We start from the raw sequence: 144,179 nt of genomic DNA, 5'->3' as shown, positions 1-144,179 counted from the left end.
TGGGCAACCGTTGGTCCTCACAGTTGCACCTTGCCGGAGGAGCGGTTGATCTACTCAAATACTCCAATCGGATGAACTTTTTTTCCCCAGTTCAAACATTGTTTTTTGCTTATTTTCCATCAGGCCTAATACTTTTTTGGCCTTTTTTCTGTGCAGTGAGCAACAAATTGCACAGAAAAGAACATGCGAAAATTGGTTAGCCACCTAGGTGTCACTGCTTGCGCACTCACGGAAACAACGAAAGACAAAAGTGAGACATCGAAATCTTTCATTTTACTACATACGCATGAAGTTTCTCAATTCTTTTAAGTGGATTCATGGTGAAGTGCACAAGTCCAGTCTCGTTGCCAAATCTTGTTCACTCCTTGGGGAGCACCTCCGATGAAAACGATAGATGACAGGCATTGCAGACGCCAGCGCACGCAGCCTTCGGCCTTTTGTGTTCCCACGGCCGCAAGTACAATAATATAGTAAAAATAGTTAGACACACGTGACATAAGATGAAGACGCACGCATATGACAAGTACGTGCACGTTAATATAAAAACAAGCGTTAAAATATGACAAACAAATAACTTTACCTCCACAACTCGCACAGTCCTTCTGAAGCTGCTCTGAGGAAAGAGATGGATGACAGACATCGCAGACGCCAGCGCGCACAGTCCTCAGCACAGTGTGTTCCCACGGATGCACAATAAGTATGTAAAATAGTGAGTCACTTGTGACAGAGGATAAATACAGATGCATATGAGAAATACGTGCAAGGTGAAATGAAAATATACGTGAGATATGACATGTTAATAGTTTCTCCGTGATGTCACACATCGTCAAAGACTCATTTCGATCCCCGTATCGCAACAGCTTAGGAGCGGCGGCCACAGCCACGACTCCGCGAACCACCGTACCGCTAAAAAGTCGGCGAGTCCTAAGCGAGCAACGTCGTTCAGCTCGAGCAAGCGAACGCGAGACCAAACACGGCGCTGCACGTGGAGTGTCTGCCGCCAGCGAACTTTGAACAGGAGAGCGAGCGTACGCTTGGCCGCCACCACGAACAGCGCCGAGCTGGTTTGGAGCTAGCGCCGAAGAATCGACGGTAATGTGCCCTTTTCCACAAACTCGAGTGGGTGCAGCGCGCAAACGGGAGTCCGCCGCAGCGGCCATCGCACGGTGCCGAGCTGCTTGCGACTGACTGACGGGAAAGCCAGCGGTAATGGCGACCAATTTTCAGTGAGTTCTGACGCTAGCGAACGCCCCGCCAGCCCGTGCTTGTGCACTTACAGCGTGTGACATACTACAACTAAGCTCTTTACGAGAACCCGCAACGTGTTTTCAACTACTATCCACACAGCGACGAGGTCTCAGCCCGATATCGTCAGCCCGGAGCTCAATGCGGCGGCGAAGACAGGCGAGCACCCGATGAGCGATCGTGCGAGAGGCCGACGGGAATGGCGGCCAATTTCCAGGAAGTCGTAGCCTAAGGTGACCTTCGCGATGCATTTCGTGCGTGCGATATACAACACAACCGAGCCCATTGCCGGCAAGCGCGATCCGTATCGCTCACGTGACAAGTAGAGTAGAATAAAGAATAATAACTTACTTGCCTTAGAATCCAGCGCTGTTTTCTGCCCTGAGTCGGACTGAAGCATATATCCGAAGGGCCTGTTGTCTTCTCAGCCGCCATATTGGCATTCCCAACTGTTGCTGTCGTGTGTTGGTCATGACTATCTTGAAGCCAAAGTTATATAGCGCGGCGTGATGACGTGTCGAGACTTGCTCCAGACTTTATGGGTGCGGCGAAACGCAAAAGCAGCAGCCCACACTCATTCAAGCGTACACACAAGCACCACGTCGTAATTCTTAGATTATAGAATCCAGGCGGCTGTCGTCGTGCCCTCCGAGCGCGACGCAACGCGAGCCATCGCTGGCAAAATACGGGGAAAGACTGAGCCAGCAGAGGAGGAGAAGGAGGGCTGGTAACCTTGGCAACGCTTTTCGCGCTGCCTTCAATCCCCGGGCGTTTCATCCCTTTAGAGCGTGTTTGGAGACTAAGTGGTTTCGCGTGGCACACTTCCCTCTGTGGTTGCTCTTCAACGGTCTATCCGTTCATCGCACGCGCCTATTGGGCACCGCTACTCCTTTTCGGGTAATTTTGCCTTAGAGTGTATGTGCGTATGTGGAAGGTTGCTCTCCATTCTGATTACTTTTGTCTTTTAATAGCAGTTACACAAGCTTTTATTTTCATTATATGGTGTGTAAATGACGCATTTGCTTTTGACTGTAATGTATTATGTACTGTAACTGCAATCTATATTTTACTCTTGCGCGGAATTTTCTGTTATTTCGCGAACTTCCGTTGTTACGCATATCTAAGGAATTGTATTTCACTGTATGCTCCACTAAACTTATGCCTCTTCAGGGGCCTGTGAGGTAATAAATAAATAAACAAATAAACAAATAAATACAGATGTCCTCGGTTTTTTTACCGATCTCTCAAAGTCTAACACTTTTGTGTCGCATGCAGCTGTAGACCCATTCTTTTCCGATTCCGGCATTCTGCATTCTGCAAGAGAAACTTATGCGATACGGGCGTCGTTAAACACAATGAACTTGTAAACCTAAGAAAGCCATAATTTACACAGATTCTGGAAGTGTGTAAAAAGCTCCGCTCACTTTCAAAAGCACAAAAGTGCTGTCCTTGTTTCTTTTTAGTCCCTTTTTTCGCACAGTGTACACATCCAAACAGAATGTCGTTGTCTGCTGAGTGCCAGGGCACCATGAGATACAAGAAAACGTTTTGGTGGACCACGTCACTGCATCCACCGAAAAAACTGCTGCCAGGACAAAAATACCAATCCCTACACTTGACCTGAAACCCTATCTTGAAACAACACGCAGAGATTATTAGCAGTAAATATGCGGGCAGGCAAACACAGAACAAATTTGATCTTGCAAAGCCGGATCTAGGTAGTTGGCTGACAGTATCGAGGTCACACCACACAGAAGTCACAATTACCAGATGTAGAATAAGACACACACACTGCACACTCACACCTTTTGTCCGGTGGCAAACTACCATTGTGTAAAAGGTGTGGGGAACCACTTGGAGTTTTCCACATCCTCGTGCAAAGCAATGACCTATATGCTCTTAGAAAGAAGCACTTTTTTGTACCCTACTGACAGCAACTCACACTACATCTTGTCATGCTCATCGCTAGAGATCCGCTTTTGAATGCGAAGCATTTCTTAGGGAACTTCGGTGACTATGACCATATTTGTCTCTATCTATCTAACCACCAGACTTTTAGCTCTCCTAGCCGTTTCGTTAATGGTATCTATAGCAAAATTGGTATGGCAGGACATGGCCGCATGACGAGCATAAGTGACCACTAAAGTTATGAAAATCATGACATATGTGTCATGAATTTTGTGATTTACACTTCATGGCCTTGCTGCTCTTGAGGTGGTTTCGTTTACATAACATAATTCAAAACTGGTATGTTATGAAATGACTGCATCGCGAACATAAGTTAGAAACCCTAAAGTGGTAATCATGATATGCGTGTGGTGTAAAACTTGACTATATGATACGTTCATAGTGCACTCGAGGCTGCTTCGCTAGCTTCGCATATACCAAACTTCGCGTTACGTGACGTGAATAAATGATGAAGGTGTATGACTGGTGCAAACATGATGATTCTGACTGCGTGTCATGTAGGAACATGACAACGTACCATGAAGATAATGCACTCGCAGTCATTTCACTAGCTTCACATATACCAAATTCGGTATTACGAGACGAGAAGGGAAGACTAAGTAAATGACAAGTCTAAACATGATAATCAAGGCATGCGTGCCATTTAAAACAAGAACACTCACTAAACTCGTCGCACGCTCGTCGCCGTTTCGCCAGTTCCACCTATAACAAATTTGATAAGACGTGACATGAATAGACCAAGACGGTAAATGACTCGTCGAAGCATGATTATTATGATAGACGAGTCAGGTCAAACTACCACCTGCTATGCTCATAGCGTGCTCGCGGCCGTTTCTCTAGCTCCACATATAGCAGATTTTGTATCACGTAACGAGAATAGACAGGGAAGGTAAATGACACATCGAAACATGGTAAACATCACATGTGTATCATGTAAGTTATGAATACGTGCTACGTTCATAGTGTGCTAGCGGCCGTTTCGCTGGCTTCACACAAACCAAATTTGGTAATACGTAACGTGAATGGATCACGAAGGTATATGACTGGTGCAAACTTGATAATCAGGACATGTGACTCATGTAAGAACATGACAACATACTATGCTCATGGTGCGCACGTGGCCATTTTGCTAGCTTCACATACCGCAAATTTGGTATTACGTATTGTGAACGAAAGACGAAGTTAAATGACGCGTCTAAGCATCATAATTATTACATTGCTGTCATGTAAATTATGACGACTTGCTAGCTCATAGCGCGCTGGCGGTCGTATGATTCGCTATCACGGCATATACAAAACATGGTATCACGTGACGTGAGTAGATGACGAAGGTAAGTTATACGTCCAAATATGACAATCATGGCATGCGCTTCGTGTAAAACATGACTACTTGATACGCCTATAGCATGCTCGTGGCTAATTCGATGGCTTCAAATATACAAAATTTAGTATTACGTGACGCAAATTGATGACGAACACAAATGCTAGGCTGAAACATGATAACCATGAGATGAAAGACTTGCGCGGCATAATTTACGTCCGCGTGACAATGTTGTGTTGATTTTAAAGTGGCATATCAGCATTCCACATTCGTGCTTCTTATATCATCGATTCAAATTGTACCTTGGATCTGACAAGTTTTTTTTTTTCAAATTTGAATCAATGTTTACGTTGATAATTGATGTACCTAGCTTTTACTCCGTATACCGACCGAGCTGGTCCGTAGCACAACCTCTGTATTTATGTCATGGTTGTGGTGGTTACATTCCTACAATGTCTTTTTATCAAGACATTTCGTCATTCACTCTCACTGCTCATACTTCTCGTCACTGTCATGAATTTACTGCTTTTAAGATTTTACCCTCGTTCCCGCAAGGAAATTTAAGGCCCCCATACAAGCCACGTACCATAACATTGTTCACATCCCTTGTTTACTGAAATAACGCTCTGTGCCCATCACTTTACCCTCGCTCACTCACAGACAAACACATACAAACACTCATACACTCACACACGCACAAACACTCTAACACACACTCACACACACTCAGACACACGTGCTCACACACACATACTCACTAACACACTAACACACACACTCGCACCTATATTTACAAAGACACCCAACACACACACAGAGACAGAGTTCGGTACAGTTGTCATTATCTCTATCACGAACAATTAGGTGTGAATAAAAGGTAAGCGTGCTAAACAACTGTGAATATGCAGAGAAGAACTGGGAGCATATGTTTCTGCGTCTTTTCAAGCTTTCAGCTCCGCGAATAGTGCAAATTATTTGCGCCGCTGCAACTGAAGAATTGACTACAACAAGAATGCGAAGGCTCGACTCGAATATCAGAAAATGGTGATCTATTTGACCTCTCTGCGCGACAGCTCCAGTCGTAGGAACGGTGAAATCGTGGCGAGTTTCTTTCTATGCAAGATTGTCCCTCCTTTAACGAGCGTGGCTGAGTTGAAGTTTGAAGATAAATGGACAGTGCCCACGTTAACGATGTTCGGGAGGCTGGTGACAGTTGCCAGCTTCTCTCGGCATAATGGCTGCCCCAATGCGTGAAAGCGAACAGACTACAGGAAGCGGAGAGTTGTTTTAAGGCACCTAATGGGGTGCTATCACGCGTGTCGCGGCTACTGTGGTGTCTCTTCACTTAGCACTCGCACGTCGTTATCATTTCGCGAGTCAAATGAATCTACTTAGATGGACGGCTCGATATGTTGTCACCTAAGGTAGAAGTCAGCTTTTACGTTTTATGTTTGTTCTGACGGAATTCGTTATCAGTGGAGTACATTGAACGTTCTCACTGTAATGAGTAAACAGACCTTCTGGCCATTCGGATGGTGCTGTATGCAAACCACTGTCCAGTCAAACTAATGCGGCTTTTTTGTTATTTTTTTAATAAACCAAAGTTTACTTTCTTTGCTGAGGTATACACTCGCATTTGGTACCGCGAAAGTCCTCACCAACACCGCCTTTTGGTCGTCCTCAACTGCAGCCTTCTAGAATCGTAATAATAGATTTTAACGCTTGCCATTTGGTAAGAAAAAAGCCTGCTATCGCTATTAGCTGATCGACCGAAATCTAGTTTTTTTGTATGATGGCAGCAGAGGTATTCACTCACCGCCCCAGAAGAGAGCTGGCAACTCTCTTTGCTGGAGTAGAGGGTTGTCCCGTATTTCCGTCTCCTTTAAGGAATACTGGGCACTGTCTGCAGCACACACTAGGCAAAATCTCTCGAAACAGTGCCGCTACTGTGTTTGTTTTTTACTTTGGATTCAATCTGGAATAGGCATGCACAAGAACTAAGAAGAAAAGCAGCACCAAAATTGTGCTTCTCCGTTGAAATTTTCGAAAATTGACCATTACCTTGAAAGAACGGCTGTATTTCACTCACGTACGCTCGATACTTGAGTACGCATGTGTCAGCTGGGAACCTCATTCTCAACAGTTGTAAACAGTGTCAGCTGGGATCCACATACTCATACTCAAATCACTAGAAAAATAATCAGTATGAGGCTGTTCGACTTGTTTTGGGAAATTAGGACAAATGCCTGAGTGTTTCTGGAGGTAAGCGTGCACTTTAATGGCATGACTTAAAGGACAGGTCGAAAGCACTGGGAATCAAATTTTTTCACAGCCTTTTTATGGAAAAACTGGCATTGAGAGAAACCAATATATCACATTACAATCATATATTTCTCCTGGAGGGGACCATGCTTTGAAAGTTGTTGAATTTTCTTTTGATGGTGACACTTTGTGTTATTAATTTTTTTGTAGGACTACGGGCCAGTGAAATGCCCTTTTGTCAAATACTGTAGAAATTCAAGGAATTGGTGATTTTTACTAGGCTTTGTGTGTAGAAATGAATTACAATTATCTGAAGGTGTACATACTCTCCCCCTGCTGTAATGCCTGCAAAGACGATGCAAGTATTACATAAAATTATTTATTTAGTTCGTTATTTAGTTAAACAAACGAATACCCGACAGGGGCGCCTGCGCAAGCAGACGTTTGGTGTGTAGCGACACCATGGACTCAAGCTAACGGGGGGGGGGGGTTCGAGACCCTCCCACGCCTGGCCGTGCATGGCTTCGCTATGTCCGGGGAAAAGGGGATCCTGGGGGTTCAGCTGACGCTAGGTGATTGGACCTTTAGGCCCCCCGGCAGAGGCAACACACCTCTTTGGCCCCGGCTTCACGTAGACAGCACCCCTGGGCTGACCCACCCAGGGGAAACCGGCAGTCGCCTTTTCCTGTCTCTCCCTCTCTTCATCTTCGTCTTTCCCTCTAACTTTCAATCTTTCCTGTTCTCTCCTCTCTTCAATTTACTTCTGTTTTTCCTGGCGACAGGGGTTAACCTTGTGGGGCTATCCAAACTAGGGTAAACCATATTGGGTTATAATAACGGCGTACTGCTGGCGCTGCGCAGACATGTTCATATGCTCTGCCACGTCCCCTTGTTAGACTCCGTGGTGGGTGGTAAGCGCCGTTACCGAAAAATCCAAAATTTTCCATGAGATCCTCGACCTCCTCTCTAACTGATCGTGCCTCGAAAAGCGTACGCACCGACGCAACTTCACTACTTTGGCACCAAAACAGAGAAACTTTACCAAAATGCCATGTCCTCCACTGCGAACAATCATCGACAAAAGCTAGAGCAATCTCACCCTTCCTTGTGGCCAAGTGCTTGAGAGAGACTATTGGAACTGGTTATGAGGCAACGAAGATGGCAAGTGGAGAATTGCTTCTCGAATTAAAAGACAAGGAACAGCACAATAAATATCGCACCTTGTAGGCTTTGGTAACATCCCCGTCTCTGTGAGCGCTCACCATACCATGAATACAGTGAAGGGCGTGGTATCGGACGAAGATTTGATTACACTGAGTGAAGAAGAGCTCTTTGAAGGATGGAAGGACCAAGGTGTAATACATGCCCAGAGCATAAAAATGAGACGTAACAACGAAATAGCAACAAAGCACTTGATACTCACCTTCAGCTCAACCACTTTACCTTATACTCTTGAAACTGGCAATATAAAACTCCATGTCGGACCCTTCATTCCAAAACCGCGGCGTTGTTTCAAATGCCAGCGATTTGTTCATGCATCCCCGGGCTGCCGAGAAAGCTGATGTGTGATAAGTGTGGCACAATCGGCCACAGTGCTGATGAATGTAGTCATGACTAGGTCATCTGTGCTAACTGCGAAGGTAGTCATCCCGCATGCTCCAGAGCGTGCCCAGCCTGGAAAAAGGAAAAAGAAATAATAACTATAAAAGTTAAAGAAAATATCACATTCAGAGAAGCAAGACAACGGGCCTCGTTATCATTGGCACTAAAACACCTTTCGCCGAAGTGGTGTAACGAGGGGCGGCACCACAAAGGCCCTTGGCAGTTGCCCGGACTAGGCCTAGCGTGCCGAGGCCAACGCCTTGGCACGCTAGGCCGAGGCGTTGGCCTCGGCCTAGCGTTTATGGTTTTGGCCTAGCGTTTATGGCCTCGGCCTAGCGTTGGCCTCGGCCTAGCGTTGGCCTAGGCCTAGACAAGTTTATGTTTTGTAAATACAAAGGAGCCTACGTATTTTAGCCTTGCAAACAACATGCACTCCTTCATAGATCTTAGCGATTCATCATCGTCCTTTTACCTGTTTTTATGTGGAACGTTCTTAAAAACACTTATGGGAGTGACCACTTCCCAATCATCCTGAGTGCGCCGAACAAAGATCAACTACTCCTGCAGGTTTCTCGACGGAAGATTGACTCAGCTGATTGCGAAGGGTATAGAACTCTTACACACATGACATGGACTGAGCTGTCTGCCCTGACCATAGATGACGCTGTCACGTATTTTACAGCTTTTATACTTGATGCCGTATCTAAATGTATTGCCAAAATGAGCAGCATGTCTTCTGAACAGCGAGTGCCATGGTGGAACGACGCATGCAGGAAAGCACGGACCACTCAGAACAAAGCATGGGCGATGCTTCGCAATTCCTCTACAGCAGAAAATCTGGAAAATTTCAAGTGAGTAAATCGCAGGCAAGCAGAACGCGTCGACAAGCTAGACGAGAGAGCTGGACAGAGTTTATATCGAGTATCAACTCATACACAGATTAGGTGAAGTGTGGAATAAGGTAAAAAAATTTAAGGGCCGACAAACGTATTTCCTTCCACTAGTAAATAGCCTTAGGGAAGGCTTGGAAGATCAAGCCAACTTTTTTGGCACACATTTCGAACACATATCGAGCTCCTCACACTACTCCGAATTCTTCCAGAATTGCAAAGCACGAATAAAAAAAGAAAAGTTAGAAAAAAATCCACAAGAAAGGAGGCATATAATGAACCATTCTGCTTAGCAGAACTGCGAACAGCACTCAGCTGCTGTAATACAACTACCTCAGGTTGTGACAACGTAATGTACACGATGCTGAAGGAACTACCCTCCGAAACTAAAGAAACCCTCTTCTCTCTTTATAATCGCATATGGTTTTCAGGTATGATCCCCTCCTCCTGGAAGGAGGCTGTTATAATTCCAATTTTGAAGCAGGGAAAGGATCCCTCTATTGTATCAAGTTACAGACCTATAGCGTTAACAAGCTGCCTCTGCAAAATATTTGAAAAATGATTAATTGCCGCTTACTCCACTACTTAGAAGCGAAGTGCTCGACCCATACCAGTGCAGGTTTAGAGAGGGCCGATCTACCACTGACCATTTTATACGTATCGAGGCACACATACGTGAGGATTTTTTTTCATAATAAGTTTTTCTTATCTGTGTTCCTCGATACGGAGAAGGCCTACAATACTACGTGGAGGTTTGGAATATTGAGAGACCTCTCACACATAGGTATACACGGTAATATGTTCAGTGTCATTGAAAGCTATCTGTCTGATCGTACATTCCGCGTTAGAGTGAGCAATGTTCTGTCCTGAACAATTGTACAGGAAACCGGAGTGCCACAGAGTGGGGTGCTCAGCTGTACGCTCTTTATTATAAAAATGAATTCTCTTCGTGTGTACATCCCACGTAATATCTTTTATTCAACATATGTCGACGATGTGCAGATAGGTTTTCAATCGTGTTCTCTTAGGATCTGGAGCGACAGGTTTAGCTTGCCCTTAACAAGGTATGCAAATGGGCTGGTGAAAAAGGGTTAAAACTGAACCCACAGAAAAGCATCTGTGTCCTTTTTTCACGAAAAATAGGCTGGCACCCTGATCCTGAAGTGGTCGTTAAGGGTGAGCGTCTACCCATAAACACAGAACATAAGTTCCTAGGTATAATTTTAGATACGAAGTTAACCTTTGTACCACTCATAAAACATCTTAAATATAAATGATTGAAAACAATGAATATCCTAATGGTGCTGTCACGAACAAAGTGGGGCAGCGACAGAAAGTGCCAAAGTGCCTAATGAATCTGTAAAGAAGCCTTATACGCTCACGTCTTGAGTATGGGGCAATAGTCTATCACTCTGCCACGCCAAGCGCTCTGAAAATGTTGGACCCTGTTCATCATCAAGGCATCCGCCTGTCCGCAGGCGGCTTTAGAACAAGCCCAGTTGAAATGTTTTTTGTGGAATCAGACGAGTGGTCACTCCATCTGCAGAGAACATATTCTTCCTTCATTTATTTCCTTAAAGTTAATGCGAACAGTGAGCAACCCGCATATTCCACCTTCAATGACCTGTCCATATCTCAACTTTTTTGCAATCGGCCCGCAACGGCACGCCCTTTTTCGCTGCGTGTTAGAGACCTAGCTGAAGAAACAGATGTCCCACTGCTTGAATACCACCTGAGCCTCCCCGCTCTGCAGCTCCCGCCATAGCAGTGGCAAGTTATAGACTGTGACACATCTTCTGTACCTGTCACAAAGCATGCCTCCCCCATACACATTCGGATGTATTTCTTAGAGCTGAAACACAAATATGACTGTCAAGAATATTATACTGATGCATCCAAGTCCTATACCGGCGTGTCCTATGCGGCGGTCAGCCCATTCTTCTCGGATGCCGGTGTTCTGTCCACGAGCACAAGCATTTTTACAGCCGATGCTTACGCGTTATTCGTAGCTGTTAAACACATCAAAGAATAGAATACACGAAGGGTAAATATATACACAGACTTCCTGAGTGTCGTAAAAGCGTTAAAAAATCTAAAAAACACAGAAACCCTCTAACTATATCCTTTTATTCAATACTCTGCGCGGCCTATGCTTCCAAGCAACATATCGTCGTGTGCTGTGTGCCAAGACACCGCGAGATCGAAGAAAATGTGTTGGCTGACCAGCTCGCCACGTCAATCAACGGAAGCACTGCCAACTCTTCAGTTGCTTTCCCTACAGTGGAACTAAAAGGAAACATACGGAAAGAGCTCAGGGCTTACTGGCAGAAGTTATGGGATCTACAAACTCATAACAAGTTACGCTTCATCAAACCATATCTCGGTAACTGGCCACCCACGTCGAAAACGCGCCGTACAGAGGTCAGTCTCTGTAGGCTTAAAATGGGCCACACACGCAGCACGCACACACACCTTTTGTTCGGTGGTGACCCACCCAGCTGTCACAGATGTGGCCGGCCACTTACCGTACTCCACATACTCCTTGAATGCTCTGAGCTAGAGGCTTACAGGAAGAACCATTTTCCACTAGCGTACAAGGAACACAGACCCCTTCACCCAGCTATGTTTATTGGGCGCGAACCTCTTTTTAAATATAATGCATTGAATGCATTCTTAAAGGAAGTAAATACTTTCCATGTTATCTACTCAAGTGATCGCTGCACGGCCTCTGAAAGGAGGCTGCTGCTGCAGATGCTACATCCAAAGAGAGCACCTGTCTCCCGGCCCTTGGGACCAAGAGCGCTGGTGAGTAATCGGTGCTAATATAACACTCCTATTCTATGGCGTAATGATAACTTAACTCATTCTCACCAGGCATGCTTCACTTCACTTTCATGATTTTAATAAATATATGTCTTAGGCCCTTTTACAGCCTTTTAACATAACCATTGCTCTGATCCGATATCATTTCCGGGCGCTCTTTGACCATCAATGACGCTTGCGCCAATAAACAACAGATATCATCATCATCATCAATAAATAAATAAATAAATAAATAAATCAGCTCCACAGGCATACTTGTTGTCGCTGTATGGGTATTTTAAAACTTTTGTGTGTTTGTGACAAACCAGTTAATCTGACTTTCATTACGCCCTGCAATGTGGCCAATTGACAACTGAAGGCAAAGAACACACTTAACGATAAAGTGGCCTGAAGAGATGAAGAAAAGTGCAGAGATGGTTATGGCGTGGCAGTAAGATCTTAATGGGGACTGGTGCGCACAAAAAACAGCAAGAAAAGAAGTAACGCCGATTGACAGACGAAGCGCTTCGTCTCAATATCTGTTCCTTTTTGGGCTCCTTCACTTTGTGCGCATCAGTCTCCTAAAGATCATTGACAAACAAGCTCAAGTTGAACCCCTTTCAAGTTCATGTTAGTAAAACTGAGAAAGTGTCAAAAAGTGTCACACTGTTGCTAGCATTGTCTTCAGTCAATATTGATATATTGTGCACCTGTTTGACAGCATTTAAGGCCGATGCGTTAGTCTGCATGGTCGAATCATCGCCTCCGTGTTATAAGAAGCGCAGTCAAAACCACGGCACAAAGGACGAGACGAAAATGCAACAGTGCGCTGACGAGGACAGGAGAAAACAACCTCGATTACGCTTCAGCTTACCCTTGAACAGTAAAACACGTCAACGTAATCAAGTCCCGCGCCCATCGCCTTGAACCATGCAACAATAAAGGAACGCTTGAGAGTGTAACATTAGTCGCTGCAAACAGCCCCCCAATTCCTAAACCCAACGAAGCGTTTTGTATTGCGCACTACACAATGATTCTTGAATCTGCAAATTCGCGAAGTTCCCACTACGAATCCGTATCGTGCCACATGAATCTGAGCAGCTATATTATTGTAGGAGCTAGTAGGTGGGCAGCTTTGAACAAACCACTCGTTCAGCGATTCGCACGTTTTGTCGCCTTGTTCTAATGTACAATTTTTTCACGCTATCAGGCTTCCGTTAAGCAGACTTCTCTCACTACATGTCATTAATTTCGCGTTTTTTATTATCGGAGCTGTTTACGCCGATCATGACAACGTTAATGTTTGCCAAAAACTATGTATGCCCAACAGAAATTCGGCAAGCCCCACAACCTAGTACAGGAGCTGCGAGTGTAACAAGAAAGCACGGCTTGTTGAAATTGAGCAGGCAAACAGTTGACAGGAAGAAGAAAAGAGATAAATGTAAGTAGAAAAATATACAAGAAAGAGTGAGAAACAAATATATAAATAGAAAAATACGTGGCTGATACCTCTGTTTAGTTTGTATTGGTATAACAGGAAAGTCATACGTGTCTTACTGCAGGCGCGTATGGCTGATATCTGCATATTTGTCTACTTATCTGTTTAGTCGCTTAGGTCTGGATGCTTTCGTGATAGCCCCTTTACCTTTGATTGTACCAAAATTATCGTGGGAGTATAAAATTGTTTGAACAACATGATGCGCTGGTCAAGGTATGAATAATTTCAGAATCTTGTTGCGTACGTCATCAAACACTGCCGAACAGTGTCACATACACGAGGGTGGGTATGTGCCACTGGTATGAACGTATGTGCTACAGGTAATTGACACTTAGTATCTACCCAGGAACGAGGGCAACACCTAACGCGTCAGCGTCCAGACAAACTTTATATCAGCCGCGTTGGACGGACGAATGTAAAGAATAAATGCCACGATCCCAGCAGGAATTGAACCCAAGCATTCCGCATGGCAATCAAGTTTCCGCCACAGAGCCACGCCTATTCTCGCTACTATATTTCAAATAAATTGCAATGTTCGCGAAACGTCCATTGGGGTTGCAGTGCTCGCTATCCAATTTTACAAATATTGAATATGTATTTTTATAATAAAGCCATCACTTATGGTAACGTAAATCGAAGTTAGGTGCCATGCATAAAATTTGAATTGTAGCAGTGTCCAGGGCTACAATCCTCGCGAGCTCTAGGGCTTCATATAAGCCTATTGCTTCTATTGTTGCGACTTGTGTTACTGTTGTCATTGTTGCACAAGTGCAGACAACTGTATATAAACATTCACAACCATTCAACATTATTCTTTGCTTGCAACATTTGTCCATATATTTAGCGTTTTTTTTAATAATAAAGTGTCACCTCCTAAAAAAATTACACCACCAACACAATCTCCGCGCGCGCTTCACATCACGCCGATCCACAAGGTACGTTGCAACTGCGAATTTTTTATCGAGCCGCCTCTGTCGGGCTGTTCTAGGAATCACCCTCTTAACTTGAGGTGAATAAAATTAATATGGCGGAATACGACAGTTTGAAAAGCAGGACTCGCCCGTCATGACATGAATAATGTCACAACGCCGTCTCACACCTCGTAAGAAAAGAGAGTGGCAAGCTCCGGAAACAAAGCTGTCGAAGCCATCAGCAAAAAAAAGTGTCAAGTGAGGACAAGATGCCGATCCAAAGAGCCTTCGACAAGTGAAATAAGTGGCATGAACAAAAAAAATGCTCAGCGTATGCAGAAAATGTGGCCAAAGGTATTATTTTGCAGTAGCCTGCAGAACGAAGAGAGCGGTAGACGATGTCGAAGAGACGCGCAGCAACTCGTCAAAAGCGCAGTATGGAATGTTTAAGGTTTATTCAAACAACAGTTTGGAATGGATGACAAACACAACCGTGTAAAACGGTAAACTGAAGCTCAAAGTAGACACACGATCACAGGTAAACTTGATCACTCTGCATTCGCTCAAGAACTTTGGATGCTAGAAGTACGAGTTTCAGAAGAACAAGCTGACGCTACGTATAGTTACAGCGGTCAAGCCATCAAGTATCTTGAAACAGTAGTGCTCCCAATTACTTACCAAGGCAAGGCTGTGAGCCTGAAATTTTTTGTAGTGTTAAAAAGATGTGCCCTACTTGGACTTGCTGTGTGTGAGGACTTTGACCTCGTGCGTTGTACCACGGAGGTATCAGCTCTGGTGTCTGAAGCTGGACCGGGGGAAAGGCAACGCTTCGGGAAAGCGTCATGAATGACTACACGAACTTGTCTCGTGGCCTGGGATGCGTTCGAACGCCGTACAAGATAGTGCTTCGACAAGGAGCATGTCCAGTTATTTAAAAGCCGCGTCGAGTGCACCATCTTCAGAAGCAGCCGCTTAAGGATGCGTTGCAGCGTAAGTGCTACATTGGCATCATCACAAGGGTTGATGAACCAACTGAATGGGTGAGTCCTTTGTCATAGTTAAAAAAAAAGTGGCACTTTGAAAGTTTGAATGAATCCACGAAACATAAATAATGTTTCAAGCGTGAGCACTTTGAAATGCCCAAGCGTGTAGACATTGAATCCAATCAGACAGGCGCGCGTCTCTTTTCAAGATTAGATGCCAACTCTGGTTTCTTATAGATTCCGTTAAACAAAGAGAGCTCTCGTATTTGTGCATTCAGCACGCCATTCGAGCGTTTCAGATTTCTTCGCCGGCCGTTTGGTTTAGCTTCTGCACTAGAGGTGTATAAGAAAGCCATGTGGCAAGTATTTGATGACACCTCAGGTGTGAGAGTATACGTCGATGAGGTGCTCATATGGGGCTCGAATAAAAGACAGCATGAAGAGCGTTTGAGGGCTGAGTTGGACGCAGCTCAAAAACATGGATTCTCACTAAACGCTGAGAAGTGTGAAATGGGCATGAAAGAAATGATTTTTCTGGGTGATAAGATCAGTAAAAAAGGCATACAGCCATCGCCCGAACTTATGAGCAGCGTCTTGCGAATTCCAGAACCAAGCAGAAAGCAAAAGCTTCAGGGCGTCTCAGGCGTGGTTAAGTATTTCGCAAAATACGTGCCTCATCTTTCACACAGAACGACTTTTCTCCGCGAAATGTTAAAGCACAATAAAGACTTCACATGGGGACCCGAGCATACAAGAGAGTAAGAAGACATTCAAAAGGTCATAACAAGCTCACCTGTGCTTGTGGTCTACGATCCGAAAAGTGTATGCTGAGTGTTTGCTGACGCCGCGGGATTTGGGCTTGGTGCAGCATTTTTCCAAAAGCATGGTTCAGATTGGTGACCAGTAGTACGATATAGCTCAAGGCGCCTCACAGAATGCGAAAAACGATACTCGCGAATTGAAAAAAAAGAGGCTTTTGGCGTTGTCTATGGCTGTGCGAAGTTCCATGACTTTACATATGGGCGAAAGGAGCTCACAGAAACAGATCATCAGTCGTTGATTTCGATATTGAAAAAAGTGTATTGGTGACATGCCTCCCGACTACAACGCCTGTTCCTCAGACTGATGAGATACGATTACCAGTTTGCTTATGTTCCTGGTGAACTTCTAGTCCTGCCAGACATGCTATCTAAGGCTTCGAATTCCCACTGCAACTTGACAAAAGACAAATATAGTGATGTGGAGGTACATGCAGTATCGATACGGTTCAAACTGGTCAGTGAGAAAACCAGCGCGAGACTCGTCGAACAGACAGCAAAAGATCCAATTCTCCCAGAGGTGATCAGAGTAAGTCAATCTGAGCAGGAGCAACCGCTTACAAGTCCGTACAAAGCTTACGGCTCAGAATCCTCGGTCATCAGAAAGCTGTTTTTTAAAGGAGCCAAAGTGGTCATACCACAATCATTACGATCAGAAATGCTGATTCGGCTGCATTAAGGCCAACTAGGTATACAAAAATCACTCGTGAAGGCAAGTCTTTTCATTTTGTGGCCAGGAATGACTCAAAACATTATTAACATGATCATCTGGTGTGAAACTTTCAAGATCAATGCATATGCTCTACCTGGAGAATCGCTTTTGATGAGGGAAACCCCTAATTCTCAATAGATTCGTGTTGGAGCAGGTTTATGTCAATATGCAGGTAAAATTTACATGGTGGTCTACGACGCGTACTCCAATTATCCGGAGGTGGAAGAGCCACAGGGTACTTCAGCACAAGAAGTCATACGCAAAATGTCGTGCATATTTGCTATGCACGGAATGCCAATTGAAGTTCTCAGCGACAACAGGTCACAATTTGCATCAAGGGAGGTGGTCCGCTTCGCGGAGTCGTACGACTTCGAGCATGTCACGCCGAGCCCTCGCTTTGCACGTACAAAGGGATTCGCCGAAAAGTGCGTGCCAGTGTTGAAGCATATTCTGAAGAAGACCCAGCATTCAGGAGGTGAGATTTACTAAGGCCTTCTGATTTATTACAGAAGTTTTTTGGAGTGCCGTAGCTTCACTGGTGAACTGTTGTGAATCGCCGCCTCAGGGCTGGTCTTCCCGACTTTAATCTACCTGGCACCCGAAAAGTCATGAAGTGGCCTCAACGCGGCGCAACAAAGAGAACGCTTTCAAGAATTCAGCCACGTGACATCGTTGACCTGAAAGATTAGAGGGGAGGGTCGAGAAGAGCGATGGTGCTTGAGCAAGTTGCACCTCGTTTCTACAGAATATTGTCTGAGGATGGTGAGCAGTACAGACGAAATAGACAGCATCCATGACACACGCGGAAAGCCTTCAGTTCTGGAAAGCCATCCTATGATGGGATGACAAAAGATGTGCAGCCAACCCAGGATTCAGTAGTGCCTCGAAAGCCTGACCAGGATTACAGTGAGACTGCTGGATCGCTTACTGCAGTGATTGACGCAGTAGAACCAGACATCACCGCAGACAGCACTTCCGACACACAGCCTCTCTGAAAATCTATGAGAACTTGTCGTCTGCCACATTTCCTGTCCTACCACAAACAGTTCAAGAAGATCGTCGAGATGCAGTGTTGACCAACGCATCTTCGCCAAGAAAGGGAGGTACAGCGGACATGAAATAGTGATTCAGCAACCTTGGGCTGCGTCTCTTACTAGTGGTCACGATGGAAGAATACTTAGGTGAGCGAACGATGCCGCCAGCCCTGCCACAGCAACGCTATGCTTTCAAAACGCGCCGCCGGTGGTGCACCGAACTGTGGCCCTTAGCGCTGCAGCTGCTGCAGCTGCTCCGGTGTCGCGTCTGAGCGCAGAGGGCGGGCGAACGAGTCTCCGCACTTGTTCTAGTGCTGATATTTTCTAATATGTTTTGCTGCGTTGCTGTCAACTGCATATAGTTGCGTCGCTAGAGGTAGCCAGAGCACCGCAGACTCTTCACACCCTGATACATTTCAGGCGACTGCATAACTGATCGCTTGTGACCTTGAAGATTCTGAGCGCAATAGTTTGTAGCTACAGTAAGCGCTTCCCTTTAAATTACGGTAAAGATGGTGTGGCGATGAATTCCCGAATTTTCGTTTTAATTTTCGGGTCCGTCCTAATGAAATAATTGAAAGCATCACCGAGGCTCCACCCATTTTAACAAGGTGTTTGCACCGCCCTTACCTTCAATATGTCAACCTAATGTACTTCCTTGCGAGTATGGCGGCAAGCAGTTTAGTGACCACATGTCGAATGATAAAGGAATTGATGCGCCAGCTATTTAGCACAACCACCAAGATGATATGCACAGTCTTGGGCAAAACATCTTCGCTAGAACTTGTTTTCTGTGCCTGAAGATAAGTACAAGGCTGAAATTATTTATTCCACCATGCACTGTCCATCACAACGCTCAAAACATTCAATAGAAAGCAAATCATTTGACTCAATGAATTACAAAGCAGTCGTTCACACAAGTGTCAGATAAATACAATGTAAATACAAGAAAAATACAATGCTAAAATTGATCACTATTCGTTTCAGAGGTACAAAATCAAACAAGCGTTGACAGTTTTCGCAAATCCTGGCTTTTCTTCTCGTTCTTGGCCCTTGACTGCTTGCAGTAATAATACATGCGCAAACAAACGTAGTAATGAAGCAACTTGGCCAATAAATCTTCCTTGTGGGAATGGCAGGGGCAAGTAAACTCAAAATGTGCCAGTACACCATCTGTCGCCTTATCATACACATCCCTCTGGTCTGCATATTTTGCAAACTCTTCCTGAATGTTTCTAAATGTCTGGAAAAGCTGTGCATTGGGATGCGTCAGTCTTCCTCCGGTCTTGCAGTTCCTAAGTTAAACTTCAGCTGCTTTTGAGAAGCCTCGGTGTCCTTTGAGTGCTTCCTTACAAACGACACACGATGTCTTATTGGCCAGCTTCCTCAACACAACTCCGGTAAAAAATAAGATAATGCAGTTGACCACACCTGCATCAGAATAATCGTGATCTAACACATCTTCAAGTTCATAGTTTTTTGGCTGATCAGGCCATCCAGCTAATTTCTCAGCGCTTCCAACTTTTTCGGCCATTCTGCAGCTGAGCTCTTGTATATGCCTCTAATGTCGGCCACAGTCACAAAAGCAGACTGGCTCCTTTCAGCGGCTGTACAGTTACCGAATTGGGGAGGGGGGGGGGGGCTCAGCAAAGAATACAGAGACAGCATCCGATACAGCTGCAAAAAAGTTGGAAATGTAGGATGCTCGTTCTGGCCTCCTGCCTGCCTTATTATACCAAAAAAGCATTTAAGGGGTCTTGGTTCATTTTAGAGGTGAGGACACACTTGAAATTGCATTCCGTCAACAGGTAACGGGACAGCTCTAGAACGGATTTCAATGTAACTCGCAGTCCCTCTGAAGTTGACGGGGTCAAAAAAAAAGTCCTTTGGAATTTCCCCATTAACAAAGTCTTCTTCCCACTCTTCGAGCCACTCGGAGGCACTCTCAATGACTAAAAAGTCCTTACATCCAAGAGTGAGACCTTTTCGTGGGAAGCGGCGGTTCAGGACATCAAATAGGTTATTTAAAAAAAGGGTAAACACGACCGTTGCCTTTGCATTACAAAGCTGAGTTTCACCTCTGCGTGCATAAAACTGCATTCCTTTTGCTACAGAATTGCTGAAAAGTTGGGTGGCAAGCTGTACTCTCAATTTCAACCTAATTGACGGAGTAACATGGTTGTACCTAAACTTTTGGCATACTCTGAGGTCGGCAGCATGTTTCGTGTCTACCACATACAAGGCGTCGTAGCACAACCACTTAATAAATCGGCCCCGTCTTTTCAAAAATTTTTTCTCGTAAAGGGAATTCCGAATGCAGCTAAACAGATGAAGAATATCCGACAGGCATTTTTTAAACAGATTAGAACATCTGACAGGACATACATGTATCTAGACACGTCAAGTGGATGCTCAAATGCATTAACAGCATTCCGCAATGCACCACTGATCCCGAGCTGTTTCCACATAACCCAGTTGGTTGAAGCACCGTCGGACACTATTTCATCAGCAACAATGCCAGCATGCTCTAAGTGCACAATGCACTGGAGGAGTGGCTGTGCATTAAGAGTGCTTTTTGTTTGTCTTTTCGAAGCAAAAACAGCTACTGGCTGCCAGTAGCTCTCACCAAAAGTTGAAAAGGCAAATACGAGACCATGATCAGCAAGCTCATTGCTTTGAACCCCCTGATCTCCGTTATCAACAAGGCCTGCGTATGCCATCGTTTGAGAGCAGACAGTCGTCTCTTTTTTGACATGTATCTCGTCAAAAATGAGCATTCACCTCTTTTGGAAAGACGTTTTCTTGGAGACATTCAACTTAAAAGCTTTAAAAAAATCCTTATCAAATCCACAATGAAGGAAAACCATACTAATGCACTTCGTAATTGTGGATACACAAGGAAGAGGTAATATGTTATTACCTCGCCAGAAGGAATATGTAGCAGGGCTTCGTATATTTAGAACAAGGCACCGTAAAGCCAATTGTCTGTGTATCTTCTGTTTGTTTTGGCCGTGCATTTTGCAGCAGAAATACATTCCTTTAGAAGAAGTAACTGAGCTGGTGGCATACCAGGAGCTTGCAACTTCTCTGCGACATCTTCATCTTGTGTTTTCATCATTTCTACCTTGCTCTCCTCAAGTTGCTTCATCAAAAGCTTGTTGCGCTTCAAAAGCCTCGCTTGAGCGTTTCAGCGCAGCTCTTTAAAGCTGCAAGGCATCGAGTCTATCATGCTGCGCAGGCAATGTAATTCTGCGGACTGGTGGCAATCCTATGCGTTTAAAACGGCGCTTCTGTTTAATCCTCATAGCTTGTCGCTCAGCATGTATGCAAAACGTGTTTCAGAGAGACCACTGCATGGCCTGCATATACCACCTCCAGTTGTAACTAATAGGCACTTCTTGTGCCTTCATTTTCCTTGGCAATCGACAGAGGCACACTCCGCAAGCACGGTAGGAAAACTGTCCAAACTAAGCCCTCCACAAAAAACACTCACGTTATCAACAGCAGTTAACTTGCATCTACTTCGGAAACTGAACTGGCAAATGAATTGATCCCAACATTGCTGCATTCAACTGGCTTACCAAAACATTAGCTTGAACAGACATGCCGCCTTTTACGTGCAGTGTCTTCTTTGTAAACACGGCACTGGAGGCACCACTGTGCCAAATGCAAGCGTCGTTGCATAGAGCGTCCTTGATTCCCTCGTTGTCGATTCGCTGAGCTGCCCATGATGGTCCACGAAGGCACACTCTAGGAGCAGAGTTGAATAAAATTTCTAACAGGGTCTTGCTTGGGTCTGCGACCACATTCTCTGCTTCACAGCCGCAACCGTCGACAATGCTTCTTGCAGCGCGATCAGTCATTGGTGCTGTCAGCACCGCCAGAACGCACGGTTTCACCTTCGCAGGGGCTCCTCGGGTTCGAAATACTACAGTGGGGAGCACCAGCACGACACTGTCGCTGTACCGGCTTCCGACGGCTCTTTACTTTATTCGACAAGTATTTTGGCGCCCCTTCGAAAATAGTCGGCACTGCACCTATCGCGAGGCGCACCCTTCTCATACGCGACATGAGCACCCAGCCGTCAACTTCAGTACTCCAAGTCCTGAGAATGAAATGTGGTGCAAAATTTCGCTCAAACACACAGTCATTCTTCTGCAGCACTCTTTTTTTTGCGTGGTATCGCGTGCCTCCACGCTTCCAGTCCCGCTTCATTATTCGGAGCTTTGAAAAAGGAATAGTTCGTATCACACAATTTGTAGCCACTGTTGCAGAGAGGCACAAAGCACTTCACCATCGTGCAACGGCAAGAAGCTTTGGGCTGACCATAATAAACAAAAACAAAGTGAATATTAGCGCACTTCTTCGTGAAAAAGTCAGCAGCTAAAACGCGCGCACGGCGAACAGGTGGCAAAGGTCGGTCCACAATCTCTCATGCAATCTTTCGTTGCGCCGAGTTACTAGAACACTGTTCATTCATCGCGTCAGAGTGCAGAGAGTGCTCCATCCTGTCACCTAAGTATTATTCTTCCATCGTTCTAGTGGTCTAACAATAAACCGGCACTTGCTTACGAGGCGCTACAAGTGCCGCAGCGTTGTGTGATCTCTCGAGCCCGGGTGCGTCTGTTCTCCTAGCGTCACTCAGCTCTACCACCGGTTACAAAAGCGTCTTCGAGCCTGGTGACGAACACAGAATCATATTCTACATTACCTAGATAAACGTAGCTGGCAAAGATGGCACGACTTTTCCTGCACACTGGATGTTCGTCAACCGGTAGCCAAATACTGGTGGGTCTTTAGACACATGCACATGCTATTCTAATGGCTTCAGCTTTTCCCATCACGAACAAAAATACCTCAAGGAATACTGCTTATTCTAACCAACTTAATACTTTGTAGCTCTTCCACAAGCAAGACGCCCAACAGCTCACAAGAGGCAGTGCCAGGATTAGATTTGTCTTTCATACCTGAAGAGCTGAACACCGAAATCAGCGAATCAAACAAGCACACATCACCCGGTCATGACGGAATAAGCATTGAAGCCATCGTAAAGTTACCCCACACCTCTCTCTTTCGACTCCTAGAATATTATAATTTTTCATGGCTGTCTGTCTAGGTTCCCACTGAATGTAAACTCGCTAAAATAGTGTCAATTTTGAGAGCTGCTAAGCAGCCAACAAGCTATGCCTTTTTCCGGTGCGTTGCCCTGCTGAGTTGCGTTGGCAAGCTTATGGAACCGATCGTCCGCAAACGACTGACATGGTTGACAGAAAGCTCCAGGTGATCGAAATTTCCAGAGCCCTCCACTACAGCGTCTCTCATAATCATGTGGTGGTTTTGGGAAGTTAAATCCCACATATCAATCAATCAATCAATGATTGATAGAAAGCCACGACAAAACTTCCCCAAAAATGAACGAATTCCACCAAGTCAGGTAAGCTGTCGGTAATGCCATCACTCTCGTCTGTTCAATCAACGAGGACCTCTTTGTTGGACGCATCCCAATGGCTATCTTTCTCGACGTAAAAGCAGTTTGGACTCAGAGGAAGACGTTATAAGCGAATCGAGAGCCATTGAAAAGAACGGAATATACATATGTTCATTTCAAACAATCCCATACAGTTCTACGCAGTAGAGATTGGCCTATTACCGTCTGGTGTTGTCAGTCCTCTTCTTTTTAACATCTTCCTGATACATATAGCCAGGATATTGCCGCGAGGAGTGCACATCACAATTTACGCCGACAATATCTGCATATAGACGGCTTCAAGTTCGCGTTTTCAGACCAAACTACATCCTTAAAAAGCTTTACAAAACCTCTATACCTATTTGACTTCTCGTGGTATGCACTTTTGTCCAGAAATGAGCACAGCTATAGCTTTCGCGTGAAAAAATTGCCCAAGTATCCGCTGCTTCTCTGTGGCTGGCCGCTGACATATGTACGGTCTCAGCAATTTCTTGGAATAGCCATCGACGAAAATCTTCCCTGGTGTCCTAAGTGGAAGAAGCTTCGAGCGAGGATCACTGCAGCATCACAACTTTTTTGATTCAAGGTGGAAATGCGATGAGGATTTAAATGCCGATCAATGATCCTGCTTGAGAAAGCGTGTATCAAAGGAATCTTGCGTTACTCTTTACCTATCCTTCACCGATTGTTCCAGCAGAGAAGAGAACTTTAGAGGGTGCACGAAGCAATTGCCTACGAATCTGTCTAGGCCTATTGAAGAGCTCATCAGCCTCGGCAACTATAGCGGAAGCAGGATGTCTTCCCTAAATGTCATCTACATTAACAAATATCGGGCACTCATTTCCACCATGTCTTACAAGGAAAGAAGCATTTTTTATACCGCGTTCATCTTATCCACTGCAATTCTGAATTCAGTCAAGTTGTGAAATTGCAGCAACTTACTGCTGCTACACAGTCGAAGAAGTTAATGCCTCCCAGATTTTTCACTGAATTCTTTCACCTCTTGAAAAAAAAAACGCTTGTGCCAGGCATCATTGGAGCAGGAAAACGTATCGCAGAGTCCACACTGCTGCATGTTACTTTCTTCTACTTAGCCAGTATTATACTGAGCATTCTCATGGTTACACTAACGCCTCAACTGGCTCATTCGCTGCCTCCGAAAACAAGTGTCCACGATCGTGGCGGGACGAGCTCATCGTCATCAGTCAGACGTGAAGGGTTATTTCTCGGCTCTGAGCAATGGACTAAAGGAGAGCTGTTGTAGCGAAACGTAGTGACACTGTCAGGGACGTTGATGACAGCACCATATTCTCTAAAAAAATCCATTCCCATAATGAGGTCTTTACAGCATGAAGCGATAACGACGAACTTCACCCCGAAAGTAGAGCCGCCGATGTGGAGCGCTGCTGGGCACATTCCGACAGGCATCAGTAATTGGCCGCCTGCCGTCCTTGTGTGAAGTTCCGTCAACGCTGTCCTTACTTTCTTGAGGCGTACGGTAAGGTCATCACTAATAATAGAGAAGTCGGCCCCGGTGTCGACTAATGCTCTGACTTGCTGTACATTCACAAGAATGGTAAGTCCTGGGGTCACAGTCTTGTCGGTATTATGTCTTGGCGGCTTTTCAGCGTCCTGAGGTGTAAGTAAGGGGGGCTTTTTTTCTTCGTCTTCACAGCCTGCAACCTTACCCCCTGAGGTCACCGCCTTCAGTTTCCCCGGCGTTGGCTGAGTGACCTCGCTCCTCAGGTGTCGGCAAAAGTGCGGCACTGCAACGAAGGTGACTGGGTAGGAGAGGGAGAGCGTCGTCGATGTCGAAAGCCCAGCTGCTAATGAGTAATTATCTCGTCATTGTTGTTACGGCGGACGTCGAAGGGGGGTCGAGGCATCAGAGGTCCTTGAGAACAGACATCGCCACGGCAGGATACGTAGTCGTTGGCATGTCGACTGTCAAACTGCGGCCTTAAAGGGCGAAACAGGTCGGCGTGGTGCCAGCAATAGCGGGCTCTGTGGCCCACACCTCCGCAGTTGAAACAGATCGGACGCCTTTAGACAGTGCGCCAGGTGTCCGTTCGGCGAAGCTGTGGATGCCGTGACGGCTCCTCACATTACGAAGGCCATGGCATTCCAGAAGATGACTGGTCGTATGGGGGCTGGATAAGTAGGTGCTACGATGTCTCCCCCTGTGATGATGACCAAGGAACGATTGCCGGTGGTGGGTGGTATGAAGGCGCAACGGGTGGGGGCTTCGAAGGGCGTTGGCGTGCGTCATGGGACGTTGCTCGGGGGCAGGATCAGCTGCCGAGAATACATGGCGGATTTCATCGCGGACGACTTGAGTGACAGATGCCATGGGTGTATCCACTACCGGAGTCAGCAACCTTTGCAGTTATTCACGAACAATCTCTCTAATAATGTCACGCAAGGAGATATGATTCTAAGACGTTACAGCGGCGGCATGAATTTGGCGGCTGCTGCTCAAGCGGTCATATTGTCGGCAGCGTTGGTGAAGTGCCAGCTCGATAGCCGACGCCTCTTTGATGAAGTTCCCTACAGTGCTGAGCGGGTTGCACAGAAGTGTGGCGAACAGCTGTTCTTTCACGCCGCGCGTGAGGTAGCGCAACTTCTTATCTTCGGTCATCTGCTGGTCAGCCCTCTGAAACAAACTTGCCATGTCTTCGGCGAACATGGCGACTGTTTCATTGGGTTTTTGGACCCTTATCTCTAGCAGTCGGTGAGCGCGGTCACGTCTGTCAACATTGGAAAGGTTCAACAATCTGCTGGTGAAAATCCGTCCATGTAGACAGGCTGCCTTCTCTGTTCTCGTACCAAGTACGAGCGCTGTCATCAAGATAGAAGAAGGCCCGGGAGAGCTTTTCCTGAGCAGACCACTGGTTGATCTTCGCAACGCGGTCATAGTGATCTCACCAGTCTTCTACGTCTCCGTGTGCACCACCACCAAAGCATTCAGGCTCCAGTGGTTGAAGAAACGTTACCTGGGATGGAACGGGAGAACCGGTGTCGAGAAGTACAGGCTAGGGGCTGGTGTTAGCCATTTGTTGATGTCTTGTATAGGGCTTCTGGGAGGGGTTGAACTCTGGAGGAAGACCTCGTAGCCGACGACTGAATCAATGAACTGGGGTTGCAATGGACACGTCCGGACTGAATGAACGGCTCCCACTAGGGGTGTGAAGCATAAGGCAGCGTCGCAGCCCAGCTCCTCCACCAGTGTCGCAGTACAACGCGAACAAAGGATGACGGAAGCTTACGGCAGCAAAAGGAGCGTGTTCAGGATCAGCTGTACTGCAAGACGCCTGCTTAATTGTCGACCCAAAAACCGCCTGTCCCACTAGCTGGCATCTACAAAACGTCTCTAGCGTCGTTCTTTTTTCATATATACACGTGTCAATATAGAGCGCACAAAAACACCAACACTAATGAAAGAGAATAAACAACACAGTGCTTCTGTTTGCATGTGGAATATACCTTGACCCAAATGAAAAAAAAGACAAAACTAACCAACCAAATTCCGCTCTAAGGTATGAAGTTTTTATTTCGCCATAAGAATAACGATATTTTGCTGGGGATGTCCCCCTAGGACGGTAGAATAGAGCGCTGGAGTCGCTTCGAGCCCAGAAAACGGCCTCATTTCCTCACGCGGTAATTTTGGAGATGCGTTTGCAACGATCGCTGAGCTGGTAAGGAGCATGCTGCTCAAGGGCTGCATCCCAGGGCTTCCGGTCAATAATGGAAAAATGCGGCTTGCTGCTGTCCCTTTATTTGCTCGCACGAAGTGCAGATGAGCAGTTTTTTTTCGTAGGCTTAAGAAAGGTCAACCAAGGCAATGCCCACTATTTCAGCCCACAAAAACACTCGTCGCTGCGAACATGACGGTGACGACCTTGCTTTCCTACATTTTCATTTACTGGCTGGGACACACGAAATCAGTTTGTTCTACTCGTCAGTGACGCTAGGACACGCTCTTGATCACGATTGACCAATGTCACGCCATATCTGAAGGTCACACCTTACTATAATCTGAAATAAAGCGTGCTTAAAATGTGACAGAGCAAATCACACGTAAACACGAATTCACAGCGTTCCATCATTTCCCTTTGTCTCGTCTTTAATGCGCTTTGCCTCTGAATGCAACGATTCACAACAAACCGGTCAAGAAAAGTTTCCTGTCATAGTCTCTCAATTTCTAGATTCATTTGGTCCTTGTGTTTCCTCACTACATGAAGCGCAATGAGGCTGGCGATAGAAATACAGCCTGACTTAGGTGCTGATCACAATTGGGGAGAGATAATTCCTAGCATGCGTCGAAAGATCGGTACCGTAGTTTACGTGCAACGTCACATCACCCACGTAATACTACGAGAAAACGTCACCCTTGTGCAAGAGTACTGGGTGCACAACTAAATTACGTCGTGCAGCCACATTCAAAAAATTGCCTAACCAACGCTCTCTTGCTACCATTATCTCGGTTCTAGTTTTCATAATGACAATGCAAATCCCGTTTGCAATGTGCCACCGCTGACGCAAATGTTGTTCCCAACTGAGATTATCCCTGATGAGTTCACGGACCATGAAGTGAGACAATAGCAGCTTTAATCAACTATTTTCACACCAATGACTTTCTTAAAACTTAGCTTTTCCACATCTTGGCTTCTACGCTGTCAAGAACACCATTGTGCTTTTACGCAAGTTTACTCGTATGTTCAACACGTCGCGGGGATGTACAAGTGAGCAGAAGACACAAGTGCTGAGGTCAAAGTGCCTACTCATGCGGGTTTTTTTATGAGTGTGCTGTTTCAATATTTTAGCTCTCTATGAAGCTGCAAACGCACTTTCGCAGTGATGAACATTGCAGGCCTTATTTGACGAAGCTTGTCTGATACAAGATAAGCGCGACGCTAATCAGATAAATTTACTAAAACTACCAGCTGTTCGCCGGCAGAAGTTTGATTCCTCGATGTTCTAGATATGAAGCTTCTGAAGAAAATGAGATCATTCTCTCAGGTCTACAGTGAAGAAAATAGAAGCCTCGGGTACGGTGAGCAGTGAAATGCTAGCGAATATCCGTAAAGCATTTTTGGGGCCTAGTAAGTTCATATTCCGTGTATTTTACTGCGCAATGCAAAGACGTGGTGAAGATTAGTAACTGTACAAGATATGACTCACACAAGCGATTTTGAGTTTCGTCTCTTTACTTGTGGTGTGTCTTCAAGTTAGTGCGGTAAAACTGATTTTAGGAGGCAAGCAAATATACGACATGAATGGTAACAAGGTGAATTAGTACAGATAGTAGGCTAAAGAGTGCATACATTCTAGAATGGTTGTGTAGTAAAAACACATACACAAGCCAGAGTTCTCTTCTCAAGCCTATCTCCAACATTACCGTTCATTATTCAGAGAAGTTGTTCCAAAATGCATTTCATATACATCACGGTCATATAGCAAAAATGACTGAGTTCTTTTCTGCAACATGTTAATTAGATTTATAATCAAATGGACTCACTTAGTTAACGTTCACCTTAAAAATTTATTATTATTATCATCATGATCATCAAAGGATTATATGGGGTTCTATGTTTTAAATTTACGATATGGTAATGAGAGACGCCGTAGTGAACGACTTCAAAAATTTCTGTTATCTGGTATCCTTTAATGTTCGCTGACATGGCACAGCACACGGACCTTTACCGAAATCCGACCATGACCGGGATTAAACAACGAAATACGGGTTAGCAGCAAAATATCGTAGCCAGTAATGCGACCTGGCGGACGATTAGACAACCAAATGATGCACATCACTTGAATGAGGCTAACTACGGCAGATATTTATAAATAAAAAATGTGTTAGCAGTGATAGAAACAGGCTAACCTTGTCCCAACAACCGCAGTAACGCAGAGGATTATTATGAAAAGCAGTTTCAAATAAAATACGTTTGAGAGCTTCAAACTAAAAGAAGTTCAATATTTGGCACAATGCTGAACTAATGAATGCGATAGCAATACATTGGACAATTACACTAAGTAAGGTTAGGAAATTCCGGAACCATACGAAACGTAATGAACATTGTCGAATGTTCCTTTAGCTTCAGCGTTTCTCATATGCACAGGACTACGTTCTTCCGATGTCTGGTAATGTATGAGAGCCCACTTTGCTTCAGCGTGATTAGCATTCTGGTGAAGCTGTTCTGAAGGTGTTCGTACAACACGTGGTGGTACCACAAAGGCTGAACTTCATACAGCGTTTTCATCGGCGTTTGCCCTGTGTTTTCTTCCTTAGCATCAGTGTACATCGACGATACAAGTGAATTCAGTGTAAAGCACAATTTCACTGAACTTCACCAAAACGTCCACCTCCGATTGTCCCAGACATTGCAGTGTGGTAATGCCTCTAGTCATAATGCCACCATCTAGCGTTGTGTTAATGCATCAACAAATTGCACTTCTCTGACTGGAAACCCATTCAGTGGGACGAACGCATAGAAACGACACGTTCAAAAAGTAATTGTGGATGTCATGGCCATCATGGATTAATTCGATTTACCATGCAAACTATAAAAGTACGGCTCTAGATATAAAAGGCGCAGTTTTATTGATATGAGGGTATGGCGGCGTGTTGCAGTGGCTGGCGTGCCCAGCATTTGTCGCAGAATGAGTGATCGTGAGTTCGACTCGCTTTGCCGGTACTTTTCTCGTTAATTTCTCGTCGTGCATATTTTTTGATCTCTTTGCGATACCGAACTATTAATTTGTTTATTCTTAAAATCCCCACAGCCTTCCTCGGGAGTATTGTGTGAGAAGGGGGAGGGTATACACTACACAATGATGATGATGCAACATTATTTTTAAGAAAAAAATAAGGGGGTGCAAATGTCAAGGGTGGTTTCCCCATTCCAGGATACCAGTGGCTACTTCAGCTCACCCAGCTCGATCCACGTGACCCTACTGGTTCTTCAGACCAGGTCGGGCAAGGACTGCCTCCCAAATTACACTAGTTGGAACATCAAAAGATCGCGAATAAAGTCGTTATAGAACATAACATAAAAGATAACGTTATATAATTGTTAGCCAGAACATACATGACATGCAACTAATAAACATTATGCAGAGATATTCGTTTGCAAGCGTACATCACCTAATTATACCAAATTACACAATATCTAGCAATGATTAGTACACATAGTTTATTGGAAACTTGTAGTCACTGGCGATGAAAAAAGTGGTTGTTCGTGACGAAACAATACGGGATCATAAATGTTCACAACAATGTTGGGAAGACCACTCTATATTTCAAGAGCTAGTAGTAATGCTAATGAGTTCAACGCGTTAGTGCGTCCGAAAATGCGCTTGAAAAACGGCTATTGTGCAAACGGCGAGAAGTACATGTTAGCTGGGTAGGAAAGAGAGTGGCGTCGTGCTTACCGGAGGCTATTTTAAGAAACAGTCCGATCAAGGCGATCTTTATGCAAGAAACTTAGGGAGGCGATGATAGTGATAGTTCAATGTGAGTGATACTAGAATGTCGGTTGTAATCTTCAGAAATGAAGCACACGGCTTGGTTTTAAACACGTTCGAGGGCATCATTAGGTATAGGCTTGATGAGGTGGCAAAACTGATGAGGCGAATTCAAGTTGAGAACGAATGAAGGTTAGATATTCAAGTCATTTGGTCGAGGTTAAAGCGTTGTGGGTTACGTTTCAGGTAACCAAGAGTGCGGATTGCTTGCGCTGAAATTTCCTGTATATGCGAGGACCATTAGAGTCAGGGTGAAATATGCATCGCAAGTACTTATAAGAAGATGTGCGCTTGATAACACAAGTGGTAAGAGTATATTAAAAAAGAGAAAATTATTTATTGCGGCTAAAGGTGATGAGCTTGCATCCATTAGCATTAAGTGACATTTGCCAGTGCAAGCACCAATTATTTATGAAATCTAGGTCTGCCTGAAGAGTGAGGTAATCTGATGTTGAAGCTCTTTTACGGTAGATGGCACAATTGACAGCGAAGAGCCGCTTGTTAGAAGAGATATGGGATGGTAGGTCATTGATGTAGATTAAAAATAACAAGAGACACAGAGCACTACCTTGGGGAATGCCGGGGGTTCCATCTGTATGAAGAGATAAAGTTGTACTTGCAACAGTATACTGTTTACATAATAAAAGAAAGTTTCTGATCCAGGATAATGTCAAGGAGCCTAAATTTAGGGATGACAGTTTAGATATTAGTTTACAATGTGGAGCTTGATTAATAGCCTAAGAAAAATTTAATAGCATGATTAATAGCTTAAGAAAAGTAAATTTTCACAAAGCGCGTCAATGTCATTGTTAATAGCTTCAAAGTTGACTTTATTGTAGTTGAATTTGCGAGTGATATTATATGTTACTGTAGTAGGTTACGTGAACATACAGATGCCGCAAACGCAGCGGACGGAAGCAAGGGGTTACGAAAACCAGAGTTAAAAGATGATAATCTGAGGTTACCACGAGCAGATGTAAATATGAGGTAAACATGTTCTCTTCACGTGTGGCTTGATTAACAAGCTGCGTGAGCGAGAAATTGAAAACCAGGTTAATGAATTTGTGAGTGCTGCTTCAGCCTTACGTTAGGTTGACCGAATCAGCGTCGGGAAAAATGAAATCACAAAAAAGTTTATAACAGAATTAGGAATCATTTGTGTAATGAAGGTAAGGTTAGTATGAAGATCAGAGACAAAGGAATCACAAGTGTCTGGTGGCCTGTAGCATACCCCTAAGACTGACTTAGAAAAAAGATGGCAATACAGATCCACAGATTTTCCTATAGACTGCTTACATCAACAAGAAAACTAGGAATGTGCTTTTTTGACCGCGATGAGCGCGTCCTACCTCTTTTTATATCGCGGTCTTTACTGCGTATGACATACTCGTCAGGGTCATTGAGCACTTTTCAGTTAATATTGCCACTATGAAACGAGCTTTCAGTTAGAAGTAGAATGTCGCTTTCACTTTTATCTAGATAGGAGCATAATTCGATGCGCTTTCGAATCAAGCTTCTTATGTTTGTGAATAATACATATAGCTTTGTTGTTGATACGGCACGTGACACAGTGGGCTGGCTGGGCGATCGTATATTCCAGCTTCGTGGCAACTATTGTGTTAATGATCCTGCTGGGACTTATGCTGCGTCGTGTACGTACACCTAGTGGTCGATTCACCTTTTGTCAACGGTAACCCTAAAAGTGGCATTTTTCGATTTAACAAACTCGAGCAGCTTTCTTTTCGCGGCATGCATTTTAGGCAAAAATCTCTCTGCAAGGAAGATGTGCTGCCTTTTAGCTTACAACATCTGAAGTTGAAAACTTGAGACAGCACCTAAATTTTGTGCTCCCAGCCACAAAATTCACGACCGAGTGTGAAAGCGACCACTGCCTGCCCTTTCTCGACGTCTAGGTGGCAAGAAAGCACAACGGTCTAGAGTTCTCCGTTTAAAGGAAGCCAACGGACACTGCCCGCTACCTTAAATTTGATTCTTCCCAGCCCGCCTGCCGCAAAGCCTCGGTTGTAACCACGCCACTCTAGAGACCTAAGAACTTATGCTCCAATGACATAGAGCGAAATAAAGAAGAGGGGCGCGTAATTGCGGACCTTAGAAAAAGCGGATACACAAAAAATTTAATTCGAGCTACCACCCACCGCGCAGAGCAACAAAGGATACGAAAATTGCAAAGAACCTTGATTGGCAGCCCCCCAAAACGCGTGCCGGTCCCATACGTTCAGGGAATCAGCAGGATGTTGGCGCGGATCTTCAAGGAAGAGGTTCGCATCGCGCACATGCCGTCGTGTACGCTGGGCCGCCTTCTCCCCCGCCCGAAAGACCAGCCAACAATGGACAGGACCCCTGGTGTCATTTACAAACTTCCATGCGCCGAGTGCCCCTTTTCGTATATCAGCGAGACGAAAAACCTACCAGAACGACTGAAGCAAAAATCACACCAACGATGCGCGGAAGCTCTACAAAGAGCGCAGCACAGTCGCGGAACATGCTGAGACGTTGGATCACCGGATAAATTTCAAAGTGACGGCCATATTTGAAAGTGAGCCGAACTGCAGGAGAAGGTTTTTATTCGAGTCGTGGCACATACAGAGGACAACCCATAACATCAACCGCTCTCTCGGAAAACCCTTTCACCTGTGTATACACAGGGTCTGCGCTCCATGGCAAAATTAGCAAGAGTGTGGGGGGGGGGGTCATTATCCACTCCACGAGTGCTTTGAAAAAGCCGCTACTACGTAGTCTCCACACTCACCCCTGCGGAAGGAACCAAGTCAGTTTACAAACGTCAGGTTACTTCAAAACATTTGTTTTTGGTTGGAATCAAAATTATCTCCCAGTTTCATACCCAACTAGACAGACTGCTGTCGAATGTTAACTTTCAAATGCTACATCGGCGAGAGCAAATGTTTTCCTAGGGGAAGAATGAACACGTAGACGCCACACTCACTTTTAACCTTTGTCCGCTCAGTGGTCTTCACAAATCTTCGTTTCTTCGAAAAATTGTTGCAGCACCTTCAATGCTTTGCCATTTAAATTGGATGGCCACGGATACAGTATTTTATTCAACGCAAATGGCTGCTCGGGATCTAACTTATGAAGTTCATGTTCTAGTTGCCTTCGGTGTGTGTCATGTTTCGGACCGTCGAGCAACAGGTGACAGATATCCTCGTCGTCTTGGCCGCATGAACATGCAGACGATATAGGACGCTGTATACGCAATAGGAAGTGCTTTGTATAAGCAGTTCCGAGTCATAGGCGATGTATGAGTGTGTCGATACGTCTTGGGAGGTCATGGTCTGATTGGTATTCCAAATAATATCAACAGATAAAGGATCGATTCCTTTGTTTTGTCTGTGAACCAGGTAGACAGGCATAATTCACGTTTTGTCGTTCTTAATATTCTATTTACATCATGTGCTTCAATGTCAGTGCTTTAATGTCATCAGTGCATTAATGAGTTGCACAGACAAAAAGGTATCTGCTGATGCCAAATGGTGGTATCACAAGTACAAAAATAAAAACACACACTAGGATTCTCTTTTTTTCCAAAACTTTTATTTCGAGGTGATGATACCGAGAATAAACAAGCGTAGAGTCGTGCGAAACTTTCAGCAGCTCTATGGTATACTTTATCCCTGAAGAAACCGCAAAGACAGAGGTGGTTACGTGCACGTGGAGCAAAAATAACCGCACTGTTTGTCAGCTATTCGCGACTTCAACTGAGCACTCACCACCTAGTGACCGCGCAAGGAAGCGGCACCAACAGGGTCAACCTTAAAAGGAGACATGTGACCGCGTTGTGTTTGTTCGCAGGGGTAATTTCTTTTCGCCATGCCACACGTGCGAACTCGAAAAATAGAAAAAGAGGTGTTCAGGGACCATTGCAGTGTTGCGATCCCTCGCACCGTAGTGGAAAGATAACAATGTATCATTCTGTGACTTCCTGGTGGATGAAGACAACGTCACCGATGCACGGCACTGCTTTCTTCAAGCAAACAAGATTGTTTTCATGCACATCATGTTTTTCCAATATGTATGTTGTGTTTTTAAAGCCTGCCACTTGTCTTTGCGATGTCTTTTGGCTGCTTATCCTGCTTATTTCATGGCTTCAAATGGCTCCTTTCTTAGCTCCTATAAGGGGAGGTGTCATATCAATTGACAATGTTAAAAAGCCTTGTTTCATATTTCAATAAACCCTGCTGTTATTCTGCGGTTGTTTGACTTCGCTTCCTCTTTATGCCTTGTGGACCACGCAATTCGAACAGAAATACCTTTTCATGAAGTAGGAAAGGTGGAAACTAAGAGATAATAAAATACTTACCTGAAGCACGGGTGAAAACAATGCTTGAATATGCCCTGGAAGCTCTTTTCGCAGCACAAACCTGAATACGTTGACTTAAGTTTTCTGCTGCAATGAGAGCACCAGCTCCAAAAAATGTAAAACCTTTGAAAAGCACGAAATTCGTTAACGCGACGACTCCGCGATTCCGCATTGGAGATACACTACAACTCGAAGCACCGTAGCCGGAGGTTGCGAAATGCCCTTTAAGTATTATAGTGTTCTCGCTCTTCACTTAAAACTACCCGTCAAGTACACATCATAATAGACAAGGGGCAATAACTATTAAGCAAGAAAATAGGTATATTTTTGAGGAAAAGGTCCATAAATACGACGACAAAAGTAAAAAAAAACAGGCTGAGTTACCGGATTCAACTGATTTCGCAGCATCCCATGCATTATTCACCGCATTCATTTGAGCGTAGGTTACACGAGACATTACACGCCCTTTGTTGGCTGTAGTGACTCAGGTTCCGTCTGTGGCCACTGTCTGTAGTCAAAAACGCTGGAACATATATTTTGCACCTGTCCAGCGTGCGCAACAGAACGTCAGCAGCTCATCTCTTCAAATGCATGATATAATGATAGACCACTCACCGATCATGTAGTGTTAGGTCTTTGACCTAACGCCAGCAGCACCAATTCTTATGTATTCTTATGTATAGGAGCCGTCGTAGCATTCTTACAAACCACTTAACGGGATGAACGTCTTTAGAACTACCCCGAGAAAAAAAATCCATATTATCATTTTTTCTACCCTGCCATCGTCATTCATCACTATTTCGCTCCCTGTTACCATTCCCCTCTGTTGAGTAGCGGGCCCGAGCAAACCCTTGCTCCGGCCCACCTGTACACCTATCGGTCAATAAATTCTCTCTCGATGCGGTGTTCGTTTAGAAATTCGTTCGTTCGTTCTACCCATAAATTGATCGTACATGTTAGAAAAGACATGGTTGTCTTATATGCCTGCTTTGGGTATAACAAAACAGCGTCTATTCAAAATACATTAAACACTTTCATGTGCTATTCCATTTAGTCTTCGCTGTTTCATTGCTTCTTTTATGTTAGCCTGACTTGTTGTCTGTCTAGTGAGAGTGTAAATGAAGGCTGTATATCTACACAAAACCTAACAGTTATTTTGATAGTATGTCCGTGGCTGCCACAACAACTTCCATAAGGTATCTGTTCAGGAGCCTGCTTCAAATTGCCTTTGGAGACTGTTACAATATATCATGAAGGATGTCTCTTCTAAAATTTACGTAACTGTTAAGTCAATTTCAATAGCTTCGCTAACTTTGATAGCTTGTAATGATTAGGAGCACATAGTCCATATACACATTCTATCTCTTGGTGAACACCGACCACTTACATGAGCGCCGCGCGGGTTTCGACGTGGATATTCAACAACTACACAGATGGTTGAAATCACCAATAATTTTTATAGCACAATAAATGAAGGAGAACAGCTGGATGTTCTCTTTATGAACTTCCAAAGGCCTTCAAGGAAGTTTCTCATTTTAAATTGTTTTGTAAATTACAATGTATATTCAAAAATTCAAAACTGATATCAAGGATAAAAGCATACCTTTTAAACGGACAACAGTTTGTTGAACTTAATGACAGCACTTCTCGTAAACTTCCTTAGGTTTTCAGCGCACCTGAAAGCTTGGTCTTCGAACATCTTTTATTTATTTTAATTATAAATAACATAATCACTTACTTTTCTGTATATGTTAAGCTTTGCGCTGATTATTCTGTGTTATACATGAAAGTACCATCTGTTGCAGATCATCATAACCTAAATAATTCCTTCAAAAAAGTAGCTTCTTGGTGGCAAATATTTACAAGGAGGCGGTCTGTATAACATAACTCTACAGAAAAAATTTCAGGCCAGCGCTGTAGGCGTAGCACAGTCACAGCGAAAGCTAGAGGAGCAGTCTTTCAGAGCCTTTTAAAAACACTCATTGGGTAACTATTGCAAGCACACTTGCCCGATACCCACGAGGGCATTAATAATTAACTTTTAGGTGGTAGGCTGGCATTCGCTATACTATTTTTCTTCATTCTTCTGAGAAGCGTGGTATCCACAAAACACTTGCAAGGAATTTTGTGCCAGTTGTTCATGCAGTGGCTGACGACGATGACAAATTATGCCTGAAGTGGGTATATGCGCCACATTTACCAGGGAAAGAAGAACAAGCTTTTGTGATGGTTTGGAGCATTGGATGGCCTACTCGTTGCGTTATTCGCATTGTGCGACAACTGGTTGTTCTTTCACTGTTATAAAATGCTTTAAAGTTGTATTACCACGATTGCTTTCCTGCCATTAAGCCTGCCTAAGGCAAGTTTGATAACAAGTTACATGCACTAGTGTAGGTAAGTGGTAGAATACTGGGCTGGCAGTGGCACCCGTCGGACCCGGGTTCGAGCCCCACTATGCCATTGGTGGTAGGTCATCCATGCCTAAGGCAAGTTTGGCAACAAGTTACAAGCACTGGCGTAACTCAGTGGTAGAATATTAGGCTGGCACCCAGCTGACCCGTGTTCAAGCCCCACTGTGTCATTTCTAATACGAACCTTGCAGTATTATACTCCGGCTGTACTCACGCTAGAATATAAAACACTAACTAGGCCAATGTTCGAATATGCTGTGACAATGTGGGACACATTCATTAAACTCAACATTAGTTACCTCGAGAAAGTTCAAAAGAAAAACATTTGTTTTATTTACAACTCCTACGGCAGAACATCGATCTATCAGCTACTCATAAAAAGTGGCCTACAACTTGTTAGGGACAGAAACATCTTTTGCCGCCTTAGGTTTTTTATTTATTAAATAGCCATATACAAATAAATATAAATGTGAGCACTGCAGGCTACTTTCAGGATCTTTTGGTAACGTCATTAGCAAGCGAAAAAGCAACGGAATTATTTCTCTCAATGCACTCATTAACTACGACGAGTATTTATTCATCTCTAGAACTAAGGGTGACTGGAAAAAAACTTGAAACTGAAGTCTCATTACTTAACACTCTCATTACTTGAAATCAGCATTGTCTAAACCATTAGTTTTTTATTGTATGTGTTTGATTCATTGTATTTGCTTCAAAGTAATCACACGCCATTATATAAAGTCTTGTGCTCACTATATTACAACTATTATCAATGCGAAGACGACCCTTTTTAAGAAGCAACTAATCATAATCACGAGTGTACATTCGCAAATATAACTTCTAAATAACATTTTTACGTGTGCAAAAAGATGCACCCTAAATAAGACAACTTTGCACTTTTCTGTTGATGTAAAAAACCCCTTAACAACCCTCGCTCATGGTTAAAGCACAGGCGCTGCGGAAACAGACGCAGCTGGGACAAGCTTCCTCAATTTCACAGTCATGTGTGACAAGGAGGGTTCACCAGGGCAGCCGAAGTTGCCACTTTCTGAAGCCCCCTCGTCGCATACAGCGGCCCTCACTCACACTCTTTAGAACGGATGATACAACAGAATTTTGTCACACAACATGTGGCGCGGTTTCTCCTTATTATGCCAAATCATCAAGCCCAAAGCTTTGCATTGCTGATTCAGAGCGAAATATGTAATTTAAATTAACACCTTCACTTCAATGCATGCATCTGAATCGTAGGTTAGCAATATACATTGACAGCACTCAAAATGTCATGTAGCTAGAATGGCCACATAGACCAAATGCGAACGCAATCACTGAAAAGGGTATGGAAGAAAGTGTCAGACCCCCAACTGCACGACTGTGCAGCTGTAACAGCACTCCTCTTGCTTCTGGGGCCTAAGATGGTGATTATTCTGCACGTTGTAGATGTTGTTCGAGAATTCTTGGCTGCAATTCAACTCTTCAGTGTAGAAATCGATGTTGATCCTCGGCCACAAGCACAGATATTGAACAAAATATTTATTTCATATAGACACAAAGAAACCAAGTTCTCATTCAGTCAAGTATTTTCGTTTTCTACATTTTACAAACATTGGTATTTCTAAGTGCCATAGTCAAGTTGGCAAATATTCAGTATCAATAACAGTAACGCTCCGATACCAAAGAAGAGGTATAATGTTCGCAAATCTGCAACAGCAGCCAGTTCCGATATCGTGGCTTCTAATATAGCATCGCTCAAGAATCTCGATGGTGTCTGACGTTCTAAAGACTTTTTTCTGGCGTCCAAGATCAATATTTCAGAGCACACAAATTTGCAACAAAAACAACTATACAAGAGTCTAATAAACTATATGCTAACACAACAATGACAGGGTACTGTCTACAAGGATTTGCGAGTGAATTTGCTGAGAGATATTTTGCTTACAATAATTTCTACAAGATATTAAGCTGTCGCCGGCTCAAATATTAGGAGGAAACCGTCACAGCTAACACCTCTGGATAGTCTTTATTGCGAATGTAATATTGCTTGAATTATTATATTATGAGTCTCGTATAGCAAAAAAATAAGTTTTCCGCATGCGCGCATTGTAGTGTGTAGTTGCTGATAGAATGAAATTGTGTGAAATTTGGTTTGGAAGTTTTTCTCCTGTTCGCTGTCTTCTTTTTGTGCTACCATTGTAAACCTACAATGTTTGAAAGCTTTTTTTCCGTCGATAGTGAATACAAAATAGTTACGATTTTGAAGTGCCACTTTCAAATATTCAGCAGACAACTATAAAGCAAAATTGTTGATGTGCGTGAAGTATTCTAAAATTGCTTCCACATTTTTCTCAGAAAGGAATCACATACCTGGTACAACATTTTAGCCACTTTTTTGTGTGCTGTGAATTTACAAAAGTCATTCTCAAGCTAAGTATTGCATATAGTAAGCTTATCCGGTCGTCCACACTTCATGTCCAGCTGCACATTATTAGGTTTTTCAAGTAATGATTTAGCCCTGCTGTTAAAAGAGTTTGGAAATAAGTAATTTTGTTATCATATTTTATTGTTGCTGCTTGGCGAAGTAAATGCTCTGTGCATTTATTATTAATTTGACACAATTCACCTAAATTAAATACCACTTGCGTTTACTTCGAGGTCTTACTTCGACATTTCACCGTCCACGGCTTGAAACCACGAGCACCATTATCCCAACATAAGACAGCATAACGCTAGTGCGGTCTTCACGGACAGTGATGGCAAAAAAATATTGGTGCATAATTTAAAGTCGCCATCATTTATTTTGATGTACCTAATTTTAGTGTCTTGAGATCCCAAGGTCACGTTATTTTATTTGTAGTATTGCACAAATTACAGTTTGTTTCGCTTTGTACCGATTGCTGTTCTGCAACGCCGTTGCATTTATAAAGTTAAGTTTTCAGATTGCTTTTCTGCAGTGTCGCTGTATGAGTGCTGCACGCTTGACCACAGTCATGTTACATAAATGTGTACTTTTTTGTGATATGTTCACCTAAAATGTCCCTAAAACTGCTAAAATGTGCTATAGTTGCATTTTAATCTCATGAAATAAATAAACACAATTTGGAACTGTCAGAATTGTTTTGTTTCAGCTAACACCTATTGAATTTGATCTAGATGTCAGAGTTAACATGAACATTATCTTCTATTGAATGAAAACACTAAACACTGTTACCATCGTTGCAGTTGCAATCGAAAATGTACACCTGTAGAAACCAAATTCGTCTGTGACCATAAGTTTAAATGGTACCCCGGAAAGGATTGTTTATTACATTGCTGAAGAGACGTTCATGTGAAGCTTTCAGTCAATGATACTCACCAGTGCTAACAAGTCGTCTTGGTCCATAACGGGAAGAAAGAAATGAGTACAGCACGCTGGTAGAAGCAAAAACACACACTATATATGACCGAGTAAATTTTCTCAATGGTATAAAGCTCTTGGTAGGGTGCAGTTTCAAAAGTCATGGCTCGCAAGTTTCTAGTTATCACATCAGTTCAGTATTACGTTTCTCGGAAAGACCTTCATCATTGTGTCTATTTCGGCACATCAGTTCACGTATCGTCACCATAGATGCACAAAATGTTTCAGGATAAGCTGAAAAGCAATGACTGCAAGTGATTATTCATAGACTTAGACGGTGATCCTTTTTTCTCTTGCTCTGCCTTAATGAGGCACCTCAAACACTCGGCAGCACTTTTAAGCGGCGTGAATAGCAGTTGAAATACACGTCACTTATCACCACACATGCTTGTCTTTCATGTTGTCGTCTCGTATTGGAGATTGTTCTCCTTGATTGCGCAACTATAACAAAGCACACCACACTGTAGAAGCCGTTAGTTGTGTTGAACATTCGAAATGTTCCTACGCTTTATTAGGTCTTCTGAGGCAATCTCTGTATGGCCTTGATGAGTAGAACACTAATTTATTGTGGTACATCTGAAGTGCAACATTCTACCATTTACCACTGTTACACTCTTATGGGGATGGCTGCTGCTCTGTGGCATGTGCGTGCAAACGTTACCGCAGTCAATCTTGTCGCGATCAATTTTCAAAGGGGTCATTAAAAACTGTCCTTCACAGAAATGGTTAAGGAAACATTGTTCCAATAGGAGAAGCCGTTGAATCACATATTTGATTCGCTTGGTTTTGTTGTTTCTCCTGCAGAATATGCTTGTCCATCTCGTTGTGCTCACAAATAACGTCGACTCTGGAGACACGAATGTCTCCAGGCGACGTCCGCCAGGGTCAGGCCCATGAACGGTGATTGTTGTTTTTTCGCCCGAAAATCTGTCCAGGCCCATACGCACTTCCACCGACAATTGCACCATTATTAATTCCTCGCCTGCCACAGCGCAAGCACAAGAGGTCACGAAATGCTCGACGGAAGTCGTGATGAAATGTCACGTAGATGACAGGATTCAGTGCTGAGTTAGTATAACCAAGCCAGAGAGCCAGGCTGTGGGCCAGCTCAGGAAGCGGCTTTCCTCCGAGGGGCCTAACCAACGCCAAAGCGAAAAAAGGCAACCAACAGGCCGTGAAGGCGGTCAGAATTATCCCTAATGTTATAGAGGCTTTGCGCTCTCTTACCGCGACCCTTAGAGACCTGGTGCGGGGACCAGGCCTCGCCCTATGTTCTGCTTCGACGACTTTTTTGGCAGCAGTGTGAATCCTCCAGTACATGGAGAGCATGACAACGAGGGGTATGTAAAATGCTCCCAGCGTCGCATAGAGCTGGTATGCCAAGTGCTGACAGACGAGGCATGTGGGCATAGTGGGTGTCCCGTGCTCGTTTCCAAGAACGAGAAGAGGTGGTACACTGATGAGAGCTGCCAGAAGCCAGACCGCACCGATACATGCCCACGCTCTTCGTGCAGTTCTTCGCACTCCATATGTCAACGGCCTAGTGATTGCTAGATAGCGGTCTACTGATATCATGCACAAGTTCAGGATGGACGCAGTGCAGGACGCCACGTCTACAGACACCCAGGCATCGCAGGCGGCACGACCGAGGTCCCACCGGTGACCCGTAAGTTCCAGGTGCAGGGCTGGTGGCATGACCAACAGTGCCACGCACAGATCAGATGCTGCTAGCGAAACGAGAAGGTGATTGGAGGGGTGCCGTAGGCGGCGCACGAGGCAGACGGAGAGGCAGACAAGTGCGTTGCCAACTGCCGTTGCGACGATGAGCACGCCTAGGCACACTGCTATTGCTAGTACACTCAGCGTGATGATGATGTGGTACGGCACCTCTGGTGCCGCTACTCCCGGACGTCACCAGACTTAAGCGGGTAGGCCAGGAGTGTTACCTGCACAAGCAAAATATGCAACGACAATTTGTTAGTAATATATGTTTTCCCCAAAAGCTTAGTGCCGCATGCATTTGCAGTTTATTAGACGCTGACACACACAGAAGAAAAAAATAAGAATGCATCCGCCTTTGAACTTGAGCAAAACATTCGCAATCAAAAAGCACACATAAGCTTTACTTGAGTCTACAGCTGTTTACTTTGCGAGCACCTACGCTCATTTTATTCTTTAACAGAGAACACATGGTTTGTTCGACGAGGTATTGGTTTTGAAGGCACTGGTCTTGAAATGCGTAGTACCGTGTCTCGTCTTATTGTCGGCCTTGATAAGGTTCTTTGCAACAGTGCAAATCATCCAGTACATGAACAGCGTACACTGGAGGCTCTGTGCGTCATCATCTTGTTCGCGTTTAGGTGAGGTTACCAGTTGCATAATGTCACTGTACCAACTATCTTAGACTCAGCCTCTCAGGGAGGTTCAGAATCAGTTTAAAATCAACCACTAATTACTCCTAGTCGAGGAAACAACTCATCCCAGATTAAATATTGGCCAGCCAGTACCAGGCCCATCTCCTCAAAAAGAGAACAATCGCATGTGTTACATATGTGAACCATTACAATATTTTAAGAATTATTGTCGACTATACGAAGCTCTCATAATCGCCCAATAATAATTTCATCTCTGTAGTCATATATCAGTACGTTAGGCCTGAGCATCCCACAATTAGTGCACGGATGACACAATCAGAACTGGCATTACCGAGTGCTATTGATGTAACGTCATGCTAATATTCTTATTAGAACTCATTATATGATAGTACTGATGACGATGCGCATGGTTGTGTCCTTTTTCTATGTCCCGTTAGCCTGTGCAGATGGTATTTCAGCTAAAGTTAAGCTTTGGGAGAGTTGGTACATAGTGCAAATAAGTAAAAACCAGCGCTGAAATTTCAAAAAAACACTCACGAAGACTGACGACGACAAGCGCTTGCCTTTGCAGTCTTCCTGTTTGTTTTTCGAAATTACAGCGCTGGATTTTCTTCTTTATCTCATTTTAGGATGACTTTTATTGTAGATAACATGCCAACTTTTTCATAGCGCAGAGCTATGGATGAACAATAATAGGAAAGCCTTCACTATCAACTCCTCTAGTGCGGTTAACGCGTTCACAAAATTGCAATTATATTATTGGAAACACTGAATCGAACTCACGCATAGGAGAGGCGCACTACAAAAGCTAAGCGTGGAGGTCATAATAATGAAGATATAGTAGTAAGTGAAGTAATGATGTGTTGCCTTACAGCTAACAGGTGGCAACACTAGGCCACCGGCCAAGAGCACTGTGAGAGCGAAGTGCGAGACAGGAATGTTGCGCTTACGAAACAATTAGAACGTCTCCCTTGGAACAGTGGATAGCGTCCTTGACATGTATTGTTGATGGTTGATATCTGGGGTTGAACGTCCCGATAGCAGCATAAGATTATGAGAGACGCTGTAGTGGAGAGCTCCGGAAATTTCGACCGCCTGGGGTTCTATAACGTACACCCAACTCTCAGCACACGGGCCTACAACATATCCGCCTCCATCGAAGACATGTGTTGTCGCGGAGCAAAATTTAATATATGCAGCTTTCGTTGATGATACTTTTGTTGATGATACGTAGATCTAAAGACCTTAGTGTTTCTTTCGCTTTGCTGACAGTGCGACACTTTGCAGGAAAAAGCGAATGTTTTTAACGCCTCAATAAGACGACATGGTGCTGCCACTGACCAATGGTCCCATTATCTAGACAAGCTTCTCTTTTTGGGCATTACCACTGATTGGTGCCTATATCTCACGTAGCAGCTCCATGTAGAAGATGAAATGGAAGTGCGAAGTTTAATTTGTCTTTTCTTTGTTATATGCATTTACACTTTTAGAGACCCAGCAAATGTGTTAATGGGTCCGCAATGGCAATATAAAAAACACTAAATGGCATTTTTCATAGGCAAGAAACTCAGCAGTAATTATTATTGAAAAACACAAGAAATAACAAACAGATATTAGTTATAAAGAAATGGTAATCATTACTGAACCATCAAATTGTAAATAACGTGGTAATAATGTATTGATTACAAAAAGTTGAAAATATGTGATACGCATCAGAGTGAATTTAACACGTGAAAAATTCAAACCTAGAAACTTCTTTAGAAAGACGAATTACTATGGATTGAATTTTCGAATTTTGCTAAAAAAGAGGTGAGTGACGGGGCTGTTTTTATAGTAGCAGTCAGGCTATTACAAATCGTAGTTCCTTTCAATTCCAAAGTTTTACGATCACAAATAAATTTATTTTTGTTAGCGAAACTCGGGGGCGGGAGAAACAATCGCTAACTCAAGGTGACGTACGAAGGGACACCGACAGTAAGTGGAAACTACCGTTAAGTATTCTGTATATTAAAGAAGAATACTATAACTAACCAGGTAGGGTACACTAATTACAGTAGAATTCTGGAACATGTACACTTATTACAATGGAATTCAGGAACATGTACACTTAGTACAATGTAATTCTTGAACAAGTCCTAAACTCTTACATTCAAATTATTAGGCATTATTGTGCGTAGAGCTCTTTTTGAAGCTCCACTGCTAATAATACGCATAAAGACGCTAACGCAGGTACGCGTTCATTTTTTCTGGACGTCATTTTATTCATAGAAGTACATCAAAGAAGTCTTGAAAGACTCCAGCATAAAGTACGTCGGGCACTTTCGTGTCAGTATATACCTTTTGTTGCCGATGAATCACAGAAACAGTCAAGAAATACATGTGCAATACACACTGCTTGATGATGCTTTGATATCTCGATTTGTGGTTTTATGGTCAACCTTGGTGGAACAATAGCTACGCTGCTCGGCTTCCGACCTACAATTCACGAATTTGATCTCTGCCTAGAAATTTTAATACAGCTAAAATGGTACAGGCCCGTGCACTGTGTGACGAACACCAGAATGCCAATATTTCTGAAGCCCTCTTTTATGGCGTCTCTCACAATCTAGTGGTGGTTTAGGGACGTCATACCTGAGATAAAATTGAGGTGGTTTTACTAAAATGTAAACTTCGTGTTTAGCAATAGTGACCACATAATAACTATTTTATAGGTGGCTTGTTACTTTGTAGGCTCAGGGCCAAATGTTGGCTGAACCTCTCAAAAAGCAGACAGAGGCAGAGTATATTTGGTCCACGCTTAACTGCCTGGCGGCGGTTCCACCTTGAGCACGCGAAATCGTCTTCTTGAGCACCAAACAACCTAGGGTATTACCCACAACATTTTAAACAAATTTATTTGGCCCGTGATAGCAGCAATGCCTTAGCATCAATGGTTCCAGTAGGGTCTAGCACGTGCACGAAAAAAGCTGGTCAGAAAATGTGGCTCCATGGTGAAACGAGATGAAAAGCATGGTTGGTGCGATAAGATAGATAGACTGGCAAAGGGACAAAGCTTGCGTATTCATGGGTACAGTAAATAAACTTGTGAAATCGAGGGAAGCTTTTGAACAGAGCGATAAAAAAACTATTTTGCATGTTTACGTGCTACACGCGATTGAGTGTTCTCTTGCCGCTGTGTTATGCACCTAACAAGGACATCAGGTGAATCGCGTAAGCACGCTTTGATATGCTAATCATTTCGTAAGCCGTCCACTCATGTAATCGAGCACACCATGCATGAGGCCCTCTACGAAGTCGATCGTATTCACAGCAGGAGCACTTCAGTTAGTGACAGGTGCTCACGATATCTTCTCATGTGAAAAGATTAATTCTAAACACTTAAGGTAATTAGCCCTCTCAATAATGACGTTACCGACTGTGCAAGGATGAGGCGCTGATTTATATTTACCTAAGGTTACCATTATGAGCCGCATTATAAACATTTTTTTGCAGCAGCTAACATCATTTGAAGAGTTTGCTGCGAACATAACTGCAGTAAGTGATCACAATAAATGCACCCTAATCGTCGTACGCTCCAACAGATACCACAAACTTAAAGAATGCTGCTTCAACAAAACATGACCAATTTTAGTGTAGTTTTCGAAGCAAACAAAGCTTAATATATTAAATTTAAGCTTCCAATAAACAAAGAAATGACCGCAACAGGTATTGAGAAATGCTACATCATACTAGGTAGAAAAAAAGCGTGCTCCGAAACAAAATCTTCGCGAATAATTGTAGCGGGCTCATTTACGATGCTGTAATGCTAACGAGCATGGTTTTCTACATGAAAATCAGTGGTTGAAGAACAGAACAAGCGAGTATGCTGTACAGCCACCTGTGCTTGTCGCATATACAGTGTCAGAGGTGTGCTACGGGTACGTACTCCCTCTTATCTTAATAGCAGTACACGCTTGTTCAATGTTAAAGAGCGGGTCGAAAGTCAAGCAAGACTGCGCGCTCAATATACTGAAATGCGTAAAGCCTAAAGCCAATCTCGTCTCCGGGCAAGCTAGTGGCACCATGAAAGTCATGTCGTACCGTTCGGCCAGTAGTTAACAGTGTGGTAGTTAGTAACTAGCAATGTGATAACAATGAGCAAAAAAACATTGTTCAGAGCGTCTATGCCGGGCATAACACGTCACAAAGGCACATAACCCTTGACAGGGGTGTAGCAAAATTTTAAAAGAACACGATGAATTTCTTTGATGCACTGTTGCCAAGAAGACTCAATGAGCTTCCTGGGAAATCAAATTCTGTTTTCTACAAAAGCATTAAAAATACTGCAGTCTTCTTCGCGCCGTTGATAGACTTATACACGTGCTCTACCACAGGAACCAGCTATCGCTGAGTCATCCACCTACCGTTCATACATCCATAACCGCAAGTACAAAGATAGTTTGACAAACATTATTTCCTTATTCTCCTTCCTATGTGTGTGTAGGTGTGTGTGTTCTCTATAGAGATCAATCATTAAAACCGCGCTCTTGGAAAAGCAGGTTTCATAGACTGTGCGCTGCAACACCTTTTTGATGCCAGAGAAAGCTTACATACTCCAAATGTAAAGTCCCTACTATTAGACATCCAAGATGTCACGACTTACGAAAATAATGCCGTTGAAATTAAATATTGATCAATAATGTTTCGTCTGCCTACATAAACCAGGAAACATTAACTGCACGTGCAATAAGTGAAGTCTGGGGCCATAGAGATTACGTTGTTTTAATACAAAAGTGTTCTATGTCAGGGCCCAGTACGTCTGCACTGACATACTTCCGTCACGAATGTGACATGGTAAAATATATACTAGCAAATTGTAAAGGAAAACACGAGAACGAATGTTTCTATTCCACGGCGTCGACCTAGCAATCTCTCGATGCACAGCACGTGGCGTTAGCTAATATGCCACGGAGTGTACGTTGTCGATAGGGTGCTAACGGCAAGCCATATATATATACTCCATGCACCGTTTAGAGGTCCTCAGAGCTCTAAAACTTCAGTGCGTGTTTGTTATCAGTAGTGAGATGGCACGAAGAGCTCGAATTGCACGTGTTGTAAAGGTCGTCGCATCGATAGAGTGCCACCTCAATGGAGCGTGGTCTCGCCTGCGCGCGCGCGAATACGAGAGTTGGACTTCGAGTGATGACAAAGGTCACTTTGCTCGCTGCCGCTGCCACGTTTACCAAAGAACCGCGCTGTTGACAAACGACGAAGTAAGAGTTGTCACAGTAGTTCACGCTTGTCCTGTGTATGCTCGCGTGCACGCTGGTTTTGTGCGTCTTCTATTCTCTTTGAACAGCGTGCATCAAGTGCTGAGCTGTGAGAGCTGTTAGTCCGCCCTCATCCTGTCATGCTGATTTTGTGTGCGTTTTCCTCTTAAAACGTGCGCTGCAAATTTTGAGCTGCTTGCCGTTCTTCACATGACTTTTCATGTTTTTGCTGCGTCTAAAACAATGCACAATAAACTCTCATCTACCTCTCTGAAGACACGTTTCACTTTCGTGTTATACAGATTCCTAGATAGGTGAATCAGCACGTTTTCTGTTTGTATTTGTGAAGATTGACCAAACGGTAAATCAATTTATTTTCGATGGAAGCGAATTGGTCATTTGCAAGGACAGTTTTTCTTGTTCGCCGGAACAAAGAGAGCTTCATTTAACCGGGAATTGGTGCACCTGTCAGCCAAGTCCATGTGAAATTGCGCACATGCCATTGCATGAAGATGCGAAGGCACGTTGCTTATAAAATGTGCGTTGGCCGAAGGTAATGAATCAATCATGCTGCATCAGGCTACAGCGCAGCATATAAAAAAATCACAGCATATGCACGGAGTGAATGATGATTGGTGGGGCAAAGCGTTCGTAAGTCCGTCCGTGCTTTCGTCCACTCATTCATTCTTGCTTCCGTCCATACATGCGTCCATCGGTGCGTCAGTCCATCCGTGAGACCATCAGTGCGTCCATCCGTCCGTTCATAAGTCCATTCTTCCATCTGTCCATGTGAGTCTGTCCATCTGTATGTCTATCCGTCCGTCTATTCAGTGAACACTCCAAGTACACGCATCTCACAACTTTTCATCGTGGAGTTATCATATACAAGTGCAAGCTATCCAATGGACATTCCAAGGACCGCTCTTTCGGGTATGTGCAATTGGTGGATTCGCACTACCACGAGGGACGTACAAGACTCGCCATAAAGTGATTCGCCCTTACAAAAGCAAAGTGAATCAAATGATTTTCACGCGTTGCATTTTCAGAGTGGTACAGCAATATCTAACTAGATTCTTCACGTTAGCAAATGGGCCAAATTACTCTATCTACTACTGTGAAAGTACACCCGTGTGTTTGTGTACGCAATCCCCCCAGAGAGCAGATACACATTTCATGTTTGAATCTTCGCAGCAGATTTCGTCGCGCCCACTGTATCGTGCAAAGCGATTTTCTCTGCCTAACAAATAAAACGTCAGTGACCATTGTGATTTCCACCATGGCCTCTTTTCGCAATTCTAGATAGCATGGTAACTTTGCTCACAGCAAGATCCTATTCATAGAATTTATGGCGTTGTTTTTTAAGAAGAAACCGATTCAGTCGTTTTCACGCGTTGCGTGAAGAATCAAGTCCCTCCTATATTCACGGAGCTGTGCTGAAGCGTATTGCGTGATACACTCGACCCAGAATTCTCGTTACAGTGACGTACTCTTGCGTTTCTAGAACCTGCAGGTTTCGCGTAAACTGAGATGTAGATGCGCTCGTCACGAACAAGTGACGCCGTTACTGTTGACTTCGAGTGGTGTATTCTGAGTAAGACATGACAATGTACTCACAAAAACAAAACATGGCCTTTGAAGAAAAAAAACGCGTTTGATAACATGGCGTTTTAAAAAAGCGGCAGCATCTGGCACCACCTTTTGGCTCTTCACATCTGAATAACAGGGCTATTATCACATACAACATGCGCTTAGCATCTCAGGGTTCACTCTGCTTTTTTTTACTCGTGACACTGCGAAATCTCGCTCTGCGCGTAGACAGCAGAGTCCTTCAGCGGGATCGTCAATTCATGTGTTTTTAATTGGGCCCCATGGCGATCAGCGACGTCCTTTTAACAACTAACAGACACCCCCGAAGTATGTGCCTCTAGAACGTCAGATTTGAGAATTTTAGCGTACTGTAGAACAATAAATGAACGGTTATTTGAAACACAGGTCAACGTACTTTCTACTACGTGTTTTCCCAGCTGAAAGGAGCCTCATGATGCTAAGGAGAGATTGAAAAAAGCTGGTAACTTAAGTGTTCAAATCTTGTTGTCTTTGTTTTTCTCTGTGCAGTACTTTAGCAAGCTGAGAGATGTTAAGTAATGTCGCTATAGATACAGTTAGTAATAATAGGTAAAGCTATGTTTCGTAAACGCTGCAGACAGACAAATTGACGTGTACCTGATTTTATTGAAGGATATGTGGGGTTTAACGTCCCAAAACCACCATAATGCCACCTGGTGTTCTGTGCCAGTGAACAGTGAGCCAGTTCTGTGCCAGTGAACGAAGACGACGAAGACGAGCATTCCGTGCCAGCGGAGACGTCCTTCTTCGTGTCTGAGATTTTGAAGGTCGCGTCTCCTTGTGCGTTTCTTTGAGCTCTTAGCGCGTGACAATTGGTGCCGGTGCTGGGTACGCAGCACCTTCATCATGAAAGACGCCGTAGTGGAGAGATTAGAGAGATGCCGTAGTGAAAGCTCCAAAAATTTCGACCACCTGGGGTTTTTCAACGTGCACCCAAATCTGAGCACACGGGTCTACAACATTTCCACCGCCATCGGAAAAGCAGCCGCCACAGCCGGGATTCGATCCCGCTACCTGCAGGTCAGCAGCCGAGTAGCTTAGCCACTAGACCACCATGGTGGGGCATAGTGCCGTGTACTATATCACTGATTGCAAATTTTAAACACCAAAAGTTAGAAAGTTTGACTTAAAATCTATTAGGCAAAAATATTGTGAAATGAGTGTGTGTGTGCTTCGGTAGCAGTGTCGCCTTTTTGCTTAAACAGAAAAAAAACACATTTTGGCGCCAGCATGATTAAACCTCTAGTATTGCAGTTTTCCAGAAGGAGTAGCAAGCAAACCAATTCAGTAGGTCTTCTGGCTCATTGTTCGCGAAGCACTTGCGTAACCTACACTGTATTACGTGTCTAAGGAAACACAGTGAGAGGTGTGATGGGGCACGCAATGTGCGCTGCGGTAAATTGCATGGATACGCAGGCGCATCTATAGGCACGTTTCGCACACACTGCTCAGCTCTTGCAGTGTTACGTTTCCTGGTTACCTTCTCTCCTTCTCGGCTTTCCTCATTTTGCAGTCGTAGCTGCCGTCATCATTTATATTCTGCTGTGCTTTGCATTCACTCTCTTTCGTCCTCTCCTGCGCCAATACGACGTTCACTTTGTAAGGTCGGTGACGCGAAAAGTACTGTTTCACACGAAGAAGCCGCGTTTTAGAAATGATCTCGTTGTGACATTGTTGCTTTAACGGTAACAGGTGAGTGGCTGGCATGTCATACTGACGCGAATACCTATAGGCTCAAAAAGTAGCTTATGACATAATGAGATGTGACGATGTCAACACATATTATCAAGTAAGTATTTAAGTCTTTATACTTCGTAACTCATATAAAGTCACTCATTCTTCGCTATTTTTATTACCTTTACTTTATCTGTTGCAGAAAAAAAAACTGACTGTCATCTCGCCTTGCAAACGTGAAAGAACGTGTTGTTGGGCTAGTTGGTACAGCATTTCTAAAAGTTAATTCGAGCATGTGTGGTTGTGTGAGTGATTGTGTCGTGTGTTCGTGCCCGAATTAACCTTCAGAGATATTGCAAGCGTGAATCTTCAGTGAAGCTGTATCAAGCACCACATGTGCTGAGGAGGGGAGGGGGTATGTTTCAATATTAATTTGTAGTTGTAGTCGTAGGAGTTTTACGGTCGCTGTAGTACACTGATATTGGTTCCGGGAAAATTTTGAACAAGACCAATTTGTTCCTTTTATGCAGCATCTTAGTCATACTATTCTTCCAGAGTCTTTATTTATGTGATGTAATCATGGCAGCCTGCAAAGGAAGCAAAAGACTTGCTTATTTGTGAAAATCGGAAGCACACATGTGGAAAAAGGAATCGCTTGACGTCATTTGAAGCCATCATGTTAAGTTCAAAGTAGCTTCGACCTGGTCCCTACCGGGAACGTGAGGACAAGTGCCTTATAATCCCTGCCTAATAAGCTGCTTTATAAGCTGCCCTATAATTTATCATGCAATTTTTAGGCTTGTTTTGGGGTTAGCGAAATGAATACTGACTTCTGCGATGCGTTAGCTATTGACAAAGGGCCAGTTTCCTTTATCTTGAAAACGGTTTGAAACCACCCCAAGGTTGAGATATAACTGTGGAGCTGTAGTTCTGCAGAACTCTACAGCGCGTGACGTCAAAACTTAAGCAGCGGGCTCATCTGCTACCAGAGGAGCACGCGAGTGTCTCCTGTTGGCAGGGGGTTCTCTGAGTTTACGCCACAAATTTTCCGGCCAACGAGACGCGTACAGATTTGTTGTAACATATTGCAGTAGCTATCAGTAAAACGACACCATTGCAGTTTTCACTCATTGCAGCAATTCTGCTTTCAATCTTTTTGACCATGTGGGAACCCTCTGACCGAAGCGTACAGTAAAAACGCTTTGAGGGGACCTGCATAGGCTCAGAAATTGATGTATATTCGAAGCTTTTTTTGACACTGTGCCAATTGTGGTGGTTCATGGGCCCTCAGATGAACACAAGTTCAAGAAAAAGAACACATTTATGCACGACGAGATTCAAGCACAAATACATTCATTTTCAAAACGTTGCCTAACAGAACAACACAATCACGATTTCCTCTGACCCCGCAGTCCTTATAGTGTCATAGCCTACGAGTATCGAGACACGCCCTGACTGATTCGGTGATCCAGATCCGTCGGGCACATAGAGTATGAGTGAGCATGCTGCAGGCTGATGCAGTCGTAAACCAAAATGCATGTTTTTCTAATGGTTCGCGTTTGTAAAATGCAAACAATGGTGTCATTTGCTGCTTCATAACAGAATCCCACAGAGTATAGTGACTTATTGGGGCTTGCTGAAAACCAGCATAAATGCCTTCAAATTTTTTATTACAGTGGTTAATGTGATGGACAATTTAACAAAAAACGTTGGAGAGACAGTTGAGTAAACTGATTCAAATAGGTCCCTATACCGACGGCAGTAGGCAACGTTTCCCAATAGGCGTCCTGTTCTGGGTGAGCTCATTTTTTCTGACTCAGTGGTTTTGCAAATGACCTTGCACGCACCAAATTTAAATTTAGATTTGTAGCTTCCTAGTGTGGAATATGTAACTCGCCTAAGCCTGCGCAGTGTCACAAAACTAGTCAAATAGGTAGTGCTGCAGGAGATGGGCAACCCCCAGTATGGTGTGCAGCAGGTGTGAGTCCCAAGCGAAAACGAAAGCAAAAGAAGATAGACAGGATTCAAATGAAGGCAATAGAAAGAAATGAGGAGAAAATGCAGAAGAATAAATAGTATCACGACATAGTAAACAGAGAGACATAGAAGACATAGAAAGAGAAAAAAGAAGAGAAAACGGAGAGTGACAGAAAAAGAAAGAAGTAAAGATGAAAAAAGAAAAAATTGGCCCTGTATCTGCATGATGATCTGCAAATGCCATCGAAGGACAATAGACTTGCGTCTGGAGAGAGTGAACAAAACATTGATTTTATGTTCTGAATGGTATACTGGACGCACTGCGTTAGAGTGCCTAGAGCGTGCAGCGGAGGCGAACTAGCGCATCAAGTCACGTCACACGTGAAACATGAGCGCTATCTGGTCGTTTTCTTGGAAAACGAAGCGCGTGGCTTTGAGTCGGGTACTCACGCCCGTCTCAAAGGTGATGAGGTGTAAAATGCAAGGCGACGGGCCGGTGCCACCACCGTGTCGTCTTAGCAAAGCGTTGGAAACATTCGCCTTTTCGTGCAAGCGTTGCATTGTTGGCGAAGCGTGATAAACGCTACGGTCTTTAGAATTACTCATGTGTGTTTTTTTCTAGTAAAAGACGCACATAAAGATTATATACCTGTTGTAATGGTGCCTCAGAAACGCGCAATATTTCCTTTTTACTTGACAATCGCGGAAATATGATCGCTGAATCTTGAGAAACATTGGTTGGCGCTGCGGATGGGGTCGGCCGTTTGGGGTATCGGCAGGTGTCGTTTCGCTACAGTTAGGAATGGACAAACAGACAAATGTACAGACAGACATACAGATAAACAGACAGAAAGACAGACAGACAGACAGACAGACAGACAGACCAAAATCTTTGCATCGAAGGTTCCCAAGAAAGACTATCGTCTTTAAAAAGGAGTCATAGAGAAGGAAAGAAGAAGAATAAAATAGAAAGAGCTAGAAGGAAAAGAAATAAATACATGCAGAAGGAAATACAATAAAACCGATACAAAAAATATAAGGGAAACGGAAGGAAAAAAAGAAACAGAAAAATTTATAAAACAAAAATAAAGAAAAGCAAGAAACGCCACTTAGCTGCGCTCTTCATTCGGGCTTGGCACCACAAGTGCTAAGCTGTTATATTCTTTTTTTTTTGAAACGGAAGCATTTTCTTTGCACTTCACCAGTTACGTGTAAATGATTCTATTGGGTTGCTGTCGTACGCTGCTTTCGCCTTGCGGCATGCTCATTCATCATCAATCAGTTTACCAACTTTCGCACTAAATGGTGCTATCGTTTCGAGAATATCAAAGCGGAGACACCTAACATGCCTGTTGAAGACAGCTAGTACGAAGATGTATCATAATATTGAGCTATTGCATGTGAATGCTAAGATGACAAATCTTAGTTCCATGAGAGAGCTATTGAATATATATATACATACATACATATATATATATATATATGTATATATAAAATAAGGGAAAGAAGTGTATACCTAAGGGCTCGTTTTTTCCGTGTTTTGACACAATATTAATGAGATCTAACAGACAGTAATGCCAAGAAATGTACACGGGAAGTTATTAGAACCAATAGAATGTAAATAAGAAGAAAGAAGAAAGAAAAGTGGATGAAAAAATTACCAGCCGTGAGCAGGAATCGAACCTACGACCTTCGAATAAGGCGTTCGATGCTCTAACCACTGAGCTATCACAGCGGCCTTCCCTCCATCCACTTTTTTTGGGTTTATATGTGAATTTAGAAGTAGGAGTGACAGTCAGCGCCATCTATAAGCCGAGCGACGAGTGTGAAAACACTCTTATTCGCATGTTTGGCGTCACGTAGTACGTGAACTTATTATGAGCAGGCAGCTGATTAATTGTCCCTCTTATACAACCTAAACACACCAAGTCTGCCAGTACGAGACCCTCGTTCAATGAAATAAGGGAAAGAAGTGTATACCCAAGGGCTCGTTTTTTCCGTGTTTCAACACAATATTAATGAGATCTAACAGACAGTAATGCCAAGGAATGTACAGGGGAAGTTATTAGAACGAATGGAATGTAAATAAGAAGAAAGAAGAAAGAAAAGTGGATGAAAAAATTACCAGCCGTGAGCAGGTAATAAAGGTCTTCCAAACCAAGACTTCATACGTGGTGGAGCGTGCTGTTGGATCCCCCGTCATCCTCTCGACCACTCTACCCCCTGGAGCTACGTTCAGGTCGCCGCTTGGGCCAGGTGTCCGGAAATATGTCGCACCAAGAAAAGGTCGGTGCTGCAGCCGTTCCCACTCCGCCACCGCGTGCCGCGCCTTTTCACGTCATTAACAGCCTCCAGCGTGAGCCCCATCCCTTCGCTGGTATGCGCGGCGAAGATGTGGAGGAATGGCTGGACGATTTCGAAGGTGTCGGCGCTGCTAACCGGTGGTATAACACCTACAAACTCGCTTACGTGTCATTCTACCTCACGGGTGTCGCGAAGACGTGGTTTCTCAACCACTTCATCGACATCCCCGACTGGTCAGCCTTCAAAGATCAGCTTCGCCATGTCTTTGGCACACCGGCTGTTCGTTCAGCTCTCGCAAAGAAAGCTCTTGCGACTCGGAAACAGCACATCGGGGAGTCGTATACATCGTACATCGAGGATGTCCTTTCACTTTGCCGCCGGGTTGACACCCCAGTGACAGAGTCAGACAAGGTACGCCAGCTTCTTAAGGGGATTGGACCCGTCGCATTCAATGCCCTTGCAATCCAGAATCCGGCTACCGTTGCTGACGTTGCGACAACCTGTCAGCGCCTCGAAGAACTTGAGTCGATGCGCCTACAACCGGACAGTGACGCGGCCCGTATTACGACTGATCCAAACCTACTAGAAACGATAAGGGTGATAATACGCGAAGAATTAGAATCACTGGGATTCACACTACCTTCAGTATGTACCATTCAGCTTTCTTCAACGTCATTGCGGGATGTCATCAAGAGGAGCTTACGTCCATGACCCATATGGCCCACCTGCAGCCCACTGTCGATCGTACTCTCCCATCGTTCTCGCATGCCATAGCCGCACCACTACATAAGCTACTTGCTTCTGGTACGCCCTTTCAGTGGTCTCAAGAATGTGAATCGGCTTTCGACAAATTGAAGAGTGCCCTCACGACCGATCCTGTACTTTCTCAGTTTCACGATGGTGCACCGACCTTCCTCCATACAGACGCTAGCGGCCACGGTTTAGGAGCCGTGCTCCTCCAGTGCGACAACTCTTCGCGAGAGCGAGTCGTTGCGTACGCCAGCCGCGTCCTCTCCGCAGCCGAGAGGAACTACACGATCACCGAGAAGGAGTGCCTCGCCATCGTTTGGTCAGTGCAGAAATTTCGTCCCTATCTTCATGGCCGCCATTTCCACATCGTGACCGACCACCATGCTTTATGTTGGCTTTCGACACTCAAGAACTTGTCGGGACGCCTCGGCCGCTGGATTCTACGCCTACAAGAGTATGATTTTGACATCGTATACAAGTGTGGCAGAAAGCATAGCGACGCCGATGCTCTCTCTCGCTGCCCACTACCAGCGGCTCCCCTCAGCGTTTCCGCAATCACTTTGCACAACACGCCCTCGGAGACCACGTCTACGGCGGTTTCCTCTCTCGCCTCTATGGACCAGCTGCCTTCGGACGACCCGCTCGATTTTTCTTCTCGAGAGCTGGCTGACCCATACTGTCGACGTATTCTAGGCTACCTCACTGGCAGTTCCCGTCCACCTAATGCGAGGCTCCGTCGCCAACTCTCGCAGTTTAAGCTGGACAACTCGGTGCTGTACCGCAAAATTTACCAACCTGACGGTCAGCGCTGGGTTCCCGTTCTACCCCGATCGCTTCGGTCCGAAGTCCTCAGAGCACTTCATGACCATCCGACGGCAGGTCACCTTGGTTACCACAAAACCTACGATCGCCTTCGAAGTCGGTTTTATTGGCCAGGTATTACCACTAGTGTAGCTTGGTACGTTGGGTCCTGCACTACCTGTCAATCTAGAAAACTACCCACATCTGCTCCAGCCGGTACACTACAGCCTCTTCCGTGCCCAGCCACACCATTCGAAGTTGTAGGCATCGATCTTTATGGCCCCCTTCCAGTCAGTGCTGCTGGAAACCGATGGATAGTAACAGCCGTTGACCATTTGACGCGCTACGCCGAGACGGCATCCGTCACTACCGGTTCAGCTTATGAAATTGCCGATTTCATCCTCCGAGCCATTATACTGCGTCATGGTGCTCCACGTGTATTGCTCAGTGACCGTGGAAGGGCCTTCCTTTCACAACTAGTGAACGAACTTCTTCGCGCTTCTGGCACAACTCACAAGACTGCCTCTAGTTATCATCCCCAAACTAACGGCCTCACTGAGCGATTCCACCGCACTCTTTCTGACATGATCGCCGCCTACATTCAACCAGACCACAAGAACTGGGATGTAGTCCTACCATTCGTCACTTTCGCCTACAATACGGCTATTCAGCGGACAACCGGCTACTCACCATTTTACCTAGTTTATGGACGTTCCCCTACTTCTCTCCTGGACGTCTCTTTCTTTACCTGCCATGTGGATTCATCTCCATCCTCTTCAGAGGAATACGTTTTACGGCTCGCAGAGAGCCGCCAACGTGCTTGTATAAAGACTGAAGCCCGACAGCAAGACAGAAAGCTGGTTTATGATGAATCCCATCGTGCTGTATCCTTTCAACCTGGAGACGAAGTGCTTCTTTTGACGCCTATTCGCACACCTGGTTTGTGCGACAAATCCCAGCCACGGTTTATCGGGCCGTACACCGTTCTTGAAGAAACTTCACCAGTGAATTATCGCGTGACGCCACTTGTAGCCCCAGCTGATCGCCGTTATCGAACTACTGAGGTCGTCCATGTCTCCCGTATGAAGCCCTTCATGCGACGTTCTTTGTCCCCTTGACTTGCCGCGGCCAGGCTGGCCGCTTTCACGTGGGGGGAATTAGTGTGGGCATTTAGTATATCAATCCTCTTCATCTGTACATTATCATCATTATCATGTGTTGCTCATGCATCCTCATCGTTGTCACGTAGCATCATCATCTTGGTCCGTTCATCTCAGCTGTCGGCTGCCGGTTCTTCGGGCCTAATAAAGGTCTTCCAAACCAAGACTTCATAATATATATATATATATATAAATATATATATATATATATATTTGCAAAAACATATCTTCCAGTCATTACAGGTCATAGACAGGCCCTCTTCACAAATAGGGTGATCGATTCTATTGACTCTGCAGCCGTAAAATCGATTATGCGCCTTTCCTTGTGATTATTTGGTTGCCTGTGACAGCTTGCACACACAAAGTATACAAAAACAGGAACTTCAGCATGCGCTGGTTTTCACCTGACGTTTCTTAAGCTCGTCATTGCAGATTCTCACGCACGTGATTACAACCACACCCACCTGTGTAAGCATATGAAGCTGGAACTTTCAGCAACGCAAAAAAGATTCAACGCTTCGACCCATGTATTGTACAGAAGCAAGTCCTTTATTAGTCGATGGCAATATGTTATCTTCTATATTCTACCAGTACGCTGGCTCCGTTGTAAATTGTACCTATGAAGGGCTCGGAGGCACCGGTCGAACGTTGCCGCCCTGCAAGGCCTGAGCGTCTTTTGTTGAGGGCTGCGTCTGTATAGATGACATTAGGGTGGTGCGGAATGTGTCAGTGAAAGCTTGAAGAGCAGAAAAAACTATCATCGATTCTTTCTTTTGTGAAGGCATAACTTTATCTGCCTATCTTTTTCAACCTACAGCAGTCATGTGAACTTTATTTCTTTTTTAGTCCTTCTAGAAATATGCCACTGTGTAAGCTTTTATCAACAGTTCATTTTTTTTTCACCCTCGACATTGTTAATTTGCCTGTCTGTTTGAGAACTGCATTGCAAGTATAGTTTAAGCCTATACATTATTTTTCATATTCTCGAGCGCTGTCTATTTTTACTGCTCTTTTGTGTGTTGGCTCTGTGCCGACTTTTATGCCAGCGTGAACTTAATTCTTCGTTCTTTTCTTGCAATTTTCAGTGCTTTTACATTCAGTTTAACTTTAAACACTGCTTTATCAGTGCTTTATATTTTAAAAATTTTTTTGTGACGTGTCATTCGTCATTTCTTCGACTGCACAAAGTTCCAACTACACACCCTTACATGATGCTCCCATTGAGGCCAGTAGCTTTTTTCATCACAAAGAAATAAGCCATCACCACCATCTAAAGTTCACCTACACAGTCGGTTTTACGAGCAAAGTTGTTTTAGCCTGCCGTGAAAATGCTGTGATGCACCAAAAAGCATCGTGATCACGAGAAGATATGTGCCACAGAAACAGAAGTATTCTCACCACTCACCCCGTGTTCTCTAGAAAGGAAGACGGTAACGGATATACGGCAAAAACAAATCAAGATGTTTAGACAGACCTAGCCAGCTACACAGAAAAGTTTTAATAAACATGTGTGATTTACCCAGTGACCGTGGCCACATGTTGCAATTTTGCTGAAGCACCTTTGCGCAATGCTTCAGTGGCACGTACAACGAGCGTATGCTCGAGAACGGAAATACAACGAAAGCTTCAAGGAGATCACGCAGCTATGGAACCCCTACGCCAACACGATGAGCTCGTAGAAAGTGCGAATGCTTGGTTTCGGCGCTAGTTTTTGTGTCTGAAGTTTGGGCATTCGTGACTGTGGCTCTCTGTGGCTTAACTCGAAGCTCTATGCGCTGAAAAGTTACATATAAATGGCCTAGCTTAACCTATATAAAGCCCAGCAGCAACTTAGAAGCAACCTAGAAAGACTTCAGCATATATAAATACTTCTCTTCCACTTCCACATACGCATTGAGTCATGCACGCACGACGAGAAGCAGAAAATGTCGCATCCTTTTTTCTATGTTTTTCTTTACCAAAAAAATCACTCAACAACTTGGAGGCTACCAGTGAGGACATCAGAATAATACAGCATTGTTGTTCAAAGCTTTGTGGAATCTTGCGCAAGCTTTGTCTATGTCAAATTTTGAAAACAATCTCATACGGTCTGTAATGCATTTGGCTAAGACGAAGGTGGCAGTCATTCGTTCATATTGTTTTCTAGTAATATGTTCATTGTCTCTGTTCTATTGTACCCCTGCTTCACGCTGCGCAAACCACCTTTTTTGCCTGCCCGCAGTGCTATTTTTGGGTTTAACTGTCCGCGTTTTGTTTGCGCTGATTTATGCGTGTGTGCCCTTTCTTTGTGTATTCGTGTTCAGTGCGCTCTTACCCTTCTTAAACATGGAATACAAACATGCCCACCTCTTCACCTTGGTGAACTGATTTACCCATGCTTACTCACCAACTTGCTTCCATTCGAACATCATTACGAAAATTGATACTCGATGAGAAGCTAGACAACTTCATCACAGCGAAAAAATACAGCGTCCCCCTCTGATCACGAATTTCACAAGAAATCCGCTTTGAGGTACGGGTGAAAGATTCTAGAAAGATACAGTTAAAATGAATAAATCATTGAGGTCCAAGACACACTCTCACATATTTGCAGCAACCTCTTATATCTAATAACACCACTGCCATAGACAAGGGAAGATAGTTGTCCTGGAAGGCTCCAACTACCGCGATTTTTTATTATTGCATCACTTATCTACGCCAGCATACCAACACAAGCGTAAACATAGTAAGGGTTGGGTGAACCACCCCGTTTCGAAAAAAAAAGTATCTGGAGATGACCCACAATGTCTTCCCAAAAACCACAGGAAGTGGAAGATGAAAAAATGTAAACAGGGGCTGTGTCGAGCCAACGTTTAGACAAGCGCACTTGTTTTCCACTAAAACAGGGGTCGTGCCGAACCAACGCTATGACAAGCGGACTTGTCTTCCTTTTTAAATAGTGGTTGTGTCAAAAACTTGGCTGGACAGAACCCCGCCCCGGCTCCGAATTTTTCAACGCATTGTCCTCGGTATACTACAGGCGTATTCCAACGTTCTCTTGTCAAATTACGTGCTCGTTTTTATTGATATAATGTGTCTCACTTTTCGCCCTTTAACTATAATATCATGACGTACTCCAAATCGAGTTACTCTACTAAGATGGCTTTGGTTGCGCAGCTTTTCAAATGCGGTCACGTTGCTCAAGTCGGGCTCACCACTCATACCTTCGACAATGCTTTTCCCATTTGATACTCCAGAAATTCTAAATATGGCCGCGTACTTTGGTGCGACAGTGGCACAATTTGTCTGTGGTTTGCGGGAGACACGCGCTCAGGCGGCAACATAAGCCAAGGATACACGTGGCTCGTTCGCGTACCTTAATAGGGTGGTGACACCAAATTTGTAGAATTCGTGTTCTTTGCTGTAAGCGTTTCCTTCAGCTCCAAGAAGCATGAAACACTGACCAAGATTCATGTACTTTCGCTAAATAGTTTAATATTGCTCTACATAGCTGAACCATTTTTTGTTTTGGTTTCACGGCGCCGAGTTGGGCAGTGAGATCGATGCATAGGTGGCTTTGCCACGTGACCACACAAAGCTGTGAAGCACTTCGTGCTGAGTTTCGTCTGCTCTCACACGCACGTGCCACACAAGCTCCAGCAAAACAAACGCGCAAACAGTCGTTATGGCCAGCTGAAGTAGCATCCAGGCAGTGGCAATGCAAAAGGCAGCCATAAGAACACAAAGCGTTTATATTTACAACGTATGTACAGAACGAACACGAAGAAGCCGCTTAACGCTAGATGCGCCTGCCTTTTTTAGGCGACGATACTCTGAAGGGGCATGGGGCAGGCCCGCTGTTGGACGCGCGCAGTGTTTCTGACGGACCCATCGAGTGTCTCTTTGAAAGCACGCAGTGTCCTTGAGAAACGCACAGTTTCTCTGCAAGGGACGCCAACACACTCGTCACTACAAATCCGGTGCGACGTCATGACAACTGCCGTTCCTTCTCAGATCCTGAAACTTCAGTGTTGCTGCGCAAGCGATGGGTCTAGATCGCGAGAGTGGGCGTTCAGCTATACTTTTAAAAGTGAAATAAATTATCGTTTACGTGTTTGTTTTGTCCGACCTTTTGTGTGGAGAGTCTTCGCATACAGAGAAAACCAGTAACAGGCTTGGGATGGCCTTGAAATTTGATGGCACCACTCCTTTAAAGCCTGCATGCTGCCAGTAGGAGTGTTTTCCAAACCACCGATGGGACCAGAACCGCAAATATGCATCATCTCCATAAACCACGCAATTATTTTTGTTTTCGTTCTCTTGAGCCTTCTGTGATCCTTGCTATGACTGCGGATGTGACGCGGCAAGCTCAGTGCCCAAAGGGCCATGAGGTAGGTAAAAGCTACTCTTCTTGCCCTGGCAAGATGCGCGTCATGCAGCATTCACCAACAATATGCGACCTACGACCTATTTATCACCCTCTTTGTAGAGTGAATTCACCCTACAAAGTCATACAAATACAAATGGGTCACAGGCCACGTATCGCGTTTTTTGAGCCGTGCTATTTAGACTGGGCTATCTAGTTGCAGGAGAAAAATAAATGTACTCTGACAGCTGCTTTGATTGTGATTCAGGCTTACCATCGCAGATTAATCGCTAACTTTTCGAAAAGTTCTTCATGTATATTTATTTTCTACTTTTCTACACAGCCCCTCAGGGTCTGTGGAAGCATATCTGACGTGCGGGGAGACGTAACCAGGGGACACACCCGCCCCCCTGGTTTCTAACCTGTGTGGGCGACGGTTCCACTGCCCCCCCCCCCCTCCCGATTCCGGAGCCCCTGCAGCCCTTGGATATTTACTTAGTCTATTATTCTTCGTACCTCTTGTTTTCATTTGTTTATACTTGACAGTAGCAGCTTGTAATGTTGTTCTTCAAATACAATGAACTTATACTGTTTGGCACACCTCTAGATAACATCACACCTACAGCTTTTATAATGTAGACTCGACAGCAACCCTCTTCAGGATGGTATGTAGGCTTTACTACCATGATGTCAAAGGCCTCGTTTCACTGAGATTCCGTTTTCTGGGTAAGTGTCGTAAATTTTGTGGAAAATGAGCGTTTTCCTTTAGCAGAAACTCAAGGTAAATGCAAATAAAAAATCTGGAAAAAATTCAGTCGAGTGAGAACGAGGGAATCCCGGCTTTCTGTGAGATAGGCAGGCGTTCTATTGCAGAGTTACACCGATGCTCCAATTATGTTTTTGAGGGCACTTTAACAATATCTATCAGTGTTTCGCAGCTATGGCACTATGCACTCGCGTTTACGCCTAGTGATTTATATTCATCCCAATGAATATGACCATTCTGGTACTGAAATTGTTAACTTTTATCTGAACACAGCATAAATGTAATCAAGCACAAAGATGTCGCCAATAAAAAATTGTAAGCACTGGTACTCGGTATACATTCCTCAAGGCGTCGTAAATTGAAGAGGGCAATGGCAGCTTGTGCGCTCCCGAGTAATTGAAAAAACAGGGTAACCTACACCAGTGCTCATGCCTGCACTACTAGATTGCGCTTCAGCTTCGAGGGTGCTAGGTTCGTAGCTTGAACCATGAACGCACAAATGCGGTCCACTTTTCTCATGGCCCCTGATGCGCTCAAACTAGGCACAACAATCGTCTGCCGACGTTGTTGCCTCTCTGCAATGCAGCCTGCAACAGCTTTATCAGTTTGTTTCATTACACTCGAAACAGTTATAGGTGGAGATAGATATATGGGGTTTAACGTCCCAAAACCACCATATGATTATGAGAGACGCAATATAGGTGAAGACACCAATGTTGCATGTGGAAGCTAAGCTACTCCGACAACAAGGCCTCGTAGACTAGCACGAAGCGAAGTAAAAGACCACAACGGCGTCTAGTGCGACTCCACCACACAAGCACTACCAGAGTTCTTCGCTGGCATCGAGACGTCCTGTCTTAGCAAGCATTCCTCGAAGACGATGGTCATACCCGCTGTCCTCATTGACGCCGTATTAGTTCAAACTGTGTAGCTATGGCGATCTGTGGTGTAGCAATATTTATTCAGACAGGAGAGATTGTCGGCACCCTGTACTGAGAAATGCTGCCATTGAGGTGCCCCACGTCCATCTTCATCGTAAACGGGCTCTATCAGCACTCGTTAACGTCATGACACCGTTTTCACTACGAGAAGTCATCCTTCCTGCCCGCCAACCAGCAACACTACGCGAGTGATATCTTGTGAGCGTAGGAAGAATCCATGAGCAACGGAGGCACGCGCACGAAGGCTACCTTTGTGAGTGACATAAGGCACACTTGTGCATCATTGTGGCGCACTTGTGTCGGTCATCATCATCATAAGATTGACTACGCCCACTGCAGGGCAAAAGCCTCTCACACAATCCGCCAATCAACCCGGTCTTGAGCTTTCCGCTGCCATGTTATACCTGCGAACTTTTAAATCTTATCGGCCCACCCAACTTTCTGTCTCCTCTTCATGCATTTGCCTTCTCTGCAAATTCAGTTAGTTACCCTTAATATTCAGTGGTAATTTTTCCTACGTGCTATGTGCCCACCCTATGTCTATTTCTTCTTGATTTCAACTATGATATCCTTAACCCCAGTTTGTTCCCTGACCTACTCTGTTGTATTCTTCTCTCTTAAGGCTACACCTATAAGTTTCCTTTACTTCGTTTACTGCGTCGTCCTCAGTTTGAGCTCAATTCTCTTGGTAGGCCTCCAGGTTTCTGCTCTGTATGCTACTTGTAAGTACTGGCAAGATGCAGCTATTCTGTACCTTCCTCTTGAGGGTTAGTGACAGATTACTATTCATGATTTGAAAATGCTTGCCGAATGTGATCTGCCCAGTCCTTATTATTCTAGTTACTTCACTCAGATGGTTCGGTTCCGCGGATACTACTTGTCCTGAGTTAGCATAGTTAAAAAGCCAAGAAAAATTCCTGGTAGATCACCAAGCACCTATCATCGCGGACGCAGAGATTATGGGTTCGATTCCCAATGAACGAACCGCTTTTTGTAGTTCTTGTTATCCGTTAATGAGCATGTTGTCAACTTATTACGCTTTACTAATATACGTATGTGCAATGTTTGTGGACTTCACGACAAAGCTTTTTGTAGTTAAAAATGGTATTACATAAAGTGCTGCCTGAGTAAGTCTGCTGGTGAATATGTGGCGACCCCATCTGTGCATATTCGCGTGCAGCTGCGTTTTGTTATATTTCAACTAAGCGCAACAAGGCTAGACACTGCATCGTCTTTCGATATACTACAGTTTCACCACGTATCAAGAGAGATGAGCATCACAGGTGGTGGCATCGCAAGCGGTGGGGCATAGCAGGCGGCGGCTACTAAGACAGGCTGCCACGATTGCAGCTTCTCTCCTTCGCTGCCCAGGCGCTTGTAGCGTCGGTGGGCTCACTCGCTGCCGCTGCCAAGAAAATAGTGATCGAGATTTCATTTTGAAGTAATTCCGTCCATTGTCACCATCTATCACAAATAACTTTCGTTTCTCCTTAAACGCATGGTTGGAATTACATTGCAGTTATTTGTAAGTGTCGTAAACACGTTTTTTATATAATGCAACCCTGTGCGTTCAGCTTAAGTGCTATTCATCATCATTCACAATAATTATAAAGAAGAATCATTATTCAGAAGGCGTTCCACAGTTCTTATTGAGAGTTTAGGGCACGTTTAAAGTGATACACATTATTCAAGTCATGCTGTCAACCAGCAAAGCTCTAGCGGTACTCCTTAAAGATTTTGTGGAGAGTTCTTCAATAAATGACACTTTCGGGTATCAGGTGACACATCAGGGTTACATTACAGAGGAAAAAATACATCGCCACACGTAAAACATAGCGCATGAGAGCGCATAATGAAGCCTCCAATAGAGGATTCTGCAGCGTATCTCTACCTGACATATTATCTGCAGCATCTTGCGTATTTTTTGAAACTTTTTTGAAAGACGGTGCATATGTCTCATCTGTTCAATTTCTTCGTTCATTACATCAAACGATTCGTTTTGTAAGAAAGCATTATTTATTTCAATTACAATGGTAGTTCTTGTCATTTAATAAATTATTTTCTGGATGTAAGCGCTCATCTAAACCCATTAGCCTCTCTCACTGCGCGACTTATGCAACGAAAACGTGTTGCGCACGTTGATTGCTGTTTCAGTGTTATTTCGTCAAAATACAAGAAATTATAACTGAAGCCGACAACATATATACGTATAGAAGTCCAAGACAGGCTATCTATATCATCTACACTGTAATCACTTTCATGTTATTTGATGTGGTTTTCGAGCGATAATTTCTGTCTCAATATTGCAGTATACTAATGGCAGACATTGATTTCAAAACATAATATCGGTTCAGTCCCTCATAGAGATATGATTTATGATTTTTATCCCTCTGTCACTTTCTTTATATAATAAAGTATATTTTCTTTAATTCTCGTTGTAATTGAGTTAACACAGCTGAGTGCTTTTCTACCTGCTCGTAGCAGTTGTTTAGTCTGCAGTCGCGTGGTGCATATGCGTGAGTTCTTTCAATGTTGTGTATTTTAGCATGAATATCTCACTTCTGCACAATGCCTCGCTCGGCAGCTTAGGAGAAACACGCAAACCGAAGAGCGAGGGAGGTAGTTGGAATGATGCTGAAGTAAATTGCGATGTAATGTTTATTTGCGGCTCATTTATCCTACTGCTGCAGAAGAGCTAAAGAAAGAATTCCTGTCTGACAAAGACCGGTGTTCCTTCGTAGTGGGCGGGTAATGGATACCACGTTTACAACTAAGGAAACACCTTAAGTTTACGTATTTTTGTCTTTGTTATTGCGTGACTGCATCAGATAACTGTAATGTGTTCCCGCGTTGTTCGCAGGCTGAAGAGAAAGTGAAATGCGTGTTCTATCATAGCGCATGGCATGAAAAAAGATTTCTGTGAGAAAGGCAAACAGCGCCATCTTCGCGCAAACCGACTTTTTTCTTCTTTGGTCTTGTCCGTTATTAGATATTATTCTATTTGCCGGACAATCTTTGCTTCTCGACGCACTGCCATGAAACAGACGTTAATTTGCAGAGTCCATCGCTCAAAGTATTACGCGGAGCTGGGCATGTAAACAGAGGTCAACTTGTACATATTAGATGGCTTCCACTGGCGTCACCTAAATGAACAGGTCTGTGCGCGATACGATGAGACGCAAGGCTTGTGGCACCACGTTAATGTTGTCATTACACGAACTCCAAGATTCTTGTTATTGATTGACGTACAGTTGCCAATGTTACTGTGACTGCATTGTTGTGTCATTGAAGCTGATTATGCGCTGTGTGCCTTTAACTCATCAAAGTCGCCATTTTAGTGAACTAGTTGTTTTGTGCAGTTGTGTCCAATACAGCACGAGCAAGTTATCTCCACAAAACGAATGAGGCAGACCCTAAATGGTGACTTGCTTACGGGTCACAGATGTTTCCACACCAAAGTTCAGCATACTTGCGCCTAAACGCTGCTTACTGCCGCAGAGGCAAAATACAGGTGTAGTTTTCGTTATGTAGATGTTTAGCGATCTATTACAAAATTAAGTGCTTTGGCGACATCTTCACAAAAATTACGGGCTACGCCTTACTGCTTATATTTCGTATACGGGTCCAACTGCGCGGGTGTTTTTGTTTTCAGTTTCTTTATTCGGATTTCTTTTTTCGCTTCTTAACAAATCCCTGATAAAAATTATTCTCAAATGTCGAATATCCCATGAATGTTAAGACAGGACCGACAATTTGTGCAATCTAACTGCGATTTAAGAAACTGATACACTTGAAAATGTCGACGGGAGCCAATAACGTGCTCGAGTACATCAATTGTTTTATTTCATTTCGTTTTACCAAATGCAACAGTCAGTATAGTTTTGCGGTACATGTTGTCGGAAGTGTCGGGTGTAAAGAGAAGCCCGGACCCACACTAGCGTTTTCGAGAGAGGTGCCTTGCAGAGCTAATGTAGTCTGATAAGCAACCTTACTAAAGGTAAACTGTTGCGGGGAATGCCTGAGACAATGTACCATCTCGGCTCAAAAGACAGGAAGCAGGCAACAGTGGCGGAAGTCTGTCATAAAGTCATGTGCAAGCAGATTCTGCAATGGTTGGGCTAATTTTTTATGGGGGTCGGTTTCACGCTCGAAGAGACCGGTGCCGGGAAACAGAAAATCCCTGTTTGTAAGCACTGCAACAGCAGCTATGTTATTCTCGATGCGACATCCTAAAATGGTAATGAAAGCTCCAGTTGAAGCCAGTGATACTGACTCCGAGTAAGAGTTTAGACCATCTTTTACAGTTAAACCTGTTATGACATTAAAACACCGGTCACGCACGGCACCGCAGTTGTCCACTGCGTGACTTGTGTTCTGATCGATCTCATAATAGCGTTCACTGTAAAAGATGGAATAAATGAAGAAACACAAATGACATATTGAGAATTGAGCCAAGGTTTATTGCGTGCTAGCCCAGTGTTCTCCCACTGAGCCATGCTGGTGTTTGCGACTTGTTGGCAAACTTTTCTTAGGCAGGCTAGATGCCGGAAAAGGGATCGCGTTGATATGAGTATTAAGACGTTTTAGAACATCAAATGAACGGTCAGGCCTCCCACAATGCAAATAGCGTAATGAGTGGGACGTTCAATGCCCCAACCCATTAAAAAAGCTTCTTTTTGTTGAGCTAATAACTGTGGCGCATACCCCCTTATGGCATGACTCTTTATCGTCGTTAACCACTGCCTAAAAAATGCTGAAAACTCCCAACAAGTGTGTAGCAGATGCCACGCTTCTCCAAATAATGACGAACAATAGCAGAGTGAAATATTAGATGCTACACAAAAAATTCAATATTTATGACGTAATGGGTACCCAGCAATGTGCTTATTGCAGTTACCCGAAGATTATTTCGAAAAAGCTCTGAATGGTCGCTCTTCCAGCTCTTTCTGTGACTGTGCTGCGCGTTCCGAGCAGACCTGGTTTTTTTTTACCATCCTAAATAATGTTTTCATAGCAGAAGTCACAATAAAATACGCCTTTCTGGATTTTTTGTTCTATCTGCTGTAACGATTCTCGAAGGCCGCCCTCATTCAGATTGCTAAATGAGTTCGTGCTGACACCTAATGATGATGAGTCTTTTGTTTTGCTGGCACTCACCCACAAAGAGGGATCGATTAAGAACCAGGCGGCAGGATCATCAAGTGAGTTAGTTATGACACTTCTGGCCTGCTATCGATCTGTTATAAGCTGTATTTGTCTGTAAAAACAAAGAAAGCATTTCATTTTTCCTATTTACATAATGAAATTATTGCTTTTGACACTTGGCAACAAACTATTGTTATAATTCAAAGAAAATTTGTTTTTGTTTTCATTCTTTTTCTCAAATTTTGAAAAAAAAACGTGAAAAAAAAACTCTTTTTATGAGTGCTCAAAATTTTCGAAAATTTCGTATATCTACGACTCGAATGACCATCCTTCTCATCACATTCCTTATGATGAAACTCCACTGCAGGCGCAAAAAGCACGTGTTTTGTAAAGCCCGCACTTGACACAAAGGAAGTGCCGCTGTGTCAGCAGAGAACACTAATGAGATTTTCGGACACAAAAGAATGATTTTTATTGTCAGTGCCCACTTCTTTCTCAAGTTCTCGATAACAGTGCTCACTTTCAAATACTCGGCTCAAAGGACACTTGAGCGGACGTTTCATGGCGTTTCAGTGCAGGGTTTTGCATGCACCGGCATTTTCCTATTTAGCAAGAAGTGTATATATTCTTTGCTTATTTGTTCGTTAAAGGGCCACTCAGCACCATGCATTGAAAGATGAGGGGGTGATTTTCTCCTCTCCTTCAGGCACACGATGCATCCTTCTTGCCCCTTAGTGCTTGAATGCACGTGCAAAATATCAGCACTGAGCGTTAGAGCCAATCAGGATTTCGCGCATCTAGGCTGCACGCTCTTACCGCCGCTTGCTCAGCTGTAAATACAAAAAATAAATTTTGATAGGTTGATTGTGTACAATAATAATGCGAGACAAAGAAGAACGGAAGGCCAGCCGGATGGGAAAGAAGTGCAGGAGACAAATTACATGTGATATTTCATGTATACCAACAAATCGAGAGCATGTACACTATATACGACACGGGAACTACTGTCTACGTCAAAATAGCACGCCAAGAAGAACGAGAAACACCAGGAAAGAATATAGTGCTCTTTTTTTTTTAATTTGGGAGCCTCGTGAGTGGCCTTTTAACTCAACTTTCACGTCACGTTTGTAAGCAGCGTCATTGAGAAGGTGCCAGGTGATTTTTAACATACAGAAAGAAGAATTGGAAAGCTCGTTCAACAACTGTTCCTTTAACTGTTAATTAGGCAAATGTCTAAATATATTCGTTGCGTATTGCTTCGGAAATCAGAATAATTGATCCTATGTAGCTCCAGGTCAAGTAAAAGAACAGGCGTTAGTAAAATAACAGTAAAATAACGTTCTGCGTGTGAACGCAAGAACATTGAGTTCATTCGGGATTCTGCATTGATATTACTTAGCAAACACACTCTTCGTATATTTATGTACATGACTGAAACGTTAGGATATCGTTAACAAAGGTTCAGTGATAGCTATCTGAAACCTACTTGTACTGTGGCGTAAAAACCACCGAAGTGAAGTAAAAGCAGCTAAACAGCAAGCCCCAAAAGCTTTTACTAATAACATTTCCTTTCATGATTAAGTTATGTGTAAATATTTGGGAAATTCGGAGATTTCAATTGACAATAGCAATCGCATTGATTCTTCTGGTGCAAGTTTGAGTATTGGATGCTTACAAATACAGCTTAACACGCCCCGTGAGGTGTCAGCGTTAGGCCTCAGCGGGATCTCTGATTATTTTGTACCACCTGAACTCAAAATGTTTCTCTCCCATATCTTTGGTAAAAATGAAGACCCCCTATATTGTTTAGTGAGGTTTTCTTTCAATGATCTTGATGCATTGCTATCCATTTGTGCGCGTAAGAACACCTTATCTCATACGAACATTGCTATAGTATCTTTTGAAATTTTATGCTTACTCTGGCAATGTCAATACTGCAGTAATCAAACGTAACCCATGATGACAAAAGCCGTCCTTACTAGGCTTGATAACATAATTCTAAGGGTTTATGAGTAGTGAACTTTAGAACCGACTCGCCCACAAATTTATTAGAAATTCCACCGAATCCATGGATGCTACAAAGACGTGTTTCCGGCAGGCGTGCCCTGTTGTAGCGAAAGCAACTGACTGACGTACGCTTACGTTTGTTACGAGAGACAGGACTGAGCTTAACCATAATGTGGTGAACTACAAGGAAAGCGTCGCTTGGGCGGAGTAATGGCCAGCCAGGTTTGCCAGGCTGACCCTGCTTGTGGCACCATCATCCCCACCACTATTTAATTCAAATGCGACTGTAATATTGTTTTGATAGTTTTTGAATAGTTCAGCAACCATTTACAAACCAAACCTAAAATGATTTTCATCCAGTTTCCAGACAGCCTATGATTTTTTATATCTGAAAAAAATCTGTTTCAAAGCAATGTTGACTACCTGTGACAAAAGAACTTTACGATTATTTTGCAATAAACAAAATATATGCCATACTTTTGTATAAATGCAAGTGCGAACCTTTATCTATGAGAAACAATACCCTGATGAATATTTTGTAAGTGCAAGTTCAAATACAGCTGTGACTATATTATTGAAGGACTAACTTTGCCAACCGCTGATAGATATGTGGGATTTAACGTCCCAAAACCACTATTTGATAATGAGAGACGCCGTAGTGGAGGGCTCCGGAAATTTTGACCACCTGGGGTTCTTTACCGTGCACCCAGATCTTGGCACACGGGCCTACAACATTTCCGCCTCCATCGGAAATGCAGCGGCCACAGCTGGGATTCGATCCCGCGACCTGCGTGTCAGCAGCCGAGTACCTTAGCCACTAGACCACCGCGGTGAGGCGTTTGCCAACCTCTCTTAAATACAACCGATACACAGATCTTCATCATCATGTATGTTCAATTCAAGATGGAGAATTGTGAGCATCTTAACTTTGGCGTAAGGCAGTTTTAAGCAAAATTTTTCATCTTGTAAAAAAAACAGTGTTCATAGTCTTGTAAAACTATGGACAGCATACATCTTCGTAACTTGACGTTTAAAAGAAAACGTTACTCCTCACATTTTCTATGTTTAGTTTATTTGGCGTTTTTCATGAGTGTTCATTATTTGAAATATATTCGGTGTTTCCCCTTTGTACACTTTAATTCGAGTGTCCATTTCAAGGGACAGTATTTCGTTCACTATTGAATATTTTTTTAAATATTATCTGATCACTTTTCGTAACCTACTAACAACGCAGGAATATATAAGGTGTGGCTTTTCATTCATGATGTAAAATGATGCCTTTGTAAAAACCTAAAATATGTTGCCTGAAAATATGTACTGATGTACACGTAGGTAAATATCGCCCGACGCACGCACGCACTGAAGTACTCGATTGCATAAAGTTTGTCGAACTGGCGACGTTCGCGACATAATGGACATCAAAAAAAGAAACTAATAGCTTTGATGGTGTCAATATAAGTCACCATGCAGTGAATAGATTATAATGATCAAGAAATACTCGAAGTATGTTAACCCAAGTTCATGTATATTTGTTCAGCAGTGATGAATAAGTTATATAAACTGAGCAAAAAAATTACCTCGAGTGGAAGAGGTGCACGTACAATCTCAATTTGCGTGCTCTTGTTGATACCGTGGTGTCTTTAGCCGGGAAAATGTCTTGGGTTCTAACAGACATACACGCACACGCACATGTGAGTGCACATGTGCTTACCTGTGGGGTGAATAGGGACTCAGCACAATTGAGAAACATCCCAAACTAGGAGCATAGGGTTGCACGATTTGCCGGAGGCAACGTCACGAGCATGCGCTGCTAGCTGCCGAAGGCACTGAGAAATTCGAAAGCCCCGGTACAAACTTTGATCTGAGCACACGTGTAATCTGGGCAACCTAGGACGGATAGAGCACTAAGATTGGCCCTGCGTCTTCTCCTGCAGTACAGGAAGCCTTAGGGGAAAATAGGCGAAAACGTTCTTAATTAAATTTTCAAATTCTACCTTCGAAGAAGCAGTGATTTCTACAGTATCTCGAGAAAAATAGATATAAGATATGGACATGCACGCACTTGCCAGTCGAATTTGGGTTTCCTGCTTACCGGCCCGTTTCTTTCTTCTGACTGATGGGATTCCGGAAGCCCGTCAGTGCCAGCCGTTGACAGGAGCACGGAGTATTCAATGCGACTGACTAAAGACGTGACAGGCACATCGCAGTAGGGACAGGTTCGTCGAGTGTGGACAAGAAGAGACCAGAAAAACTCTTGGTGTCCGAAACTGAAAAGATGTCGCGGAAGAACGTGACATCGCTGGGACGAAGTCGACTTGATAAAAGTGAAAGGAGAACACCGGCCATGAATTTGACTGGTCTAACCGAGCATCATTATTGTGTGAAACGTCAAGAATGTCCTTCTTTAGGATGTCAATCGAAGACAGCTGAAATACAAGAGACGTGCAAAAAGTGCTTCATTCGGTAGTTGACGAATGCGCGATCGTTTATGCGTATCTTTCCAGTGATGTTTTTTGTCTAGTGGCCAAGCAATGGTACGAGATCATTGTCGTTCTAATACAGGCGCGTGAAAGATGCACAAAGAAATGAGAATTGCTCGAGTCACCCGATTGAATTTTGGCGGTATCTCTTTTTATCAAGCTGCAGGGAATTTTCGCTCTATTTTTCTTCGTTTGTAACTTTCCTTTTTCTTCTTCCTCACTTTTCTCATCTATTTGACCATATAGGTAATCCCTCATTGTAGGGTAGCCAGCTGTATGTCTTTATGGTTAGCCTTCCTGCTGTTTTCGTTTGTGTCTGCTTCCTTTCTTCTCTTTGTCAACCTTGGTCACATAAGTTCATCAGAACATATTTCATTGGAATCTTTGTGAAAACGCGATAAAAGGGCAATATATCTACTTTAGTCATGTAAAGCGAAAAGCGGTGTTCTTTTACTAACTTTAAGAGGTATGATGTTTGAACTAGCCTGCCATTGATTGAACGTCCCAAAACCACCATATGAATATGAGAGGCGCCGTAGTGGAGGGCTCCAGAATCTTCGAACACCGGAGGTTCTTTCACGTACACCCAAATTCGAGCGCATGGACTCGCAGCTTCTTCGCCTCCTCAAAGTTTAGCCGCCGCCAACGGGATTTGATCGCACGACCTGTGGGTCAGCAGCCGAGTACCTTAGCTACTAGACCACTGCGGTGGGGCGAACAGACAGTGGTACAAGGATTCGCTTTTCACGATGCACTTCTGACGTTTACGAACGTATGTCTGCCAATCACGCTGTTGGCATCTTCGGTTATATATAATGCCGCCAGAAAACTGGAGCTGTTGTGGAGGATGAAGCGGCTTCAAACAGTTCTTTACAATGGAACACGTGGCAACTTTGTTCAGTCTGATGAAAAAAATTGATTTCTTGCTAACGACTAGTTGTTTTCACTTTCGCAAAACTCGAGTAAGCATTGATCTGCCGACTCGTAATGTGCAATTCACGAGGCTAATTTCAAATGAGATGGCACCGCACAATGGGATAATATTTTACCTTTATTGCTGTTTTTGTTGCCACCGGGATGGTAAAAATGATTTGAGATGTTGATGAGATTTCTTATTCGTTCCAGGCAACTACACGAGAAACGGGAAAGCAAAGCAAATAACAGTGAAATGAATGTGCGGAATGCGTCCAGAATTGGCCTATTGGCTTAATCTTTATTAGAACAGCACCACCAGAGTTTGTGGTTGAAAACAAAGCAGTATGGTGAGCGCCATCAATATAATAGTTTGGGGGAATTGAAAAGGTTACAGAAAACACCCGCTAATGTGTCCGACGATTGCGAATCTTCCGTGGTGTGAATCTCTATTCATGATAACTTTCTGCATACGTTTGACTGCATTATGCGTTCTTTATCGTAGGAAATCAATGAATACATGTAAACAATACTTACAATTGTTAATCAGCAATGTAAAATAAGTTCTCGCATATACCTGAGAAACTAAAGAGACAGTAAAAAAACAAGGAGGTTCAGAGGGGGAAAGGACGTAATATATCAAACACGAAGTGGTTTCCATAACTAAATTTTGAAGTAAGGACTATGAGACGTGTGAACGATAGGATGCTTCAGTGCAATGGCTGTGTATACGCAGTAATATAAAGAAGATTGTTACTGTGGTACAACGGAAAGAAAAAAAGAGCCTACTAAAGGCTGGCGATATCCGCGATCTAGAATGGGAACATAAAGTACATTTTATACCAGCCACGCATGTTCTCAAAAAATTCTCTACTGAACTTTATTGACATAAACTGAATCATACATGCACTTTGCGTCATTCACCTTATGGCTGTATACCTGTATTTGTAGAGAAATGGGAAGTTCTTACCTAATTCTATAGCATTACTACTTTAGCTTTTGTATACTTCAGGCAAGAATAGTACCAATGTTGGTAAACCTAAACAATTTACTGTTTTGAGCTGCTCTCTGCCTTGAAGAATAAGGCAAAATAAATAAAAGTCATGAAAAGCTAAAAGATAAAATTATGGGGTAAAGAACAATTGATTGTTAGGTCATCGATAGTGTGCAAGAAATCAATTCAGTATTTGAAGAACAACCTCGGAGTCAGCATCTGATGTGCGAACTTATCTACGCTGTTCGCAGCAGCAGGAGTACCACTAACAGAAGCTCTCAAATCGATATAATGGACAACTCCGACAGATATTGGACATGCGTACAATGTACACAACATTTACCTGTCCAGACGCACTGCGTTTACAGTAATGATAGCTTCTCTAAGTGAAAATCTTTTCACCTTCGTGTGACGCCGTGGAGGGCATGCATGGTTTAAAAGAAATGTGTTGCCCCATTTAAGCTCACGGATGTTTGGCGCTTTTATAACACCGCTTTTACGCAATTGCGACTACAGCCAAACAACCAACCATGTAATTAGCAGTTAAGTCAAACGTTCGTTTTTGTCGGCCATGTTCATTCGCAGGAAAAGGCCAGTCAATACATCTTTCAGTCTGGCTTTGTTATCGCACAATATGCATTTTTAATTACACATGGTTATACTCGATGTTACCCGAAGGACAAGTGAGGCATGTCAGTTATTTTTAGAGATTTCAGTGTGCCACCTGTGCACATGTAACTTGGCCATTACTGGGAATGGCATGCCAGATTATATTGTCCATATTGCATTTTTAAGTGACGAGAGAGTAGATCGTATTCGTGCAACGTACCATACAGAAGCCAACTTTCTGAGTATGGTAAACAAGTCGCTATCATTAGAAAAACATCAAGTTTTGGTCGAAGTCCTTGCGAAGCATGCTACTATATTTGACTATGCGCAGAAAGAAGAGCAAATAAGTGTACCCGAGTCGCGTACTCGCTATGGGATTGACACAGGATCCGCTCACCCTATCCGGCAGAAACCATACCAAGTCTCATCTGCGGAGCGCAAGGTCATTACTCAACAGGTAGAAGAGATGATAAAGAAAACGGTCATCCAAGAGTCGTGTAGCTCTTGGGCTGCCCCTGTGATTCTTGTCCGAAAGAAGGATGGTACATGGCGATTCTGCGTGGATTATAGACGGCTCAACTCTGTTACTAAAAAGGATGTCTACCCGCTTCCCAGGATTGATGATGTCATCGATTGTTTACATTCGGCATCGTACTTCTCCGTGAATTTGAGATCTGGTTATTGTCAAATCCCCATGCACCCGAATGACAAAAAGAAAACGGCCTTCATAACCCCGGATGGTCTATTTGAATTCAATGTAATGCCGTTTGGCCTATGCAACGCTCCAGCCACGTTTGAGCGCTTCATGGACTCTGTGTTACGTGGACTAAAGTGGGAAGTTTGTCTTTGCTACCTGGATGACATTATAATTTTTGGCCGTACATTCGATGAACACAACCATCGTCTAGACAATGTTCTCACCTGCCTTGAGAGAGCTAAGCTCACCCTGAACTCTAAGAAGTGTCACTTTGGCAGCCGTGAGAATCTCGTTCTCGGTCACCTGGTGGACAAGCATGGCGTTCGACCCGACCCCCAGAAAGTCGCAGCAGTCAGCAGCTTTAAAAACCTCAGTCGGTACAAGAGTTGCGAAGCTTTTTGGGCCTATGCTCGTACTTACGTCACTTCATGCCCAGGTTCGCCGACCTCGCTTACCCTTTGACGTCCCTACTCAACAATAACGCACCTTTTCGGTGGTCAGCGGAATGCGAGTCGTCTTTTTCGCAACTCAAGATTGTTCTTACGTCAGGGCCCATACTTCGCCACTATGACCCACCTGCTGCCACAGAAGTTCATACCGACGCCAGTGGTGTAGGTATTGGCGCCGTCTTGGTCCAACACCATGGAGCTGCTGAACACGTCGTTGCCTAAGCCAGTCGCTGCTTAAGTAAACCGGAGCAAAACTATACTGTGACAGAGCAGTAATGTCTCGCGGTCATATTCGCCATGCACAAGTTTCGCCCTTATATCTATGGACGCCGATTCTCAATTGTCACGGACCACCATTCTTTATGTTGGCTCACTGGACTACGGGACCCATCTGGTCGTCTTGCTCGTTGGGCGTTACGATTGCAAAACACGACTTCAAAGTCTGCTACAAGAGCGGTCGTCGTCATGCCGACGCCGATTGCCTTTCACGACTTCCCCTTCAGACAACCGGGTGTGACGCTGACAACTTTAATGAATATTTGGCTGTAGTGAATACTCCGTTTTCTGACCTAACAACTTTTCGAGCAGAGCAACGCAATGACAACAGTCTCGCTTCTTTCTTTATTTCCGGAACGAACGGTCAACGTGGTTTTGTCGTAAAGGATGGCGTTCTTTACAAAAAGAATTATTTCGGCGTAGGCTCTCGCCTACTTCTAGTTGTGTCTACAAGTCTTCAACAACACGTACTTCGAGCAATGCACGACGACCCAACATCTGGCAATATGGGTTTTTCTAGGACATTTTATCGCCCGCAAGAACGCTTCTTCTGGCCGAAGATGCGTAAAAGTGTGACTGCATACATTGCGAGCTGTCAGCAATGTCAACGCCACAAGCGTCCTACAAATCCGCCAGCCGGACTACTTCATCCCATAGCACCCCCGAGTTCACCATTTGACGTCGTAGGTGTCGACCTGCTCGGCCCTTTTCCGCAATCAACGAACGGTAACCGATGGCTTATTGTGGGCGTTGACCACCTCACACGTTACACCGAAACTGCGGCGATTCCTGCGGCAACGGCCACAAGTTTCAGAGTTCATGCTGTCACACGGTATATTACGGCATGGATCCCCCCGTGTCATCATGAGTGATCGCGGGCGGCAATTCCTTGCCGATGTAGTTGAAGACCTCCTTCGTCTTGCTTCGTGCCATTTTCGTCACACTACGCCGTATCACCCGCAGGCTAATGGTTTGACGGAACGAACAAATAGGACTCTCGTCAACATGATTTCCATGTATGTTGATTCTGGACACAAAACATGGGACGCAATTTGGCCATTTATAACTTTCGCCTACAACACTGCACAGCACGAAACAACGAGATACAGTCCATTTTATCTGCTCTACGCACGCCAACTCCGCACAGCTCTTGACACTATCCTTCCTTTTTCCGAGACTGATCAACCTATTCTCGCCGAAACCATTTGCCGCGCAGAAGAGGGCCGGCGCATCGCCTGTCTTCGAACTTTCGTCTCACAGAAACGCTCCAAGAACCGTTACGACAGAAGTCACCGGCACGTATGGTTTGAGAAAGGGGATTTGGTGTAGCTTTGGACGCCGCTTCGCAAGCGAGGTCTCTGCCAAAAGTTTCTGGCCAACTACACCGGTTCGTTTGTTGTCTTGGAACGTCTCAGCGATGTCACGTGCGTGATATCTCAGCTGTTGTCAACTGGCCGCCGCTCAAGCAAGACCAACGTTGTTCATGTTGCCCGTCTAAAACGCTATCATCATCGCAACGAAGCCTAACTCGCCCGGTGGGCATCGTCTGCAAAGGGGGATTTGCTATGATGCTGAGGGGGCGCGTGGAAGAAGAGGAGAACGAGGTTGGCACGAGCGGTGATCAGTCAGATCCCTGGACTCTCGCATTGATCATCTCCTGTAAATAAAGGCATCGCACCGTAACAACATTACAACGCTCAGATTATCTTTTCAGAAATGAAGCTCTCTCGAAATAAACAGCGCACACGCCACGTACTTTCAGCGAAAAAAAATATGCAGTTATATAGTTATTCTTCTCATGCACACTTCGAAGCATACTCACCTAGGTGAGAATTTGCGCTCCCACCTTAACAATCAATCAAAAAGGCAAAGATGAAATATTTTAACATAGCATCCGGAATATGGTGGTTTAATACAGTAAAAACCAGTAAAGTGTGAACAGTATGCTAGATCTCTTCAGGAACGTTCCCGAAAGGCATAAAAAGTAATTCTCATCGTGAACAGAGCTTCTCCATGCTTGCGGACTTCTTTGAAACATCACCATATGCTTTGTCCTTACGTTGTGATTTGTCTGAGTGTGCGTACTGAAGCCAATATCCTCAAGGATGCTTGCGAACTCAGAGAGTGAGCTGGTTCATGAGAAATTGGTATTGCTTCAGCGCAGCTGAGTTGAAGCATGAAGAAATTATGCACAGTTTCTAAATGAAAAAAGTCACTGTAGAAGAATCGAAAGAAAGAAACAAAGAGCTGACTAAAAGCCAGTGATTACTGTGATAATGAATGGGAACACAAAAATACGATTAGTGCCAGCCAGGTGTGTCCATAAAACAAATTCTGCATTAGAAACTTCATGCTTCAGACGGAATCATGTGTACGCTTTGCATCATTAGCTTGCTGCCACTGCACATGCTGCCACTGCACACCCTCTTCAGCAGCGGAAACAATGACATTGAAGGGGCTGACTCCTACAATTAAGCTGCGAATAACTACGGTATCTCCATCCCTGGTGAGAAGTAGTACCAGTGACCAGTCCCTATTTACCATGATAATCGCAATGGCCGCAGACGCTACATACATGAGACGGCCAACTATCACGCTGGAGGTTTCAGGCGACCCTCTATGCGTTGGCTATTGTCCTTTAGTCGAATAATAGGTAGACACTGGCTAAGCCTTCTTGTACATGATCTAATTATCAAGATATCTTCCAACGTACGCTGTGCTTGCTGCTACCCTTCATCCATGCCGACATTTTTAGATGGAGCTTAGGGGAAAAAACGTCTCCTGCAAAACATAGAAACTGTTCAGTGAGGTGTGTTGCATTACGCTTTTCATAAAGCACAGGTGCTTCAATAGGTAGCATGGGCTAAGGCAACTTTGGTATTGGTTTGGCAAGGCCCTAGTGTACTCTGTATTCTTGCATCAATCCAACCTTTCCTTAGCATTGTCGAGACTCAGCGTACTTTTCAAAGTACAGCATCATAGCTTCTTTTAAAAAATCATGAAACTCAACCAACATTTGTATATGTCGTTTTCTATTTTACTCCAAAAATATGTGTGAGATCTCACCTAAATACATCCAGTAGTTATTGCATGGACATGAACAGGTTAATGATGTTGCAGGATACAAATTATTACCGCTAGATTGCAAAGAATATAATAACGCCTGCTGGGCACTGGACACTTAGTTACTGCTCGCAACTAATAACCGAAGCGTTTCATCATAATCATTGCATTTCACTAAACGTAAAGACACATTGGATATTCAGAGATAATATGGGAAGCCCCTATATTCAAAGACATAGCCGCATCTATGTGTGTGTATGTGCGTGTATGTATTAATGTCTACGTGTGTGTGTCATGTGTATGTCTTTGTGCTTCATGTTTACGCTTGCGCATTTTTGTGCATGTGTGTTTGTCAATGTTTCTAACTTAGCACCCGCCATTTTCGTTCTGCGCAACACTGCATGGGAAACAAAGCAATTTGATAGATGTTTGAAATAGTTTCCAGCTTGTTTCATGTGGTATAAATAAAGCTTGTAGAAATACACTCTACCCTGAGACGATAGGAGGACGTTTGAAATTTGCCTTCAAAAGCAGATCGCGACAGCGTAGTCGGGACTAGCACGCATCGTCTTCTAAAATGCTACCCTGCTTCGGTTCTCGGTGCATAGCTGAACCGTGCAGTTCAAAAACGAAGGACTCTGCACGTATAACATTGGTCGTTTCAAAATATCATTCCATGCCTATAGCCCACAACGCCGGATTTTTAATTTTTTTTTCAACGAAGGGCCCACTAACTTACAGTAGAGCAACAAGTGAACGTAGGCAGCTGCTTTCTTTGTTGCTGCTTCTCCTGCTGATGATGAATAAACTTGTGGGACCGCTTCTTTCTAATGAGTGGACCTTCAGAACACCCGTTTCTTGATCAATACACATATTTTGATACCTGGCATGATTCCACATTTCTCCGAAGCAATATACTATGATGCGTTAAGCAGAGTTTTTCAACTGTACGAAATTGATACAGTTTTTTTTTTTTTGCTCCCGCAGGTTCCACAAATATTTTGGCTGTATGATAGAATGCCTGTTTTCATGCAGATGGTATCAATGAGATCTTTACTGTGATGCGAAAATTTTTATTATTTACTTTATTTGCATTTTTCTTTCACTTTCAGTCATGGAGAAGGTGCTTTCTTGTTCACAGCGAACGATGTCCACGCCAAACTAACGCGGGTGCCGGAATTTCGTAAACACGTGTTCTTTCACGCTGTCGCAATAAAAGTGGGAAAATTGCCCCAACTTAAAAAAGCAACTTCCAGAAAATTGTTGCCCTCACAATATAATCCTATTATTACTGACGTGTTACTTGTTATATTTCTTAACTGCTTTTTTATTATACTTAACATTTTGTAAGGTGCACGTACAGTACTTTTTTCGCCGTGCAGCTTTAGTAAAAAGCTAATTATGGAGCGCGTCTTTTGTGCAGCCACGCATACTAAAATTTTTACGGGAAAGAGTCATTACGGCTTGCCACTTCACATTGATACCGAGTACTTCATGACACAAAAGTAAGGGTTATTGAGTTTTGCAATAATGAAATATTACCTTCGAAATAAGGCTTTGAACTTGCGCCTGAAAATATCTTTTACGGCGCGTACAAGCTTTAATACAACAGAGACGGTACTGCCCTTGTTGACCAATGGGTTTTGAATTAGTAACGCTGTCTAATTTATTTCTCAGTCATCTCCTTGAAAAATCCAGCACAAGTACGTAAGTAGTGAAAGCCGCAGAGGATTTATATGTGACACCGTCCCTTTTTTGCTTCTTTTTCATGGCGTTTCTTCTTTGTGACTTTACTTCAAGCATTTACGTACTTGTGATGCAAACTTCTCACAAAATTAACCACTTCTAGCTTAATAATCTCGCAATTCAACAGCCGAAATGTTCGTGATTACTTGCAGTGTTCCCTTCATGCCAGCGTGAAGAATTTTCACTAGCACCTCGTGTTTTAAGACGATTGGTTTTGGGCTACGTCATCGCAAAAGTTTTGGTCTGACTGTGTTTGTCTCGTTCTGTTTCTGTCACACGATACAGCAGTCAGAAGCAAAATTTAACCCCTTGCTAAACGACCACGCATCTTGATCTCCTGGCTGCGTTCAAACTACGGAAAAATATCAATAAAAAATATGACGCATATTTGGGCGAAACATCAATACAGGAGCATTAGATAGTGTGTTATTTTATTTCTGAAGTGCATAGATACGTAATTCCCAAGACTTTAGAGCTTATTGCGCAGCGCTGCCAATGCGACGCTATCACCGAAAAGCGGCTGTTTCCTACGTTTCCCTAAAGCTACATGGTGCTGCCACCTACCAGTGGCTTTGCATTCTAGAAAATCTTCGTTTCTTTAAATTACTTTTCGACGGCATACATATTTCATGCAGCGCATACTCACCAATTTTTCCCGCAGAACGTCACATGAACGCGTTATTCTCTCTCTATATATAAAAGACTATCAGCTATTTACGACTTCTGCCAGGAAAGCTCACAGTTACGCCGCCAATTGTTTTCGATGTGATTCTGTTTATCCGACATATGCAAGTTGTAATAAACGGAGGCAAACAAGGACAAGGCAATGATAGCAACATTGTACTAATAGCCATTCCTGATTGCTGACTCCTGCTGCGACGTTGGTTTTCACCTCTAATGCGGACCACACTATTTAGTGTTTACCCTGCCGCCATGTGCCAGCCGACCTTTCTGATGGGGAAGGGCGTACTCCGACGTCCACCGAGGCTGTGTAAGCGTACTCATCTCGAAAGGCAGCCTTTGTTTTTCGGTAATCCCTACAGCCCACTAGCTATGATGGTGTGTTATACTTGTTGCTCCATTTTGAATTCCGTAAGTTTTAAAGGTTGGTGTGGTCATGCACAAGTAGATAATTGTGCGTGTGGCATTCCAGAGATGAATAAAACGGAAAAGAAAATCCGGTTAAAAGCCGACTCAACCACTTAAGGCTTAAGTTATTCTATTTTTATCCCCAATAGACACGTTAACCTTACGCACATTCACATAAAAATCTTGTATTATGAGAAAGACTTCTAGAGGGATATTTGAATTTAAAAATTTGGTTTTTATTGTGTAGAGTATGAGGATGTGTACAGATTGTTTGAGTGATATTACGGTAAGTTCTCATTGAGTTTGTTCGTTATGATTTATACAAGACGACACAAGGTATCATCGTGATACAGCACGTACTTAATAATGTTGACATGTTGTTGCAATGCTACCGACGAATCGATATTGCCAAACCCCAGTTGCCGCCGTTAGGCACAGATTCGCAAAGAAGTTTGTCATTTTTTTATTTTATGTGAAAATTTCCTTTGCGTCGTCTAGTTACAGTGTTGTTCAACAAGTGCTTTATAAGTGTACGGATGGCGCCGTATGCCATAGTTATATTAGCAGCAGCACTCGTCCAAGATTCTAACTAAATTGAGACCTGTAGTGTTTCTTCCTTTTTTTATTGCACTTAACAGGAAATTAACTAAAGGCATGGGCACGCTCAAAGAAAGAACGGAATGTTCACTCACTTGTGGATTTGAACGATCATATCCACAAGTGTATTGACGGCGCAACGACGACGTGAAGTCCCGAAAGCACTAAAGCAATCATCCGCGGATGATCTCACTCTCACACTAAGAACAACAGGAAAAGCATAGACGATAATCACGGTCCTTTATGTACAGTGAACACGTCGAACAGAACTACGATTAAATATTGAAATAGAAGCGTGTGCGACAGCTACTACTTCTAGAAGCCTGGCCAAACTTCATTCTACAAGATGCCTTAAGGCCAAAATGAAATAGCGTACTAGACCAGTATCTACTCTAACACGACCACAAATGACGTTCGCTCCGAAATTAACACCTGAGAAAAAAAATAGATGTGAAAGTCACACGGGAACGTTTCCTCGTATTTTTGTGCATCTCATTGACGAGATAAAACTGTTGCTTGGAGGCTCAGTAATTCCTAAGCATCGTTATGATAGCCTGTAGAATGTTGTATTCATCAGGCTAAACGTATTCTACACCGCTTCAGCCAATTCAGTCAAACACACAATTTTTTAATTCACGAGTCACACTAATGTCACCTTTTGGTGCTGTGCAAAATTCATTTTGTGAACTCCTGTGCAACGTATGCACCATAGTTTCTCAGACCCCGGAGTGCATCAAATAAAATGCAATAGCATATATTGAAGAAGCAAAAATTCCTCACCCGATATCGATTAGCCTGTATTATCAGATCTTCTGTCCACGCACCTAAATAATTAAAATAATAACAAATTCTATCCACGCCATTGACGTTCCTGCTTGTTGATAAACAAATTAAAAACAGTTAATGTGTAGAATACATGAATCGCTAGCAAAGCTTGAACGTCTTGTTAACCTTGAATCATTAAAAAATATCTACGCTTTCTTCAATGTGGAAAGATGGTGGCTACGGCTACGTTGACAGATGTACACTAAAAAAATGCTAGGTATCACATGTTTCTGCACATGAATGCTAAATACTAGCGTTTTTTTTCATCAAAGGGGGGAAAATACGTCAAACGAACGTGCACATCAAAAAGCTGTAAAATGGAGTGCGCTGCTCCAAAGCATCAAGTCATTATTGTAAAGAATACTCTGGGTTTCGCAGTGGTTCACGCAACAGATTGCATACAGCTCCTTTGCTTAGGCAAGTGCTCAGACAAGTGAAATGTGTTCTTGTATTACGCGCCTGCCAAAGTTTCTGTTTATACAGATATTCCCAATTGAACTACTCGGAAACGTTTAAAATAGTTTCACCTGGATCCTCAATACCATGGTGTCAAAACTAAACAGTTTATAAGTGTTTTCTGTACATCGAAGAACAAGATACTTTCCAGTGGAGATGTTGACGACTCGTGTTGAACACGCACAGGCCAAGCCCTCTAAAGACTGTTGCCCTGCAGTACACGTATGCTACTGCAGCGGGTCGAACTAAACTGAATTCTCGTTCACGCTTCACTAGACCAAGCGGTAATTAGCACTATTGCATGGGCTACCTGCGTCACCGATCATCAAAATTTTGTAAGGAAGTAATGACATGAGCTGACAGCAGGCCTTTCAATGCCGAATAATTCTATGACTCATTCAATCTGTTAAAAATGCGCTGAAATAAGCTTTAGTACAGCAAAAAATCACATTTTCTGGAATGCCTTAGAACCTAGACGTCAGCTTTATTTCTTCGTAGCATGCATGAGGCTAAAGCCCAAGTTTTTTTTTTTTGTTGTTGTTGTTTGGGTGGCTGCAATGATGCATGTTTGGGGCTGTTGACGAAAAAGTCTATTGCTCATAGAAAAAGAAATAGCTAAGCATTGATTCTAATTGGTTTTTATGTATTTTCCTTGGATCGCAAAATTCATCAAGTACCCTACTAAGCTGGTGTGGTAGTCATGTAATTTAGCACCCCTGAGAAGGCCGTTGCCGTTGTTGAAGATAAACGCGCTTTAAAAACATGTTCCTCTGGTTAACAATTATACACTCTCCACAAAATATTAAAACATAAGCTTCATTACCTCTGAAGATATTATTGTGTATTGTTAAAAGCCTAAGGCTATCAAGCTGTATTGTTTCCTTTAAAAATTAGTTTTCTATCTTCGCAATTTCTGCGTTGCTTTAAAGTTGGAACCACATTGTACAACCACATTCGCTAGACAAGCTCTACAGAAGCAGGTATACACAGTTAGGCCTTGTCTCCTCAAGTTCATTGAAAAAAAAAATAATCTGTGCTATATCTTAAAGCCAGTGTTCACAAAACAAGAGCTAAATAACAACGACTTTTTGGATGCTCTACGGGGAAATTAGACCGTGACAAAGCTTTTCGAGACAACTGTGATGTGACAGTCCTTAGCCAGCCTCTTGAGCCTTTGGAGAATCAATGATTGTTGGAGTCCTGTTTTTTTTTTTCTTCCCCTGCTGCAACTTTCGTTAATTACGACCAGCGAAAGAGCACAATCAAGTGTTCCTCACCCTCCGCTGAGTAGTGCAACACGCCGGACAGTACTCGACACTGGAGGCGAAACCAAAATCCCATGCACGTGCAACGCCGTCTTCCAACACCGAAGCACAACAGCGTAGAACAAGCACATTCGGTCCTTCACTTGTTGAAAGGAAAATACCGACCCGCAATCGATATGCTGCTGCTTCCTCGGATCGGTGCTTCGTGACTTAGGGTGAGCTGAGTGCCAATGCCGCTTCGCCTCGGCCAACCCGCACTGGCCCGGAGTCGCTTCCCAATGTGCGCTCCCGCGCGTCAGGAAAGGCGCTGAATTACGCCAGGAGCGCCACGGAACTCCCGAAAAACGGGAGCGGGAAGAAAGGGATCGTTGCCTCCTCTCCATGAATCTCCTGATTGGTTGTCGGACTGGCGAAGAGAAGGCACCGAGGAAAGGAAAGAAAAAAATCCGCCGCGAGCCACGCAAGTCGTCTGTATACGCTTTCGCGTCGCAGCTGTCGCTCGCTCGCAAAAGGAGACTGTGGTATGGTGGGAGTGACATTTAATCTGCTCTTCTGACATTCTACGAGTACAGCTACGAAGAATTATCAAACAATTTCTCAAAAAAAATATGCGGTTGGAGTACACACATTGGGGTGAGTTGGTACGTTTCGGAAAGTCTTGTCATATATTTTAACAAGGACGACAGAAATGACTGGTGGGCGTGCTGGCGTCTTGGTCGTGCCTGTTGTTTAAGCACTGTGACATTAATTAATGAGTGTGGCCAGATTGCAGCCGCCATTCAAATTAGCTTTTTTGCGCTGTTGTCTAAAAATTCTGTAGACCTGACTGCTTCTCCTTTCAAATAATGAGAGACGATACTGCGCGACTAAAGAAACAGTATAAAGAAAGAAAGAGTATAAAGGAATTTATTTAAAGAACAGGTAGTGTAAATTGTATGCGTAGGTAAAAAATCCATAAATGAATACAATAATTCAAACAAAACGCACTTCCGAAATTGTCAACGTAGGTCTCGTGCCCAGTGCTGCAAAATGCGGTAGGAATGGTACTGTTTATTCCCCGCATTCCGCTAGGAATACCAATTCTAGTCATGCTAGTATTACTACAGATCTGACATTCAGGAAAGGAGTGAACCTAAATAAACAATTGCTGTTGCGTTGTGGTTTTGTGAGATAACGAGCAGTGGTGCAGACAAAAACTTGTTTAGAGCTTGTTTAGAAAAATTCGGAGAGGGGGTGGCACGCCATAGCTTCAACGTTGTGATTTCGGCAACTATGTGTGGTTGAGGATAAATTTCGGGCTGTGTAAACATGGCGAAAAAATAGAGAGGGGTAGGTCCATGTGCCACGACATAGATACATCATCGATACGCCAGTGGCTCTCACAAACTATTGCTCAATGCAGAAATTATTTGTCCAAGTAATATTCCTTGGCGCTGTCATTGAAATTAATGTCAGATTTTTGTGTTTTCTTGCCCGACAATCATTTTACGCAGACGCATAGCCTCAAAAGACGAACATTACTGGCTCGATAAAAAACTAATAATGAAATTATCTGGTATAATGATTGGCATAGAAAATACCTCAAAATAACCACTCACATCTCTAAAGATAGTGTACAATCATCTACGAGTTTCAATAGAAACTAAAGCGATAGAACCGCAACTAAAGACGTTGGAGACAAAGGTATGGGTGATACGTAGTCCTTAACGTTCCTGTTTTATTGTGTTAGAAAAACTGTATATTTGTGCAGTAAAGTATGCGGAACGGTTTTATGGTGAAGCATAGTACAAACACAGTGTACCCTATAGTACAAGAACCATAAACAACAATATAAACTGTGGTAGTCGAAAATGGAAGCGCACTGTTTCTATGTTGTGTCGAAAAGAATACTGAGCAAGATACTGTTTGAGGAATTGGACATCAATGTTGGGTAATGAAATTTACGACGCCTGCGTTGAAAGTTCAACATATCAAAGCGAAAATTGAAACAGCAGCCATGCTAGAACCCATAGCATACATATTTGTTGGGACAAAGAATTCTACAGTACAAATGCAAGTTACCCCAGCCACCATAAAATATCGTCATTTTCAAAGTAGAGATATCCCACTTCGCAATTATTCCTCGTTCTGCAGAGAGCCGTGGTACCGAGAGCACACATGGCACTTTGGGCTGGGCTGGTGACGATGAAAAAGTATGGCTTAGTCCTCTGAAGTGGGTTGGAAGCATTCAACGGCCCCCTTTGTTGCGCAAGTGACATTGTTGGATGTCTGGTTGTTATTTTATTCTTTTACTACGCCATTATAGGTTTCGAATCTTCCTTTTATGTCATTCCTTTACTTCGGTGTATTGCGTGTGGTATCATGAAACTTAGTAATGTCAATAAAGCAGGGACGCACCCATTATGCCATTATTCGTCATTCTGCGGAGAATTGTGGCACGAGCTATACATCGGTAATGCACTGAGTACACTTCTTGCAGTGACTGATTGATTTATTGACTGATGGATTGATTGTTTAAATCAAATATATTGGGTTTGGTCTTGCGAGACGTGCCCTTTCAGACAATGGGCGACTCCTACGGCGCGACGGCTGCCAAGCTAAGCTTTTCGGCCGTTCGTGGGCTGGCTGGGCTGTAGCCTATAGCTCGTTGGTTAGGAGCGGAATGCGGTTGAGTGCCTTCATATCTGAACACATAAAGGGATGAAGAGCTTTGGCTGAGCACTATGTAATGGGTTCAAAGACTATAATGGGCCACTCGTTGCGCAATTCACATTTTGGGGCACCTGTTTGTTACTCTACTCATATACAATGCTTTGTTACGTATGTTAATATTATTCTAGCGTGACATGAGGGCTGGTATTTTGTGAAAGAGCTTCAAGCACCAATGCGGCTTGACTGCCACGCCCCGAAAGCGGTTTCAAATACCATTTGATCATAAAAAAGTTTTTTAGTTTAATTTTTTTTTACTTGCGCGGTAGCGGTTGCAAGCACCGATGACGGTGACAGCAGCAGGCAACCTATAGCAGCGAAAATAACGTAAACCTGAATTTTTGTTATCCTACCGCTCTTTGACAGCAAGAGAAAGGTTTGAGTACCACTCCTAGCTGGCCAAGTGAATTAGGAGGCCAATGTTGAGGCTCAAAGCTAATGAAAAGAATTCGCAAGGAAACCATTTCCCTCTGCATCTCAGCTCAAGTTGAAAGGTAGGCAGAGGAGTATTTGAAGAGTACTGAATGACGCGAGGGCTGCCACTGGCAATCGCACATTAGTTTTCGCTTAGTATGTGATTATTTATTTTAATCGGTGCTTGTATTGTAATTAAAATTCCAGTATTTAATGCACACCGGTATATTGCTTCTGAAATAGCACCATTTGGATGATGTAGGCTGCAGGTGCAACGTTACATATTGAGCCTTACAAATGAAGAATATTAGCACACGTCATGAAGTGAAAGATAATCTGACTATAGTTTACGAACATTATTTATAGTGACTCAAATACATCCTATTAGGCAGTATGTATTCGTAATAAGTCCTGGTAACTAGCCTCAAAAGAGACACTGATGATTTCGAATCGCATCGTGGAATGGAAGAGTGTGCTGGAATAATAAAATAAAAACACGTAGTTGATTTCTATGCTTAGGAGTAGAAATACCACGAACGCGAAATGTGTCATCCCACAGGAAGTGGAGCTTTCATTTTGCATAGTTTAACACAAAGTAGAAGGGATAAATGCTACAGCAACGAATTCTACTGTCAAGCGAAAAACGGCCACAAGCGCGAAACTGCAGGGCACTCCTTAAACATAAAAAATGCACGAAATGAGCGTACACAGAACAAGTGTGCTTAAACTACTGTCAAGCTCAGCACTTAAAGTGCGCTGTTAAAAAAACAAAAGCGCTCGCAACGTAAGTGCAAGTGTAGACAATTATTAATTCTACGTGTGTAAGAAGTGCGCTCCTTCGAGGCACGTGGCCGCTGCAGCAAGCGACGTAACCTTAGTGGTCTCTTTATAAGCTGTAATTTTGTAGCAAATTTGTGGTGGAAGCACAAGAGGTACAAAGCACGCGAATCATAGGATAAGCAAGTGCGCCCGGGCGCGCCCTTCGGAGGCGAGCGTGCACTTCGTAACGTGCAGAACAATGACCTTAGACCGCCCCTAAAGAACATTCTTTACGCCATCTCATTACTGAATAAGAAAGTGCGCTCAAGTTGCTGAGCTCTGAGGACCAGCAACGGTCATCAGCATCACCACCATCATCACCATCAGCCTGACTACGTCCACTGCAGGACAAAGGCCTCTCCCATGTTCCGCCAGTTAACTAGGTCCTGTGCTTGCTTCTGCCAATTTATACCGGCAAACTTCTTAATCTCATCTGCCCACCTAACCTTCTGTCTCCCCCTAAGCCGATTGCCTTCTCTGGGAATCCAGTTAGTTACCCTTAATGACCAGCGGTTATCCTGTCTACGCGATACATCTCCGGCCCAAGTCTAGTTCCTCCTCTTGATTTCAACTATTATACCCTTAACCCCCATTTGTTCCCTAATCCTCTCTGCTTTCTACTTGTCTCTTGAGGTTACACCTACTATTTTCCTTTCCATTGCTCGCTGCGTTTCCTCAAATAAGCTGAATCCTCTTTGTAAGTATCCAGTTTTCTGCTCCGTAGCTAAGCACCGGCAAGACGCAGCTGTTATATGCCTTCCTCCTGTGGGATAGTGGCAATCTACTTGTCATGATTTGAGAGTGCTTGCCAAATGTGCTCCACCCCATTCCTATTCTTCTAGTTACTTCAATTTCGTGGTTCGGCTCCGCGATTATTACCTGCCCGAAGTAGACATAGTCTTTTACAATTTGAACTGCACTATCACTTATCTCGAAGCGCTGCTCTTTTCCGAGGTTGTTGTACAATGCTTTCGTTTTCTTCAGATTATTTTAAAACCCACCTTCCTGCTCTCCTTGTCTAACTCCATAATCTTGAGTTGCAATTCGTCCCCTGAGTTACTCAGCAATACAATGTTTTCGGCTAAGCGCAGGTTGCTAGGGTACTCTCCATTAACTCTTATTTTTAACTGTTCCCATTCTAGCCTTCTGAAAACCTCCTGTAAGCCCGCGGTAATTAGCATTGGGGAGATTGTATCCCCCTTCATTACACCCTTCTTGATTGGTATTCTGTTGCTTTATGAAGCACTATGGTAGCAGTTGATCCCCAGTAGATTTCTTCCAGAATGTTAATATATGCTTCATCGACGCCCTGATTCCGCATTGCCTGCATGACTGCTGATATTTCTACTGAATCAAACACCTTCGCGTAATCAATGAAGGCTATGTATAGTGGTTGGCTATATTCTGAGCATTTTTCTATTACCTGGCTGATAGTATGAATGTGGTTTATTGTTGAGTAGCCAGTTCGAAATTCTGCTTGTTCCTTTGGTAGATTGAAATCTAATGTTTTCTTAGCAACGGTATCTGACGAATATATATAGTCCGTCGTTAGCTCGCAGAATATCATATGCTTCGCGTGTGGGTGGTTTCGCGCCACGCGCTGTAGAAGGACAATTCAACGCCAGGCTACACAACGGTTCCTGCTCGTTCTTTTTAGTCTTTGCAATATATTATTACAAATTTTACAAAGCACCTGTGTAAAGTTGTTCTTTTTATTTTGTTTTTGTTTCGCACATAACATGCAGGTTCGAATTGGGAGGTCCAAGAAGCCACCTTAGGACACTTCCCAAAGGACGAGTCCGTTTGACGCAAACATTTATTGGCAACAGCTTCCGACCACTTAACCCAAGATATAACGAGTCTTGTCTCTCAAACACAGTTCCCAAAAAATACAGAAGCTGCACACTAGTCATTAAACAAAAGGTCCCAAGCACGCAGTTCCTTTCCACAGAGTATGTCGAGGAAAGTGAAAGTAGCGGCATTTCACCGACGTCGTTGCGTCGGAGCTTCGGCGCAAAGCACGGGGTTGATGGCGTCACCGTAGGTGGCATCGGCGTTGGGCCACCCTCAGGTCATCAGGCTATGGAGGTAGGAACCTTGGCTCGGGTCTGAAACGTGACCACTCTGATGCGTGGCTCGTAATTCTCTGGCCACCGCTGCGACTCTTCTTCTTCTTCCCTGTCTCGGGCATGTTTCAAACAATTGCCGCGTTGAACTGGCGCTTCAGTCATTTATCGTTTGTCTTGTCTTGTCTTTTAGGAGATCTTGGCTCATAACCACATGGGGGATTGGCCACACTATACCTCATAATAGATCATTTTTACAACGCTTGCTAAAAAAATAATAAAAAATAAAGAGGAATTAGATAGGAACAATAATAATGTTCCTTTGAAAAAACTTGAAAAATTGCAGAAGAATGCGATAAACCAGAATATATAAAACAAAAAAACAAGAATGAGGAAGGAGGAGAAAGAATTGGACATATCTGGCAGTACCACTAGCAGCGTATCCTTCCGGTTGCCTGAATGAATTTATGTAGCGCTGACAGAATAGCACTGCGGCCCACACTTAACTGACTGGCTCCAAACGATAATAGGGTGGATGTATTGACTGGTAATCCGAGCATACCAATCGGTCTTTCAAGAATTATTCGGCGTAGTGAGGCGAAGCGGTGGCATGTGAGAAGAAAGTGAGCTATTCTTTCCGGTTCACTGCAAACTACACATAGATTAGTTAATGAAAATCCTGATTTGTTCAGATAAAAATTTATCAGAGGAACTCTACAGCGAAAGCTTGTGAGGGTCACCTCACATTGACGGGAAAGGCATTTTGCGGTGTTCCATGTGAATTGCAAGTGCCGAAATTCTTCAGATTGTAGAAGCGACGTTTCGTTGATTTTTAAGATTAACAGGCATTTGAATCGTTCGGCAGTAATAAAAGGAAACTGTGGAGCTACTAGCACCACCGGGAAATTTAAAGATGCCGAAGCGAGCGAATCAGCAATTTCATTTAGTTCAATTCCAGCATGCCCGGGGACCCAAATAAACCGAACTTCTGAAAGGCTATGCGGTACGAGAGACCAAAATATCCTGAGAAGAGGAGACTTCTTTGCGGACGTGAGATGTGTACATACAGACAATGCATCCGAAATAATGATAGCTTTTTATTTCTGATAATTTAGCTTTTGAAGAGCCAATGTAATAGCCAGGAATTCTGCGAGAGACATTGGTGTGAAGTCAGGCAATCGGAGCGCAAAAGAACAATTGGGCTGATGAAAAAAAATACCTACTCCAGCCTTCTGAAGATTTTGCATTGCGTCCGTCGAAATTACTACGTATTTAGGAAAATGACTGAGATGGTCTTGAAGGAGGCCCTCCTGAACATGCTTAGGAAGTAACTTGGCATTTTTTGGAAAAATATCATCGAAAATTAAGTCAACTGGCACCGAGCATTGGGTTAGGGGGGTTAAGTGCCGGAGGGAAACGTGAAGATTTGATAACAGAGACTCGACGAAAATGACTTGGGGTCTTTGATAACGAAACCATGGGCACTGAAAAAAAGAAACTGGATGTTTGATGAAAACTGTCAGTGACCAGAAGAGGGGCGCATTGTAAAGTTTTAAAAATATTTGCACGCTAAGCTGTGAAAATCTAGCATCAAGGGGAATGATTCTAGCTTCCAAATAAAGCACGCTATTATCGTTTGTTCACATCCATGTCAGCTTCTTCTTTGTTGCCGAGTTTCAACTTGGTTCATGGCGGGCACTTCAAATTCCGCTCACTCTATCAAATTCAAGTTCCGCGCATTCCAGCCACTTTCCATTCCGCGCACTCCATCACTGTGACCCCCCTTTGATTAGGTTTTTTTTCGAAAAAAAATACTGAAAAGTGCGCGTTTGGCACCACATCCCAGACTCACTATATATGTTCCCACACAGCCATATAATTGTCCAAAGTCCACATTCATTAACCACTATATACACATCGTTCAAATGTCCACACTTCCAAACACCATATGCACCCAATCGGACTCGAAAGTTATAAATCGCAGTGTCAATCTTGTTGCACACACCAGTTTTTCATACATATATACACTTTCAGGCAAAACTGCCATCACGTCGCCCCGCAAATTGCATGCCAGTTCGTAATCTCAACTATATGAAAGATATACCCTCTCGTGTTTCACAATCAAGATCCAAAAAAGCCACCGGAATATTCAGCTTGACGCTCAAGTTATAGCGTCGCACACAATAGGCGGAACAGCTTTGATCACTTTGCTTGGGGACCTATTGAAGGACCATGAAGGAACCTTCGACAGTAGGCCCGCCTGTACCTACAGCTATGGAAAATCAGGTGCTCAACCATCAAATTGCTAGCGTTGATGAAGTAACGCCTGCTTTCCTGTTGTACGCGTGGCCTCCAAGAGCAACAGTACGACAGCGTCTCAAAAACGGCATGAATGCCTTGCTTGGACTCATAAGCCACTGAGGGTCCAGGTGTCATAGACGCAGTGACCTGTTCAACGTAAGACTGAAAAGAGCGTCTCTTTTCTCAATGCTCCAATAACACTGAACTGGGGAAGTGAGACTTTTTTCGGACTCTCTTTCAATAAGTTCGGCTGTATGCTCTCTTGGTTTTTCAGCCCTATACACCAATTTAGATGTGTCATCTCGGCTACTTTCACCATCATAGAGTGAGTACGGCACTTGAGACTCAAATCTCTGTTTTTGATTAGTGCTTCCGTACTCTGTTCCAGTTCTCTCGGGCAAGTGGTTACTGCACTACCCGGAGACATTATTCTCACTCCAGCTTGAGGAGGCTTGTTTACGGGGTATTCTACCGTACCCACGTCATCCACTACCGCAGCCTGTTCTACACAGCATACGTCCACCGACTGGCTTTCTGTTGAAGTCGGCATAACTGAAGACTCGGTGTCTTCACTAGCCCGTACATTAGAGCTGTCTGGCAGCGTATGCTCTGCCGAAGTCAATGTGTCTTTGATTGCACAATTGCAGACAGCGACGTCACTTGCAAAAAACCTTGAGCCTTCTTCTGTGGCAAATTCGTCATAGCCTCTGTCTCTGACCTGAGATAACCATTGGGCTTCCTGATACTATTGGCAGGTGCTTGGCTGCCAATCTCTCTACCATGACATAGCTGAAAGCCATTCTCTACCGAAATGCTAAGGAGAACTTTCAGGTCATTCACCATGAAAGAGTATAACTTGCTTCAACCGAACATTTCTTCTCTGCAGTGGAACACTGACATATCGGTTCTTTCCGTTCCTGACTGCACCTTTGAAACCTCTGCGACCTCCAGCTTTTGCAGGAGGGCTTTCTGCATGAATTGCTCGCGCGCCTACTGTTCTGTTAGTACTCTCTTTTGTTGTTCGCGTTTGGCAGCCCTCTTTTCACGAGTGCGCGCTTCACGTTCTTCGAGCCATGCCTTCAACTCTGCGTGTTCTAAATCTATGGGTAATGCCAATGCCGTAAACTCTGCCACAATAATCTTCAAGATATCTTGAACTAGCGAATTAGGTTTCTAACGGCCTCGTCTTGTCGTTGCGGACGCCGATGTAACTTTGTTGTTCTTGTTTTCTTTTGTTTCGCACACAACGTGCAAGTTCGATTTGGGAGGTCCAAGGAGCTGCTTCAGGACCCTTTACGAAAGACGAGTCCGTTTGACTCAAACATTTATAGGCAACAGCTTCAGACCACTTAACCCAAAGTACAACGAGTCTTGTCTCTCGAACACAGTACCCAAGAAATACAGAAGTTGCACACTAGTCCTTAAACAAAAGGTCCCAAGCACGCAGTTCTTATATATACAGAATGTGTCGCGGAACGTCAAAGCAGAGGCGTCTCACCGACATCGATGCGTAGGAGCGTCGGCGCGAGGCACGGGGTTGATGGCGTCACCATAGTTGGCATCAGCGTTGGGTAGCCACACGAACCACATATGAGAGAAGCAGCCTTCCTAGGCTGCCGATGGACGTTGTACAAGCTGGCGCTGCATTTTACGCACTGGCCTCCAGGTACAGTCCCGGCCGGACAGCCTCGCCTGCGCTCGAGCACGAAGATATACAGCTCAGACCTGTCCACGGGCACGGGAACGTCAGCGCAGCCTGGTAGTACTGGATCCTCTAATGTCACCGGTAATGGAGGTTGGAGCCTTTGCTAGGGTCCGTAACCCGACCGCCCTGATGCGTGGCTCGTATTGTCTTGTCTTGTCTTGTCACCTAGGAGATCTTGGCTCATACCCACATGAAAATTGGCCACACTGTACCTTATAAAATATTTTTTACAATGCTTGCTAAAAAAAGAAAGAGAAATTAGATAAGAACAATAGTAATGTTCCTTTAAAAAAACGTGAAAAAAGTGCAGAAGATTTCGATAAACCAGAATATATAAAACAAATTGACAAGAATAAGGAAGGGGGACAAACAATTTGATATATCTGGCAGTGCCATTAGCAGCGTATCCTCCCGGTTGCCTGAATGAATTTATGTAGCGCTGACACAATAGCACTGCGGCCCACACCCAACTGACTGGCTCCAAACGATAATAGGGTGGATGTATTGACTGGTAATCCGAGCATACCAATCGGTCTTTACAGAATTATTCAGCACAGTGAGGCGAAGCGGCGGCATGTGAGAAGAAAGTGATCTATTGTTTCCGGTTCATTGCAAACTGCACATAGGTTGGTTAATGAAAATCCTGATTTGTCGAGATAAAAATATAACCGAGGAACTCTACAGCGAAAGCTTGTGAGGGTCATCTCACATTGACGGGAAAGACATTTTGCGGTGTTCTATGTGAATTGCAAGGGCCGAAATTCTTCATATTGTAGGAGCGACGTTTCGTTAATTTTTAATGTTAACAGGCGTTTGAATCGTTCGGCAGTAATAAAAAGAAACTGTGGAGCTAGTAGCACTACCGGGGAATTTAGAGATGCCGAAGCAAGCGAATCAGCAATTTCATTTAGTACAATTCCAGCATGCCCGGGGACCCAAATAAACCGAAAATCTGATAGGCTATTCGTTTTTGTGGTTGTTCTCCTATTGTCAGTGGCACATTGAAAGGCGAAATTTAAAGGCGGTATTCTTCTGGCCACTGCTGTGACTCTTCTTCTTTTTCCCTGTCTCGCGCGTGCTTCGAACAATCGCCGCGTTAAACTGGCGCTTCAGTCGGTTGGTTGGTTGGTTCCTCAACACTTTGGCGCATCCCACCTAGGGGGATAGGCCACGAATGGGACGGTGCCTTGCTTTTTAAACTAATTCACTTTCTGAAAGAGAAGGTCGTATTAATTAGGTTATATGGGTATTAATACAAAGGTGTTAAATTTCTGAACAAAAAAACCTTAAATAGAAAACATAATAAACACACACAAAAAAATTACATGAAACAACTGAAGTTCTTATTTTTAGCATTGCAATTTTTTAGATTGTCGTAGGAAATTTGTAACAGCGGTAAAAACGCTCCTGTGGCTGAATCGAAAGGCGACCGCGCCAAATGAAAGAATCACCAGAAGTGTCAAGTTTAAGCCCAACTTTCGTAGGAGTTGTTTTAGTAGATTTTTCTTTTGAGTTTTGAATTTTCGGCATGACAAAAAGAAGTGCTCCAAAGATTCCCTCTCATTACAATAAAGGCACAAAGGCGACTGTGCCAGACCCGACCTGTGAACGTAAAAGTTCAATGAAGAAACTCGACAACGCAGCCTGGTAATCACTATTTCTTCTTTCTTGATAAACACCACTTGTTCTTCCAAGGGAACTTTAGCTGTGGGTAGTCTGTTACAAACAAAGGAGATTTTTCAAAGTTATTGGCCGTTGTGCGTTTTTCGAAGCGTGCTGCTGTGATATATTCCGAAGTAGGCAAAATAGGTAAAACAGGCAATCAAGGGAAGATACAGCTAGTGCATCTGCATGCTCATTCAGAGCTAGACCTGTATGGCCTGGTACCCAAACTAGTCGGACGAGTCGCACATGTGTAGGAATGAGCGAGTAGAAAGTTTCTAAGGTAGCCGAAAAAGTTGGTGAGCTTAAGGCAGTATAGACCGAGAGACAGTCTGTTAGAACAATCACCGCTGATATATCTTGCGGCACTTTACGCAATGCTAGGACTATTGCCAGTAGTTGAGCTTGGTAAATAGGTGTAAAGTAGGGTAAACTAATTGAGAAAGCCCAATCTAGAGAGGATGATACGATTCCTACGCCAGCCTTCTCTTCATAAACAGAAGCGTTAGTCGCTATTACATTAGATGTTCCTAGATTGGCCAAATGATGTTCCGAAATGCCATTTATATATTGAAATAGTAAATTTTTGCATTCTTGGGATATATATTGTCAAATTCAATCCTAATTGCATCTACAGTGTTGAGCACAAGTGTTTCCCAAAGGTTAACTCATAAGGGCTCCAAAAGTTTCTGTGTAAATATTACTTGAGGGCACCGTAATTTAGACCATTGGTGGTTGAAGAATGAGGTCTGCTGGTTAATGAACACATACTGTGACCTCCGCTGAGGTGATGCATAAATTTTAAGGAATGTACGTACTGTTTGTCGTTTGTTCACATCCGTGCTAGCTTCTTCCTCGTTACCGAGTTCAAACTTGGTTCATGGCGTGCACTTCAAATTCAGCTCACTCAATCAAACTCTAATTCTACGCACTCCAACACTCTAGATTTCACGCACTCCATCACATTCTGTGACAGAAATATGCCAGCGGAGCCATGGTAGACTCTGGCACAAAACACTTTCGTGTTCAAAAAATAGTCAGCCCTGCACGGAAGACGCTGCTCAGTCGCAGCGAAAGCTAGATGAGCAGCCTTTCAGAATCTTTTCTAAATACTGATTGGGTAACTTCTGCAAGCACACTTGTTTTACGCTCTCTACAATATTGATAATAATAAAAATTTTAGGGTAGTAGGCCGGCATTCACTATTCTATTTTTGTCATTCTTCTGAGAAGCAGGTATTCGCTAAACTATTGCAAGGAATTTTGTGCCAATTGATCATGGAGTGACTGACGGTGATGAGGAATTATGCTTGAAGTGGGTATGCGCCTTAATAATCATCATCAGCATCACCATCATCATCAGCCTGACTCACGTCCCTTTTAGGACAAAGGCCTCTTCCTTTTTCCGCCAGTCAACTCTGTCCGGTGCCTGCTGCTGCCAGTTTATACCCGAAAACTTCTTAATCTCCTGTTCTGCCCTAACATTCTCTCTCCCTCTTACCCGCTTGCCTTCTCTAGGAATCCAGTTACCCTTAATGAGCAGCAGTTATCATCTCTACGTGCTACAAGCCCGGCCCATGTCCATTTCCTGTTCTTAATTTCAATTATGATATCCTTAACCCCGTTTTGTTCCATAATCCACTCCGCTCTCTTCTTTTCTTTTGAAATTACACCTACTATTTTCTTTTTCATTTCTCGCTGCGTCGTCCTAATATTAAGCTGAACCCTCTTAGTAAGTCTCCAGCTTTCTGCTCCGTAGCTGAGTACCGGCTAAATGCAGCTGTTATATACCTTCCTCATGAGGAATAGTGGCAATCTACCTGTCATTATTTGAGAGTGCTTGCCAAATGTGCTCTACTACATTCTTATTATTCTAGTTACATCAGTTTTGTGGTTCGGCTCCGCGGCTATTACCTGTCTTAAGTAGACACAATCTTGTAAACTTCAAGTGCTCGATTACCTATCTCGAAGCGCTGTTCTCTTCCGAGGTTGTTGTACATTACTTTCGTTTTCTGCGGATTATTTTGAGACCTACTTTTCTGCTGTCCTTCATAAATCCGTAATCACGAGTTTGCAATACGTCCCCTGAGTTACTAAGCAATGAAATGTCATCGGCGAAGCGCGTCGTGATCGAAGTCCACGTGGTGATTGAACTGCATTAAGAGGCCCGGGGTGCAGCCTCACTGGTGACCACCACCGGTGACGCACTCCCTCAACAGAGAAGGATGGGCCGCCCTGTTGCATTATCTGGCCACTACCTCCCGTATGCATACGTCAATTAACTCATGGCCCTCAGTCCCCAGCGGCTGTCAAGAAATAACCATGGTAGTGGTCAGATATGCAGCGCAGCAGAGGGTGATAAGAATCTCTGAATCCGGACAGGCCGCCGTTGGAACCCCAAATAATAGCTGAACAAAAAAGCTTTTGCAATAGCTTGGAGAATTGTACGAAGCGCTTGTCACGCTATTCACACTGTGCGACGACTGCTTGTTCTTTCGCTGTTTCAAAATGCTTTATATGTCGTAATAACGCAATTGCTTTACTGACATCCATCCTGCCTAAGACAAGTTTGCCAACAAGTTCCAAGCACCGGCATGGCTCAATGGGAGAATACTGGTTTAGCACGCGGCGGACCTGCGTTCGAGCCCCACTGTGTCATTGGTACTAGGTTTATCTTTCTACTTAAACGTGATGTGTTACGGACACCGGCGGAGGTGGCGGCGGACAACAATGGCGCTGCGCGAGACCCGAGTTGAGATCTCATAGCTGCTTTTTCTGTAAAACTTTGGCAGATCTCACATACAGTGGGAATCAATGATATGCAAATCACGATTGAGGGAGGTTGATGTACCACATTAAAATCAGCACAACATTACGAGGCAGACGAAAATTAGGCCATACATGACTTCGACGTCATGATTACCATGTTCGCGCCTGGCATTTGCATTCGTCATCCGGTAACGCGACGTAATACCAAATTCGCTGTATCTGAAGCTAGTAAAAGCGCCGCAAGTGAACTATGAGTGGAGCGTGTGTTCATGTTATAGATTACATGCATGTCATAAATATCATGTTTGCACCAGTCATATACTTTCGCATCTATTCACGTCAAGTACCACCAAAATTGGTAAAGCAGCCGCGAGGGCATCATGAGCATGGTAATAATTCATGTTATGACGTGACATGCATGTCATGATTATCATGTCTGCAGCAGTTATATACCTTCGTCATTCATTCACGTCACTTAACAGCGAATTTCGTATATATGAAGCTAGCGTAACGGCTGAGAGCGCACCACAAGCGTAGTATGTAAACAGTCTTGTTCTTACATGGCACGCCTGACATGATTATCATGTTTGCGCTGGTTCCTTTTCGTCACGTAACACTAAATGTGGTATTAGGCCCGAGAAGTTGGAGTGGCGGCGCGTGGTGGGAGGCCTGGGCAACGCTACGGCAAAAACTCTTCGACAACCACCCTTACGCGCCTACATAAGATGCGCTCGCATCGTACGCTGCTCTGCTATTTGCGATAACTTTTCGCTTGACTCAAGCTTCAGAAGAATAACGAAAGCAGAATCGATAATGGTCCTTGTAAATCGACGAAACACTTTTGTTCAGTACACTCCCCAACAATTACGGCCCTTCTATTACTAAGTTTGATCACGTTTGTTGATGCCGTGCTGCTAGTCGGGGATGGATTCAATATTTAGCCGCGGTAGCATCACCCCGATGAATGTCAAAGGTAAGAACATGCCAGGTGGACAAAATTATGCTACAGCGTGTCCCGTAATGAAGTCGTGGTTTTTAGACGTAACTAGAATATTTAGAATATTTTATAGTTGCTTTCTTCACGAGCTGTTACTTTCAGAGGTATGTTCTAACTTCTCAAAGATTTGTATTGGTCACATGCGCCTATCTGGCCACGAACCACTTCTTCTTTATTTTCTTTTTTCCCTATGTGCACGGGCATTTCCAAAATCCGACGCAGTATCGAGGCTCGCAACGTGTCTTCAAAGCGCTTGCCCGGAAACACCACCACAATCGTTGCATTTGTTTTTTTATTATGTATATACTCACTCACTCCTCATGCATTTTACTCCCCACGCTTTTCTAGAAGTAATTTCGGGGCTTTGCTCCTAAAGGTTATTTGAGGTTAATCGAGCAACTTGATGCAGCATTATAGCAACGGTGCTGTCACAGGAGTAGGTGCTTGTTCAAACAGCTGAATCGTGAATTATTTTCTTTGCAGTTAATATTCACCAGGTTTCATCAACCTGCACATGGATATAACATTGGAGACCACACACTGACCCATTGAGGTGAAGAACGTTTAATTATAAAGTGAGCTACGTCGGTAAGGGCACCATCAAATGCGTTTAAAACGCTCATTGCGACATTCAGCCGTTTGCTTTTCAAATATAGGCTATCAATAGTGCTCCCAGGTGAATTGCACTATACCGCTTGTGATGCGGCGCTTTGCCGGACCAGCAGTTCCTGCAAATAAGATTATGCGACCACATAACTGCAGATTACTACCTGTTTAGAAAAAAACATATTTATGTAATTGATGTACAGATTACATGTCAACATTTCCCAGAGCATTTTATATAGGGCACTACTATTTTGTTAAATATTTCGGGTACGTTGAAAGATTTTCTTTGGTAAATTCAACTAACGTGTCCTTTAGCACAAAGCACTACTTTGTCAAATCGCCAAAATAATTTAAATAAAAATTGTGATGTGTTTTGTGCATTCAAAATATAATACTTTTCTTTGTAATGCTTCGGCACACAGGTTATAACTCTGCAGTTTACGCCAAGTTGTAGAAAAACTTATAACCACAAACGTAAAACTTTAAGGACCTATTTCTCGGCGTAATGGTGAAAACAAAGTATGCTTTGCTGTCATGCACCATCATTTTCACAGAGTTTTTACCGTTTGGAGGAAAGCTTGCCTATCAGATCATCGCAGCTTTCTGCAGCTCACTTAACTTATGCTAGCAGTGTGAACAGCCACCTTCTACCTTGGTAGACGTGCATAGCAACGACAAAAAATATCACCACTGTATCATGTAGGAGCGGGCACGCGGTGGTCGCAGAAAAAGGCGATGGTCGGCCTCGGAGCAAATTAGTCCTTGCCGTGACGTCACTTCACTGTGACTGTCATGCAACCAGTGTTGCTTCTCGGGGCTAATTTGTTAAGCTGGCGAAACGACCGCGAGCAGGTCACCTTCGTCATTGATTCACGTCACGTAACACCAAAGTCGATATATGTGAAGCGAGCTAAACTGCCGCGAGGGCATGATTGCCATTTTAGTCATGTTCTCACATGACATGCATGCCATGATTATAATGCTTGTAGCAATCATATGCCTTCGTCATCCATTCACTTCGCGTAATATTAAACTAGGGATGTGTGAAACTAGTGAAACGGTCGTGAGCACATCATTAGGATGGTATTTTGCAAGGTTCTGACATTACACGCATGTAATGAGTATCATGTTTGCTCCAGTGATATGCCTTTGTCAGTCATTCACGTCACGTAACACCAAACATAGTGAAGCTGATACGGGGGCATCATGAGACAGACAGACAGACAGACAGAGGGACAGACGGATGGACAGACAGATGGACGGACGGACGGACGGACGGACAGACAGAGAGACAGACAGACAGATGGACGGACAGACAGCCAGACAGACGGACGGATGGACGTATAGACAGACAGCCGGACATACATATGGACGGACAGACAGACGGGCGGACAGACGAACGGACAGACGAACAGACTGACAGACAGACGGGCGGATGAACGGATGGACAGACGGATGGATGGACGGACAGGCAGACGGACGGACAGACAGACAGACGGATGGACAGACGAACAGACAGACAGACGGACGGATGAACAGACAAACGGACGGATGGACAGACAGACAGACAGCCGGACGGACGGATGGATGGATGGACCGAGAGATAGATAGATAGATAGATAGATAGATAGATGCTGAAAGTGGTTGCAGTACGCAAATAAATTATTTTTTAAAACCATTAAAAGTATAACCCCGAGAAAAATAATTATATTTTAAAATGTGCTTTGTTCTTGAGAACAAGAATTATCACAGAAGACCCATAAACCTTTACCTCTCAGCCTGCATTCCATTACGACTTGAATGAAAACAAAGAATGATAACATGCCAATGAACAATGTGACACTCGCTGCATGTTACGCTCAAAACGTTGTTGGAAAGGGAGTCTGATGTTGACATGGGAGAGAAACTGTGCGAATGAAATTCGAAAGGGTACTTTTATTTTTTAGGTAACTATGTATATTTGAAATTATGCCTAAACGCGATTTCGTTCCCGGCACCGTTCACCCTAATCCCAAAAGATAGTTCGATGGAGTCACTCTCAGAATGCTTTTCTCACACGATAGCCTTCAGGTTCAGTCTTCTGTCTGCACCCTTGATCCTACTCTTTCATTCAGGAAACTATAGTGGATCCGTTAGTGCGGGGAAGAAGAGACCTTCTCCTTGTTATACCGATAACTTCTTTGACACAGTGGCACAATACACGTCCTTTCTTTGCATTGCCGCTTAGCTTTCAACACCTCAGGTTGTTGCAGTGTACATATAACGCCGTGGAACTTTACAGTACAACAGATGGCAGCTGTCAAACACTGATTTTAAACGTGGCGAGGCTGCGGCAGCAACAGGACGAGAAGAGTTTCGCGCGTTCGTGCACCCTCTCGACACGAAGCGCCGCTTGCGGCATCTGAGTGCAGTCATCACATGCAGGGCCACCCTCTCTCGTACGGAATGCGCGCGCTCAGCACACTAGGCCAGTATATTTCTAGGCACTGTAGCCGAACAGTTCGTTTTGCAGAAATGCTGGTGTCAGTGTGGCCGTTTGGGTAGTTGGTTTTAAGTAGTGTGTATTAGTTCGCAACTGGCTCTGAAATATGAAGCTACAAATTTTCTAAATCGGCTTGAGGCACTGCGATCAGTAGTGTGCAGCGTGTTATCGTTCAAGAGGTCTGGGCAGCTTCACTGAAAAGGTGCAGGGTTAGAATAATAGCTTACTCCTCAAAAGACTTGTGTTTGATTAGAAACTGTAGATTAATATTATCTTCAGTTCGATGCCCCGAAACCATCATACGAATATGAGAGACATCATATAGGAGGGTTCCGGAAATTTCGACCACATGTGGCTCTTTAGCGTTGAATAAAAGCTTACCACATGGGACCACAGCATTTTCTCCTTCATCAAAAATACACCTGCCGCAACGTAGCAGCGGTAGATTGCAGGTTCAAATTCCTTTACATCATCATTTCTAGCTGTATCAGTTTTCATACAAAAACTCGCGTGAATTGAGAAGTGGCATAGAGAAATTCCAGGGAGCCTCATTTACTGAAGCGCCATCACATGCCATAAACAAAGCGTAAAGTGCGGCTTCCGAGATTTTTACGAATACGAGACTGGAGTCATGACTTCATATTTCACGTTACTATTTGTATCAAAACGTAGCATCTCCAGCTCACTTTAGGAAACAATACAATTTATTCTAATAAAGCATAGTAAAGTCTTACTAAAATAATAAAAAAGAGCCCTGTTGAGTACGGGTGTATAAGAGGACGAGCGCCGCTACAGGAACAGATAAGTGTTGCAATAAAGAAAAGGTTGGAATAAGAAGAGAAAGCAATTGTGTTGTGCCATCAGACAAAAAGAAGAGGTCGACGATGGGCTTCGCCATGCCGCTGGTTTGGAGAGAACCATGACAGCTGCGTGTGCAGCTCTTAGAGAGGGCGGTGGTGCTTATGTAATGGGGCCCACCCTGCAGACTCTGCAGACTGTGCAGCAAAAAAAAAGGGGGAGCTTGCTTTGTTGGATATTGTGGAACGCAAGCGATGCTCTCGGAGAGAAGCAGTTGCAGAAATGCAGGAGATATCCAGATATGCAGGCGTTGCATTATGTAATACCACCGTCATGAATGCATTTCTCGCAAAATCTATCCCAGCGGCAATAGAAAGGGCTACGGAAAAGGCAATGGCACTCCTCGCAAACAACCATTTTGAAAACTTGGCACACTTGGTTTCAAAACAATTGTGCCCAATTCTTGGGGTAGCATATACGCAAGATCAAGATCCTCAGGTATCAGTGGTATCGCAACGTACGAAGATAGACAGTGTGACAGCACGTCAGCGATCTGTTTCTTCTGAGGCAGGGACTTCCAAAACTACGGAAGAGGATGATCCAACTGATGATTCGGAAGCGTGCGCAGATATGGATACGGACTCTCATAAAACTCTGAAGCGAACGCGATCTCCCCCATCAAAGTGTTATTCACATAATTAGATATCAAAAACATATCTATTCAAAAAAGAATTGTTCGAGAATCTTTATAAGAAAAACTTTTTGCGAAACGACTTTTCAGACTAAGCAGTTTCTGCTATGGTTCTGCCATCAAGATAGGTTAACTAACCATACTACGGTGGAATTGCAGATCAGTTGTTTTATTTCACCACTTTTCCCAGATATGATATCACTGCAAGAAACCTGGCTTTCAACCGGCCAGAAGTTTAACCTAAAAAGTATTGCTTATTTCGACTGGTCTGACCAAGCAGAGGTGGTGCACTTGCTGTCTTTATAGCAACTAACTTTAGTCACGAAGCTAAGATCTCTTATCGCTATATGGCTCCAGATAGTGAAATTTTCATAGTAGACATAATATTACCCGACGGTTCTGCCTTTTCGTTTGTAAAGGCATATTTCCCGGCCGGGGTGCAAGACTGTGATGTGTGGTGCGCGTTCAAAGTGCGCGCCTTCGAAAAGTGCGCGTCACGGAAAAAAAAAAAACAAAAGGAGAAATACCAGAGTGCACGTGCGGTGCTGCTTAAACAAGAATGACGACGTTAAAGAGCGTCAAGCACGAGGATGCGTGGCAGGACGTGAAGTAAACAAAAGGTAAAACATCCAATGGGCAGCGAACACGGAGATTTCAAGGCCCAATGGCTTGACACCACGAAACAGCAGTATCTCCAATGAGAACGAGACAAGTGGGCCAGAGCTGAAGCAGGAGCCTGGGGGGACCAGAGCAAGGGGAATTCGAGGCAGGGAGTGCAAGCGGAAGGTCGTCACCGGACCGGGCGCTGAAGATGGGCCGTTGGGTTCCGGACCCGAGCCTACAGGACTTCCACCGGCCGGGGCCTCCTGCTGTCGGGTTCCCGCTCCAAAGGACCGTGGCCATCCGGTCCTGAACTCCTTTCCAGGGCCTGCGGACTTTGGTTCCGGCAGGCGAGCTACAGCCGTCGGGCTCCGGGCCCGAGCTGTGCGCCCAGCTGCTTGACTAGGTCGACCCTAGTTCCCGGACGCGTCGCCACCAGCCTGCGTTCTCCCGTCTCCGACGTGTCCACGCTCCTCAAGCCGAAACCATCACGATTTGGTAGGGCTTTTCGACGTGTCGCCAGCAGCCAGCGTTCCCTCGTCCTCGTCCAGCCCACGCATTGACGCAGGAGTCACGGCGTTCCGGTTTCTCATCACCGCCGAAAACCAACTTGTGGGTGAGACTGCACCGATACTCTTGCGCTACTCCCATCACTCAGCCCCTTTCGAACGTTAGGTTTAGTTACTGACTTTGAACGTTCTTGTTGGGTGTTTACAGATGTGTTTCGTCATGTCCAGTCAACTGTTTATTAAGGGTTTTGTTTTGTGAGGAATCTTTGCCTTTTTACTTTTCAATTAAACTTTTTGTGTGTTTCTTGGAAACCGAACGGCTTTGTCCTTATTAACAAAACTCTCTGAGGCTCAGCCCGGGAGAAAAACAAATCAGCAACAAGAACCCGCATCACAAAGACACACGAAGTCTAGACGACATGATATCTACGGGAAAAAACATTATATATTAATTACTGAAGACTTATATATTATATAATAATTTTATTATATATTAATTATTTTATTATATTTAATATATTATATATAATAAATATTATATATATTATACATTATATATTAATTCACATCATGTGGCCTTGGGTTTCAAAACTGATTTAAGCAGAAAACGCTTGTGGAAATGTTTGATTGATATGTGGGGTTTAACGTCCCAAAACCACCATATGATTATGAGAGACGCCGTAGTGGAGGGCTCCGGAAATTTCGACCACCTGGGGTTCTTTAACGTGCACCCAAATCTGAGCCCACGGGCCTACACATTTCCGCCTCCATCGGAAATGCAGCCGCCGCAGCCGGGATTCGAACCCGTGACCTGCGGGTGCTTGTGGGAATGTGCTATTCAGAAGAATTTATCTTGTTTAAACTTGCACGCTGCTACTTTTGTCCGAGGTCACTCTAAATCTGTATAGACTTGACATTTTCAAGCGCATCTCTAAATATTTGTTAGTGGCAAACTTTAGACTGGGCTACTAACAGTGACCACTTGCCTAATAATTTTGACCTTAGCTTTCTGCGAATACTTGTCGCCGAAAAAGTCGGTTAATTTCTCAACTATAAAAAATTTAAAAAAGACCTGAAGGCTACTTTTATTTGCCGCAAGGATATGCAAGGCGACATAGGGGATATGAGTCTGCGTACAGTGTTAAAAAGATCAGTAAAAGACGCATATTTTAAATTAAGCTTAGCCTCAAGAGGTTCTTTTAGTCCATTTGAACTGAAGAGTGCATGAGGAGCTATAGAAAACGTAAAGCTGCATGGAAACAACTGCTGCTTAACCAATGTCCAAAAAATGGTGTGATTAATATTTCAAAGCACTTTTACTTGGAACGCCGCATTTTTCCACCCCCACATCCGAAACTTAACCGACCGCAGGCATTAACCGTACGCCTATTACAGACACACACGTACCCAAACCTTGCCACGCTTCACGTTTATTATCCCGAAGCATACCCCAGCGACACATGCCCATCATGTGGAAACACAGCGACACTCGAACACATGCTCTGGGAGTGTAGAACAACTCCTCCCGACTCTACCTCAAGCAAGTGGGAGAGGTCCCTCAGGAGCTCACTTCTCGCCGACCAGCAATGGGCCGCCCAGCAGGCCCACGAAGCGGCCGCCAGGTACTCCCTGTCGGTCCCTACGTGGGAGACGCCCGCTACGCGCTAAGCGCGTCCTGCAGGACCAAAATAAAGTTTTTTCATTCCATTCTATTAAAATTTCACAGCAGCAGACTTCAAATGAAAAAGAAGTACAGCAAAATATGGCTATAATATGAAACGATTTGATTGTCTTCCTAGGGCTAAAAATAAAAAAGCACTCTTCAGATTTTCAGGATTTCAAAAGATGTTATCACCCGCTGAAAATATTAACTCTTCCGTTCTCTCTCGCCATGAACTCTCTGGAGGAGGAGGAGGAAGAGAAGAAATGAAAGGCAGGGAGGTCAACCAGACGCACGTCCGGTTTGCTACTCTGCACTGGGGGAAGGGGTGAGGGGATTAAAGGAGAAGAAAGAGAGAAGTGAAGGGCAACGTGTGTGTAGATGTGACCTTGTCCATCGCACGCTTATAAGCGGTCGCGTAGTCCGGTCGTCTTTAGAAAACTTGGCAATGCCCGCGTCGCTTTGCTGGCCAGCGACGCGTAGAGCCATGAGCCAAGTATCTTCTCTTCGGAAAAATGTCTACTGTCTAGTGTCTCTAACGTTTCGCGTAGCAAGTTGCGTTCGCTCGCAAAACTCCACAGGTGCTGTTGTCATCCCGGCGTACCAGGGTCACAATAAAGCTCAAACTGTCGCATAGGACAACATCCACAACAGCGGAGCTTGCCGCCTTACATGCTGCTGTACTTTATATCGCGGAAGCCCGACCTCAAAAATGGGCTGTGTTCTGCGACTCCAAGGCATCCCTTCAGAGCTTGCAATCAGCTTTACGACAGCGGGAGCAACAACAACTAGTGAATGAAATAAGAGAAGTGATTCACAAAGTTTTATCGAAAGGACTTAACTTGGTGTTCCAGTGATTACCGGGACATTGTGGTATTGTCGGTAATGACCTTGTGATAATGCTGCCCGATCCGCCCACGCGGACGCCCAGACAACCCCAATTCCATTGTCGAGAACCGACGCTGCAAGGGGCCTTCACTCGTTCGCTAACACCATGTCGGAAACTTGGCTGAGTGACCCCAGTGTCAGGAACCGCCGCCTACACAAATTGGACCCATCGAGAAAGCTTCAAGGTCTATCGGACCTCTCCCGCCAGGATGCAACTTTACTGTGCCGCCTGTGGTTAGGAGTAGCTTTTACAAAGGCGTACTCCTTTCGCATAGGAATGGCGGATAGCTCCCGATGTGAATCGTGCGACACTGACGAGACAATATAACATCTACTGTGTTCATGTGAACTCTCTGATTTAGTAGAAATATTGCGAGAAGGCTCCAGGACAGATTTATGTCAGCTATATACCACTGCATATTGTGAATCCAGTGGTGAGTGAATATTTTGAGGAGGTTACTTTAGATGAGCAGGCAGGAATAATAAGGCACTTGTCTCCTTCTGCACCTGGACCAGACGGGGTGACCAGTGCAATGATAAAAGCAATATTCGAGATTTCGCTAACTGAAGTACTTAACCTGGCGAATTTTTCTTTGACAAAAGCTTGTATACCCGCGGAATGGAAGCTGTCTGAAGTGATTCCAGTTCTCAAAAAGCAGGAAACGGGATTTTCCTTAGACAATGCAGGTCCGATATCGCTCACGTCTAGTCTGGTTAAGCTAATTCAAAGCATTTGAATGCCCGGGTTATGAAATGTAATGATAATAACGTAATCCTAAACCCCAGTCAAGTTGATTTTAGATCCGGTTGCCGAATATGTTGTGTACATGTTGATTTATAGAGCAGAATACAACTGGCTAGGCGTCGACGCCAACACTGTACATTAGTTACTTTAGATTTTGCTAACACAGTACCTGCAATGTTCTGATGCAGTACCTGCAATGTTTATTCTGCCACTGCAAACACAAGAGCGGGAAGCCCTGACCGGGATTTATGGAGGAGCGCCGGCGACATGTATTCATGTAAGACAGTTTTAGTATAGTGTATATTACTTGCGTTAGTGAGTTTCGCTCGTTAAAGTATAGCGCTAGATCATTCCGAGAACAAAACAGGTCAAACGATGCCCCGCGATGTGCTGACTAGCAGCACCATTCATGATCATTTATTCAAAAATTCAAAAGCTGATCGGTTGCTTCTATTTTCGAGTAGTGAAAGCAGCAGAGTTAGAAAGAAATGTAACCTTGCTATGTTCAAAACATTTTAGGCACATAAACGTGATATAATAAAGTGGACTTCACTACGTTAGGTTATTCTAGAAGCGCTGTTTAGAGTTAAGTTTGGAATGATGGAGGTAATCTTGGTGGTTCAGATGACCATGACGACATGTTGAAGGACAGAGCAGGCCCGGTCACTCAGTTCCTGGAAAACTACAGTTCATTTACACACTAACACTTATTTATAATCAAAGTTCAGGGCGGCCACTAAACTAACGGCACAGTAAGAGCAAGGCTGTATTAACATCGGTGGTACTTGCCGAGCCCTTAGTAACATGCACACATTGACACCAAATTTTTGATCTCCTGGATCAGAGTCGGCACCAATCAAGACCTCTGTCCACACTTGCCGATCTCGCTCTCGAGCATTAATATCTTCTCCTTTTCATTTCTCTCCGTTAAATACCTCCCGTCTCAGATGAGACGGAAGGTATCTGGGACGAGCCCGTCTCGTGGGACGAATCCCATCTTGATACTCCACCAATGCAGCAAGCAACTCCCCTTCCTTTGCGACGTGTCTCCACCTCTGCATCCCAAACTTTGCTATCCTCATCCTCTAATAAATTGCCTAAAGGAGAACTCTGTCATTTCGTCAACGTACTGCCTATAATACTTTCAGGTAACAACAAGCCTGGTTAGGCTACCGGTCGGCTTTCTGGAGTTAGTAGACACGATGCTGCCGTTGGTCCACACCTACTGTGACAGCACGTCACCTCATTATTCTGTTGGGAGTGATGTCATGACAGCGACCACTTGTTTCTCAGTCTGGCCCACCGTGAGAACGCTTTCGGCATGCGGGTGACTCACCAGCACAGGTTTAACGTATATAAAGTATGCTCAGTGAGGCGAGTGTTTACAGAAGTGCAGGGACGCTTTTGGTAGATATAGAGTGCGAAACCAAGCATCGGTATTTAAAACAGCACCATCTTATCATAAGTAGTTATCATTGAAGTGAAAATATTCCAAGCATAACTGAGCGGTAGCGTTGCTGTGAACCAGCGAGTACACCAAGACCAGGAAGGCGGTTTTCAGATTCGCGCTTTCACAGGCTTTTCGATCACGAATCCTTCACGCTGTCTCTTTACATTGGTGGCTTTTTTGCTACCATTGGAAGAGAAAATTTCGGAGTGTTGCCGCGAAGTGCAATCTTTGGAGCGCAGCGAAAACTATTCGCCTGCATTCATTGATCTCTAGTGCTGCTGTATACATCACTTCTGTTGGGCTGAAATGAAGTCGTTTTTTCTAGTTTCCTTATCGAGAATTCTGTTGTTGGCAGATTTTTTTCAAGTAAATACTTATATTTCAGAAGCGAAATTTCGCAGCCAACATTGTCTCTAGCTGAATTGCCTACAAACTTGATTTCTGAGGTGTGGACATTGATGTCAAATTTGGCCTTTAAAGAGTACAATGTGATTCAAACTTTCGGACCACTAAACTGAGGCGTCTTTCATGATTATAATGCATGTTTGAAGCGTAAGCTTGATGTATTGTTATTTTATGACAAAACACTATGCGGACTAGACAGATTCTTGGTTTATACTAATTACGCTTGCGCAAGAGACTCAACCTGCCTAAAAGCTGGAGATATTTATTTTTGCAGGCGAAAAGAAAGTAATTGTGTGGGGAAAGCAACATTGGCTGATTTAGGAGATGATTTTGGCCAAATGTATAACGTGTGCGGCGTCATCCGCCTGTATTTTTCATCAATGAGTATAAGCATAGGTTCCGGCCAAGACATCGCGAAGCATTGGGCGTGTTTCACTATTTATGGGGCTCTATACTAGGCATGATACAATTGCACACACGCTGTTGCGAATGAGCTAATCGATACTTCGCGGTCATGCATAGTCGATGTGTCTTGCATCAGGAAAAGAGCACAGAGACATCTATCATAAGTGATATCAATAACCGCGCAGAGTTGTCTTGATATTGCAGCACTTCACATCAATCATATTTGTGGTTACAGAGTTGCACGTATATCTTGGAAGATCTACGTGAAGCGCCGTCGAAGCAGCGCGCAGATGCTTTCGCACGCTGCCGCCGAATAAGCGATCGGTGTTACATAATGAAAAAGAAACAGTTCTGCGCAAACATTTCCGAAAGAAGTTGGGATGGAATATAATATGATTCACGCTATTGTCATTGTTCTCATGTTCCTGTTTCCTGCTTTTTTTAACACGCATGGTTTTTCTACAGGCTGTTCGAATCTGCCATTCGCGGCTGTGCAAATGCCAAAGGCTCCTTTTCGAATTTGCGAAGGCTGTGTTCATATTTATTTTGTTGGTTTCCTTTTTGTTTCTTCTAAGCAAACAGCAGAATGGGCTTTTCCGAACAGGCCATTCTCCTTTTCGACAAGATTCCCGCTTCACGAGCACTTTTTATGCCAGTTGGCAAAGACATGATTCTACGTGATAAATTCTCAGGCATTTTGTCGAGCATATCTAATTCAGTAAAAAAAATGTTCTGGAATCATTGTACTGAATAGAGCTAGTGGCTTGACATTTTGGAAAGGAGCTTTTCATTCCATAACAACTTTCCAAGTTTCGCAGAAGTTCGTCCGACTGTTGCCTGCAGTAGTCTTATAATGCTGTTCTTGCTTAAGTACCAAACTACGAGACATGCCTTTAGACCACTGACGTTTCTAAATGTCACTGAAAAATCAGACATATATCTGGATGCTCCGTTTAAAATGTCGTGGAAAGATAAAAGTCTTCTGTCTGGTGGCGCTGCTTGAGATACGGATATCATTTAGCAGTAATCTCGAGAAGTAGAAGCATAGACATCACGTCAAGCCACTGGTAAATCACAGCACCGTATCGCCTTTGTTATGCTTAAGAAACACAACTCTACTGTACAGAGTGTCGCATTGTCAGCGCAGCCTAATAAACACAAGGGTGCTTATAAATACGTATCTATATATTTTCTATCAAAAACACATGACCTAGTATTTACGTATTGATGTTGCGCCTGATATATGCGTAATACTTGCGTTTTTATCGCCGATGTTCACAAGGGTGGCGAAGCCACCAGATCAAGATGGCTGGGCGTTGAAAAGAGCTGAAACAATGAACGGGTGGCTGAATCGTTTGGAGTGACAAAAAGGCGCACAACAATTCCTGCATTGAAGTAGTCTAAGGAAGGCTATTGTTTTTAAATTTTGAAATTTGTCAGAATCACAGGTTGGACGCTGAGGGGTTAGGGCCGTTCATTTAGAGCATCCGTCCTGATGAAAGCATATCACTAGTTTCGCTAATGGTAAGATTCTATTCTTCCTGGATACGTTGTGATGAGTCTATAAAAATACTGCCTGAATGAAACTTCTCGCAAAACAAAGTGTTAGGTACTTTTGTACGCTTGATGTCTGCATCAACAGTGCCTCCCTAATCACCTACATCTACGTAGCTCTTTATCGCTTGCGATGTCATTTACAGTTTTAAATGACCAGATGCGTAATTACCGATGCGTAATGATGCCAATAGCAACATGTATATCCGCAAGATCAAAAGCGGTAAGCTGATATGAAGCGCTGGTGCTGGCGAGGATGGTAGCCGTGGACCCTGCAACATAAATCAACTTAAGTGGATGGCACCTAACTATAATTGGCATTAACCCGACATGACTGCTGTATCGTAGGTGTACACATGTAATGTTTACGAAATTGGATAGCCAGCAGTGCAAATAAATTTCACGTTTCACAAAAATTAGGCTTTATTTGAGAAGTTGCTCCCAAACCTGGCGGTGCTCTGGGGTAGAGTACTTGCTTGGCACGCAAAATTTCTTGGTTCCATTCCTGTTGGGACCCTGAGAATTATTCTCTCAACACGTTGCCTTAGTGCGATCAATGTCAGCTTTGTCTTAGCGCTCACGCGTTAAAGTTACCCACGTCTGTTCTCACCATTGCTGGGTCGATATTGTCTCAATCCTTGTGCCACATATACTCATATCAGTGACACATACACGCCTGCGCGTATGTGTCTCTGTCTAGTTGAAATTGTTTGAGGAGGTACGCAACGGAATCGTGGAATTATTCATGTGCTGACAGCGAGTCGTATTCGTCGAACCATCTTAGTCTTCCATGTTATTTTTGGTTTACTCCAAGTTTAATAGGGTAATAATACGAGCGACCAGATGTAGATGGATACATATATAGATAGACAGATGGATAGATAGATAGATAGATAGATAGATAGATAGATAGATAGATAGATAGATAGATAGAGTAACAAAGAAGAATCGGTGCTGCTGTACTGGCGCGAGTGAGGAGAGTGTGAAGTCGAGGAGAACAAAGTGAGATACAAGAACAGCTGGAATGAGTGCTGAGTCTGAGTCTCGTTTATTGTAATCGCATAGCCGATGAAAACGAAGTCTTACCTCTTTCATTCCTTGTTCATTGCTTCCGAAAACATACATACGCAGTAATTAGCGTCTTGAGTGGGCTGACAAATAAACCATCGTGGGAGCGAAACTAAACACAACAAACGATAAAGAACAGATGAGGACAGTGGCCGTCCTTGTGTATTTTTTTGTGTGTGCTATGTCTAGTTGCACTCTCACGATGTTTTTATGTCAAAGCACTAACTCGCACAGCGTTCAACTCTTTTGAGCTGGGCTGGCTGGTACATACTAATTTTGAAAGAGAAAACAGCGCTGGAAGAAGCCAGCGGCATGTCTGTGCGTTATCGTATGCGTCTTGTTCCAGCGCTGCTTCTTCTTTAAAATCCACGGATCAGCGCTATTTGAGGACGGCCTCCAGGCCTCGTTGGCATCTGCTCACCTGCCGCCACTGCTTTAACCTTTCGGGAACAGCGTGAAGTCCTCTTCGGTGGCTTTGTACCACTACACTCGGGCCTGTTTACGACAAGGCACGCTGTCTGCGCCCCACCACCTATGCATTCCAGGGTCTCCGTGTACACCGCTTCCACGATCAAGGCCGTTGCCGCAGCACTGATGGCTAACGACCACATATTCCGGGGACGCCGCCCAAGGCTACGCGGACGTATCACCGGACGATGCAGCGCAGATCATCCGTGCCACCTTGCGACGATCGCAACAACTCGGCAGCTTGACGTTTCCCTACGTCTCATCCTGTACGGCCTCCGGGAGTACCGGGACCACCGCACACTCAGCGAACACCGCCTGGGCCTCATCGGGAGCATCACCAAATTGCGGCTAGGAATACTTGCGTGTACTCACGCAACTATCGCGACGACTCGAAAATTTGGCGGTGTCAAATTTTGATTGCTCACGTGCTCCATTGCCCTCATGGGAATTTGGCCAGTGCCGGTGTTCTGCGGCTTTCAAAACAACGTTATCGAGTGGGTACCAACAATCAACTCACTAAGCACCCTCCATGCTTGGTCGGAAAATCAGAAATGAGTAGTACTCACCGACCTCTTCCAGATGCCCTCAAAGCATATCATGCCGATGAAGGCGTCACGATAGTTCTGGTCAGAATGGTGTGCGAGGTTGAGGAGTGTTTTCCGCCCGCTTTTAGTACCTGCGACTCCCTCGACTGTGACAAAGTCTGTATCATGCATCAGAGCTGCTACGCACACAACCTCCATCGCGCAGCTCAGGCTTCCACCATTGTGTTCTCCCTCGAAGACCGAGATCGCAGAGGACACCATCCCCACACCGCAGCTGTGTCCTGTGACTCCTCGACAGTAGACACTGTCCAAGATACTGTCTTTCAACTCAACCTAAATGATGTGCACTATTAGTGCTACCTGAGCGTGCGTCAGTATCTGATTTCACCGCCATAGTGGCCAGTACTGTAATTATTTGCCACCAGCTATATTAGGAGAGTCTGTTCTCGCGCTCATCATCACTTAAACACGGGAACGGAAAGACTGCTGCTGTACAAGGTAGTCCACTTCAACAAAAGCTACACAAATCACACAATGCCAATAATATTGGCCCTGGGAAAGTGAAGAAAGACAGCCATACGTATAAGAACAAAGCGACAAGGATATACATAGGAATTTCTCAGAGAGAAAGAATCTTACTTGCCACAAGATTTGTTCTGAAAAAGAAGTTTGGCAGATCCCACGTAACTTGGAATTGATGTTATGCAAAGCATGAGCGTAGAAGGTGGCCATGTGGTAATTTCTGTATTGATCGAGACGTCAAGAAATGAGGCTAAATATATTTACAAATGTTGCACACACAGACATAGGTTGAAGAGTTGCAGATGTTTATATAAGTAGTTGTTTGCACTTGGGCAACGATGCCAACTAGAAAATGTGTATTAGCAACACCAGAAGCTGATATGAAGCACTGATACTCGCGAGAAGGCTGGCCCTAGGCATTACTACATAAATCAACTTCAGCGCATAACAACGAACTACATTGACGTTGACCCGACTTGACGGCTGTATCAAACGAGTACATATGTAATGCTTGGAAAATAAGGTAGGCAGCACTGAAACAAATATTCACGTTTCACGAAGAATACCATCAATTTGATGCCCCGCGCCGTGGTGGTCTAGTGGCTAAGGTACTCGGCTGCTGATCCGTAGGTTGCGGAATCGAATCCCAGCTGCAGCGACTGCATTTTAGACGGAGGCGAAAGTGCTGTAGGCCCATGTGCTAAGATTTGGATGCACGGGGAAGAACCCCAGCGGGTCGAAATTTCTGGAGTCTTCTACTACGGCGCCTCTCATGAATCATTTGGTGGTTTTGGGACGTTAAACCCCATATATAAGTAGGCGTCTATTTGAAAACTAGCTCTAAGACCTTGCATAGCTCTGTGGTAAAATGCCTCATTACCACGCAGAATGAATGGGTTTGATTACAGCTAGGACCCTGACATTTACTCTTTGCATTCGATAGACCGATGCTACCGATGTCGGGTATTTCTTAACGCTCGCACGTTAAAATTGCCCTTGTGTGTTCTAGTCGTTCCTGGGTAGATACTAAGTGTCAATCATCTGTGTCACATTCCCGCATACCAGCGGCACATACCCGGCTGTTGATATATGTGCCACTATCTGGCGGGAAGTGTTTGACGACGTACGCGACGGAATCGTGAAATTATTTATGTCTCGACCAGCCGCGCCATATTCGTCAAACCATCCTACATTCCCATGCTAATTTTGGTTCACGGCAAGTTTAGGGGGTGACCACGAGAGTACCTAAACGTAGGCGGATACATAGATAGATAGATAGATAGATAGATAGTTAGATAAATAGATAGATTGATAGATAGATAGATATGCTCAAAGTCGCCGAAGTTTGCTAAGAAATGCTTCGCATTTGAAATGTGTCAAGGGTCATGGTCATGGCAAATTATCCTTTAACTAAGATGCTTTGGGACGATGCCTTTCTCAGAAGGGGGCAATCCCGCGTTTCTTTTCTGAAGTTTTATTATCACCCCATTACACTACGTTTAGCGCTAACCGCGCCTACGATGTTCGAAAAGCTTCGAGGCCGTAGTAGATCGTTCGGTTAAGAATACGCGCACTTTGTGAACATTACAGATTACCCTAGAATCTACGTCGACGCTAGCGATAACGAAAGAAAGTTCGATGGCATGTGTATAAATGCTGGCGCGCTTCGCCGCTTGTGAGCTGATCAATCGCCAAAGCTCCGTTCGCTCGCCGCTATCAGTGCCAGTGGGCATCGCTGTAATCTGAACTTCACTTACTAGCCACAAGTCCGGTTTAATAATTACTTTAATCTGGTAACTTACTTCTGGTTTCTTTGTTGACGTCCCTGCCCCATCACTATATGTATGTATGTGTTTATGTATTTTTTGTGAATTCCTAGAGAACGCAAACCCATTAAAGGGCGACAGTAAGATAGGTGCCCTGATGAGATGAAGTTCGCAGCTCTAACGTGGCAACAGAGCAGAATAGCGGTTACTTTGGCGGATCATGGAAGAGGCCTTTGCACTGCAGTGGGCGTAATCAGGCTGATGATGATGACAGTGATGATGATAACGTAGTAAGGAAAATGGCATAAATGAACTAAATGACACCAATGCTACTTCAACTATGAACTTATTACGTCCTATCGTGTAACAGTAGTGTTTTAGAAGGATGTAAGCAGCATTGTACGCCAGCAGCACGCGAGGTATTTGCATACGCAGCAAAGCATGCCCACACTGAACGGGTGTAGTTACATGGACCGTAAAAGCTGCAAGGCGGACTGCTATCTTGCACATGCTGCTACTCGGGCGACGCCAGGCGCCAGATTCGGAAACCACCACCACAACTGCGCTAAAGGGTCGATGAGGCGTTCATGCGCCGCGTCTCTGTAGCAAGAGGCGAGTACGACACGCAAACCCCATACGGGCTGCTAAAAGCGCCATGCCGCTTTTCAAAACCTATATGTGCCTGCAAAAGACAATGAGTTTTGTTGAGTACACTGCGTCCGCGTTGTCAACTATGCTTGCTTCATGCGCCCCCAGAGCAAAGGACGCCCAACTATGCCTTACTAGTGTCTCTCCCTTACCCTTCTTATCAAGCCTTCAAAGTGCACCGTGTATCATAACTTAACCAAATAATATTTTTGAGATAACTGACAGCACTCTCTGGTGAAATGACATTTATTTTCGCCAGTTTTAAGGATCTCTCAGGATGTTTTTTTTATGATCTCGTCACAATCAGAGGTGAAATTAACAAGACCGGCATCATTAATAGAGGTTGTTTGCATTGAGAATTCTGGAGTCACTCTCTTTCGCAGAGCTCTCTTGCATGTGAATTCATATACAGAACATAACAAGAAAGACCAAATCAGGCGACGCGGAGAGACCCAGAAAAGATCTTATGAGTAACAAACATCACCGTAATGTTTGTGTGGGGCACCTGGAGAATTTCAACAAAACTTGCAATGTATAACGTCTGTAAATTATTTGAGTTCTTCGCTTGCGACCGAAGATATTTTTGAAGGAACTGTACGGTCTTCCTTGAAGGTTGAATATATATCTGCTATTTCGAGCCATCATGTCCTGGTGTATGTCTTGTATTGATTTTCTATTTATTTCTTCCAGCTATTTTTTTGTGAACGTGATATATTTTATTCCAAGAACGTTGGTGTAGGAATGCTGCTTCAGAGCTTCTTGTCGCGGTGTAATGAGAACTGGCAGGACATCGATCGTACTTTTCTAAACCCGGCAGTTCGATTCTGTAAAGTTCTCGGTTTCTTTGTCCCGTCTGCTTCTAATAGGAATTTCATTTGATGCTCTGCGACTATTAGAGTTGTTTGTAGCGCATTTGATCCACAGTGATGTAAATCACTGCCTACATACAACACAGTTATCTAGAAGTGAATGGAAATATAACTTGTCCTAACCCTAAACTTTGGCTTGAATAAAATGTTTTCCTACTTTTTATTACATAAACTAGAAAAAGGTTGTAAAAGCTCAGCACACGAATGCAAAAGTATGCAGTGTAATAGCCACACCAATCTTCTATAATTTTATTTCTGCATAACACTCAGAAATTCAGCCTGAAATAGGACGACGGGAGCAAATATGTGAAACACAACTGAAACATTATAAAAATTATGTATAAAATCAATAAAGCAACGGTTTTATACCATTACCCTACCGAAAGACAAGACTAGGTCCTACGAAGCTTTGCGCCTACAAATGCAGAACCCTTCCTCAACGTTTCGCCTCGAACAGAAGAAAGTGATAGCAATATCCGCACGTATAGAAACATATTCGCACATAAAGTATTAGCTTCTAGATTGCTAGCTTGCCTTCCTTTCTTGCTGGAGACCTTAACTGTACCGCAAAGAGAGCTGTAGTGAAAACACCCTCCAGTTCCTATATTTATTACCGCATGAGCGTGATAGAGCTCGCTTCGCAAAAAATCCAGCGTCGGCGTCCTTGGTTGTGAGCGAGACATCGAGAAAGAAGAAAATATAAGCGATAATCAAATGCGTCGGTTTGAGAGAGATTCGAACCCAGGCCACCTTTAAGTTGAGCAGGTGTTCTACTAAGAGCAACGCTATTCCATCAAAATGCTTCGAAAAAGTACAATATATGAATGTCAAGCAGTGGAAGCACTTTCCTTAACGAATTTATTATAGCTTGGCTGAAGCATAGAATTGAACTACGCGTCAAAATGTGTGAGTCCGGCAAAGAGTGAGTGTGTTCCAGGCCCACTCTTTACAAAGGGCATAGACATGTTAAATCATCATCAATTACAAAGCTATCAGCAATATCATCAGCTGTGCAGGTTTGCGCGTTTTTGGGCGTTTAAAAGGGGTTTCGCCGATTCGCAAAATGAAGAGTGATAGCATATTTGGCACCGAAATGCTGCATTACGTTTTCTAGGACAGTTTTAACTAGCCGATATGACTTGCACTCTTTGTGCCCCGTGCGCAACACCTTCCTGCACGAAGCAAGGCGTTCATGCGGGAAGGTGTTGCGCACGGAGTTCTACTATGGAGTTCTACCATGGAGTTCTACTCCTGAAGGTGAAGCTCAGATGTCCCACAGGTTATTTGCATCAATTTAAACTTATCGCTCAGTGGGTTGCAATTGCCCTTGCATTTACGGACAATGTACATGACACAATTTTTTCAGACTTCAAGACCGCTGTGAAAGCATTAAAGGTTGGCATGGTGGTTCCACTGGTAACACAGATTGGTACGAAAGCCTTGAACAACAAAGGTAACTCATTGCTCTGGTTTCCTCCGCACTTTAAAACCACTCAGGGTTTCTCGCTCAACCCGAACGACGAGGCACACTGGGCTGTATGTAGTTTGACTTATCGTGTGCCGGGTAATGCTTGAGCTCTGTGGTGAGTGGAGGCTCTTTGCATGTAAAACTGGATATTCGCAATGCCCACGGCCTATAGGTGGCACGCCGAGCAGTCTAAGATGGCTGCGGAAGGATGATCAACCCGCAAATTCACATAAGAAAACATAGGACGCACGGATGTACTCCACGTGCCGCTTCCACCGAATGAAATTTTGATCGTAAAATGAAAGTATATCGAACCAAAGTACTTTCCCAGCCGATAGAAACTGCTGAATGTTCGCTACCTCATTTCTTGCCGCAGTGCGAACGGTGGTGGTGTGAGCTGATCGACCGTGTAATAATCATGCTCTGCGTAATCCTTCGCGTTGTACTGAAAACTGTGCGAATTCTAATTGACGTATCAACTGAACGGCACTCCGAGATAGTTGGGGCTGAGCTTGCCTGATGGACTTACCGCAGCAGTGATCCACTAGCGAGTAGCGCGCCGTCACAGCTGCACAGGACCATCTGTTTAACGTAGCGATAGTTTTCAAGCATATTACGGCGCCATCATTACTTGCGCTGTAAGCAACATGCAGCTGCTTCTTCAACGGAACACTAGCATTTAACTTTTTGTTAAGTAACACTTGTGTCACAGCCATGATTAGACTCTTAACAGCGTGCAATTCTCAGCACTCCGATGTTTCAGGTTCCATCAGCGCGATCGAAACGAGGATAGCGAAACTAAAGCACGTGTACGCTTTTCGCAACGTCAAAATTGCGAAAATATCTCGAACAACAACGTCGTTTGGACGGCACCGGTGAAGTGCAGGGGAAGTTAGCGTGGACTTTAGTCGTAACTGCATATTTCATTGCTCTAACTAAATCACTTCGCTGGTCGAGCTCGAGCGTGTTGGCGGCATGTAGCCCTTTGTAATATCATTGTAATTGGGATATATTCAATGCACAATAAAATATATTTTTTTATTCAGAGCTCGCTGAAGGTTATAACAAAATAAATCCCACCAAAGTGACTTACGAGCATGAAAAAAACATTAACGCACGACGGGACGGGAAGTACAACTCTCTGCTTGTGAGCTAGTAGCTGATCGTTCATCGTCGCTGAGACTCTCAGCGAGTTGACAACCACCTACGTCCAGTGAAAAATCCTCGACATCAAGACGGTTTCTTTGAACATCACTGCCGAAAGTAATCTGAGGAATTATCTCCGCCAAACGACTTCGATAGCACCAACAACGCAGCATTCCCCACGCACAACATCCACACGGCGTTACACACTACGTTTACTTGAGGGTGCGGAGATAATTTTGCTCCGATACCCGGCATTGAAAGAAATCGCTTGCAGTGTGCTGCCATCTATCAATGAACGTAAAAAAACAAGTGGCGCAGCGTAGGTCAAGGTTCAGAAACGCATATAGCGAGCCTGTGCTACTTTTCGTGTACAATGAATGTAATGAGATGAATGTAAGCAATGAATGTAAGCACTAACTAATGCTATACGCACGTAAAACAAGGCGCGAGTTTTAAATGGAATGGTCATACAATAAGGTTTAACTGTCTAAAGTAGCTGCAGAAAATCTCGCGAAGCTGATATGTGTACTCTACAGGCTATATTCGAAAGCGCGAGTTGCGACGTATTTTCACGAAAAGTTCGCTTCTCGCAAGTACGAATCAGATTTATTGTGTCATGCGCGGTTCGGTATATTCACTGATGCACGAAACATACGAAGGGGTTTGTGTTCGTTTCTTCTTAACGTGTTAACACTGCCGCTAGCACCGCCGAACAAGGAATCATTGGGAGCGTCTGCCTACAGATTATCCTTGAGAAGACGCTCCTGAATTCCGCTAGGTGGTGCAATAGTCTATGAACATTGCGAATAAGAAGCACTATTATCCCTCAAGAAAAGTGCTGCCACTGCCATGCTTCTCGCTGCGCAGTGGCCAGGCTGTCAATCTCAGACGGCTCCAAACGAGCACCTGCCAGAGCCTTGCGGCACTGTACGAGCTGCACCCCGAATGGTTGCCAAACCCGTTCCGTTACATGTGTGGTGTTTATGCGGCTCACGCGGCGGTCCGGTTTATTCTGACTGTGCCCGAGTGGGCCTAGCCAGATAACCAGAAAAAACCTTCAACTTTAGAGAACGGGAACTGTAGCTTTGACTAGTATGAAAATAACCGCCGTATTGTAGAACACCCTTCAATCAACGTTTCACCTTAACTCAAAAAGGTCAATTTCTACATATATTTACTGAGTACTACACCCATTCGTCTCGCAAATATGCTCATTTTCAAAGTGCCTTATAGAAAGCTTCTCCATTCATGCTTCGCATATCATTATTCCAAAGTACTTGAGATCTGCCGAATATTCGAAATTATTTTTTTCCTTACTGATCGTCTTAAAGGTCTCATCAGGACCTACATGAGGGGTGGACGTCAAAAAGCACATTCAAAACAAACTTAAAGAGAGAACAAAAAGATGGCAACAATTACGAAATTCAAGAACGAACATTAAAAATAGCATAAGAAACACCTGTTGAACCATTAGTCTAACCAATCGGTAGCCGACTCAAATTGTACTGCACGCGAATGAATTCACCTCCTTCCAGAAGCCTATTCCAGTTTCAGGCACTTAGTACAAAGAACGCCTGTATAAGAGTAGGGGTGTGAACTCGGGCTAGTACTACAGCGTTATGATGGCCTGTTCAAGGTTTCCGATGAGTCCGTTTTATCGTCTAGCTGCCACGTGGTATAAAATAAAAAAAAACTGTGAGGGGGGCATAGGCGAGAGATGCGTTGACTACAGGCAAGACGTACTAAGTTGTACTTCGAAGTTTTGGGCTAAAACGCTTGTGTGATATGGGTAATCATAATAAATAGGCTCAACGGAACATTTCTAAACTGATTCGAGAACTGTAGTGAGATTATATTCATAGGAGTAAGAAATAAAACACGGATATTAAAGTAGTGGTCGCTCAAGCGTTTTCTAGGAAAGTATTTTTACGTCTTCCTGTCCCGTGAAGAGATTACAATGAAAATTACCATGGATATTGATGAATTTTACTTTGCTAGCAGCTCGTGAAAAACGCGCAAGATTGATTCATTGACCAAGAAAGAATACAACACGTAGTCTACCGAGCTCCAAGCTAGTGAACTAAATGAAGCTGAAGCAAGCAGAACAATTAGTAAGCGAGCACCGCAGAACGTCCTTAGGTTTACTCGGGTTTACTCATGGTGAAGTTTGCAAACGTTTTACTCTTTTATTAATAGAAAGAATCGCCCACGATTGTGTAAATTTACACGCGTTTCCTGGTTGAACACTTCGTTATCTTTTAGATGCGGAGCATCTTATACTCGCGCCTTGTAGTGCGCCGTCCGCACCGCTTCTCGAACATTCGACAGCTGACGCGCGCGCATGCGCCGTCGCGCCGTCGCCCACTCTTCCACCATCTGTGCATCCCTTCCTCCTCTACACACCGCGCGCGCTTCACTCCTCCACCATCTGTGCACCCTTCCTCCTCTACACACCGCGTTCGACATCTACAATTCTCCTGATTCTCCAGTGGACGCGCATGTGGCGTCGCGCTTCGAGAACATTCAACAGCTGACAGTGCATGCGCCGTCGTGCTGTATATATACTCAAGGTCGGCGCTCGCTCGCTCAGTTGCCGCTCGTCGGTTGGTTTGTACGGCGCGTCGACGTCCAAGGTCGCGGTGAAATGAATTCCAACGAATCCACAAACACAATGATCGACGTCCCTTCGACCAGCGCCGCCCTTTCGCATACGTGTGTACGTGTTCACTCATTTAACACCCCCGCCTACAACCACGTTAACCAATTTAGCCATCGACCCAAGTAAGTCGCAATTTAACACCCCATTTCACAACCACGTTAACCAATTTAGCCGTCGACCCAAGTAAGTCGCACTTTAACACCCCGTTAACCAATTATATGGTCCGCATCCTCCTCAGTGTTCCCCCGAGGGAAGCTGCGGGCAATTTTTTTTATTATCTGCTACCGACCATTCATGCCCGGCACTCGCTCCTTCTCGCGTTTTGTTCCCCGCATTGCGTTTCGCGCCAACGTTTTGTCGCTGTGGATGCAAAAATCTCTAAAGCCGAATCGTGATCTCTTTGCTTCAGTAAATACAGTCGATGGCGATTTGCCGTGTGCCCGAACTTCATGGCCGTTTAGCTAGGGAAGGTAATTGTGGGGTTGAGCTAGTTGGTAATCTATTATTAAACTTCTCGGCGCGAAAAATTTCAGACGACGAACAAAAAAGACAAGGACGAGCGCAGACTTTCAACTGAATAATCACTGTTAAGACGCGCATACACATGTTACAGTAAAGAAGATAAAAATCACTTGCTTAAGCAAAAAAAACAAAAAGAAAACACACCAAAACAAAAAATTAAAAGAGTCTGCAAGAAACCTCATGCTCACCCCGGACTCTCACTGGCCGAATTTATATACACCACTTCTTTTTCAGAGAAAGCTATAGATCTTTTCACTCAAGGTGTTCTCGATGCCGCCATAGTCCTCTCTGGGCTGATGTTAGCGTGCGTGACCCCCCAAGAAACGCACTGCCGAGGCTGTGACCTTGGCTTTCGCACTCTCGTGCAACAGCCCAGAAAGAAGAAAATTCTTCTCTCCGTCAAGAAGAATTCCGATGAGGGTGCCAGTCATCATTCAAAAAGGCAAGGGTCTCGCGTCCACCCTAACCAATGCACAAGACTTATAATCGAAGCTCCAGTAATCACCCGAGGCAGCGGCATCAGGAAACCGTCTATATCTTTATCTGAAAAAGAATGGGCGTGTCTAAATTCGGCACGTAAGGGTCTGGGGTGAGCAGGTAGTTTCTTCCAGTCTCTTTTGACTTTTGGTTTTTGTTTTGTTTTTGCTTAAGCAAGTGATCTTATATTCTTTTCTGTAACATATATATTTGCGTCTTAGTAGTAAATATTGTGTTGAAATTCCGTGCTCAGCCTCGTCTGTTGTGTTGATAGAAATTTTTGCAACTGAGAAGTTTAATATTAGGTAGGGGAGTTCGAAATTCATGTCGATGCCGTCCTTGAATGAAAACGTGTCGACCACAGTGCTGAGATTCCCTTGCAGAGCTGGAACGTTGTCGTTCTTGAAACCAAAACGCCGGTAGGACAAAGATGATGCCCCGAAGTGATGAGCAGAACGCAGGTCAAGAAAATACTTTTTTCTTTCGTCTTTACAGTCAAATAATTGGCTTACATTTCACAGGGCTTCGCGGCCGTATGCGTGGTGAACCCAGGCCAACAGCTGTGAGATCTTCCTGGTGCCCCAGGACACGTTTGGTGGTTAGCAGGAACGATTCTGTCAGTTCCCATGCATCTTCGATATTCTCGAGGAGTTGTGTCAAAGGGTGGTGATGCTGTCATGCTTCTATATTCTTGAGACAGCAATAAGTAGTAACGTGCAAAGCAGAAGTTAGAAACAGTGGCAAGTTTCATTTTCGTCTCCTTTCACATATTTTTCACAGTAGGTAGAAGATGCTCGTCCCAATAGAAGTCCTGCTTCCATAGACACCCACGTACTTTCTCATCTCAAGGCATGGCTTGGCCGTCACGTGACGCGTCTCTTCAGATGCCTCAGAGCGAACCTTATAGTCTTTTCAGGTTCCGAGTTGGCACACGCTGATGATGACCACGGTATCGGTGGTAGGGCGGATGGTAGATGAGGCAGTGTCAGGGTCTCCATTTCTTTGTGATTTTCACACAGTCTCCTTGAAGTGGTTTTTTTTCCTGTAACGTCCGGGCATTTCCCCGTCTTTCCACTTCATCGTGAATGAACTTGTTATGTGCGTTCTTTTGCTCTTTCTTTATTGAACTGCAGAGCCCACCACGTCTGTGTTGGATTTGGGGCGCTTTAGATGCTGGATTGCCAGGTTCTCTGCCAGTGACGAGTTCACGGTGTAGAACTACCACGTTCTCTGCAGATGGCAGGCCAAGTCTGTCGAAACAACCAGTCGTGAAGAGAATGTTCTCGTATTCGTCTTGTTGCATTCATATTTTCAGCGATGAATCAGGCAGTGTAGTGTGAATTAGGCTGGTGGTGTGCTCAGCAATGAGATAATCACGGCGATATACCTATCGGTGGGCAAGCACCTTGACGCCTACCTTGTATTTCCTGTCGGTGAGGCTTGTTTTATCGGTAGATCTATTGATAGTAAATACCAATTAGGGCTTGACTGTTTCGACGCCCGTGAGCTTGGGGTACGTGTAGATGGTCGCACCGGTGGGCGCCCACAAATCCAGTAACTCACGGTTGCAGCTGTACAAGCGAGTGCTTGACGTTTTGGTTAGGTATTTAGTCAACCAGTGAACACACGCTCATCACGAGCCGAAGCATGGTGATGGATTTCGTGATCCTGATACTAATCCAGAGTGTCCGTACTTTCCTCCTCAAACTCACCATCGAAGGCGTCGGTGATAAGTTTGTCAAGTTTGCCGAGTGCGGAGTCCTTGTCGCGAAGCCTGACGATGTTCTCCTGCAAGTTGGTGGAAGACGGTACAGTGTCTTGCATGAGGATTAAGCAGGCCTCACACAGGGGGGGGGGGGGGGGGGTGACACCAGGAAGACTGCCTAGATGTCTGCGTAAGTTGTCGATTCCGGGAACGTAACGGTGCACATATTATCGGCCTTCTTCCGGGTTTTCGAAACCAATATTTTGAGACAGAAAAACGATCAACACCCGCATTGCCTGTTCTTGTCATTCACCTTCTCTAGTGGCTCATACCCACTGTCAAGAATTGTCCACAAATTGAGTGATCTTACAAAATATTATGAAGTTTTAGAGAAATTGAACTTATTGAATGAAATCTTTACAAATTGTAAACTGAAATTTTGGTCCTGACAAAAATGTGCGAAGTAAAATGCTCTTTATCAGTAATAGATAATAAATTAAGTCCACACCCGGAATGAAAAACATAAACGACAAACTAGTTTGTTAGTGCTTTGGTTTCATTCAGAGTATTGCGCACAGCGAGGTATGCTTTTGCGCTGGCCAACCCAGCAACAGAGGCACCAAAAATAGAATCACAGGCATGGATCAATTCTTTCCAATGACACGTAAAGGACTCTTTAACTTGGATATTTGAGCTGTAGCAAATTGCCTACAGGTCAAAAAGAAATGATCTATATTTTCTAGCTCGCCACAGAAAGCGCACACTGAAGAAAGAGGCTGACCAGACCTGTGTCGGTAAAAGTTTAGTTTTGGCACCCGACGGTGCAGCCTCGTAATTGCAACTTATAGTTTGTGTGTTTTTCAAAATGATCGGCGCCTTGCCTGCGTGGAATGCGCAGCACAGTCACATCGAAAGCTAGAAGAGCAGCCTTTCAGAGCCTTTTCTGTACACTCCTTGGAAACTGATACTAGCACTGCTGGGTACTTACCAAGCCAGATATAATCATAATTTCTGTTGTAGTAGGCGAATGTTCCCTATAATATCTTTCGTCATTCTTAGGAGAAGCGTGGTATTCACTTCACACTTGCTAGAAACTTTGCGCAATTTTTTATGACGTTACGGACGACGATGAAGAAATATGCCTCAAATTGGTATGCGCCATAGGTAACAGGCGATCAAGAAAAAAGTTTTCTAATAGGTTTGAAGCATTGGACGACCAACTTGTTACACAATTCGCTCTGTGGGACCTCTGCTTGCTTCTTTATTTTCCTTCACTCTGCGCTAATCATACTAACGCGATCACTTACCGGACATCAAGCCTGCCTAAGACAACTTTAGAAACAAATTTCAAGCACTGCAGTAGCGAAGTGGTAAAATACGGGGCTGGCATGCAGTGGGCCCAAGTTCAAATTGGAGTTTTTTATTTACTGAGTTTTTCTTGTGATACTTGTTATGGAGACCAGCGGCAACGGACAACTACAGCACCGCGCGTGACTCGTGTTCTGATCTTTTAACAGTTTTTGCTGTAATAAGTGTTAGTATTCCGTAGATTTTTTCAGTGCTGTTCGCGCTAAGCTTTTCATAATGTTACACCTGCGAAGTCGCGCAGCCATCACAAAAGCAGATGGTAAAAAACTTCGTAAAATTGATCGATTTGGTGAATTGATGACTTTGCACGTATTGATGACTTTTTAAAAGATTAAGCCATTTCACTTTGGAGCAACCCTTTATGATCAGGCTCCCAAATAACCAAACGTTTCTGAAATGGAGTGGTAATAATGCACGAAATACGCCTTTAATATGCGCGAGTCAGCATCAACAGAAGTGCAGCGACAAATGATCTGTAACTTAAACAGGCGATACAATTCCCATGTTGCCCTTTTGTAAGACGAGTGACACTACCAGAAACTCAGCCACAGAAACGGGTATGAAATCAGACAGTAGAAGGGAATAGGACGAATCCATGTTTGACTAATTAACACCCAACTTATTGTTACACTGTAGTGCATCGTTTATTTTTACGCTCTGCACGTGTTCTTACAAGAAACCACCTGGAGTGTGCGGGGGAGCAACCTCGCTTCAATAGGAAAAATGTGGTCGAATTGAATATTTCGTGTTGCCCTGGTTGAAAACTTCGTTTTTTTAGCCTTAACTCTGAAAATAGATAGCATATATATATATATATATATATATATATATATATATATATATATATATATATATAAATATATATATATATATATATATATATATATATATATATATATATATATATATATATATATATATATATATATATATATATATATATATATATATATTAACTATTACCATAGAACAATATTGCAAGTATAGTATAGGGGAAAGTATTAGACACAATTGTATTGTAAATGTGAAAAAAGAATAACTTGCTGTGAACGGGAACCGAACCACTGACCTTCGGATAACGCGTCAAACGCTTTATCAACAAAAATAGCATGGCGGTTATCCCCCAACCACTTTATAGGGTATATACAAGAATTAAACGTGGTAGTGTCAGCCAGGGCCACGAGAACCCATCCATGGCAGGGAGTGTATAACACTCTTTATAAGCCTGCTTGGCGTCAAAGACACCAAGCTTGCAAGAACGAGATTTTCGTTAATAAATGAAGGAAGGAAGTGTATACTTAAGGGCACGTTCTTATTATTAGACACAACAATATTGAGATAAAAGGTTTGAGTATACAAAGCATCTTTGGCCCTGATGCCCAGTAAGGTATTACGACATTAGTGCCAGCTAGTTCTTCGGGAAAATGGTTTCTGCGAAGAATGTAGGCTCTACTCATTAGGTCTGCTCGATCTAAAGCGTCATCGACCAAGTCCACGAGATACCGTTTATGATAGAGAGTGCTTTTAGGTTGCTAGCAGTTAAGAAATTTTCGCAGTCGGGACAGAATCGCCCTAAATGATAAGCGTTACTTTGAGGCATACCTATCATGCGATGTCCCACATGGCTGCTCTGAAAGTAACGAAGGTGGTTTCTATCAGTAGGTCTGCGGTATAATTTTGTGAGGAATTTTTCATCCGAACCCGTGGCAGTGACATAGAGAAAGTTAAGCTAATTTGTCGAGTAACTGTGCAAATACCTGATTGACGGATGAAACGTATTGAAGACATCTATAATAATTAGGAGCGTGTCCTCCCCATACGTCCACATTAAATCTTTATCACCAGGACGTCTATCAATATCATCTATACAGTATCGCTTGCCATGTTGGCGCAATAACATGTGTCCATCCTGTGGTCCTCAGCGATGTGGTCCTCAGCGTGGTCCTCAGCGATGTACAAGGAATAGTTCAGATATCTACCAGGTCCTTTGACGTCCGCGATGGCGAAGTGCAAGTCGTGCATGCGACCCGACTATGGCATTGAGGACACTGATGCCTACTCAGTGACAGGAGGGGGGTCACCAATAATGTACAAGGACAAGTTCCGATATCTATCAGGTCTTCCGGCGTCCACGATGGTCACGTCCAGCAAGTTGACGGGACCTGACTGCGACAGCGAGGAATTTGGTGTTGTTCGAGGTATAGCGCATCCATGACGGGACAGAGAAGAAAACACAGAACACATACACAGCGCTGTTTATGTGTTCTGTGTTTTCTTCTCTGTCCCGCCCTGGATGCGCTATACCTCGAACAACATGAATAACCAACAAGCCCGCCGTGCAACCTTAGGAATTCAATGTCTACTAACTGAAGCCACGGGCCATCAGCGTTGGACAAGGACCAGTTCGGATGTCTACCAGGTCCTCTGGCATCCACAACCGCCACGTTCAGGAAGCTGACATCACCCGACTGCGACAGCGAGGGTACTGATGTTTACTCGTTGACAATAAGGAGCCATCTGACGATGACTTCAAAGTTGCAACGAGTCAAAAAATGAAGAAACGTAACGCCAAGGCCTCTGCATCCCTGAACACACCAAATGAATGAGCTCCGCGAGGGCCAGATGCCAACACCATCATTTTTGTTCCTACTGAACTCAACGGCAACATGAGCGCCTCAGCAGGCAATCTGTTTTGGTGTGGCTCGAGTGATAGGTTCCCGAAGAAATCATCGACATAAGAGTGAACCCACGTAGAATGTCATGGCGATTGATGTCTCGCATGCTGCTGTACTGAATGTCCTACGCAACGTCACAGATGTGGGTGGTATCAACCTCTGCTCCTGCATACCGAGGAGCTCCAACGTCATCACTGGTGTTATCCACGACATTGACGCTGCCATTCCCAACTCGAACTTGAGTGGCCTGGTCGAGCCAGCTAATGAAGTAAGTGCCATCGTCAAGGTTGCTGGTTTGGGCACCTCACGCAGCATGAAAAGTAGATTTTAGAGGCAACTCTCTACCTGTGCACGTAAAGGTGGGCCACTTCCGACACACTCAAAGACTGTTTGTGCTGAAGCCACTGCAATGTCTCAACTGCATGAATCTTGCTCACGTGAGGAGATATGCGAAGGCATACAAGCCTCACAGCACACACAGCCAGTAAGTTCTCACTGTGCTGCCATCCATTTCTCGGCCGCTTGTAAAACCAATGATTTGAAATGTTCAAATTGCATTGAATCCCACGAAGCTTCCTGACAAGATTGCCGAAAAATTGAAAAAAAGAGATAGCTACAATCATCCTAATAGCGAGAGACGATACATCACATCGCATGGTCGCTGCAGCCGTCATAAAGAGGCACCATTGGCACCAAAGTTCGTCAGAAAAATCAGATTTCTCCACATTCGCAGCGCCCATTCGACGTACTCTTTCACAATCTCCTTCTTCACCCGACCTCTACACGGATGGTATGAAGCAAAACGCAGTGAAATGCATGGTTTCCGCGGATTCCACTTGGCCTGCATTGCCAAAGCTGCAGTGAAATGAATCAACAATGGACGCAGCCGACACAGTTTGGCCTCCATTGCTGATTCACAGCGCAGTTCGGCATTGCCAAAAGACAAATCTATCCTAAGAATTCTTTGATCACTGCTCGACACACCTCTAGTGTTCGTAAGGCTAAAATCACCGCACACTGAGGTCGTACGACAGGTACTGAAATTCTAGTCGAGTGCCTGTAAGCCTTCAGTAAGCACCATGAGCAACGACCTGTGATAGAACGTGTTACGCCTCGTCTTGCTTCCACTATAAAACCCACCAGTCCAGTTTAACCTCAACAGTTCTTTTGATGTTCTTTTCTTTTTACCTCTCTCCTTTATATGCGAAGCGTTTCTTAACGAACTTCGGCCACTTTGAGCGTCTCTATCTATCTATCTATCTATCTATCTATCTATCTATCTATCTATCTATCTATCTATCTATCTAGCCGCCTACGCCTTTTATCTATCCTGGCCGTTTGGATGAAGGTATCAATACCAAACTTGGTATGGCATAACATGACTGTATGAAAAACATATTGTCGCCAGAGGAAACGATAGACAGGAACTCGAAGTGGAGGACTGTTTACTCAGCCACAGCTGCAATTCACTTCTTCGCTCTCGCCTTCTGCCACCAACACAGCGTGGCATTACCCTCTCCCCAAAGAAAAAAAAAGAAGAAGCATCGCATGAATACCACGGCTCCGAAAAAGAACGAAAAGTAGTGAGAAATGTCTGTGTCCTTTGAAAAGAAAAAGGACGAGATGAAAAATAAAGAAGCAAGAAAGTAATGCACAATTGTCTTGAAGGCTATTGTCACATCACAAAGTTCTTGACTTGCATTCAACGCGAATAGTACGGCTTCATCCTGGAGACGTGAACCACATCCGAGGAGCGTGGTCTGCGAAAACGGTGTGACGTGTCTGCTGAGACGAATTCGTAGTTCACTTCACCGAGGCAATGAAGAACTCGGTAGGGTCCGAAGTACCGACATAACAATTTTTCTGAGCGTCCCCGTTGACGTATAGAAGTCCAAACCCAGACTAGGTCACCGGGTTTGTATATTGCTGTGTGGTGGGTGTTGTAACGGCGAGCATCTTGATTTTGCCGCGATAAAATGCGAGAGCGCGCCAGCTTCCGGGCGTCTTCGGCACACTGAACAAATACATCTGCGTCCGGAGTAATCGTGTCCTGAAGAGTTGGTTGCAGCATGGTGTCAAGCATTGTGGTGCCATCGCGGCTGTAAACCAGACGAAAAGCAGCAAAGCCGGTGGTTTCCTGCAAAGCCGTATTGTAGGCAAATGTTATATACCGGAGGATTTCATCCCAATTCTTCGATCCTTGGCGGCATACATCGAAAGCATATCTGCAATCGTTTTGTTAAGGCGTTTGGTTAACCCGTTAGTCTGCGGGTGGTACGCAGTTGCTGTTCTGTGCGTCGTGCCGCTCAGCAACAGCATCTGTCGGAGCAACTGTGCCGTAAAAGCAGTACCACGATCTGTGATGACGACGCGGGAGCACCGTGCCAAAGAACGATGTTCTTGATGAAAACGTCAGCCACCTCGGAAGCAGTTGCTCGCTGGGCGGCTTGTGTTTCGCAGTATCTGGTTAAGTAGTCCGTGGCAACCACAATACAGCGGTTACCAGCCATAGACTTCGGAAATGGGCCGAGTAAATCCATCCCACTTTTTCAAAAGGTGCGTGAGGGGGTCGCAAAGGCTGAAGCAGACCGGCTGGTTTCGTCGTTGGAGTTTTGCGGCGCTGACAGGCTGTGCATGTCTTGACGTACTGCCGGACGGTTTTCGTAAGTTTCCGCCAGTAGTATTTGTCGTTGATCCGCGCAAGAGTACGCGCGAAGCCAAGATGCCCTGACGATGGCTCGTCGTGACAAGCACGCAAAATATCATCGCGGAGAGCAGCAGGAACGACGAGGAAGTAAACCGTTTTCGTTAAATGAAAGTTGCGCTTGTAGAGGATGCCTTGGCGTAGACAGAAAGATGACAAATCACGCACGAACTGACGTGGGAGTTGTGGGCGACGTTCCTTAAGGTATTCGATCAGTGGTTGTGATTCTAAGTCTTCGCGTTGCTGCTCAGCCACGTTCAATGATGCGAGAACAGCAAGGCAGCTGAAGTCTTCATCATTGTCTTCTTCAGTGACCTCAACAGGTGCGCGGGAAAGACAGTCAGCGTCGGTGTGTTTCTGACCAGACTTGTAAACCATCATTATATGGAATTCTTGTAACCGAAGGCTCCATCTTGCGAGACGGCCTGGAGGATCTTTCAGATTCGCTAGCCAGCAAAGAGAGTGGTGTTCACTGACGATTCGGAAGGGGCGTCCGTACAAGTAGGGCCTGAATTTTGTTATGGCCCATACAACCGCCAGACATTCTTTTTCAGTCGTCGAGTAGTTCTTCTCCGCAGATGACAACGTGCGGCTAGCGTAGGCGATGACGCGTTCCACGCCATCTTGGTATTGCACGAGAATAGCTCCGCGGCCAAGGTTGCTCGCGTCAGTGCGGACTTCTGTGTCTGCTTCGGTGTCGAAGTGACCTAGGATTGGTGGCGTTTGTAGGCGTTGTTGAAGATCGCGGAAAGCGCTAGATTGTTTGTGGCCCCAGACGAAGGCGACGTCATCCTTGATGAGTTGTTGTAGAGGGTCGGCGATTTTCGGAAAGTTCGGCACGAAGCGGCGGTAGTAAGAACAATGTCCCAGAAAGCGGCGTACATCATGTTTTGTTTTCGGTATCGTGAACAAAGCAACTGCCATAGCCTTGTCAGGATCGGGGCGAACGCCACTGCTGCTGACAATGTGGCCAAGGAATTTCAGTTCCTCATATCCAAAATAACACTTTTCTGGTTTCAGAGAGAGGCCAGCAGGGCGAATAGCCAGAAGAACCGCCTCAAGCCGCTCAATGTGCTGTTAAAAAGTCGTAGAAAAAACGACTATGTCGTCTAAATACACTAAACAAGAGTACCACTTCAAGCCTTATAAAACTGTGTCCATCATTCGTTGGAACGTGGCTGGAGCGGAGCACAGGCCAAAAGGGAGAAATTTTAATTCATAGAGACCGTCCGGTGTAATAAACGCTGTTTTTTCTCGGTCCGGTTCATCTACTTCAATCTGCCAGTATCGGCTACGCAGATCCATGCAAGAGAAGTAACAGGCGTGTCGCAGGCGATCCAAGGAGTCATCGATACGAGGAAGAGAATATACGTCTTTTTTGTTATCTTGTTCAGTTTGCGGTAGTTGACGCAGAATCGTAATGAACCATCTTTCTTTTTAACCAGAACAACTGGTGACGCCCAAGGACATGTCGATGGTTGAATTACGTCGTCGTCGAGCATTTGTTTCACTTCATGACGCATAGCATCTTGCTCCTTCTGCGACACGCGGTAAGCATGTTGGCGCACGGGTTGCACGTTGGGCTCAGTGATAATTCTGTGCTTCATTAGAGGAGTCTGCCGGACTTTCGAAGTAGTGGCAAAACAGTCACTAAAGGATGAGAGGAGACGGAGGGGCCTTGCCTTTTTAGGTTCTTCCAACTGGCGATTGACGTTGAGGCGACTAGTCACGTCAGTATCGCAGCTGTTTTCAGTCGAGATCGTCGTAATCAAAGGGAAGGCGTCCAAATCATCCAATGCCTCCAAGTAAGCTATAGTTGTGCGTTCCCCAAATGCCTGTGTTCGCCACCGAAGTTCGTAAATAAAACCATAGTCTGGCCATTTCGCGGTCGAACAAGACTTCAAGCAATGGCCACTTTTCGATCAAGCAATAACGTCAGGTTACTTTCGGCGATGCCCGTAATCGACTGCTCCCGTGGACACTCAACAAGCACGAAGATACTACTGCGAGGTGGCAACGTGACGCAATCATCGACTACACGTAAGGCCACGCCACGATGTTCGTTCTCGATGTCAGAATCTGGAGAAACACAGTTAACAAAACTGACGAACAAATCACGCAGATTAATTATTGCTCCATATTCTTGCAGGAAATACATGCCCAAAATGACCGGCCGAGAACAATTGGGCAGTACAAGGAATGGTGCTACAAAAGCCGACGCACAAATCTCAAGCCTTGCGGTGCACCTTCCTATAGGGGATACGAGGTGTCCTCCAGCGCTGATTAGTTGAGGGCCGTCCCACGTTGTCAGCACCTTGTGTAGACGGGTGGACAATGAAGCACTCATCACCGAGTAATCAGCTCTCGTGTCGACAAGCGCAGTCACCGGATAACAGTCGGCGGAAACGGTAATGGCAGCGGACGTTCTGTTGGTGGTTTCACAAACAGGCTTTAACGGCACGTCGTAAGGCAGGGGCGGAGGGTATTTGTCGGTTCGCGTGACAGCGGCCTCACCTCCGGAGGTCGTCGTTTTCAGTTTCTCCGGCGTGGGCTTGCGCCACTGACACCAGGGGACCCAAAGGCGGGTCGGGCGCGTTGAGTTGATGTGGACGGACGGGGTGATGGTGACCGTGACTGTCGTCGCGGCGGGACAGGACCGTGATGACTACCTTCCAAGTAATCCGCAATTTCTTGTGGGCGCTCACCATAGCGTGGACAACGTGCATCTGGGTCATTAGTCGGTAGTAACAGTCACGGTACATGTGTCTAACTTCGCCACAATGGTAGCACAAAGGACGATTGTCGGGTGCACGCCAGACGGTGGACTTCCGTGGCCCAGGACGAAAATCGGCCTGAGAAGGCAGGTGATGTTCTGGACTTCAAAAGCGTCGGGGGGTCCCAGTAGGGTGATGAGCAAAATTTGCCGTCGACGGCGTAGAGGCGCGTAGGGCATCCGCGTAGGAAAGGGTGGGAGGTTCGACTTGCGATGGTGGTGAGGAGTGAGTGAACTGCCTGATTTCGTTACGAACGACGTCCGTAAGAGCAGCGCTACTGGGAGGGGGCGCTACATGAAATTTCCGAAGTTCTTCGCGTGTAACTTACCGTATGAGTTCTGTGAGGACCTCCCTGTTATCACCTCCTGGTACAAGCGAGCACGCAGTGGACATGACCGTCTTACTCATACTGGGACACCCGCTGCCGAAGCATGCGCTTCATAATTGTGGCCTCACGTATGAACTCGGACACGGTCGTAGGAGGGTTGCGCACAAGGCCCGCGAAAAGTTGCTCCTTTACGCCTCGCATTAGCAGGCGCACTTTCTTGTCTTCTAGCATGTGGGGGTCAGCCCGTCGAAACAATCGCGACATTTCTCCGACAAACATGGCGACACTCTCGTTCGGCATTTGAAATCGCGAAGAAAGTGCCTGCTCCGCTCTCTCTTTCTGTTCGGGGTTACTGAACGCCTCGCGAAGCTGCTGATGAATTCTTGCCAACTTGTGAATGAAATTTCGTGGTTCTCATACCACACTCTTGCCGCGTCTACGAGGGAGTTATACACGTTCTTCAGCTTACGGCGATTTTCCCAGTCGTTGATGGCAGCAACCCGGTCGAAATGGTCAAGCCAGTCTTCGACAGCCTCACTGGCATCACCATGGAATGGGTTGGGTGTGCGAGGCGTGTTGATGACACAGGGTACGCTAGCGAGTGGGTCATGCTCGGTTTGGGTTGCGGATGTGGCAAACATTGTCCTCACGGAACTTGCCAAGGGGCCGTACTGTGGTGGTAGTCCTTGAAGGCAGCGGCTGCTTCGATAGATGTCAGCAGACCCTGGTGCACGGGCGGTGGTTGCTTCTGGTTCAGGACCAGCAGGCATAAGACGTTGAAATACAGTACCCAGCACGTCCACCAGTCTGTCGCGAGAGGAAACGATAGGCAGGAACTCGAAGTGGAGGACTGTTTACTCAGCCATAGCTGCCATTCACTTCTTTGCTCTCGTCTTCTGCCACCTACACAGCGTTGCAACATTTCACTGGTCATAACTTGAAAATCATGACATGTTAGTCATGAATGTCAAAACTTACATTTCTTGGTCTTGCAGCTCAAGCTGTGGTTTCGTTCACATGGCATGTTGAAAAATTGGTTTGGTATGATATGATTGCATGGCGAACACCTGCGACAGGTCTTGACATAAAAATAACGACATTCATGTCAAGTAACAAACTGACTACGTGCCACGCTCATGTTGTGTTCGCGGCCATTTCGCTAGCGTCACATATACGAAACTTGGTATTACGGTACGTGAACGGATGACAAAGGAATAACTGGTGCTTGCATGATAATTATGAGATGCGTGTCCTGTAACAACATGACTACATGCCACGCTCCTGATGCGCTGTAGCCGTTGCGATAGCTCCACTTATACCAAATTTATGCTATGGGACGTAAAGGATGAAGAAGGCATGATACTGCTGCAAACATGATAATCACGACATGCGTGCCGTGTAACAACATGACTACATGCCACACTCATTATGCGCTCGCGGCCGTTTCGCTGGATTGATATCTGCCAAATTTAGCATTACGTAATGTCAATGAATGACGAAGGTATGTGAATGGTGCCAACAAGATAATCATGAGATGCGCATCATATGAGAACATGACTACATGCCACAATGAAGGTGCCAATACATTTCGACGTGACCCGGTGCGCGTGCTTGACGGCGTCCATTTCGTTGCGTCCCATCGGCGTTGCCATGCCAGGCGCCGCTCTTGCCATATACTCGAGGGCGCGCGCCGCACTGCGTTGCTTTGACGCATGCGTGTTTCATTGCGTCCAGCGTCCCTCTGTCACGAATAGAGGGAGACACATTGTTGTCTGGGTAACGCATCGGCGAGAAATTCTGCATGTCGCATTTCTCACCGGTTGCCGTCGGGCCGTGCCGACGGACGCTGGTCGCGCCGGTCGTGCCTGGCGTCAGACTATATAGTGCTCGCGTTTTGCTAACGTAGCATCACTCTGCTTAGCGTTCGCGTGCGTCAACGCTTCATAGGAGTATATTTGGCCCTTCTCGATGCGCTCGCGGCTGTTTGGGTAGCTCGAGATATACCAAAATATATGTTACGTGACGTCAATGGATGACAAAATATATGACTGGTGCAAACATAATAAGCATGACACACGTGTCATGTAAGAACATGACAACATACCGCGCTCATAGCGTGCTCGCGGACGTTTCGCTAGCTTCCAATAAACTAAATTTGGTATCACGTGACGTGAATAGATACCGAAGGTAAACGACATATCCAAACATGATATTCAAGACACGGAAGTCATGTAAAGCATCATTTACCTCAACCTCGTAACGTTGTGCTGATTTTAAAGTGACGTATGAAACTTTCTCATTCGTGCTTCGCATATCCTCGACTTCCACTGTAGGTGGGATCTGCCAATATTTCATCCCTCAATCACTTTCCCCCGGTGTTGGATAGCAAACCGAATTCTCGCCTGGTTGACCTTTCTGCCTTTCCTTCAGTCCTTCTCCTCCTCATCCTCCTCCTATCATCTATAAACAGGCTATGAAATAAAGACGGCAAGTCAGTGCTGGACACATAACTATTCTCTGGAATTCCCATGAAAATGATAGGAAATAGGGCCTACGTATGTGGTGAAAGTAGTGATCAGGAAACTTGAGATAGGCGAAAACCAGATGTATGCACTAAGGGACAAGGAAGGCAACATAAACACCAATATAGATAGGATAGTTCAAATAGCGGAGGTTTTTTACAAAGGTCTGTGCAGAAAACAGGACAACCACAATCATAAAGTAGGTACTCGCAGTAACCATGATGACACCTCACCAGTAATGATAAAATGAATGAAGAGAGGAAGGAAGGAAGCAACAAACGAGAGAAGGCAGGGAGGTCAACCATAAAAACATCCGGTTGGCTACTCTACACTAGGAGAAGGGGGAAGGAGAAAATAAAGATGAAAAATAGAGAAAAGAGAGAAAAGAAAAAAAGAGAGTTTTGACAGTAATTTTACTGCTGCGTGTACAAGTCCTACGTATGTAAGAGGCGTTCACAAAGTTTTTTTCGAGAAACACAATAGGGCTTTCACTGCCTTCTCGTCTGTGGAAAGATGTGGACGCTGCTGTAATAGCACCTGCATAGAAAGAGTTCGATCATCCTATCGCCACCTTGCGTTGGCAAGTACTTGTCGGTCTGAGGCAAATAGAGGACACTGGCACAGCAGGCGTTAGATATTTTCATCGGTGCTGCAAACATTTGCACGCCGCACTGGCAGTTATTCTGATTAACGTGGTATAAGTTTTCATGAAAGCAACTCCCAGCGAAAGGCGACGGAGAAGCGAAGCTTCACGTCGATGTAGGCCGGGTTTACCCCGCTGTGCATCGTTGGCTGAAACCATTCCCATTGCACAGGACTACTCGATCATGACGCACGTCATCATTGAAACGATGCTTAAGAACCTCAGGCAACATGTTAGGAACCCTTCCCACCACTTGGCCACCCTCGCTACTGAGAGGCCCCTCATGAAATTTAGTGCAATTGCACGTGCGCATCGTGGATCGTTCATGTCAGGCTTTATGACCGGGGAGATATTGGCGTATGCTCCACGGTGCCTGACACTTGATAAAATGATGGAATGATGGAAGTCAGAATGCAATGAGGCAAATCTTATGGTGAGGATTGGGTGGCATCATATCTGCTGAAAGACGGAACACAGATTCTGTTGTAAAAGCTAGTCAGCCAGTTTACGAGGTGTCTCTTTACGGGGAGGGATCCAGAGTCTTGTAAGAAGGCTAACATCATCATAATACATAAGAAGCAGTCATGCAGACATATCAGCCATGTAGAAATATCAGCAGTCATGCAGACACTGCGGAATCAGTGTGCCAAAACGTATATAAAAGCCTCGTGAAAGAATTCTACAGAAGATCAGCTGCCACCATAGTTCTCCATAAAGAAAGCCACAGACTACCAATCAAGAAGGGTGTAAGACAAGGGGATACAATGTTCCCATTGCTAGTTACTGCGTGTTTATAGGAGGTTTTCAGAGACCTAGAATGGGAAAAGTTAGGATAAGAGTTAATGGAGAGTACCTTAGTATTGTGCGCTTCACCAATACCATTGCATTGGTGAGTAAATCAGAGGACGAAATGGAACTCATGATTAATGAATTGCACAAGAAGAGCAGAAAGGTAGGTTTGAAAATTATACTGCAGAAAACAAAACTATTGTACAACAACCTCTGAAGAGAACAGCGCTTCAAGATAGGTAATAGCGCACTTTAAGTTGTAAAAGACAGCGTATGATTAGGACAGGAAAAAGTCCGGAGCCGAAGAACGAGATTGAAGTAACTGGAAGAATAAGAATGGAGTAGAGCACATTCGGCCAGCACTTTTAAATCATCACTGGTAGATTGTCAATATCCCTCAAAAGAAAGGCATATAACAGCTGTATCTTGCCAGTGCTTACTTACAAAGCAGAAACGTAGAGGTTTATAAAGACGGTTCAGCCTGAATTGAAGATGACGCCGAGAGATGTGGAAAGAA

General features: G+C 44.3%; 1 protein-coding gene and 1 non-coding gene across 2 annotated transcripts; both read right to left on the bottom strand.

Annotated features, from left to right (window-relative positions):
- Nucleotides 1-39,306: 39,306 nt before the first annotated feature.
- Nucleotides 39,307-87,976, bottom strand: LOC119168690 (5-hydroxytryptamine receptor 1). Its single transcript, XM_075865964.1, has 2 exons — nt 87,775-87,976; nt 39,307-43,130 (listed from the first exon to the last, which is right to left on the bottom strand). Exon 2 carries the CDS (start codon nt 42,877-42,879, stop codon nt 42,070-42,072), a length of 810 nt encoding a protein of 269 aa, XP_075722079.1. The 5' UTR covers nt 42,880-43,130; nt 87,775-87,976; the 3' UTR covers nt 39,307-42,069.
- TRNAR-CCU (transfer RNA arginine (anticodon CCU)) lies at nt 55,748-55,820 on the bottom strand. Its single transcript has one exon. It is a non-coding gene; the product is annotated as a tRNA-Arg (tRNA).
- Nucleotides 87,977-144,179: the final 56,203 nt, after the last annotated feature.

The sequence above is a fragment of the Rhipicephalus microplus genome, chromosome 6, assembly GCF_043290135.1.
Source record: "Rhipicephalus microplus isolate Deutch F79 chromosome 6, USDA_Rmic, whole genome shotgun sequence".
Lineage (NCBI taxonomy): Eukaryota > Metazoa > Arthropoda > Arachnida > Ixodida > Ixodidae > Rhipicephalus > Rhipicephalus microplus.
Note: the sequence above shows the minus strand (reverse complement) of the source record. Positions and strands in the feature narration are given on the sequence as shown.

What these genes read in the sequence shown, in the direction of transcription:
- LOC119168690 (XM_075865964.1), bottom strand. Translation starts at nt 42,879, where the DNA reads ATGCCACCAGCCCTGCACCTGGAACTTACGGGTCACCGGTGGGACCTC.